The 114,887-nt window shown below is 39.7% G+C and overlaps 2 protein-coding genes and 1 non-coding gene across 9 annotated transcripts; all 3 read right to left on the bottom strand.

The window, feature by feature from the left end:
* Positions 1 to 10,829: 10,829 nt before the first annotated feature.
* LOC122913034 (solute carrier family 22 member 9-like) lies at positions 10,830 to 45,004 on the bottom strand. The gene is made up of 10 exons (XM_044259515.1): positions 44,603 to 45,004; positions 43,801 to 43,904; positions 33,075 to 33,229; positions 32,808 to 32,976; positions 31,737 to 31,860; positions 17,716 to 17,831; positions 16,335 to 16,549; positions 14,839 to 14,947; positions 13,933 to 14,136; positions 10,830 to 11,006 (listed from the first exon to the last, which is right to left on the bottom strand). The coding sequence occupies exons 1-10, from the start codon at positions 45,002 to 45,004 to the stop codon at positions 10,946 to 10,948; spliced, it is 1,659 nt and encodes a 552-aa protein (XP_044115450.1). The 3' UTR covers positions 10,830 to 10,945.
* Positions 45,005 to 46,023: 1,019 nt separating this feature from the next.
* Positions 46,024 to 92,544, bottom strand: LOC122913033 (solute carrier family 22 member 10-like). 7 transcript variants are annotated; one of them, XM_044259510.1, is made up of 11 exons: positions 91,998 to 92,544; positions 90,464 to 90,567; positions 75,708 to 75,862; positions 75,437 to 75,605; positions 74,122 to 74,245; positions 72,268 to 72,383; positions 70,591 to 70,805; positions 69,057 to 69,165; positions 67,866 to 68,069; positions 66,516 to 66,534; positions 46,024 to 46,076 (listed from the first exon to the last, which is right to left on the bottom strand). In XM_044259510.1, the coding sequence occupies exons 1-11, from the start codon at positions 92,397 to 92,399 to the stop codon at positions 46,053 to 46,055; spliced, it is 1,641 nt and encodes a 546-aa protein (XP_044115445.1). In that variant the 5' UTR covers positions 92,400 to 92,544; the 3' UTR covers positions 46,024 to 46,052. The 7 variants fall into 7 exon arrangements, 6 of the variants coding, with proteins under 6 accessions (XP_044115445.1, XP_044115443.1, XP_044115444.1 ...); XM_044259508.1 differs by lacking the exon at positions 46,024 to 46,076 and adding an exon at positions 59,410 to 60,732; XM_044259509.1 differs by lacking the exon at positions 46,024 to 46,076 and adding an exon at positions 59,410 to 60,732 and having other exon boundaries at positions 75,717 to 75,862.
* On the bottom strand, positions 90,966 to 91,072 carry LOC122914774. Its single transcript, XR_006385854.1, has one exon. It is a non-coding gene; the product is annotated as a U6 spliceosomal RNA (small nuclear RNA).
* Positions 92,545 to 114,887: the final 22,343 nt, after the last annotated feature.

Genomic DNA, 114,887 nt, shown 5'->3' with positions numbered 1-114,887 from the left:
CCTGACCTTACTGGGGGACCTACCTTCTCCTGTTCCCACCAAAACTGCAAAAAAAGGTGCTAGGCTATGCTTTCTTTCTCTGCCTCCGGACTGACCCTGGTGCTCTCCACATAGCCCTCTCCGGCGTGCCATGCCTTCTCTTTCTAGGGATCTGTGAGTATAAACTTCCTTCACGATAATTATTTCCAAGTGTGCATGTCTTGCCACACCTGATTAAAACTAATCTCTGGGTATGTTTTGAACACAGTTTCTTTGCAAGGTAATGATTTAAAAGTTATCCTAAAATAATAATATGATCATGGAGGTTATAATCATTGTTAAGTTTATTGGGGGGTGGAAGATACATAATGGGACCTTCTAGAGTTTGAGAGTTTTTCCCTATATCTTTATCTGGGTGGTGGTTATATATTCACACATAGAAATATTGATTGAGCCGCACTTTACTGTTTATACTTTTACCTCAGTTGAAATGAAAACAAACAAGTAAAGGAACTTAAAGCGAGGCCTGTCCATGATTGAGGATCTCAGCATCATCTCCAGTGATGAGCCTTGTGGGGCCATGTGATAAAACTCCTCATGACACAATTTGTTTTGCTTTGGTTTTTTCATCTCTTCCAAACAGCAATTATCTTTGTGGCTTCCTAGATTTTATTTCAAATCTGTCGCTAGAGCATGTTGTATCCTCTGAAATAAAAAACAGAAAAATATCCCTAGTATTTTAACATTTTTCATGAACTGTGTGCAAAGTCTACCTCACAAAGGACAGAGCACAGATTCCTTTATGCAGGTGGGGCATGCAGACTGAGTCACACACAGAAGGGTTTTTTTCTGTGCTGCTTCCAGCTCCTCCTGCATCTCACAACCTTCAACAACAACAGCAAGAAATTGCTGAGTTTCCCCAAAATGTAGGCATCGTGTGGTCCATAATGGAGGATGAGATATATGGCTTATTTTTCTGCATACTGGAAAATACAGCCATTAAAGATGCATTGGCAAGTGTAGAAGTACCATGTGAATTGGGGGGCTAGAGGGGACTGAGGGAAATTATGTAGTGACAATAACATTTTAACGTGAGACTCAGTTGAGTTGCAGGGCCTCAGAAGGGGTGCGTAGTCTAGAGATTTAGATTTGGATGGGGACTAAATGAAGAATAACTAGAGTTATGTTCCAATGCTTAATTTTTATCTGATGAGCATGACAGTTTTGGCAATTGAGCTTGGTTCCTAGTTGGCCCCTCTTAGTTAAAAAAAAAAAATGTTTACTTTGGGAAAGAGGATAATTTCCTGAGAGCCTATATTATGGTTCTTGGGTTTACCTCTTTCAGAAAAATCTTGGCATGCTGGGCTGCATGAATGAGATGGTTAGAATGAAATCTGAGAAAGAGATCAGGGGAGAGCTTGGTGTAGTATGATTTACACCCAGATTTTATAACCTGGCCTTATATGATGGCTCGGCAACATGCTAGGTTATACCTTGAGGAAAGTAGCAGGACATCTCTAAGCCTCAATCTCTTTGTCACTAAAAAGATGAATAAGAAGAGATGCAAGAATGGTTTCATATCCCCCAAATCAATCAGCATGACACATCACTTTAACAAAGTGAAGGATACAAACCATGTGATCATCTCAGTAGATGCAGAAAAAACATTTGACAAAATTCAACATTCATTCATGACAAAAAGTCATAGCAAAAAAATTCACAGCTAACATCTGTTGTATTTCTGTACCCTAATAATGAAGTAGCAGAAAGAGATATTTAGAAAACAATCCATTTACAATTGCACCAAAAGGAACAAAATACCTTGGAATAAATTTGATAAAGGAAGTAAAAAACCTATATTCTGAAATCTATAGGATATTGATGAAAGAAATCGAAGATGACACAAATGGCAGGATGTATCATGTTCACAGATTGGAAGAATTAATGTTATTAAAATGTCCATACTACCCAAAGCAATCTACAGATTCAATGCAGTCCCTATCAAAATACCAGCCATTTTTCACAGAATTAGGACAAATAATTCTAAAATTCATATAGAACCACAAAAGATCCTAAATAGCCAAAGCAATCTTGAGAAAGAAGAACAAAGCTGGAGTTATCACAATCTCAGATTTTTCAAGATATATTACAAAGCTATATTAACCTGGCTGCTTCTGGCTTTTTTCTCATAGTAGGCCCTCAATAAATGTTTGTTAAGTGAAAAAAACAAAAAACGGTATAGCACAAAAATAGATACATAGATCAGTAGAACAAAATAGAGAGCAAGAAATAAACCTATGCTTGTCTGGTGAATTAATCTATGACAGATGAGGCGAGAATATACAGTGGGGAAAAGAGAGTCTTTTCAATAAATGGTGTTGGGAAAATATATATATAGGATTCCTACAACTCAACATCAAAAAAGCCCCACAAATAATCCAATTAAAAATGGGTAGAAGACATGAACAGATATGTCTCCAAAGAAGACATCCAAACGGCCAAAAGACACAGGACAAGATGTTCAACATCACTCATCACCAGGGAAATGCAAATCAAAATCACAGTGAGATACCAGCTCACACCAGTCAGAATCGCTGGTATCAAAAAGATAAGAAATAACAAGTGTTGGCTAGGATGTAGAGAAAACAGAACCCCCTGCAGTCTTGGTGGGAATGTAAATTGGTGCAACTACTGTGGGAGACAGTGTGGAGTTTCCTCAAAAAATGAAAAATAGAAATACCGTATGATCCAGTAATTCCACTACTGGGTATTTACCCAAAGAAAGCAAAAACACTAATCTGAAAAAAATATATGTGCTCCTATGCTCATTGAAGCATTATTTATAACAGGCTAGATATGGAAGCAGCCCAAGTGTCCATTGATAGATGAATGGATAAAGAAGATGTGGTATATATGAATAATGGAATATTACATATTTCCAGAGATAGAACAAAACCTGCCACAGGTAGACACTCACTACATCCCCCATAAATGAAAGCGTGTGGATGAATGAATGAATAGGAAACTCTTCTTATGCTGTCTTCTACAAGGTCACTAATTTTTCTACTTGCTTTACTCTTCTGAAAAATGGCTGCCATAAGATTCGCTGGACAGGCATAGATTAGTTTTTATTACTTTTCCTTAGACAGAGTGAGACCAGTATACACTTCTTAGAATTGTTAATACTCAGTGCTTCCTGCCTCCATTGAGCAAAATATGAATTTAATACTTTTAACAACAACATATTCCCTTCTAACTTGGCCCAAACGATCTTGAAACCCATTAAGAACCAGGAAAGTGAGCTCGGAAGACCTGTAATCTTACCTTCCATTCCTGTTATGGATACTAACTAATAAAGACACCAGATTATGTCTTCCCCATGTCCCTAGCCAGCTCCTTCCCTCCTCACTCTCATGGCTAGGGCATCGCCAACATTCTTTCTGTTCCTGTGTGCAGCCTTTCTAAGCTTAAGTCCTCCTCAGGTTCATTGGTGATAATCAGCCACAGAGTAGACTCTGTCATCCACCTGATCAAAGAAGACAGAGGTGCAGCCAAGTCTCATGTGCCCATATTTCACGCATTCTTTGTCTTGAGATGTGGAGATGCTCAGAATGTACCTCCCCAAATATGCTGTTCTGCCCTACTGATTATTTTGAGCTGAAGGCACATGAGAAACAGCAGATGCAGGAAGAGTTCCAACCTGTCTTTCTACCTGAAAGTAGGTCATGAAATTTCCTATGACAAAGATGTCTTTTCTGTGCTAGGAAGAGAACATTCTTTTTTTTTTATCTTTATTTTTTTATTTTTTTATAAACATATAAGGTATTTTTATCCCCGGGGGTACAGGTCTGTGAATTGCCAGGAAGAGAACATTCCTATCAGTAGAGACTGGGAGTTGATGCCAAAAAGGACCTATACAAACTTAAAAAAACAAAAAACAAAAAACCCTCATAATAAAATAACTTTTACCCTTAATTTCCCCACGTATTTTCTACTCACTGTCTCACAAATTGCCAGCCCCAGCCTCTTTGTTTCGTCTCATTGCTATGATTTACTGCTTGTGTGTGGGCATGTGTAGTCAAAAGGTATATATGCCTTTAGGGCTATTGGATTTTTGAAGCTTCATTTTCCTTCCCCTTTGCTTTTTTTCCCTTTTCCCCTCTTTTCTCTTAATTTTCTTTCCTGTTTTTCCCATTCTTCTTCTGAAGACTCCCATGTACCTATAAAAATATAGATAAATTTGTGTGTATTTCTCCTACTACTCTGTCTTATGTCAGTTTAATTCTCAGGCCACCCACAGAATCTAAAAGGGTACAAGGAAGTTTTCTTCCCCAGCAGCTAGATGTTTTTCCTCTCCATCGAATACCCACCCCTGTTCAGTTATGCTGGAAAATATTTGATTTACTTCTTCCTGTACCATAACTAGAAAAATATGACAATGACCCCTCCATGCGGTGCAACTTCACTGCTTAGGATAAAGACTTGGAGTTGTACTGGCTCCCCTTTTATTCAGGGGAGGTGTCAATTTTAGTGAAAATTAGTGCAGTGTGCCTAGTTAAATTTGTATTCAAATGAACAGTGAATAACTTTAGTAAAACTATTTTCTATGTACTACTTTGGACATACTTATACTAAAATATTATTTGTTGTGTACCAGAAATTTGAATTGAATGGGACATCTTGTATTTTATCCAGGTAGAACATAAGAATACAGAACCTCAAACAAGTAGAAATGTCACACAAGCAAAGAATAATTTTCAGAGTATCTATGTGCCATGAAACATTTGAGGTATTATTATTTTAAAAAATTGTTGTTTGTCTGAAATTCAAATTTAATTTAGTGTCCAAAGATATTACCTGACAACCTTGTCTGTTCAGTTTTTCAAATCACAGATTAGTAAAGAACATGCTCAAGTATTTATCAAACAGAATTCACATACGCTGATTCCATGCATCTTTCATTCCAAGATCCTCTAAGACTAAGAGAAAGCTTATTCCTTAAAGACAGAAAGATGACAAATAATGGCACAGAAACCACCAGCTGGAAAGTACACCAACCTTGAATGGCAAAAGCCAGACCTCGTAAGATTTTACATCCAAAACTACTGATACAGACTACCAGAGTCACTTCCGTGCTTGGAATAGGGGCACTGTCCATTCTTTAACCAAAATAAAACACAGACAGGGTTTGAAGTTCAAGCAAAGGCGGGATGTCAAAGTCAGAGTCAAGGCTTGGAAAGTGCCCAAGGCCAAAAGTGTTGACTTACTGAGCATAACACTGTTTGCAAAGATGGTCATGATAGAAAGTCCAGCCAAGAACCACAGTGAGCAGGAAACGAGGCAGCCGAGCTGGCAGAAACACTTGTTTTGTGTCCTAATGTATAGTCTATGCTGGAGAGCATTCCATATGTGCTTGAGAAGAATATATTTTCTGCTGCTGTTCATGGGATGTCCTCCACATGTCTGTAGAACACTTAGGTCCATTTAGCATAAAGTATACTCTGAGTTCATTATTTCTGTATTGATTTTCTGTCTGGATGATCAATCCATTGTTGAAAACGGGGTATTTAAATCCCCTACTATTATTGTTTTGCTGTCTACTTCTCCCTTTATCTGTTATATTTGCTTACTTTATTTAGGTACTATGATGATGGATGCATATTTTTTCATAACTTTATTGAGATATAATTGGCACACAGCACTCTGTAAGTTTAAGACATATAGCATAGAGACTTGAATTACATGTATTGTGAAATTACCACAATAAATTTAGTTAACGGCAGTCGCTTCATAGAGACACAAAAAGAAAAAAAATTTCTTGTGATGAAGACTTTGAAGATCTATTTTCTTAGCAATTTTCAAATATATCATACAGCAGAATTAACTATAGCCATCCTGTTGTATTTATTTATCCCCAGTATTTATTTATCTTACAACTGGAAATTATTGCATTTGACCACCTCCATCCAATCCCTCCCACTGCCCCACATCTGGTAACCACAAATCTGATTTCTTTTTCTATGTATGTTTTTTGTTTTGTTTTGAGTCTACATTAAGTGAGATCATACAGTATTTGTCTTTCCCTGTCTGACTTATTTCACTCAGCACAATGCTCTCAACATCTATTTATGTTGTTGCCAATGGTGGGGTTTCCTTCCTTTTTTCTGGCTGAATGGTATTTCATGCTACTTCTTTATCAATTCATCCGACAATAGACACTTAGGTTGTTTCCATGTTTTGGCTGTTGTAAATAATGCTGCAGTAAATGTGCAGGTACAGATGCCTCTTCAACAGTGTTCCTTGTTTCCTTCAGGTATATATCCAGGAGTAGAATTTTTGCATTGTATAGTAGTTTTATTTTTAATTTTTTGAAGAATCTCTTTTGCCTCTCCATATAAACTTCAGAATTAATTGTTGATATTAAAAAATAATCTGCATAGATTTTGATTTTGATGCATTGGATCTATAGATCAAGTTGGGAAGAACTGACATCTTGAGAGTACTTTTAATATTGTGTAGGAATAAGGAAGGTATCATGCAGAGTCTCCAGGAAGCAGTTTCTAATCTGTGACAGTAAGCACAGCTCATTATTTTCTTCTTTTTACCCAATCATTTATTGCTTCTATGATCCCAAAGGAGGCTTGGGCGATAATAATCTGGATGACATTGTATATGACTCAAGATCAGTGTCTCAGATCAGAGTTCATGATAAAATTTTTAATCATCATCAAAAGGCTTGAATGCATTACCAATGATTTCCTTTCTCCAAAATCTTAGATGTAGCCTCTTTCCAGTCAGGAATATGTAGAGTGACCCTAAAGTTTTCATACTCAGTGGGATACTTTTGACATCAAAAGTGGATGTTATTATTAGGCAAATAGTTAGGCAAACAGGATTACTGGTTACTCAAGGAATAAAGGAATTTCAATTCCTAAATGCATTAGATATGCAAAGCGAAAGGATACAAGAAACCAATGCTGAGTAGGTTTGTCTAGGCTTGGACTGGTGTTTAATTGGCAAAACTGATCACTGTGGTAGTTGTCTGAGTCCCAGAAGCCCATGTCCACACCCTGAGTCCCCCTCCGGGTGTTTTAAAACTTATTTCTACAAGGGCACCAGCATGGGTGTTGTACCAGCAGTGGACTGAAGCTGGGGTCTAGTTTGTTCAAGAGATTTAAAGCATGAAATTTTTAATCGCCTTGTTTATATCTATACATTTATATATTCAACATTTTAAAGAAATGAGAAAAATATGAGACTACACATCTTTGAATATTGGATGAAAGGGATGTATTCTGCTGCTGTTGGGTGGAAAGCTCTGGTCTACTAAGTCCATTTGTTGTAGAGTGCATTTCAATTTTAGTATTTTCTTATTGATTGACTGGCTGGCTGTTCTATCCATCGCTGATAGTAAGTTATTAAAATCTCTTATTGTTATTGTATTGTCTGTTTCTCCCTTAAGTTCTTTATTTTTTTAAGGTTTTTCTTTTTTTTTAATTTGTCAGAGAGAGAGAGAAAGAGAGAGAGAGTGAATGAGCGCACAGGCAGAGAGAGTGGCAGAGGGAGAAGCAGACTCCCCGCTGAGCAAGAGCCCGATGTGGGACTCCATCCCAGGGTGCTGGGATCATGACCTGAGCCAAAGGCAGCTACTTAACCAACTGAGACTCCCAGGTGTCCCCCTTTAAGTTCTGTTATTAATTGCTTAATATATTTCAATGCTTAGGTATTGGAAGCATATATATTTGTGATAACTATATCTTCTTGATGTATTGATCTCTTTGATATCATATAATAACCTTTCTTTGGTCTTCTTTTACCCTTTTTGGCTTGAGGTCTATCTTATCTGATGTAAGTGAGGTTATGCCTGCCTTGTCGTTTCCACTTGCTTGGAATTTATTCTTCCATGCTTTCACTGTCTTGCGAGCAGTATATATGCAGGTAATTTTTAAGTCCATTCAGCCACTCCGTGCCTTTTGATTTGTGAGTTCAAGCCATTTCATCTAGGGTAATTATTAATACGTAAGAATTTACTACTGCTATTCCATCTTTTGCTTTCTGTTAACTTTGTTTCTCCCATGTTTCTCTTTCTTGTTTTTTGTCTAGTTTAGTAAATTGGTGGTTTTCCATGGTGATTTGCTCAGTCTCCCCCTTTATTATGTTTTGTGTCTCTGCTCTAGATTTTTGCCTGGTGGTGACAATGAGGTCACAGAAAACATCTCATGAAATAATCCTTTTTCCGCTGATAGTAATTTATCTTCATTCACTTATCAAGTATTCTTCCTTTTACCCTTCCTCTTTTATATCTTTGATGTCATGATCATTTTTTTTTTTGAGAAGGGGAGGGGAAGAGGGAGAGAATCTTAAGCAGGCTCCATGTCCATCATGGAGTCTGATGCTGGGTTCGATCTCATGACCCGAAGATCACCACTCGAGCTGAAAAAGAGTCTGACGCTTAACTGACTGAGCTACCCAGGCACCCCTCATTTCCTCTTTGTATCCAAGGTTCCCAGCATACTGCTTGATAACTATTATATGCCAAACAAATGATTGCTGGATTAATTAAAGATTTTTAGAGTTCTATATAATGACAACATCCAGTGTTTTAAGCAGTTCTATAGTAAGTGTTATTTTATAATCCTGTCATCAATTAACAAATTTCTATTTACAAATCTTTGGTCTTTTGGAAAATAAAAATTGGTTTTTTTAATTTAATTTCATTTTTTCAGTGTTCCAAGATTCACTGTTTATGCACCACACCCAGTGCTTCATTCCTTAATACCCACCACCAGGCTCAGCCATACCCCCACTCCCCTCCCCTCCAAAACCCTCAGTTTGTTTCTCAGAGTCCACAGTCTCTCATGGTTCTTCAGTGTTTTATTTTCGCTTGAATGTCTTTAAAGTCCAGTGGTTTATACAGGTTTGCATTATTATGAGATCTTTTTCTTTTTTTTTTAAATTATGTTCAGCTAGCCACTGTATAGCACATCATTAGTTTTTGATGTAGTGTTCAATGATCCACTAGTGGCAAGACTTTTTTCTTTGAAAATTATATGCTTTGGGTTTTTTTTTAAAAAAAATTTATTTACTTATTTGACAGAGAGAGAGCGATCACAAGTAGGTAGAGAGGCAGGCAGAGAAAGAGGGGGAAGCAGGCTCCCCACTGAGCAGAGAGCCCAATGTGGGGCTCGATCCCAGGACCCTGAGATCATGATCTGAGCTTAAGGCAGAGACTTAACCCACTGAACCACCCAGGCACCCCTGCTTTTGCTTTTTGACTCTTTAATCTTGAATTATGTACTTTTTCATGAATATTTATTAGATATACATATTAATATAGAACCATTTTGAAAATTTTTAATTTGTCTTTTGCAATTTTTTAGTGGAGGGAGCAGAAGGAGAAAGAGAATCTTAAGAAGACTCCACACCTAGCTTGGAGCTTGACCCAGGGCTGAATCTCACAACCTTGAGATCATGACCTGAGCTGAAATCAAAAGTCGGACACTTAAGTGACTGAGCCACACAGATGCCCCTGAAATTTATTTTTGATAATTCCTTATAATATTTTTAAATGGTGCATTATCCTTTTTAAACTTAGAATACAGAGACTTACAAAAAAATAAAATAAAAATCTCATAAAGGTACACCACTAGAGGTTTACAGCTTTTTATAATTTTTATGAGTATTATTCTAGATTTCTCTTATATCTCTAGGGCTGGACCAACAGAGGTTTTAAACGAGTATTTAGGCATTTAGATTTCTGGCATTTGCTTTATTATGCAGAACACTTTTGTAACCCCAAGATTTTGTAGCCAGGTTTTGTATTGAATAACATGGTTTAATTGTTCTATATATCTTTTTAATCACATGGAGTATTCTTTTGGTTTAGGGAATGAAGTTTAAAAATTAGGCATTTATTTATTTATTTTTAATTTATTTTTAAAATTTTATTTATTTATTTGACAGAGAGAGTGACACAGCAAGAGAGGGAACATAAGCAGACGGAAAGGGAGAGGGAGAAGCAGGTTCCTCGCTGAGTAAGGAGCCTAATGCAGGGCTCGATCCCAGGACCCTGGGATCATGACCTGAGCCGAAGGCAGATGCTTAACAACTGAGCCACCCAGGTGCCCCAGGCATTTATTTATAAAATCATATAATGGTAATTATTATGTAATTACTTATTTCTGTCAGTGATTTATGATACCCTTAATCATCATAAATCATTGATAATGATTTGTTGATAATGATAATGATCAATGAATCGTTGATAATGAAATCATTGATAATGATCAAACTTCAAGTGTCAAATATGCTACCTTATCATTCTGGACTTCTTTGGATTTGTAAAGGCATCTGCTATTGTGTTTTTGACCTACTGTGTCTCATTCCAGCATATGTTGCCCCCAAAACCTACCTCATCCTCCCTCCATGAGCCTCATTTTTCTGAATCATTTTGCCTATTATTAATTTGTAGATACATATGGAACTCTTTTTGGAGTTGTCCCCAAAGATGGAGTTTTCCATTGTAATTACTCCAACAATTACTCTACCAATTAACTGGGGCAAAATCAAAGTTTTTAAATTCTATTCCAGCTTTCTGTCCAGAAAGATGCTAGACATCTATAATTTTGCACATATTTTACTATGATTCCTTTAAAAATATTGACTTTGAATGTATAGAATTGTCAAATCACTATGTGGTGCACCTGAAACTAATAGAACATTGTATATCTACAAGACTTCAAGAATAAAAAAACCTTTTCAAGTATTAGGGCTTTCCTCAATCTTCTCATTATGATTAACTGTAGCTATTGCGTAGTTACTTAGTCCTGCAATTATGAAAGGGATCCATGTTTCCTTTATAGCTTTTTGTTTTGTTTATTTTACAGATCTTTCCAGTATCTGGGGATGATCTTGACTTTCCTTCCTCTGTCTTGCTCCTTGATTAGCAGTTCGTTACTGGAACTCCTTAAAACTGTGTCACTTTCATGAAGGTATCTTCCTTCTTTGTTTTTCTTAGGCCTTCTCTCCTGGTAAAAATACAATGAAACCAACAAAAAAGCACAAAAATGAGAAGACAAGTCAACATACAGGTCCTGCATTCTTAAAGCAAACTGATTCTTGACCCATCAATTTTGATTAAAATCAGGACCCCCGCCCGAAGGACCTGAGTAAATTCTGGGAAGGCAGCTTCCATAGTTTCAACTCCCACTCTCATCTTTGGAGGTCAAGGGATCTGGAAGCCAAAGGGATTTGGAAGAGGTAAAGGCAATATACAAAAGTTTAAAAATCCTTTCCCATTTTTTTTTTAAGATTTGATTTATTTATTTGACAGACAGAGATGACAAGCAGGCAGAGAGGCAGGCAGATAGAGAGGAGGAAGCAGGCTCCCTGCTAAGCAGAGACCCCCCGATGTGGGGCACGATCCCAGGACCCTGGGACCATGATCTGAGCTGAAGGCAGAGGCTTTAATCCACTGAGCCACCCAGGCACCCTTTTTCTGATTCTTGATCATTTAAAAATTTAAAAAAAATTTTAAACACGGTCACCAAACTGTGTAAAGAACCAAGATGCCCTTCAATGGATGAATGGATAAGGAAGATGTGGTCCATATACACTATGGAGTATTATGCCTCCATCAGAAAGGATGAATACCCAACTTTTGTAGCAACATGGGCAGGACTGGAAGAGATTATGCTGAGTGAAATAAGTCAAGCAGAGAAAGTCAATTATCATATGGTTTCACTTATTTGTGGAGCATAACAAATAGCATGGAAGACAAGGGAAGTGGAGAGGAGAAGGGAGTTGAGGGAAATTGGAAGGGGAGGTGAACCATGAGAGACTATGGACTCTGAAAAACAATCTGAGGGTTTTGAAGGGGCGGGGCGTGGGAGATTGGGGGATCCAGGTGGTGGGTATTGGAGAGGGCATGGATTGCATGAAGCATTGGGTGTGGTGCAAAAATAATGAATACTGTTATGCTGAAAAAATAAAAAATTCAATAAATTTTTTAAACTTTTAAAAAATTTTAAAAATTCTTCAAAATTTTAAAAATTTAAAAATTCTTGATCAATTAAAATGCCTATATTTTATTTATTTATTTTATTTTATTTTTGAGTAGGCTCCATGCCCAGCATGGAGCCCATTTAAGCCCATGGGCTAAACTCATGACCCTGAGATCAAGACCTGACCTGAGATTGAGAGTCAGATATGTAACTTATTAAGCCACTCAGGCGCCCCTTTCTTCCTTCTTTCCTTCCTTCCTTCCTTCCTTTTTGAGTAGGCCCCATGACCCAAAAAAATGCCTATATTTTAAATTGGGTATTCTTCAGTATCCCAAAAGGATAAGGACCCAAAAAGAAATATATATCACGTGTGCTATATCTCCAAATATGTTTTTGAGAACATCTGAAATTTTGTTTGTGCATGTATCTTAGTCATTTGTGAAGCTACTATGATCCATAAAGCAAGAAAATTCATGGACTTAACATTTTTAAAAACTCAAAAATTAAGATGTCCATAAGAAAATTTCAAAGTTAGACATTACCATGTATATGAAAGAACAAAGAAAACAAAGTCTAACACTAACAATTTTTTTTCACTCTGTTTTCCATTTAACCTTACAGGTGAAAGACTTTGGTTGAACTTCGTAACAACTGTTAAAGTAAAAATGTCAAGTAAAGGGACGCCTGGGTGGCGCAGTTGGTTGGACGACTGCCTTCGGCTCAGGGCGTGATCCTGGAGTCCCAGGATCGAGTCCCACATCGGGCTCCCAGCTCCATGGGGAGTCTGCTTCGCTCTCTGACCTTCTCCTCGCTCATGCTCTCTCTCACTGTCTCTCTCTCTCAAATAAATAAATAAAAATCTTTAAAAAAAAATGTCAAGTAAAAGGGAAGCCCTCCATCTGAAAGAAGACTGAACAATTACGCCTTCAACCTTTAAAGGGTTGAAACCTTCCCAGAAATCTGCCATGGTATATGAGGTTTCCCTCCGATTAATTAAGCTTGTTATTTGTTTGAATGCACCAGCATTCAAGATAATAAAATTTCTTGTTCTGTGTAAAACCAAACAACCAACCAACCAACCAACCAACCAATATTTACTCCTCCTTTCCCACTTTTCTCAACAGTTGCATTCCCAGCAGAAACCAGCAGCTGGTCTGGATCTCACAGGCAGCCCAACGAGACTCTTCCCCTGAGGTACATGGTCATCTGTGGGAGGGGCTCCTGTCATCTCCCTGATCCCATTCAGATTCTTCAGTGACCAGGGCAGTCCTCAGACACTCTGGGGAGCTCACTGCACTCCCCCAGCTGGGGGCTGCTGGGGTCTGAGGGATGAGATCCTGGTGTCTGGATCGGTGTGTGTCTATGAAATACCTTCAGGGTGTGTTTGTCACCCTAAGGCACCTAATTTTGGCCGCTGGGCAAAGCCAGTCTGTATGACCTGGGGAGCCATGGGGTATCTGAAGTCAGTGTGAAGAGGAACGGAGCTGTAGCTAAACCAAAGGCACTGACCACATGACATATGTCCAGGTCTATCTTTCCCTGGGAAGGGCAACTGGCTGGCTCAGTCGCTGGGCAGGTGACTTGGTCGAGGGGTCATGAGTTCACGCCCCATTTGGGCATATAGCTCACTAAAAAAAAAAGAAAATTCATAGGGGCACCTAGGTGGCTCAGATGGTTGGGTGTCTGCCTTCAGCTCAGGTCATGATCTTGGAGTCTTGGGATCAAGCCCTACGATGGGCTCCCAGCTGGGCAGGGAGTCTGCTTCTCCTTCTCCCTCTGCCTCTCCCACTGCTTGTGCTCCCTCTCTCTCTTAAATGAATAAATCAAAAATATTTTTTTAAATTCATAAATCTTTCCCAGGGGACAGTGATCCTGAATGGTGTCTTGCCTTCCTCATCACAGACCTAGAGCACACAGTTCCCCTAAGTGGCAGCCAGGGGGGTCTACTCACTCCTTTTCCACATCCTGGATGAAGTCAGGCAGAGGCCGATTCCTGGTTTCAGGAAGGAGGAGAACAGCAAGACCAGAGAGGATGGGGAAGACTCCATACATGATCCAGGGCAGGTGGGGAGAATACACAGTTAAGATCATCAAGAGGGGAGCCAGGGCTGCTCCAAAGTTAGCAGCAATTCCCAGGATTCCTGTCGCTGTTGCTCTTGGAATGCAAACAATACAAACACAAGTATAAATCCACGCAGGTAATTTGTGATTTATTATTTTGTCTAAATCATGGGAGATATCACAATAGTGTTTAGATACACGAAGGTTGACGATATACTCTTACATTTCAAATATGCTGTCATGTTTGCTAGCAATTTTTTTCAAGTGCACAAGTGCATTAGCGCATACTTTCATCATTTAAAAAAATACTCTTATCCATACCATCTACCATTGAGTGGTTCTGTAGATTATGTGAGATGGTATGTTAAAAAAGAACACAGTGCCTTGCCAAAGTCAAATTTTAATAAATTTTAGTTTAAATTTAGTATAAATTTTGGTTGTAATTTTTGTTACTATTAATACTATTATGGGCGCTTGGGTAGTTCAGTCGTTAAGTGTCTGCCTTGAGCTCAGGTCATGATCCGAGGGTCCTGGAATCGAATTCCACATCAGGCTCCCAACTCAGCAGGAAACCTGCTTCTCCCTCTCCCATTACCCCCGCTTGTATTTCTCCTCTCTCTCTCTCTCTCTCTCTCTCTCTGTGTGTCAAATAAATAAATAAATAAATAAAATCTTTTTAAAAAAAGCTATTATAATTGATGCTTCTGATAACTCTCCAGTGTTCTTTCCACTATAAATGTTAATTAGCTGGGGAAGGTCTGTTTTGACCATGCTAGAGCTTCCATGAGATTTGTACCTGATTATGGTAGGGATTAGTTCATTTCCATGGGCAGAAGTACTCATGAGAGCTGCAGAAGAAACTCCTACTCCCAAAGTTGACAAAGTAACACGCAGAGTCTGCATTTCTGGAGAGGAAGACCAGCGAGACTCAGGAAATCAGAGCTAAAAGAGTCACCATCCACCAAATAACAAATGAAAAAGACAATTGGACATGTTTGCATGTGTTAAATACATTGTAGAAAAAGTGCACAGAGGCAGAGAACGTGGAGTGACCAGTAGCTGAGAAATGTGACTTATCTGTAGGTTACAACTTAAACAGAGAATAAAAAACCCTAGTTATTTTATTACCTCTCCCTTACACATCAGAGATTTGCCAAAGACGGAGAGGGGAACGTGAGTTTGCTTTCATTTATTTTGTCCAGTGTCTCCTCTGCCCTTCATGTATAAAGTGGGACTCCATATGAATAATTACTGAGGAATGTAAAACTCATCGATGTCCTTGAGGAGTTTAAAACCTGGGTGCACACATGATATTAACGTGGGGCTAGTACTGTGGCAGAGAGTAATAAGACCTTTGTATCATGTTCTGGATAAGCTGGAGACTAGCTTGATCTAGAGCAATATTTGAAGATTTAAGAATAAAGACCTGTGTTAGGGGAACAATTGTTGGACTTTGGAAACCTCTGAAAGGAAATCTCAGAGTCCGCCTTCTACTCAATAATTTAAAAATATATATATATCATGAGAGTGTTACAACATTGGAGTACACTTGTGGTAAAGCAGCAAACGTGCAAAGTGTACACATCCAAGATGAGGGCAGAGCTACCAATCTGGGATCCTGTAACATACACAGTTATGCTGGGAGTTAGGCAAAGCACAGGACCACCACCGTTCCCCTATTCATTACATAAGATCATTTAATTTAGTAAAATAGATTCTGAGAGAGGCTTTAACTGCTTCACTCCTTGTTCCTATTGCCTGCTTCTCTGCTTGAAAACAAGATACTTTTATTTTCTTGAAATCAAAAGTCTTCCCTAAACCATGATTGCAGTGATGTTGACCTAATAAAAGACACACAAGTGAATATAGGTAGACATCAGGGAGTAAATTGTCACCGAAGCTGTAGTAATAAGAAAATAACCAGACAGCATAAATGAGGGTATTGTGTGCTCATATGAGATAAAATGAATATATATTGGACATGATACTGTCATTTACAATTACAAGTGTGATTGGTCAAAGCCAAAAGGGCAAGTGATTAATTGGTCTCCTAGAGAAACTTTAAGGAAGATACAGCACCAGATACTTCTCAAATGTGATTAGGATAGCCATACGTCTGCACCAGCTCTTACTGAGCTATGACTCTTTCCCAGCTGCATAATGGTAGAATCTGTCTAAATCTTCAGATCAGTTTTGGGGAATCATTAGAACCATATTCTCCCTTTCCTTGTGTGAGTCTAGTCTCCAAGTCCCTGAGATATTTCTTTTCTTCAACCTGTGCTCTTTTCTCACCTTCAGGCAGAAACGTGGTGGTTAGAATGAAGATTCCAAGTAAGGACCCGAAAATCATCTGGCTTACTCGACGGCCCATATGATTCAGGGCCAAAAGGGCAATGTAATTGGCGGGGAGGTTGACCATGCCAAAGAGAACCTGGAACAGGAAAACATTGTTCCCAATGTGCTGGAGGTGGAGAATCAGGCCATAAAAGGGCATGTAGGTTGCAAATCTGCAGGGAACAAAAGAAGAAAGATAGATGTCATTACGTTTAGACCCCAGGTTCTACAGACCACAATCATAAATATCATCAGACAGGCAGCCAGTGGTTAGTGTTCAAGCACAAAGGTACAGTCTGTTTTGTAGAAAATTCTACGTGGTGATGATTTTAAAACTATCACAAAATATTGCATAAATTGGAGGTCATAATGGTTACTTTTTGGTAACCATTGGTGGGTGAGGGTATTCTTAAGAATATACAATGAGGGAAGCCCCTGGATAGCTCAGTCAGTTAAGCATCTGCCTTTGGCTCAGGTCATGATCTTGGAGTCCTGCTCAGCAGGGAGTCTGCTTCTTCTTCTGCCCCTCACCCTGTTTGTATTCTCTCTCTCTCTCAAATAAATAAATAAACTCTTTTTTTTTTTAAAGAAAGAATACTGGGGTGCCTGGGTGGTTCAGTGGGTTAAAGCCTCTGCCTTCGGCTCAGGTCATGATCCCAGAGTCCTGGGATAAAGCTCCACATAGGGCTCTCTGCTCAGCAGGAAGCCTGCTTCCTCCTCTCTCTCTCTACCTGCCTCTCTGCCTACTTGTGATTTCTGTCTGTCAAATAAATAAATAAAATCTTAAAAAAAAAGAAAGAATACATAATGAGGTACTCAAGGGTTTTAGAGTTTTTTTCTATATCCTAATTTGAGTGATGGTTGCACATTTACATATGCAAATATCCATCAAGCTATATACATTGGTGCACTTAAGAATTTTTTTAAAGTTAAAAAAAAAAGTTTATATAAGTGATCTCTACACCCAGTGTGGGGCTCAAACTCACAACCCTGAGATCAAGAGTCACATGCTCTTTTGACTGAGCCAGCCAGACATCCCAACTCTTTGTGATTTTATCTCCATTGACATGGAAACTAATAAGTGAAGAAACTTAAAGCTAAAATCTCTACTGTGATTGAAGTTCACAGCTTTCATTTCCACTTGTAAGTTGACCTAATAAACAAAACTCATTGCACAATTAGTTCTGGGTCAGTCTTTCTGTAACTAAAAAACACAATTATCTTTGGCTTCCTCATGTTTTATCTCCAAATCTGTCCCTACAGCCTGTTGTATCCTTTGATAGGAATAGATTAATGTCTCCACTATTTTAATATTCTTCATGCACAGTGTGAAACTTACCTCACGAAGGACAATAAACAGATCCTTCTGCGCAGGATGGGTGTACGGAACAAGTCAGGCACGGAAGGTTTTTCCTGTGCTATCTCCAGCTCCTCCTTCATGGTGGATCTCAAAACCTTCAACAACAACCGCCACAAGAAACTGTTCAGTTGTCACACAATGTGAGCATTAGGAGGCCCCCCCCACAGAGGATAAGCTAGACCACTTGCTGTTATATTTAGGAGGAAATCAAGACCTCAAAAAGACACTGACATGTGAAAGGTGAGTTGAAGGAGCCTCAGGAAAACAAAAGACTTTTTAAACACAAGATCTGAGTGGGCTGTCGGGCATCAGAAAGGGTGTGTATGTTAGATATTCAGATCAGGAAGGGAATCAAATGTGAGTTACTTGGATTAAGGTCCAAAGCTCCATTTATGCCAGATGGGCATGAAAGACCTGGATGTTAAGCTTGGTTCTCAGCCAGCCATCCTTTGCAAAGAAGCTGTTTACCTCAGGAAAAATGACATTTCCTGAGAGCCTTTATTTTGGTTCTTCATTCAGTATCTTTGAGGGAATTCCTGGCATATTGTGCTTCCATGAAGGTGATGCCTAGAATTAAATCTGAGAATGAAACCAGGGTGGCATCTTGATGTAGAATAACTCATACCCAAGTTGGTTATAATCTGGAGTTGCTTAATGGCCCTGCAGCATGCTAGGTGTATACCTTGCAGAAGGTTATTAAGTATTTCTAAACCATATCTCTCTGTCATGAAGAAGGAGGAGGAGGAGGAGAAGGAGGGGGGAAAGAAGGAGAAGAGGGAGTAGGAGGGGAGGAGAGGAGGAGGAGGAGATGGAGGGGGAGAAGAAATAGGTAGAGAAAAATAATAGCACCTTTTCATGAAGACTTTCTACCCATACATTAGGTTATAAATACGTAGATGGAATTGTATCCAGCAAACCTCAAATACTTACTTACTAATTATTCCAATAATATTGACTTAATTCTCATCCTGCCTTTACAAGTGAAACAATACCATGAAGTCCATTGGAAAAATTCCACGAGGAAGGGAATTTAGAGAAATGTAAGGTCAATTGAGTGAGGACCTACCAGATTAAGAATGTCTTTTTCAATCGCAGAGCTAGTTCAAGCAGCAAAATGCTGGCCTTATGCTTTTGGAAGAGTCAAGATCGCATCTCCTTCCTGCAACTAACACCAGAAACTCATGAACACAGGTCATTGTCATAGGCAGTATTCTAAGGATGGGCTCCAAGCATACTTTAAACTTGGGCCAGATGAGGGCTGCCATGTCTGTGAGACTGGCCTCAAATCATATCCAGTATGAGAGTAAACGTCTGGGAGATGCTGATGGGTTATTTCCCACTGGCCATTCACTTTTGGTGAGCAGAGATGTGAGTTGTATTTCTGGAAGAATTTAGGGAGGTGATGCCAGGTCATTTATGGGAAGTCAATGAGCTCCTCGTACCTGGTAAAATTCTTAATTAAGAAAGAGGAGGCCTATATTCAAATGGGAGCCTGATGGATCTTTGTGGTTTTTTTTTTTGTTTTTTTTAATTCATCTTTTCTTTTTCTCTAATTGTCCTTTGCTAGTTAAAAAAAAAAAAACTATTTATGCCCATAATAACACCATGTTGGGGTGAAAAGCATGAAACTGCCCATTGTTGTCCTGGAATTAGCAGGTTCAAATACACAAAAGCCCTTCGTTAAATTTTTAGATAGTTTGTAAAACAATCACCGTGATGCTGGTGGCTTTTGTTGACAATGGTGGTAATATTCATACTATAGAAATTGATGATCACCACAAATTTGAGATCTATGGCTTTTTTCTCCCCTCCTATAATGTTAGGTGTTAAACATTTACTAGCACACCACTGGGTTGGCCCCTCTGCCGCCATTTGGACTGCTCCCAATGGGAAATTTAGTCATATCCCTGCTTGATTTAAACCTGGCTAGTTCTACCTCAATCTGTAAGACCCATTTCAAGTGTAACTACGTTCAAGTAGCTTTCAGCTCCTGCACATCTGCAATCCAGGCTATGTCCTTCTCTCGCTATTCACATTCCACCCTTGCTTTACTTCAAAGAGGCTTTAGCAAGCCCACAACCTGGCCCACCTGTTCATGAAGCTGGCAGTGGATCCACCTGCAGACCCTGGAAAAAGGTCCACACATCCATGGGCCCAAGGAGCAGACCCCCTGAAAAACCCTGCTAACTGGCTTACCCAGAATCTCCAGCCATGGTGAGTGGTGAAGGGCTTTTCCTGCTAAGCAGACTGTAGAGACTGGAAGATGCTACAGCTTTTTCAAATGCACAAATACCCTGGGATGATGGGTATTAAGGAGGCCACATGTTGAGAGGAGCATGGGTGTTACATGCAACTGATGAATCATTGAACATCATATCAAAAACTAATGAAAATTTTCAATTTTCCAAACCCCAATGAGATATCAACTCACACCTGTCAGAATGACTAAAATTAATAACACAAGAACCAGGTGTTGGCAAGGATGTAGAAAAAAGGGGAATTCTCTTACATTGTTAGTGGGAATGCAAACTATTGCAGCCACTCTGGAGAATAGTAATGTGGTTCCTCAAAAAGCTAAGAATAGAATTACCTTATGATCCAGCAATTGCACTACTAGGTATTTGCCCAAAGGGTACAAAAATACACATTCAAAGGAGTACATGCCCCCTGATGTTTATAGCAGCATTACCAACAACAACCGAACTAGGGAAAGAGCCCAAATGCCCATCAACTGAAGAATGGATAAGGAAAATGTGGTATATATGTATGCATGTGTGTGTGTATATATATGTGTAGAAATACTACTTGGCCATCAACAGAATGAATTCTTGCCATTTGCAATGATATGGATGGAGTTAAAGTGTGCTATGCTAAGGAAAATAAGTCAATAAGAGAAAGACAAATGCTATATGATTTCACTCTTTTGTGGAATTTAAGAAGCAAAATGGATGAACATTTGGGAGGAGGAAAGGAGAGAGAGAGGGAAACAAATCATGAGACTCTTAAGTATAGAGAACAGGGTTGATGGAGGGAGGTGGTTGGAAGATGGGAGGGATGGGTAATGGGTATTAAGGAAGACATGTGTTATTATGAGCACTGGATATTATATATAAATGATGAGCCAATGAACTCTTCTCCTGAAACCAATATTGAACTGTATGTCAACTAACTAGAATTTTTTTTAATGTAGTCCAGAAATAAAAGCCTGACACCAGATGGCTTCACAGGTAAATTCTACCAAACATGTAAGTTATGAACACTGATCCTCTTCATTCTTTTCCAAAAAATAGAGGAAACACTAACAGATTTGTTTTATGAGTGCAGTATAACTCTGAAACCAAAGTCAGACAAAGACACCATAAGGAAAGAAAACTACAGGGCAATATCCCCAATGAACAAAAGTGAAAAAATTATCAGCAACGTATTAACAAACCAACTTCAACAGCACACACACGCTGCACACATGACTCAGTGGGATTTATTCCTGGGATGCAAGGAAAATTCAACTTATGCAAATTTTAAAAAATGTGATACACCACATTAACAGAATGAAGGTTAGAAAACATTGAAGGTTAGAAAACATATGATCATCCCAATAGATGTAAGAAAGCATCTGACACAATTCAACCCACATCCACGATTTTAAAAACTTTCAAGAAATAAGGAACTTACCTTAAAGGTCTTATATGAAAAGCCCACATCTAACATTATACTTAATGGTGGAAAACTTAGAGTTTTTCCTCTAAGATCTGGAACCAGACAAGAATGATGCTTTAATTCAACATAGGATTGGGAAGTCCTAGCCAGAGCAATTAGATAAGAAAAAGAAACAGAAGGCATTCAAATCAGAAAGGAAGAAAAAAAGATTATCTCTGTTGGCAGATGACATGATCTTTTATGACAAAAACCCTAAAGACACCTCCAAATTTTGTTAGAAACAATACATGAATTCAGTTTCAGGACACAAGAGCAAAATACAAAAATCAGTTGCATTTCTATACACCAGCAACAGACCATCTGAAAATGAAATTAAGAAAACAATCCTTTTCAGGGCACCTGGGTGATTCAGTCAGTTAAGCATCCAACTCCTGATCTCAGTTTAAGTTTTGATCTCAGGATCGTGAGTTCAGGCCCTACACTGGGCTCCACCCTGGGTGTGGTATTTTTTAAAAATCCTGTTTACAATAAAATCAAAAGTAATAGAGTCTTTAGAAATGAACTTAACCAGGGATGAAAAACTTGTATATTAAAAATTATAAACACTGAAGAAACAAATTAAAGCAGACAAATAAAAAATGGAAAGATATCCCATATTCATGGATTGAAAGAATTAATACTGTTAAAATACCCATAGTACCCAAAGTGATCTATAGATTTAATAAAATCCCTATCAAAATCCAAATGGCATTCTTTACAGAAATAGAGAAAACAATCCTGAATTGATAGAAAAGATTTCAAATAGGCGGGATTCAGGAATCTCCAAAGTATTTGGAGCAGGAAGTCCAGGAAGAAGAGTCTTATAGTAGGTATGGCCAGGTCTGGGTACTTGCCTCTTGGATCAATCAACTTTAACCAACTTTTACCTCTGTCCATCAACTCATTCTCAGGGCATCTATTGGCCTTGCTCTTAAAACATGTTTGCAAAAAAAAAAAAAGAAAGAAAGAAAGAAAAAGAAAAGGAAAAAAAGCTTGCCCCATGCCTAGGAAAAGACAGAGCACCAGACTGAGGGTTCCACCAGACTGTTTTATCCAAAGGTAAAGAGGTGATTCCCTAAAAGAAAACTAGGTTGCAATTAGGAAGTACAAATAGTTAATGGGCAGCTCAAAATCAACAATGGCTGCTAGAAGTTGTCAGCACCAAACCACGAAAGGCTTAGTGGGTCATATGTAGGGACATTGATTTTTATCCTAAATTCAAGAGAGAACCTATAGATGTTGTTAGGCAGGAGAAGGTGGTTTAGAGGATCAGGCTTATGTTTCTAAAGTATCCTCTGGCTGTTTTCCTTTTTTTTTTCCCCCTAAAAATTTAATTTATTTGAGAGAGAGCTTGCACAAGTGGGGGGAGGGGCAGAGGGAGAGAATCTCCAGCAGACTCCCCACTGAGCACAGAGCCTGATGGGGATTGAGTAGGACTCGATCTCAGGACCTTGAGATCATGACCTGAGCCAAAACCAAGAGTTGAATGCTTAAAGGAATGAGCCATTCAGGTGCCCCACTCTAGCTACTTTCTGAGCAAGGGATGAGAAGGGAGCAACAGTGGGGGTGGGAGAGAAACTAGGTCAGAGGGAAGAAGGATGTGGACTATAGAGGTAGCAGTGGAGCTGAAAAATGGCTGGATGGATTCAAAATACATGTGGAGAATATATATATATATCTCCTAAATTATATATATATATATATATATATATATATCCTATATATAAATATCCTAAAAAGATATATATATATTTTTTTGTCTATGTGTTAGTGTTATTCTTTTTTTTAAGATTTTATTTCGTTATTTGACAGAAAGATCACAAGTACACAGAGAGGCAGGCAGAGCTGGGGGGAAGCAGGCTCCCTGCTGAGCAGAGAGCCGGATGGGGGGCTCGATCCCAGGACCCTGAGATCATGACCTGAGCCGAAGGCAGAGGCTTAACCCACTGAGCCACCCAGGCCCCCCTAGTGTTATTCTTTATACAGTCTTAATGTTTTTAAAATTTTGATTTCTGTTTTCCTCACAAGTGATTCACATATGTGAATGTTGTAAAATGCATCAAATCCTTTAGAATGAAGTATCAAATAAATGTTTTTAAAAGAACAAAAAAGAAAGAAAGAAAGAACCAATCCTGAGTGTCCAGGATGGCAACATAGGAAGACCCTGAACTTAACTACCCCATAGAACACACCGATCTATATCTCTTTATAGAGCAATTAATCCTGGAGAAGATCTGAGGGGTGACTGAACAGCTTCTGCACAAGAAAAGAGAGACCACGCAGAGAAATGGAGACACGATAACAAAGGGAGTTCCCACCTCAGACACTGCAAACTGCAGTGGGACTATGAGCAGACTTGTCTGCCCTGGGGCACAGAAAAAAAAGCCAGTTGAAAAGAGCATATGAAATATAAAAGGTTAAGCCCTACAACTCTGCCAAATGGCAGGGGAGCTGCTGGAACTCTTTCCAGGCCAGAGGAGTTGGAAAGCACCAGGGTTTATATTTCCTTACAACCTTCATAGTGCAGATGGGAGCAGGGTCCAGGCAGCTTCACCAGTCTACTGTTTCAGTAAGCCCTAGACCCCTAGACAACACCAGCCTGTTATCCCACCAAGGTGGCCCAGTGGGGTACACACCAAGACACCTCTGGCCAACACTCATTATTGCTCCAGCTGTCTCACCTATATGACACAGGTGCAAAGCACTTTGGAACCCTCCAGGCCAGCACCACTCTGTTTCCAGATGACTTACCAGGGAATCCCCAGTGTACAGCACCCCAGGACCTCCCACTCTAAACCCACCTTTGTCCCAGATGATTTTCCAGGGCATCTCCTGAGTGAACTGCCCTGGACCACCTCTTCATCTGCACTGAACCCACCTCAGTTCCCACCAGCCTGCCACAGTGTCCCCTTCACAGAGTGTCCTGGGACTCCCTAGCCTGCACCCACTTCAGCTTCAGAGCTCACACAGAGAACCAAGTTTCTCTCTGTGCAGAGAGACCAGAGAATACCCCAGCTTATCACCACTTAAGATTCAGCTATCCTGCTAGGGTGTCTTCTGCATGGAGAGCCCCAGGAACCCCAGGCTTGCATTCACTTCAGCTCAGCTGTCCTTACAGGGAGCCCTCTGCATGGAGAGCCCTGGGACACCCTGGCCCATGCCCACTTCAGCACCAGGCAACCAACCAGGGACAGTCCCAACACAGAGTGCCCTAGGGTCCCTAGCCCACACCAGCCACAGCTCTAGCCATCCAGCACAAGTCACCAGGCACAGAGAATCTACATAGGCAATAACCATACACAGGATCATTCCTTCAAGTTTAGGAGAAGTAGGTGTTCCACCTAATTCATAAAAACAAGCACAAAAATCCAAGCAAAATGAGGAGACAGAGGAACATGCTCCAAGTGAAAGAATAAGACAAAACCTTGGAAGAGGAACTAAATGAAATGGAGATAACCAATCTACCTGATAAGTTCAGAGTAATGGTCATAAAGAGGCTCATCAGACTGGAGAGAAGTGTGGATGAATTCAGTGAGAACTTTGACAAAGAGATAGAATTTTTATATATATTTTATATATTTTTATTTTTTATAATTTTCAATATTTATATATTATATATTTATAAATATAAAATTATATTTATATATAAATTTAAATATATATCATATCTATATTATATATTATATTTATATATAATTTATATATAAATTTATAAATATAAGTTTTTATATATATAAATTTTTATATTTTATATATATACATAAACTAATCAGAGCTAAAGAATATAAGAACTGAAATGAAAAAGACACTAGAGGGAATAAACAGTAGAGTAGAGGTAGCAGAAGAACATGTCAGTGATCTAAAAGACAGGATAATGGAAAACACAATGAAAGCAACAATAAAAAAGAGTTTTTCAATGAAAGCAACAATAAAAAAGAGTTTTTAAAAAATGAGGATAGGTGGGACGCCTGGGTAGCTCAGTTGGTTAAGCGGCTGCCTTCAGCTCAGGTCATGATCCCAGCGTCCTGGGATCGAATCCCACATCCGGCTCCTTGCTCAGCAGGAAGCCTGCTTCTCCCTCTGCCTCTGCCTGCCACTCTGTCTGCCTGTGCTCACTCTCTCTGACAAAAAAAAAAAAAAAAAAAAAAAAAATGAGGATAGGTTATGGGATCTCTTGAATAACACCAAGTGAACAAACATTCACATTATAGGGGCCCCAGAAGAAGAAAAGAGAGGAAGGGGGAAAAAAAACAAACCCAACCAACCAAACAAACAAACATATTTGAAGAAATAACTGCTGAGAAACTCCCTAACCTGGGAAAAGAAACACATATCCAAGTTAAGGAAGCCAGAGAGCCCCAATTAAGATGAACCCAAGGAGTTCCACACAATGACACAATAATTAAAATGCCAGAGATTAAAGATAAAGAGAGAATTTTTAAAGTAGCAAGAGAGAAGCTACTAATTACATACCAGGGGAAACCCCATAAGACTATCAGCTGATTTTTCAGTAGAAACTTTGCAGGCCAGAGGGAAGTGGCATGATAGAGTCAAAGTTTTGAAAAGGAAAAAAAAAACCTACAACCAAGAATACTCTACCCAGCAAGATTACCATTCAGAAGGGAAGGAGGGATAAGGAGTTTCCCAGACAAACAAAACTTTTATAAGCTTATCAGCACCAGGGGCACCTAGTTTAAGTATCTGACTCTTGGTTTCACCTTAGATGGTGATCTCAGAGTCACAAGATTGAGCCCTGTGTGAGGCTCTGTGCTTAGCAGAGTCTGCTTAAGATTTCTCTCCTCACTGGCGCCTGGGTGGTTCAGTGGGTTAAGCCACTGCCTTCAGCTCAGGTAATGATCTCCGGGTTCTGGGATAGAGCCCCATATCGGGCTCTCTGCTCAGCGGGCAGCCTGCTTCCCTCTCTCTCTCTGCCTGCCTCTCTGCCTACCTGTGATCTCTGTCTGTCAAATAAATAAGTAAAATCTTAAAAGAAAAAAAAAAAGATTTCTCTCCCTTTCCTTCTACATCAGCCACCACACATGTGCATGCGCTCTCTCTATAAAGTAAATAAATAATTTTTTTTAAAAAGTTCATCACCAATAAACTGGCCTTGTGAGAAGTGTTAAAGGGACTTCTTTACATGGAAAAGAAAAGACCATAATTAGAAGTGAAAAGATTCTGGAAGGAAAACATTTCATGAGTAAAAGCAAATGTACAGTAAAGGTAGAGGGCAATTACTTACAAAGCTAGTATGAAGGTTAAAAGATAAAAGTAGTAAAATCAATTACATGTAAAGAATTGGCACTGGGTGTCCATGCCAAGTGTCATATGCAGACAGCGAATCATGAAACACTACATCAAAAACTAATGGCATACTGTATGGTTACTAACATAACATAATTTTTAAAAAGAATTAGTTATGGGGGCTCACACAGTAATTAGATGTAAAACATGGTGATATATACATAAAATATGGAGAAGGAAATAAAAAGGAAGTTCTTTAAGAATGTGTCCAAACTTAAGTGGTCATCAACATAATATAGACTACTAAATATTTAGGATGCTATATACGAACCTCATGAAAACCATAAACCAAAAGCCTGTAATAGATACACAAAAAATAAAGAGAAAGAAAGCCAAGCACAACATTAAAGAAAGTCATCTATTACAGAAAAAGAGAACAAAAGAAGAAGAAAGGGTTCCCCTTCCTCCACATCCTCTCCAACACATGTTGTTTCCTGTTTTGTTAATTTTGGCCATTCTAACTGGTGTAAGGTGATATCTCAATGTGGTTTTAATTTGAATCTCCCTGAGGGCTAATGATGATGAACATTTTTTCATATGTCTGATAGCCATTTGTATGTCTTGATTGGAGAAGTGTCTGTTCATATCTTCTGCCCATTTTTATACTGTTGGTGGGAATGCAAGTTGGTGCAGCCTCTTTGGAGAACAGTGTGTAGATTCCTCAAGAAATTAAAAATAGAGCTTCCCTATGACCCTGCAATTGCACTCCTGGGTATTTACCCCAAAGATACAGATGTCGTGAAAAGAAGGGCCATCTGTACCCCAATGTTTATAGCAGCAATGGCCACAGTCGCCAAACTATGGAAAGAACCAAGATGCCCTTCAACGGATGAATGGATAAGGAAGATGTGGTCCATATACACTATGGAGTATTATGCCTCCATCAGAGAGGATGAATACCCAACTTTTGTAGCAACATGGGCAGGACTGGAAGAGATTATGCTGAGTGAAATAAGTCAAGCAGAGAGAGTCAATTATCATATGGTTTCACTTATTTGTGGAGCATAACAAATAGCATGGAGGACAAGGGGCGTTAGAGAGGAGTAGGGAATTTGGGTAAATGGGAAGGGGAGGTGAACCATGAGAGACTATGGACTCTGAAAAACAATCTGAGGGGTTTGAAGTGGCAGGGGGGTGGGAGGTTGGGGTACCAGGTGGTGGGTATTATAGAGGGCACGGCTTGCATGGAGCACTGGGTGTGGTGAAAAAATAATGAATAATGTTTTTCTGAAAATAAATAAATTGGAAAAAAAACACACAAAAAAAATTTAAAAATTAAAAAAATAAAATAAAAAAAAGAAGAAGAAAGGAACAGAGAAAGACAATAAAACAACCAGAAAACAATAAACAAAATGGCAATAAGTACATCTAGATCAACAATTACTTTAAGTGTAAATCATCTTAATGCTCCAATCAAAAGACATATGGTGGAAGAATGGATTAAAAAAGACAAGACCAAAAATAAATAAATAAATAAAAGACAAGACCCACCCTCCCATATGCTGCTTCCAAGAGACTCACCTCAGACCTAAAGAAACATACAGACTGAAAGTGAAAGAATGGAAAAAGATATTCCATGCAAATGGAGGCAAAAGAAAAAAGGGGGGCCAGATAGCAATACTTATGTCAGACAAAATAGACTTTAAAAAAAGATTGTAACAAGAGACGGAGAGGGTATTACCTAATGATAAAGGGAACAGTTCAATAAGATGATATAACACTGTTGATGGGAATGTAAATTGGTGCAGAAACAGCATGGAGGGTTCCTCACAAATTAAAAATAGAGAGGCATCATGGGGGCTCAGTCAGTTGAGAATCTGCCTCTTGATTTCAGTTCAGGTTATGATCTCAGGGTCCCTGGATTAAGCCCCACATTTGGCTCCATGTTCAGCAGGAAGTCTGCTTGAGGATTTCCCTCCCTCTTCCTCTGCCCCCACCTGTCCCTGGCTCACATGCATGTTCACGCGTTCTCTAAAATAAATAAATAAATCTTTAAAAATTTTTTAAATAGAAATATCATGTGATTCAGTAATTTCACTACTAAACATTTACCCAAAGAAAACCGCTGTGTTTATTGCAGTATTATTGCAATAGCCACGATATGGAAGCAATGTAATGTCCACTGATAGATGAATGGATAAAGAAGGTGTGGTATGTGCATAATACATATGTATGTATATGACATATTAATGGAATATTCCTCAGCCATAAAAATAGAATGAGATTTTGCCATTTGTGGCAATCTGGATGGACCTGGAGGATATTATGGTAAGTGAAATAAGTCAGACAAAGACAAATACCATACATTTTCACTTATGTTTGGAATCTAAAAAACAAAACAAAAAGGAGAAACAGATCAATAAATATAGAAAACAAACCAGTGGTTGTCAGAGGGGTGGAGGTGAAGAGATGGGCAAAATGAATGAAGTGGAGTGGGGGGTATAGGCTTCCAGTTATGGGATGAATAAGTCATGAAGTAGAGAAGTACAGCATGGAGAATATAGCCAATGGTGGGGTGCTAGCACTGTATGAGGACAACAGCTACACTTGTGTGCATAGTATTATGTAGAGTTGTTGACTCACTATGATGTATACCTGAAACCAATGCAATGTTGTGTGTCAGCTATTCCTCACTAGAAGAAAGAAAACACAAGCACTAATAAATTATTGACTACTACATCTGAAACTAACTACTACATCTGAAACTACTGTATGTGGGCTAATTGAATCTAAATTTAAAAAAGAAAAAAAAGCAATCCTAAAATTCATATGGAAACACAGAAGACCCTTAACAATCAAAGAACTTATGAACTTCCAACACTTATGAGCAATCAAAGGACTTATGAACAATGAACTTATGAACAGAAACAAAACTGGAGGCATCACATGTTTTGAGGTCAAAATATATCACAAGGCTACAGTATGGTACTAGTATAAAAACAAACATATAGCCCAATGGAACAGAATAGCATTAGACTAAGCATACTGGGGACAGAATAGTGTTTTCCATGAATGGTGTTGTGGAAAACAGATACGGACATACCGGAAACATCTTACATTGTACACAAAAATCAACTCACAAAGGGTTAGAGACTAAGATGTAAGATCTGAAACAAAGAAGCAGAGAACAGAATAGTATTTTCCAGATGCTGGGGGGCGTGGAAAACCGGGACATACTTGTCAAAGGGTACAAAGTTTCACTTATGTGAGATCAGTTCTAAGGATCCACTGTATAGCATAGTGTCTCCAGTTACAGTGCTATATTATATATTGAAAATTTGCTATTAGGAGGTCTTGCATTGAGTGTTTCCACAAAAATAATGAATAAAAAGGGCAGGAGAAAGTTTCAGGTGGTGATGGATATGTTTATTGCATGGGTTGTGGTGCGGGCGTTTGGATGTGTACTTATCAGATTCATCAACTTGTATATATTAAATACATACAGCTCTTTGTATGTTAGTCATACCTCCATAAAGTTGGTTTTTTTTTAAAGATTTTATTTAAATTCAAGTTAGTTAACATATCATATTATTAGTTTCAGGGGTAGAATCTCGCTATTCATCACTCGCATAAAGTGGTTTTAAGAAAAATCCTTCAGATGTGCCATTGTACATGTCTTCAAACATGTTTTATTGCTCCTCTTTGACTGCCAAGACCCTAATCCTTTCCTTTTCCAATTAAACAGGGGAAGATGATGGTTCCTTGTCTCTATGAGAATCCTTTCCATCCCCCTACCATTGCAAACAGAAAGGTTAGAGTTAAGCCCCAAAGAATTATAAACAGGATCTTGAGATATTTGCACACATATGTTCACTGCAACACTATTCACAATAGCCAAACCAAGGAAACCAACTGAATGTCCACCAGTGGATAAATGGGTAAAGAAAATGTGACGCATACATAAAAACAGAGTATGATTCATTCATAAACATAGGAAGTCCTGCTAGATGCTACAATAGGTGAATGTCAAGGAAGTTTTGTTAAATGAAATAAGGCAGTCCCAGAAGGAAAAATACTGTGCAATTCCACTTATATGAAGTATATAAAATATTAAAATAAATAAAACAATAAATAGAATGGTGGTTATCAGGGAGCAAGGAGAAGGAACATGGGAGATTGCTATTCAATGGGTATAGAGTTTTAGTCATGCAAGACGAAAAAGTTTGAGAGATCATTGTATTTACAATTAACAACACTGTTATCATACAGTTAAAAGTTTAAGAAGCCAGATCTCATAATATGTGTTAATTTTAAGATGTCCTGATTTTTCTCTTATTGATACTCAATTAATAAATACTAATACTAATAAAAATGGAATTCCGTCCCATACCACAATTTAGGATCAAGCACCATGACTAGCACATTATAATATTTTGATAAATACTGTACATGTTCATGATATGATGAATGGTTTACTTAATGATCCACAACAATAACTGTCATCCAGGCCCAGGTTCGGGGGGGAGACTTCTCTGGAACTTGTCATGCTCTTGGAACTTGTAATAAATAGAATGTAAACTCCACAAAGCAGAGGCGTGGACTATTGTGACCAATGCCATGTTTCCTGGAGAGACCAGAGGGGCCCAGGGAGGCATGGGGTAACTACTGTGAGTGAAAGAGTGTGTGACCAAGCTGCCATGCTCTATTTTGCATGGTCACTAAGCCTCCCTTCTACTGGTCTTACTTTCCTCAAGAAAGGCCATTAGAATATGAATGGAAAGAAATGGTTTCCTTTGTGTTACTTTCTTTAACAAATACACAATCTTTGTGATTATAAACACTAAGAGCAATCTGCTCTTGTTGAGTAAAAATATCTGTGTTCAGTTCCCAGCAACAGGATATTCTCTTTATATCAACTCAGACAACGTGGGTGGCCACTGAGAACGAGGACAATGAGGTAAGAGGACCCGAAGCCAGAACTGTGTCCCCACCTTTTATTCACCTTATAGACACCAAGGTCACAAGTTTCCTATACCCCATAACCCACTCTTCCTATTCACCTCCACGGTGAGGGCTTCTCCAGCATTCTTCCTTCCGTTCCTCTGTGCAGCTTTTCTCAGTGCCTTTAAGCCCTCCTCGAATTTGTTGGTGATAACCAGCCACCGAGCAGACTCTACCAGCCACCTGATCAAAGAAGACAGAGGTGCAGCCATATTTGTCCATATGCTTTGTCCTTAAATGCCTCTCCCTTCCCATCTAATATCTACCTCTTGTTCTGTTATACCAGGAAACACAAACTTACGTTCCTCTTTACCATAACTAGAAAACTGGAAGGATGACCTCTCCATGCAGTACCTTTTCACTACCGGCAATATAAAGCAGGAGTCATATTGCCCCCTCACTCTTATTCTGGGGAATATTTCCAGGTTTGGCAAATAAAAATAGTGTGTCTAGTTAAATCTGAATTGAGACAAATAGTGACTATGAGTAATTCTTGAGTATAACCATCTCCTGTGCGGTATTTTGGACCTACTCATCCTGAAAAGTATTTGTTGTTTATTTGAAATTTTACTTGAATAAGACACCCTATATTCTATCAGGGTGAGAAATAAAAATACAGAACTCTCAGATAAAGAGAAATTTCACGGGGCTCCATGGGTTAAAGCCTCTGCCTTCGGCTCAGGTCATGATCGCAGGATTCTGGGATTGAGCCCCATATCGGGCTCTCTGCTCAGCAGGGAGCCTGCTTCCTTCCTCTCTCTCTGCCTGCCTCTCTGCCTACTTGTGATCTCTCTCTGTCAAATAAATAAATAAAATCTTTAAAAAAAGAGAAAGAGAGAGAAATTTCACATAAACTGTGAATAATTTTTAGTGTAGCTATGCTCCATGCAATATTTGGAATATTATACAAAATGATTTTGTTGTTTACCTGAAATTCAAACTTAACTGAATGTCCTTGAAATTATCTGGCAACTCTACCCATTCAGTTTCTTGAAGTGTGCATAGGAACCTTACTAAGAGAGCATGTGCTTGAGTTCTTAACTAAGAACCAAACAGAATTCATAGGACCTGATTCCATGTATCTCGCATCCCAGGATCCTCTAAGACAAAGGGAAAAATAAAGCCTTTACCTTGAGAAAAGAAAAGAGACAAATAACGGTACAGAGACCACCAGCTGAAGGGTGTACCAGTCTCGAATGGCAAAAGCCAGTCCTCCCAGGATCATCTGTCCTACACAAGGCGTGCAGACTGCCACCGTTATTCCCAAGGCTTGGAATCGGGGCACTGTCCATTCTACAACTGACAGAAAACACAAACAGGATTTTGAATTCCAAGATGGAATCTCAAAGTCGAAGTCCAGGCTTGGAAAATGTCAAAGACGCCACGTGTTTACTTACGCAGCATAATATTATTTGTCATGATGCTCATGGTAGAGCAGCCAGCCAGGAAGCGTAGCACACAGTAAATGACAAAGGTGGGCGCAAAGGCTGCGCAGGTGTCAGCAACGGCCAGCTGGAGGAAACACCACTTGAGAATTAACTTCCTCCCAAACCTGAGGAACGGGAACAGGTTAGATGGGGGAATAAGAGCAACCTGTGGGGAAAATTAACAAAAAGAAGGCACATGTTGAAATTTAGTGCATGTTTTGATAAGCGAAACTTTGCCCTTGGAACTTGAAAAGATCAAGAGCTAGTCATCAGGAGATCATCCCAGAAGTAACCCTCCTGTTTGTAAATAGATACTGAGTGTAACAAAGCTTCTTCCCCAGTCTGTTACCAGACCTTTGAGACCCACTGAAGCAATATGAGACCGATTGCAATCCTGGAAATTTTAACACGTCACAAAGGTCCCTTGTACTAACAGAGACAGATGACACACTAGACTCTGTGCAGTGTCTAGAACATGAGGAGCTGCATGGACTGAGTTGCATCCCCTGCCTCCACCCCAGTTCATATATTGAAGACCTAATACCCAGTGAAATGGTACTTGGGGATGTGCTTTGTGGTAGCTAATTAGGTTTCTATGAGGTCATGGGGGGGTGTTCTTATGATGGAGTTAGTGCCCTTATAAGAAGAGAGATTGCTGTTCTCTTTCTGCCATGTGAGGCTATAGCAAGAAGGCAGGTGTCTTGAAGTCAGGAAGACAATTCTCACCAGGAACCAAATCTCTCTGCACCTAGATCTTGGACTTCACAGCTTCTGGAATTTGAGAAAATAAATTTATGTTGTCTAAGCCGCCTGGTCTCTGGTGTTTTATTGTGGTAGCTTGAGCTCACTAAGACAAGATCTAAAGCTATACTTGGGACTCCGGGACCATGCAGGTCATAAACACACTATATGAAAGGATCATCCAGGGAACAATACAGCAAACTTGCTGACGGGTTGCGTTAGAGCCCGTCTCTGCTCAGTCTGGCTTTATAGACCTAGAACATGTTTCTCTAAAGAAGGGAGCCACAACTCAGAGAACTTAGTTTAGAGTGAATTCTCAGAGGAAAAGATTAGGTAAGATGAGGGTAAAGAAACAGAGAAGAAGAAAGTATTTTTATTTTATTTATTTTTAAAAAGATTTTATTTATTTATTTGAGAGAGAGAGAGAGAGCACAAGCAGGGGGAGTGGCAGGCAGAGAGAGAGGAAGAAGCAGACTCCCTGCTAAGCAGGGAGCCCAATGTGGGGCTCGATCCCAAGACTCCGGGATCATGATCTGAGCCAAAGGCAGACATTTAACCAATGAGCCACCCCAAGAAGGTATTTTTAAAAAGGAAGGCAAATTCAGTGTTTCAGTTTTCTGGGAGAGAGGACCTTTCTCTGGACAATGTGGACGAGACGCCTGTACTGGTTCTGTATGACCAGGAATGGACAAACAGTGGGATTGCACAAAAAACCCTGAAATCCGTGCTGTGCTTGCAGAATATTTCCATTATAACATAGTGTTAAATATTTTATATTCTGAGTATTTATATTATATACACTCACATTTCCATTTGAAATGGAATAAAATCTAGGTAAAGAAATGCTATGGTTAATGAAACTATGTAATGACAACTATTGGAAAGTCTGGTCAGTCAAAATGAAAAGCAGCTGTATTAAAGATATATCATGTAGTGGTATCTAGGGGCGCCTGGGTGGCTCAGTTGGTTAAGTGTCTGCCTTCTGCTCAGGTCACGATCCCAGGATCCTGGGATCAAGCCCCATGTCCAGCTCCTTGCTCAGGAGGGAGTCTGCTTCTCTCTCTTCCCCTGCTCATGCGCACTCCCTCTCTCAAATAAATAAACAAAACAAAAAACCTTTAAAATACAGTGAAATTTAGGGCAGCAGGCATTTGGTAACAGTGTGGTTGTCCATCACCAAAAAATGGATGAGGAACGTCATCATGGATTTTCACTGTAGAGCACAGTGCGCCAATTACAGGAATGAACTAGAAATATACACAGGAATGTGCATGTACCTCAAAAAACATAGCAATGGGTACAAAAGAGAAAGTATAAGATAATAACACATTTACAGGGGTGCCTGGGTGGCTCAGTGGGTTAAGCCTCTGCCTCCGGCTCAGGTCATGATCTCAGGGTCCTTGGATCGAGTCCCACATCAGGCGCTCTACTTAGCCGGGCCTACCCCTCTGCCTCTCTGCCTACTTGTGATCTCTCTGTCTGTCAAGTCAATACATAAAATCTTTTAAAAAACACATTTACATACCTCTGTGAATTAAAATATATGTAAACCAATGTCATTTATTTTGGAAAAAAGCACATATGAGTTTAAAGAAATACAGTTAATGCATTATAATGACCCCTGTTGGGAAAAAGGAAATGGGATTGGGACATAAGGGAAAAAATGAAACACATATATACAAACATGAAAGGAATTCATGGCCAAACTAATGACGACACTGTCTCATGAAATGAGTATAATTCAACCATCTGTAATTGATAGTCAAAGGAAGAACAATTTGTGCCATGCAAAATAGAAAGATGATTGTTTCATTAATTATTCATTGTGCAATTTGGTTGTATGTTCACCATTTTTTTTCCCCAGATGCTGAGGAAGATGACTCTTCCTGGCCTTCTATTTAAGTTAGAGTCACAGGTCTGCATTCTGACCATGGATTGTGGAGAGAAGTGACCAAGGCCACTTCTAGGCCTGTTCATACAAGGTCCACTTGGGTCCTGCTCATTCTCTTGGACAGCATGGCTGGAAACAAAAAAGGTGCAGATGAAAAAGTCACACAATGGAAAATGCTGGTTCCCTGAGCCACTGCTCAGAGGATGGGGGAGCCACATGACCCATACCACGCTGTGAGGACAGTGAGAATCATGATTTTATTAAAATCCCAATTTTGATTCTAGGGTTCTTACTGTAACTAGCTACGTTGGCTAACACAGTAATGTTAGAATAATTGTGTTTGATGACGTAACTAGAGAAGTTTTGTATGTGTGTATCGTTTTTGGTATAGTTTTCTCTACTTTATTTGAAAAAATATTTTATTTGAGGAGTGCCAGAGTGACTCAGTCAGTTAAATGTCCCACTCTTGGCTCTGGCTCAGGTCATGATCTCAGAGTCAAGAGATTGAGCCCCAAGTCAGGCTCTACACTGGGTGTGGAGTTTATTTAAGATTCTTTTTATCCCTCTTTCTCTGCCCCTCCCCCCAAGACTCTGTCTAAAATTTTTTTTAATTGGAAAAGAAAACACAATGTAGAACTGTAAACATATGCATTGAAAGAGGTTACAAAATTATGTATACATTTTTACCAATTTTATTTAAAACATATATTTCTGATGTATGTGGCTCCCAGTTGAGTGGACTTGTTCATAGCTCTTTATTTTGAAAATTGTCAGATATGAAAGTTTAAATGAATACTACAATGAACACTGCTGTAAATCTCAAGCGGATTCACCACTAGAGAGCTTTTTGCTATATTTGCTGTATTTCTTTGCCTTTGTGAATACACACACACACACACACACACTCACTTTCTTTTCTGTTGAGCCATCTGAATGGCAGTTACAAACCACGTGACACATCACTCCTAGTTTTTTTTAGCATGCATGTATTAAAAAACACAAGTAGTTTCTAAGGATGCCTGGCTGGCTCAGTTGGTTAAGTGTCTGACTTGATTTTGGCTCAGTTCATGATCTCAGGTTCTTAAGATTAAGCCTCTTGGCAGGCTCCCTACTCAGCAGGAAATCGGCCTGAGATTTACTCTCTCTCTCTCTCTCTCTCTCCCTCTGCCCCTCCCCTGCCACTTACCTCTCGCAAATAAATAAAACTTTAGAATCTCCTTGGTTGGCCATATATTCCCCTTTAATGCGACAGTCATGGGAAGATGGCAGCTTGGGTATTTATTAGATGAATGTAATCTTGGCCAGGGCTTATATTTGGGACAGACTGTTTTCAAGCAAGTCCATACTCAGCACTGTTTTCCTCTACTTGAAATCTCCTGCTGCATGACTAATAGGCACTTCCAATTTATTATACCCCAAACAGAAGTCTTAACTTTCTACTCTTATATGATTCATTTCCTATTTTCCTTCATCTCAATAAATGATATCAGCCTGTATCCATTTGCTCTGGCTGAAGATACAGATACAATCCTTGATCTTCTCTTTGCCACACCAAAGCCTCCTTAAAAACCAGAAACCATCAGGAAACTGTTGCATCTACCTACCAAGTATGTTCCAAAGAGAGCTACTTGTTACCATTTCCAAGACACCTTCCTAACTGAAACTCCCGTCATCTTTCCTAAGGATTATTTTGATAGCCTCTTAAATGTTTTCTCTACCCCCACTCTCGCTCTCCCACTTAATTATCAATGGAGCATCAAGAATGATATTTTTTAAATATTCTATCATAATAATCCTCTTAAAAGGCTCTGATGGGTACCTTTCAGGTTACAGGAATAAGGTCTTAAACCCTACTGCTTGTCTTTCACTCCTTCAGAAAAGACACATGTACAGAGCACAAAAAGCAACTACCTGAGCTTAGTTGAGAGTGAACAGAAGGAGGTAGATTGTGGTGGGGAGTGTTTGCTCTTGTCAAAGAGGGCAGATGGAGACCAATACAAGGAAGATCCTATTTCCAGAGCTATTAGCCTGGAATAAGGGGCCATCCACACAGTGAGAGAAGTGAATGGCATGCATTTTGTGATCTGGGGAACCAGGTCACAGAAGGTGGGAAACTGGGAACATCAAATGGAGTGAGGGTCCCAGCAAGGGAAAGTGGCAAAGAGAGGATCCTTCAATTGTGTCTACCACACATCCCCTAAATAGCCCCTAGAGTAAGTACATGCAGAATAAGCTCAAAGTAGGTCAACTACAGACAAAGATCTGAACTGAGGTTGGAACTTCTGCATAAGAAATAGATTTTAGTGGTGGCTGGGTGGCTCAGTTGGTTAAGCCTCTGCCTTTGGCTCAGGTCATGATCTCAGTGTCCTGGGATCATGCCCCATGTTGGGATCTCTGCTCAGCAGGAGTCTGCTTCTCTTCCCCCACCCTTTTTCTCTCAAATAAATAAATAAAATCTTTTTTTTTAAAAAAAAGGAAAAAACTTAAAAAAAAAAAAAAAGGAGTGCCTGGGTGGCTCAGTGGGCTAAGCTTCTGCCTTCGGCTCAGGTCATGATCTTGGGGTCCTGGGATCAAGCTCCTCATCGGGCTCTCTGCTCAGCGGGGAGTCTGCTTCCCTCCCCCCACCCGCCACTTGCCTCTCTGTCTACTTGTGATCTCTGTCTGTGTCAAATAAATAAATAAAATCTTCAAAAAGAAAGGAAATAGTTTTAGTTTAGTCCGAGGCTTGAAAATTATCTGCTAAAATAAAGGAATCAGTATTACTGGTGAGTAATAATGGAAAATAGAATCTTCACAACTTAATATTTATAATATTCAAGATATAATTCATAATATCCTGCTATGTGAAGAACGAAGAAAATGGAACTCCTTTCCCTAGAATGGAAATCTTTTGGATTTCTGCTGAAAGTAGAGAAAATTTGGGACTAACCAACAAGGATTTTAGAGTGGTCATATAACTATTCTCAAAGAGAAATAAACTATGATTTTAACCTATGAAATGCAAAGCTTAGAAAGAGACATTCTCAGGATATATAGGTAAGCCAAATATAGGTAAGCCAAAGTTACTGAAATTCAAGAGCTGAAAAAGCAGTTTCTAATACAAAAAATTCCCTGGATGGATTTAGCAATCATGTGGACACAGAAGAGAGACTATGTGAAAATGGATCAATAGGGATTATAGAAGGGAAAGAGCAGAGAGAAATAATGATTTGAGAGAATGAACAAAGAGCCTCAGAGTGCTATTACTCCAGGAAGCAGTAAACAATTCCTGTAAAAAGCCAGACAATTATCATTTTAGGCTTTGTGATCCACATTTTCTTATTTTCTCTTTTCTTTATTAAGATACTTTTTGTATTTCTTTTTTAAAGATGGACTATTTTTTTGGTATAAGCTATAATTCTTTTTTTCTTCCATCTTATTTTATTTTTTTAGTGTTCCAAGATTCATTATTTATGCACCTCGCCCAGGGCTCCATGCAATACATACCCTCCTTGATACCCAACCACAAGGCTCACCTAAGCCCCCACCTCCTCCCCTCCGAAAACCTCAGTTTGTTTCTCAGAGTCCACAGTCTCTCATGGTTCATCTCCCCTCCGATTTCTCCCAATTAACTTTCCATTCCTTCTCCTAATGTCCTCCATGTTATTCCTTATGATAGACTATTTTTAGAGCAGTTTTAAGTTGGCTGCAATACTGAGCAGAAAGTACAGAGATCTCCCATATATCCTGTCCCATTGCACACACAGCTTCCCTACCCATCAATATCCTGCACCAAGTGAGACATTTGATATAATTGAGCCTACATTGATGCATCATTATCCCCAAAGTCCATAGTTTACATTGGGGTACAGTCTTGGTGTTGTACATTCTATGGTTTTCAACAAATGTATACTAACAGGTACCCACCATTACAGTCTCCTGTAGAGTAGTTTCACTGCTCTAAACCTCTGTAATGTGCCTATTTATTTCTTTGTCCCCTGCCCACCACTCATCTTTTTATTGTCTCTACAGTTTTTCCTTTTCCAGAATGTCACAGAGTTGGAATCATGCAGTGTGTAGCCTTTTCAGATCGGCTTTCACTTCGTTTTATGCATCCAAGACTCCTCCATGTCTTCTCATAGCTAGACTGTTCATTTGCTTTTAGGACTGAATAATATTGCATTGTTAGATGTATTATGGTTTATTTATGCATTCACCTACTGAAGGGAATGGTGGTTGCTTCCAAGGTTTGACAATTATGAAGAAAGCTAAGCCTCTGCGCAGCAAAGGAAACAGTCAACAAAACAAAGAGGAAACCCACGGAATGGGAGAAGATACTTGCAAATGACACTACAGATAAAGGGCTGATATCCAAGATCTATAAAGAACTTCTCAAACTCAACACCCAAAAAACAAATAATCAAGTCAAAAAATGCGCAGAAGGTTTGATCAGACACTTCTCCAAAGAAGACCTACAAATGGCTAACAGACATATGAAAAAGTGTTCACATCATAAACCATCAGGGAAATTTAAACTGAAGCGACATTGAGATACCACCATATACCAGTTAGAATGGCAAAAATCAACAAGGCAAGAAACAACAAAGCTCCAACAAATGTTAGAGGAGCTGTGGAGAAAGGGGAATCCACTTACACTGTTGGTGAGAATGCAAATTGGTGGAGCCATTTTGGAAAACAGTGTGAAGATTCCTTAGAAAACTAAAAATAGAGCTACCCTAGGACCCAGAAATTGCACTACTGGGTATTTACCCCAAAGATACAGATGTGAAAAAAAGGGGCACCTGCACCAGTGTTCATAGCAGCAATGTCCACAATAGACAAACTTTGGAGAGTTGAGATGACCTTCAACAGACAAATAGATAAAGATGTGGTATATATGTACAATAGAATATTATATTATGCCTCCCTCAGAAGGATGAATACCCAGCATTTGCACCAACATGGATGGGATTGGAGGAGATTATGCTGAGTGAAATAAGTCAAACAAGGTTAATTATCATATGGTTTCACTTCCTTGTGGAAAATAAGAAATAGCATGGAGGACATTAGGAGAAGGAAGAGAAAAATGAAGGGGGAGAAATTGGAGTGGGAGCTGAACCATCAGAAACTATGGGGGCGCCTGGGTGGCTCAGTGGGTTAAGCCGCTGCCTTCGGCTCAGGTCATGATCTCAAGGTCCTGGGATCAAGTCCCGCATCGGGCTCTCTGCTCAGCAGGGAGCCTGCTTCCTCCTCTCTCTCTGCCTACTTGTGATCTCTCTCTGTCAAATAAATAAATAAAATCTTTAAAAAGAAAGAAAGAAAGAAAGAAACTATGGACTCCAGGAGACGAACTGAGGGTTTTACAAGGGAGGAGGTGGGGGGATAGGTGAGCCGGGTAATGGGTATTAAGGAGGCATGGATTGCATTGAGCACTGGGTGTTATACACAAATAATGAATCATGAAACACTACATCAAAAACTAATGATGTACTGTAGTGACTAACATAACACAATAAAAAAAGATTTTATTTTGGATTAAAACCCCTTTTTCAGATAAATCTCTTGCAAGTATTTTTTTCCTGACCTGTGACTTGTCATCTTATTCTCTTGATTTTGTTCCTTTTTCATTGCAATATAATATGTAAAAAAATATAATTTGCCATTTTCACCACTTTAAAGTTATAAATTACTGGGATTCGTTAGATTCGCAATGTTGTGTAACCACTATCCACTGCCAGAACTTTTCAAAATCTTCAACAGAAACTCTGTGTCCATTAGGCAATAACGTTCCAGCCCTCTTCCCCTGACCCTATGGTATCTCTAACCTACCTTTTCTCTATGTATCTGCCTATTCTAGTTATTTCATAGAAGTGAATACAGTATCTGTCCTCTTGTGCCTGTCTTATTTTGCTTTGCATAATGTTTTCATGGTTCATCTGTATTACAGTATGGACCAAAAATTTATTTCTTTTTATGGCTGAAAAGCATTCCATTGGATGTACACATCCCCTTTTATCCCTTCAGCCATTGATGGATTCTTGGGTTGTTTCTGCTTTCTGGCTGTTGTGAATAATGCTGCAATGACATTGTTGTGTAAATACTTGTTTGAGTCGCTTTTTCAATTCTTTTGGTTTTATACCTAAGCAATGGAATTGCTAGGTCATATGGTTTCTCTGCATTTAACCTTTTAAAGAATTTCCAAAGCATTTTTCACAGTGGCTGTACTATCTTACCTTCCTGTCAGCAGACCTCCAATTTCTCTACATCCTTGTGAATGCATGATGTTTTCCATCTTGGTTTTGTTGTTGTTGTTTTAAGGATTTTATTTATTTATGACAGAGAGAGATAGCAAGAGAGGGAACACAGGTACAGTGGAGCTGGTGAGGGAGAAGCAGGCTCCCTGCTGAGGAGAGAGCCCAATACAGGACTCAATCCCAGGACTCAGGATCGTGATCTGAGCGGAAGGTAGAGGCTTAACCAACTGAGCCACTCAGAAGCCCCCCCATCTTGTTTTATTATAGGATAGCCATTCTAGTAGGTATGAAGTGTATTTCACTATGGCTTTGACTTACATTGTTTTCAATATCATGATGTTGAACACTTTTTTCATGTGCTTATGCACCATTTGTACATCTTTTTTAAAGAAATGTATAATCAAGTCCTTTGTTCATTTAAAATTTGGGTTTTTTGTCTTTTTGTTTTTTAGCGTAGGAGTTCTTCATATATGCCGAATACTAAACCCATTCCATTGGTCCGTTTTCCTATTTTTATGGCATATATATGATTTACAAAAATATTTTCTCCCATTACATAGGTTATTATTTCACTTTCTTGATAATGTGCTTTGAGGTGCAAAAAGTTTTAATTTTTGATGACGGCCAGTCTATCAATATTTTTCATCACTCATGCTTTTGGTGCCGTAACAAAGAATCCACTGCCAAACCCAAAGTCTTATAGATTCACCGCCTCCATTTTCTTTTAAGAGTTTTATGGTTTTAGCTCTTGTATTTAAGTCATTAACCCATTTTTTGTTAATATTTATTATGGCTTTAGGTAAGGACCTAGCTTTATTATTTTGCATGTGGATATCTATTTGTCACGGAGTCATTTGTTGAAAGGGCTATATTTTACCAACTGAATGATCTTGGAATTCTTTTCAAAAAATGAATCAGCCACAGAGATATGGTTTTATTTTTATTTCTGTAACTGGGTGGTTCTGAGTTATGGAACCATTAGAAATGGACACTCTGACTTGGAACACTATTAAAAGCTACATTTACTGTCATACCTTCAGAGTTCACAGTTTCCAGCTGACGTAACAGATGACATCGTGTTGATAAGTGGTAAGGGGAATCTTAATTCTCCATAACCCCCAGAGGAGACATGCCTGGTGCTGGCAATTGGCTGTCTAACTCAGAAGCGGTACTGTCAGTCACAGGATTCTCCAATTTCTAACACCACAAATGGTGACAGCAGTTGTCATTAGATTAAATACATGGTTGAAAACTTACCTTTAAAACGCGGTTTTTGCAAAAACAAAAATCAAGGTCATTGGAAACATGTTTTCTGTGCACCACCAAGACATATTTCTATGGGCACAACAAGTTTAGTAGGAATGCCTACCCATCACACGTGGGAAACAGGGACATGGTGACCATGTTCTGGAAATCCATAAGCATTCGGCTCACAGCGTCCAGGAGGCACTGAACACGCCTTCCTGGCCAAAGTCTGGGACATCGTTTTATGTTTCTGTGTCTTCAAATAACCCAAATCTTATGTCATGATACATCCTCTCTGTTCCCATAGGTAACTTTTCCCCATCCTCCTAAAACACATGCTGTGTCACCTCCTCTCTAAACCCTGTCCGAAAATGTCCCCATCTCTGATGGAGATGCTGTTTCTGTGTCCTGTATGTGGGAATCACAGCTGACAGCACCTGCTACACTGACTGTGAACCCCCATGGGTTTCTATATCCCTGGGGACCACAGAAACCCCCAGACCAGTGTGATTGACAATAAGTGTGTCTTCACGGAAGAAGGATGTGTTGGTTCAACAAAAGACTCCCTTGATCCAGAGACACTCACCTGTCTGATAAATGACCAAATATGATGCCTCCCACCAGCATTCCAGCCATGAATAAGAATTTGGCCATTGATTTCAGTGACTGCGATTCACATATCAGGTCCCACTAGAAGAGAAGGAGACCGGCAAAAGAGCACTGCATAGCACCTCACAACCCCTCAGTGGAAACCTGATTGAAGCTACTCGAATGACTTTTATGTTTCTTTATATCAGGCAGCCTTCTTCCTTTCCAGCTTCCTTTTTTTTCTCTTTCTTTCGTTCTTTCTTTTTTTTTTTTGCATCAGCTGATCTTTATCATTCAAGTGTCAGCCTAAATACAACTTCCTGTAGAAGGATTCATCTAAATTTGTTGGCTACATTAATGCCTTGTTTCATTTCATACGCAGTGATTCAAACTCGGCCGCAGAACGCAATCACTGGAGAAGCTTTAAACTTTCACCGATGGCAGAGTTTTACTGCAGATCTCACATGGCTGCTCCCAGGCACAGTCTGTGCTCCGAGGTTTTGATCAATATCCTGATGTTTCTAATTCACGAGCGTAACAAGTTTAACCCATTACATATATTCCTTGCTTAAACTTTGGTCTTCCTAAGAATAAAAGCCATATAATTGCAAGGTCACATCTACTTTTTAGTCCTGAGACTCATTAAATACGTAATTAGTGGCATTTAATAAAGAATACTTCCTGAAATAATGAAGTATGAACACCTATATGGCGATTAAAGGCTTGAAGCATGTTCATTATTTGTGCTGCTTCGAAACACCCAGACTGTGTACTCACAAAAGGTAAACGGGATGTCTTACCTTAGTCACAATGGTGGAGGGGAAGGAGCTTTGGTCGTACACCCAACCGTCCACACAGGGCTCTGTGTCCGACTCACTCGTGTTGGGGAAGGTCCTGTTCAGGTGAAGGAGATGCCACTGGGGGTGGATGAAGCGACGACATTTCTCTGGCCTCAGGTTTGAGTCCAGCGGGATGGAGATTCTCAGGAGGGACTCTTGGCTCAGGATCCCTGTGCCGTTAGCAGAGACAGTGTCATTGTCGATGATGTGGACCCAACAGCGGTGACCAGGGACGGCTGCCGTGAAGTTCTCCAACGAAACATGAGGGTATACTATGAGGCTGGAGAGACTAAGGAAAACCATTTGAAGGATCTGGAATCTTCCCAGGCCTCCAACTTGATCCAAGAGGTCCTGAAAGGCCATCGAGGCTGAACAAGTGATCCCCCGTGGAAGGCAAAAGGACTTTATTTAGAAAAATTCAAAGGGAGAAGGGTCTCCATTCACTACGTCACACCAAGCGTGTGTTGATCCTGACCCCACTTTTTCCTCAATGGGCCCCGCTTTACCTCCACCAGGGCCACGGAAGCTGATTCTCCAAATTGTTTGGGGATCGGGTGGGTAGCCGTTTTCTTTAAAGTCCCAGAGAAGTATTTTTGCTGAGATGCTTCCAACAGCTGACCATCAGCACTGTTTAAAGGTGCACTTTGTGAAAAGTCTTTTCGTCAGCAGTGTCCTGAAATGGCACTGGACTTTGATCCCCCACATCTGTAAATAACACAGAATAAACCTACTACAAGGATCCCAGTTCTTTGCAGAATGTGTCCCTTGAGAGCCCCAAAAGGGAACCTTTTTTGATTTTCCTGTGAAAAGTCCTAAAGGTTTAGTGTAGTACTGATTTTGATTAAAAGAGTTAATGAAAATAACCCCGAGTAAACAAAAGCACGTGAAGTATGGTGCAATCCTTCCCTGGTAGAAAGTGACCCTCTGCTTCACTTCAAATCGGACCACGAATTCACACTAAAAATAAGTTCACTCAAAAGGTGGGCAGAGTGGAGAGTGACAGAGGGCAGAGGCTAAGGCAGTGGTAAGTTCCTAAAGAGGTTGACTTCCACAGGCTTGTTGATTCCTTCAGATAACTTTTGTGAGGACCTTTTCTGTGCTGGGAACACAGCAGTGGATAAAACACGGTCTCTAAGGGTCTCTTCCTGTAGTCAGTGACAGAAGAACAGAAAAAATGACCCTCTGATATTACAAAACATTCATGTGGCTAACACGCAATGGGCTGTGGAGGAACTGAACAGAAAATACGGGAACAGTCATGCTTCTTGGTATTTACCCAAATAAAATGGAAACTTACGTCCACTCAAAATCCTGCACAGGGATGTGTGCAGCAGCTATCTCCATCACTGCCAAAATCTGGCCGCAACTGTGATGTCCGTTCGGGGGGTGAAGGGGGTAAATAAACTGTGATCTACCCAGACAAGGGGTTATCACCCTAAAAAAAAAGAAAAGAAAAAAAATGAGCTATCAAGTCAGGAAAAGACATGGATGAGCCACCAATGTAAATTATTAAATCAAAGAATCCAATCTGAAAAGGCTACATTCTGTTCTTCAAAGGCCATTACACCATCTTGGAGAATTCGCCAGTGTGTTTTCTTTCTGCTCTTCGTGTGACATAACGCTAGCCTCTTGCCCCAGCCTCACGTTTGATGATTCTGTTTTGCTACCATTTTGATCAACCGTTGAGGCAATTGGTGGGTTTAACACTTCAGCAACTGTACCTTCCAAGTCATGCGTTCTCTTTACTGACATATCCTCTGAGGTCATTGTTCCCATGTCTGTCTTTCGTTCTCAAACGAATTTTGTGAACATATTTAATAGCTGCTTTGGAGTATTTTTTTCTGTTAAGTCTAAAATCTGGGAAAACTTAGAAACCATAACGATTACTTCATTTTAGAACATTTTCATCACCTCCCGAAAGAAACCGTTCTATTGACTTAACATGCAATCCTGGTTACCTGCCCCCGAACTCTGGCAACAATGATACAATTTCTACCTGGATGCATGTGTCTCTTTTTGAAAGAAATCAATCTCCTTTGGGCCACTGATTTCAATGTGGTGTTTGTCCTTAATTTGGAAAGATGCTCAGCCATGGTTACTTTCAAGTTTCCGCTGGTCCTTTCCCTCCTTCTTCTCTCCTGATATTCCCATTACAATATTAATACAGTTTGCTACTGTCTCACAATTATCAATTCTGTTAAATTTTAAAATTCTATTTTCACTCCACATTTAAGTTCAGAAGTTTTCCAAAAACCAGCTTTCAGGCTTATGGATACTTTTTTAAATCCAATTAATTAACATATCACGTATTATTACTTTTGGGGATAGAGGTCAGTGACTCATCAGTTGCATATAACACCCAATGCTCCTTCCATCACGTGCCCTCCTTAATGCCCATCCCCCAGTTACCCCCTCCCCGCATCTACTTCCCCTCCAGCAACCCCTAGTTTGTTTCCTGGAGTTAAGAGTCTCTTATGGTTTACCTTCCTCTCTGATTTCATCTTATTTTATTCTTCTCTTTGCCATGAGGCTGCTATTGAGCCCATCAAAGGCATCCATCTTTTCCATTACAGAGTTTCTGATTTCCAGCATTTCCATTCCACTGCTTCTTAGAGTTTCTAGTTCTCTGCTGGTATTATCTAACTGTTCTAACATATTGCCCACTTTTTCCATTAGAGCCCTTAGCATGTTAATCTCAGTTATTTTATTTATTTTATTTTTTCAGAGTTCCAGAATTCATTGTTTATGCACCACACCCAGTGCTCCATGCAATACGTGCCCTCCTTAATACACACCACCAGGCTCACGCATACCCCTACCCCTCTCCCCTCCAAAACCCTCAGTTTGTTTCTCAGAATCCACAGTCTCTCATGCTTTGTCTCAGTCATTTTAAGTTCCTGGTCTGATAATTCCAAAAATCTATGCCTTATCTGAGACCATCTGATGTTCGCTTTGTGTCTGATGCATCGGGTGGTCAGATGGAGACAAACAGGCTTTTAGTGTGAGGTTTAAAGTCAATCTGGCTAGATGACAGGCTGTATTTAATTTAATTTAATGTCTTCTGTATCTGTATATGCCAGAGGCTTCAATCTCCTCTAGCGTACTTGGTTTTATTTAGCTTTGTTCTTCTCTCTTATTGCCTTTGGTCTTCTTACATGGAATCTCCTAGAAATCCCTTATATAGAATCTGGGTCGTGCAGCTCTTTCCCTGGTAATCCACTGTTTTTTGTCCCAGAGCCCTGTCGATGTGATGGTTGAATACTGGGGAGGGAGAACATTATATAATATGAATATATTTCTTTTTCTTTGGGAGATGCGGGTAAGAGTCCGTGTGCTGTGATCTTCAGATGAGTTTCATTATTGGGGTCTTTTTTCTTTTCTCTCCTTTTATATGAGATAGAAAAGCTAGATGGGCTGCAGCCGGTTGATTGCCTTTCTCCACATCAGATAAAGTTTTGGTAACCTAGTTTCTCTTCAGGACCCTCCTTCTTTACAGAGAGCAGAGCCAAGGGCAGTTACTCTGGCTGTGGGTATATTTCAAAATGTTTCCTTTGTTTTTTTTTTTTCTCTTGGAAAGAAAAGGCATTTTATTTTGATCTGCACACAGAGAACTTGGTGGGGCTCCGTGAATGTGTGGGAGCCTCATAGTCCCAGAGCTTTTAAATCCCAAACTGGTTTTACACTGGTAATTTTTCAGTTAGGTTGAAAATGTTCCTGCCAGCTCCAGCAGGGGGCTTCTGTTCCTGGTAGGCTATGATTCTATGTAGCTTTCTGTCTCTCCAGCTTGGGAGAATGGTGGGTGAACTTGGACTTCAACACCCTCATGGTTCAAAGAATAGTTGCTTTTAGTTAATGTAGTTTTTTCCCCTTTTGTGAGGATACCAATGGCATCTTTCATACCCTTTATAAATCAGAGCAGAAACCTGAAGTCTTTTCCTCTAATTTTGTTAGACTGAGTTCCAAAAGCATAGTAAAACAAAAACAAAACAGCCCTGTGAAATTCAGAGTTGACAACTGTAGTGTATTTTGTTCAATAATAAAAATAGTAGATTTGGTAATTTTGCAATTTATTTAAAGTAAATGCAATTGTTTGCTCGGTGGCATTAAAATAAATCTGACTCCAATGGCCCTATGTAGACCAAATGTTTCTACTAGCTTTTTAGAGATGATTAACATCAATGCTCTATGTATTTGAAAAGTCAAATAGTTCATAAGTTCATATTATTAGATGACTCATTATTACCTCTAAGAATACCTCCTACAACATAAATTCCCAAGTGCTTGTAATAGCATCATGTGAAAATAGTCTTCTATACAGAAATGATCCAGTTTTTCTGCCATGTAAGTATGTAATTAAAGTCATCTTAATAGATAACTGAGAAAAATCATAGTGCATTAGAAATTGATATATAACTTCAGTTTGTAAGATTTAAAATGCTTGCTTTTAGAAAATTGGCCAGAATACATAACATTCTGTGCAAAGAATACTGGAAAAATTCTGGATGGTCATAATAGATCACACCACATAACTTCGAATGAAATTGTGTTTTTTATTCAAAGTCACTTTCTACTTCATTCATTCCTTTGACAACATTAATTTGTGAACCAAAGATTAGATTCTGTTCAGCTGCCCCTTATATTTACAAAATGTTTATTTTATAACTGGAAGTTCATTTTATTTATTTTTTGCTTATTTATTTTATAGCTAGAAGTTTTTGATTTTTTAAAAAAATATTTATCTATTATTAGAGAGAGAGAGAGAGAGAGAGAGAATGAGAGGAGAGAAGTTCAGCAGGAGAAGCAGATACCATGTCAAACAGGAAGCCCGATGTGGGACTCGATCCTGGGATTCCAAGATCATGACCTGAACCGAAGGCAGTCGCTTAACCAACTTTTTGTTCTTTTTAAAGCAAGTTTGACTCTTCACAAACATCTGTAACTGAGGCACAGAATAAGCCATTGCAACCCCACACTGACCGATTATTGGATACAGGCAGTGCCCCTGGGATGTAACATTGAACCATCTACCTTCCTTTGGCCGAGAGCAATTCCAAGGGCTAAATCCTGCCATGAGCCACCATCTGTCAAAACTCCCAGTGGTTAGGTGTATCTAGGGGTGTACAGGAACTACCCACACAATCCACCTCTTGTGCTGGGTCAATGCATATGATTTATATAATAAATTCAATCACCATGGAATAACTTCTTTCAGGGAAAACTTACAAGAGGAAATTAGTCTGTGAACTACAGATCCCATCATTGCAGCTAATCTAAGGTCTACAAGTATTATTTATTCTCTCTCTCCCTCTCTCTGCTATAACATATTCTAGGTACCCCTCACAGTCCTGGTCTACGAGTCATACCAGGAGCAGTGGCCTACTCTTTGGGAGGTCAGACTTTCTACACACCATGCTCTTTCCAGGGGCTGGCAAGTTCCCATGTCTCTTTACCATCGGAGTTGGACAGGGAGGTACCACAAGATGGTCCCCCCTCACCCCACCAATGGAACAACTCTGGAGGAAAAGAATATGTAGATATACTAGAAAGATCATCTGTACCTCCTGCTGACATTGAGGTGGCATTAAAAAAAATCCAGTCCAATTGGTGACTCCTTTCCTTGAATTCTGGCCTCTTAGCCCAGGAAAAGGACATGACAGTGGGGTAGGCATAATTTAATATATGATGCTCTTCCTGTGTTTCCTGGTAGAGAGGTTCCCATTCTGGATACCAGGACTTCTACGCTCATATACATAGCCTGATTTGCAGGGACAAAGGGAACAAAATCCCCAAGTGGAGTACTAGGAGTTTGGTAAATGGGGCTATTTCAACTTGTACCATTTTGTTCTCAGAACTATTTATTCTACCAATGGGGAATGAAGAACTATAGAGTGGCCATTGATTAAGAGTATGTCATTTAATTTGGAAATAATTTCCAGTTTTTGCATACTATCGTCTCCTAGCTGGCTCCCCAGTGCCCTTTAAATTTAACAAAGCCATCCCATCACTCTATGATCCTGGCAGCTTCCATGTGGTAGAGTGTGACTTTCAACCAGGCGATCAGGGATGTGGTGGTCATGAACCCATTGCCAGGCCTTTTTTTCACACCCCATGTCTTCTTCGGCTCGATGAAGTGTAATGAATACGTTTATGTTGGTGAATCAGTGCTCCTCTGTGCCTTTGAACAGTTATTCTAGCTGAGTTGTAAAGGCAAGAAAGAGAAATACTTAGAGTCTGGGTTAATTCCAGTTAAGACGAATCACTCCCCTTTGGTCTTGAGAGAGATCTAATATGACCAGTTCGGTGTCCATGTTCTAGTTGGTCTCCTGGAGAAATGACATGGTGTTGTTGATCCAACATTGACATATTAATCGACCCAACATTTTGACACTGAGCTGTGGCAGTAGCTAATTCAGACATGTGAGTGGGAGCCTGTCTTGTTGGCTTAATGTATAGCTTCTATCCCTACTGTTCTTTGTCCTGGGTATTGCTACAGATTTTGGTACTATCATATGGAGTTCTACCTCTTGGTAACAAATACCTAAAAGCATAGAAGTAAGTGGCCTTAAAATTTGGTAATGCGGAGAAGCTAGAAATGTTTTAAAGTGCATGATAGAAAATGCCTAGATTGCCCTGAAGAAACTGTTGGTAGAAATATGCATGTTAAAGGTAATTCTTTTGAGAGATCAGGAAGAAAAAAAGAGAGAGCTTTAGAGAAAGTTTTTTATTTTTTATTTTTTTATCTTAGAGAGGGCGTACACCATCTTGAATAGAATATCGGTAGACACGTGACTATTAAAGATGGCTATAGTGAGGTTTCAGATGGACAGAACATGTTACTGGAAATTGGAGAAAAAAAAACCTTGTTTTTTCAAATGAATTTGGTTGCGTTGTGTTCTAGTGTTTTATGAAAAGTAGAATTTGTAAGTGATGAACTTGAATATTTAACTGAAGAGGTTTCTTTTTTTTAAAAGACTCTATTTATTTATTTGACAGAGAGAGATCACAAGTAAGCAGAGAGGCAGGCGGAGAGAGAGGGGGAAGCAGGCTCCCCTCTGAGCAGAGAGCCCAATGAGGGGCTCGATCCCAGAGCCCTGGAATCATGACCTGAGCTGAAGGGAGAGGCCCAACCCACTGAGCCACCCAGGCACCCCAAACTGAGGAGGTTTCTAAGCAAAGCGTTGAAAGCATGACCTGGCTTCTCCTTGCTTCTCATAGTAAGATGGAAGAGGAGAGACATACATAGAAGAAATAATAAGCAAACAGTAACCAGAACTTAAGTATTTTGAAAATTCTTAGCGTAAACATATTGCAAAAAATGAGAAAGAATGTTCTGGAGAAAACATCCGAAATGGGGCTGGGCCATCACTTGCTAAAGTGATTTCAGGTGTGACCTGGAAAATCAATCACCATCACTCCAGAAGTCAGGGGGGAGATGTGGTTAACAAGGAAAGACCTGGGTGGGACGGGTGGTCTCATGACTCAGACTCCTGTGGATTTCCTGGGAGGCCCACATTTCTAGAGAGTTTTACGCCAGCAGAAACACTGCCAGCCTGGACTGAAGACAAGTGAAAGAGGGAGAGAAAAAAAGGAAAGTGGTTACACTTTTGGGATTCTACAGGGTAGGTCAATGAAACTACCTGGTTGTGAACATGCATTATCCTTAAAGGAGAGGGAAGAATTCCCTGAACTCAGTTCAGAACTCGGTGGTGGGTGTGTCTTCTGCTTGCTAATGCCCACAGAGGGTGAATTACCCCCACAGGGAATAGACTTGGAGTGTATTTCACAAATCTAAGTAGAGCCAACTGTTAGGTAAATTAGCTATGATTTTTCTCAAGGCCTTGTTGCATTAGTTCATGGCTGGGACATGGGAGTAGCGACCGGCATCCAAGTGTGGAGCCTGCTGTATAAAGGTACCAGGCAGGGCCCTTAGCGTTGGGGAAGGCATGGCTCCTCACAAAGGCAAGTGAAGACTGGGTCTGCGGTCCCTCTATTGCTGTATACCTGGCTGCCGTCATACTCACTCCCCACCCCAGCCCTATGGGGTATCATGGGTCCCTCTTCTGAGGCATGGTGGTACAAGATCTAATGTCCCGAGCTGTGCATGGCTTGAACACCCAGTGCTGGCACCTAAAACACCTAAGGAAGTTATCATGCTCCCCACTGAATGTAAACCTCACATCCCTTTGTCTTGGTTGTCACTGCAAAGGCTCCACTTCAACAGAAGACACTAGATGAGGCCCAACTCCTTCTCCCTAAGATTGGTATGGTCCAATGGGTTTCTCATCTTTTTGAACATAACAACCCAGATGATCTGGATTATATACCTCATTCTAAAGAGGCCCCAAACCGACCCCAAATCTAGAGAATTCTTCTTATAGGGACCCCTGTAAGCCCCTTCTTACAGGGACTCCCCCCAATTATAAGTCTGGACTCCTTTACTTCATGAGGCCTTCTATGCTATTCAGGAGTCCTGGAGGGAACATACATGGTGGTCTGCCAGGAAGGAGACACACAGACTCCCAGAGTTTACAGGGCACACACAGACAGCCCACAACCCCAATGCCAACCCTTGGGTTCCAGGCCTTGCAACGCTCCTTGCAGAATACCCTTTCCACTTCCTGGTCCCAGAGCCCCATGCTAACCCTACTGCGAAGCAACACTTAAGATGATTCTAAACAGGAGAGTGCCTTATATGAACAACTCTGCCAGTTAGGGTTTCTAAAGACCTTATATCTGAATGGCCCTGGTGCAAACTCCTCTCTCTAAAACAAGCAGTTACCTCACTACAGAGCCCAGATTTGGTGGCCCAAGGTCTCAAGGTCCCCTCTGTCCCCCAAAACTTCCCTTCCCCAACTGCAGCTTAGCAGTGTCCTCTAGAGCATTACCCTGAGGGACTCAGTGGCTCCCTGGAGCTTGTCCCACCTTCTAGGGACAAACATCCATTTACAGTCCTGGTGGTCCTGTTAGACATAGAAGCTCAGTCATGATAATTCCAAATAACCCTTCTCAATTCCTCAAGGAAACTTCCCACCGTCTACAAGACATGGCAGGTAAAACTGTAAAGGGAGTGAATATTAATCTTGACGTGTCTACCGGCACTGTATTTCTAGAACAGTTGCCGGTGGTGGTGGCCGCCTAGCTCTCTTTCTTCCTAGGAGAGGTATGAAGACCCTCACTCAGTGACATGTCTGGGAATAAATCCAAATTCCTGGCCTTTCTCTTGGAAGCTGCCCATGAGAACCCATCCAGTTGCCTCCTCTAGTGAAAATATTAAATACACCAAAATGTTGGCCGAGACAAAGTACAGAAGGCCTTTGGCCCTTCATTAGAGACCTGGGATCATCAGGCCTACCATCTCACCCTTTAAGAGTTCCAGATACTGTTAAAACCGACCACCAATGAATGGAGACTAACAATCAACTATACGAACTTAAATGCACAGGCTCCTGCCCTTGAGGCCCCATTCCCAGTATTGTAGAGATAACAGATGGTGTGCAAAGGCTCAGGGCCTCTCTCTGCTTTCTGGCTGTTGCCAACATTTCTTATTGGGTTCCATTGACCAAAGACTCTTGGCCTCAGTTTGTATTCACTTTTGAGGCCGCCCAGTATACCTTTCCTCGGCTGCCCACGGGGATCTGAGTAGCCCCCCATTGCACATAGCTTCTGCAGACAAGACCCAAATCCACTCAAACTAATCCACTGCCCCCTTCACTATCATATAGATGACATTCAATCATGGGAGGCTCTGAGGATGCCACACAGGGATACTTACTTCTGGTGACACAACATTTATAGTAGAGAGAATGCATCATTGCCCATTGTAAGAGTCAAGGCCTGGCCACTCCTGTCAGGTTTCTGGGCAGAGGGTGGCCCGCTGAGAGCCACGGAGTCCCTCTTTCTGGAACACACCGACCCCGAACCATCAAGCCTCCTGCTTCAGCAGGCACAACACGTGTGAGGTCTCCTCACCCTTGGGGGCAACACATCTCATGCATATCCATTCTACTGAGGCCCACTGATGCTGTTGCAAGCAAATCAGCCTCTTTCCATTGGGAAGAACCTTCCTCAGGTGACTTAGAGCAGGCCCTGCCTTTAGTCCGTCTGAGCTCAGATTTTGTGTTGAATTACTGTCAACACCTGATTATACCCGGTGGCATTCCTGGTCTAAACATGGCTCCATCTGGTTGCCCATGGGTTCTGGACCAACCGTCTGCCCTAGACAGCAGCCTGGTACACACAATGTGAGCACCAAATCTTGGCAGGCTACGGGGCCCTTTAAAAAGGCAATAATGAGCTTATAGTGTCTACTGCTTCCCACAAAAGTGCTATCCTGCTTTGGGTCAGAGAGTCAACCCAGCAGAGGCTTGACATCGCCGCGGAGGCCCCTCTGGGCCCTTCAGGAAGGGCTAAACCTCATGTTAAGGGCCTTTCCAAATTATAAGAGGATGTGGCTTCCCCCATGCTGAGCCCCTTGCCCACTGGTACTGAGGTGCAGCTAGCAGCACCCCCAATGCCAGCCTCTCTGGTGGTCCAGGGAGCCCACTGGAGCCAACTGTCTAAAGTGGAAAGGAGGGGTGTCTGGATGGCTCAATCGGTTAAGCATCTGCCTTCCACTCAGGTCATGATCTCAGGGTCTTGGGATCGAGCTCTCTATTCATCGGGGAGTCTGCTTCTCCCTGTCACTCTCCCTGAGTGCTTTCCCTCTATCTCTCAAGTAAATAAATGAAATCTTTAAAAAAATAAATAAATAAGTGGAAAGGGAATTGTGTTTCTCACTGAAAACAACAGCATCCTTGTAAGCGAGGCAGCCCGCTGGGACACTGCAGCTTATCATCCTGCTCCTGGCCAATCCCTGGTCAGGAGGGCTCTCCTGGCTCCGTCCCACAAGCAGAATCAGTAACGATGTGCCTGGCCACACAAATGAGACTTCCAAGGACACTTATTTTTACCAAGTTCTGGGAGGTACCCGAGGGGCTCATCATCTGGCCTAGACAATGGCAAAAGGGTACTTTCATGATTCAGAGAAAGCCGACCTGGGGTGCCTCCACTTGGAGAGAAACAGCCAACTTACACATGCTGGTTATGGTCATTCGTGCCTGCACGCACACGCACACACACATTGGCAGACACCAGAAACATTATAACTACACTGCAGATCCTTATCCAAAAGACATGTATGTCTCAAGACCCCACACGAATGACTTCCCAGAGTACCAGACGTTGCCCCAGACACGACTATTCCTTCCAAGATGCTGTACCCACTAGTGCTAAGTGGGCCCATATTACATCAGGCCACTGGGGAGTGACAGCCCTCACTGACTGGGTGTGCAGACACGGCTGTGGGGAGCCCTCATCCAGGCTCTAGCCAAATTGGTGGTAGATAACTACCTCCTTTGTTCCCAAACAAAACCCTGAAAGTCTCCCAGGGGGAGACTTTGGCCCCAGGGTGACAGACCCCTCTAGGGCTGACAAATGTGTTTCATCGGGCCACTGCTGCCCCCTGCTGGAACTATTAAGTATGCATCCACCATCCCCGGTAGCTTACCTGGACTCTGGCCGGTAAGCTCTCTCCTGCCGGCTACCTCCCATCACAGGATCTCCCTCTCAACCAGATGTGTGTTCATCCCCTTCGACCCACCAGACATCATGGATTCAGATCGAGGTGCCCATTTCACCTCCCAAGTGTTCAATCATGAGTTGCAGAACATGGGATCTCATGGAATTTCTACCTAGATTATGGGCCCCCCCATGGCCAGACCAAGAGAGACATAATGGCCTACTCAGAGACATGCTCCTCAAGCTTTTATTGTATTTTACTTTTTAAAAGATTTTGTTTATTTATTTGAGATAAAGAGAGAGAGCATGAGCACGGGGAGGGCAGAGGGAGAGGGAGAAGCAGACTCCCCGCTGATCAGGGAGCCTGATGCAGGGCTCAATCCCAGGACCCTGAGATCAGGACCTGAGCCAATCAGACACTTAACTGACTCAAGCATCGGTTAAGTCAGACACTTAACCTCAAGCTTTTAAACAATAAGTGGTTTCTCCAAATAGGCAGAACTTTTACCCCACTCTCTAATGCTAATTCCTGGCCCTAGAGTCTCCAAACAAATTAGGCCCTAGAGTCACCCCACAGTAACTACCAAGTCTCCTCGAAATAAGACCCACCCATGGGCTTTATTACCAAAACCCTACTGTTTTGGTCTGCATTGACCAATGTAGCCCTAGCTCAGAGAAACTCAAAGCACGCCACCCACACCCCCTAATAAGGGCATGGACCCCAAGTCTTGTTGCTCTTTCTGTCTGCACCTGCCTTGATCTCCCCACGTTGCCCTTCAAGGTATGACCTCAAGTCGTAAACTTCTCTATGTCAGTTTCTCCTGTGATCTTTCACTGAACCACAGGGTACCACCCGGTGTCCTGTGCTCCACTCATCAAATGCTAATTTAACAAAATTGTAAGAGGGCTACAGGAAAATGCAGAGCATGTTAATGGGAATTGGGTGAAGAGGAGCCTTGTTACGTAGCATTAGACAAGACTTACAGAACTACAGAGGTGTAGTTAAGGAGCTATGCCTGATGGCCCCATCTGTGTCTGTGCCTCATGTACATGATAAGATTGGCTACTTTGAACGGTTGCTACCATAAAAATGAGAACTTTGGGAATACTGAAAGGAATAAAAATGTGGCTCAGAAAGAGAGGGCTGACAGAACCTTCTTTAAGGGGCTGTCTGTGGCCGTATCCAGGAAGAAGCTCTAAAACTACAATTAAGACAGAGAATTTACCATAATTTCTAGCATCTCTTCATTGTTTTCTGGTGTCACCATCCATTCCCCAACTTGTTTTTCTTTTTATAAGAATCCTTTCAAGAATTACACCTGGGTGTCTCAGTTGGTGAAGTTGGTGTCTCAGTTGGTGAAGCATCTGCTTTTGACTAAGGTCATGATCCCAGAGTCCTGGGATTGAGTCCCGAGTTGGGCTCCCTACTCAGTGGGGAGACTGCATTTCCCTCTGCCTCTGCTGTTCCCCCTGCTTATGCTCTCTCTCTCTCAAATAAATAAATAAAATCTTTTAAAAAAAAAGAATGACTACAAAACACAAAGTAAATGAAATGTGTTCACTGGTAACCCTATTGCAAAAGGAGCATCATGGGAAAACATGGCGGGGAGACTTCAGGATAATTCTACTGCTCCACATCAAACTGGAAAGAAACTGACCCAATTCTCTCTCCACAGCATTACTTTGTGTTATTTCAATCCTTGACTGTGTCTAAGGGCTTCTTTAATAGGCCAATCTGTAATCCATTCTGGAGAATGCTTTGTGTGAGAAGCATTTTGACGAGAAGAATATTGTGATGTGTCGTAAGGGAAAGTGTTCTGTATTTGTTAGGTCTGGTGGGTTTATGGTATTAAGTCTTCTGTGTCCCTGCTGATAGTCAGCCTTAGTGTTCTCTCTGTTTCATAAAGTGGGTTATGGAAAGTTCAATTATTATTGTTGCATTTTCCACATCTGCCTTCGCTTCTGTCGATTTTTGCTTCATGTGTTTTAGGGTTCATGCTGATTAATATTCATGCTTATTATATCTTCCTAATGAATTGACCTGTTTATCATCCTGAAATGTCCCTCTTTTTCCTTTGTTGTTGTCTTTTTCTTTTTTTAAGATTTTATTTATTTGACACGGGGAGACACAGCGAGAGAGGGAACACAAAAAGGAGGAGCAGGAGAGGGAGGAGTAGACTCCCTGCTGCGCAAAGAGCCTGATGCGGTGCTCGATCCTAGAACCCTAGGATCATGACCTGAGCCAAAGGCAGACACTTAACGACTGAGCCACAGAGGTGTCCTGCCTTAGTTGTTATCTTAAAGTCTATTTTTGTGATATTTGTACAAGCACACTATCTGTCTTGTGGCTGCTGTTCGAATGGTATGTCTTTTTTATATCCTGTTACTTCCCATTAATCTGTACCATTGAATCAAAAGTATATTTTCTGAAGACAGCATGCAGCTGGGTATTGCTTTTATCCACTTTGATTGGATTATAGATGTTATTGATATGGTTGGCATCACATCGATTGTTTTGCTTTTTTTTCCCTTTATGCGTCCTATTTTGTTCCTCTGGTCCTCTTTCAAAATCACCTTTTGGGGCGCCTGGGTGGCTCAGTGGGTTAAGCCGCTGCCTTCGGCTCAGGTCATGATCCCGGGGTCCTGGGATCGAGTCCCACATCGGGCTCTCTGCTCAGCAGGGAGCCTGCTTCCCTCTCTCTCTCTCTGCCTGCCTCTCTGTCTGCTTGTAATCTCTGTCTGTCAAATAAATAAATAAAATCTTTAAAAAAAAAACAAAACCAAAATCACCTTTTGTTTCAAGTGACTATTTCTAGGGTATCATTAAGTTCATTTAAGGATTTTTAACTGTTTTGGTTTTTTTTTCCTCGGCGGTCGCTCTAGAGCTGACAGCGCATGTCATAACTAATCAGAAACCATTTTATGTTTAGATTCCAGTATGACGTAGAAACTTCACTCTGTTGTAGCTCTATTTCTTCCCTTAACCATTTTTGTGCTATTATTAGTAGGCACACTAATGTGGCTTTTTTTAAGATTTTATTTATTTATTTGACACAGAGAGAGATCACAAGTAGGCAGAGGTGGGTGGGGAAGCAGGCTCCCTGCTGAGCAGAGAGCCCGATGCGGGGCTTGATCCCAGGACCCCGGGATCACGACCTGAGCCGAAGGCAAAGGCTTAACCCACTGAGTCACCCAGGCGCCCCACACTAATGTGTTTTTGAAAGATTTTATTTATGTGTTTATGGGGGGAGGGGTAGTGGAGGGAGTAAGAGGATCTCAAGCACACCCAGCACAGAGCCCAGAGCAGGGCTCGATCTCACAACCATGAGATTATGACCTGCACCAAAATCAAGAGTTGGACACCTGAGTGAGCCACCCATACTAATATGTTAATAGAATATACTTTTCACAGTCTAAAATAGTCACCCCTTGCCTTCTTTCTTGTTTTTAAGATGCATTCCGTTAAAGAGACCGGATGCAGTGCATCTTCCCCAGGATCAGAACCCTCCTCCTTTCTTAAGGAAAGCTCTGTACCAACACCGCCCAGCAAACAGGCAATATCAGTTTCATTTTGGTGGTGTACATATGAATGCCTCTTTAAAACTGTCTTCTGTCCATAAATAAGTTCCATAGTTAAGAATTTTTAAATACAAAGAATGGGACAGGAGGGAGAACAGGAAGCAGAATGACTCATGAGAGTTTTGTAGCAAAAGAAAGATGATGGCAGTCAAGTCGTTGAGCAGAGATGAGGAAGCGAGACCCCTTGTGAAAATGAAGGGGTTGGCTTTGGGCAGGAGAAGGCCATGCTGAGCAACAGGAGAAAGGCAGAGTTTGGGTGTAAAGGTCAGAGTAAGAAGTGAGGTTCTCCTCTGCCACTTTCCCCTCACTGACGTAAGTAGCTGGGTTCTCAGCGGCGAGTACACACACATGAGAGGCAGTGTTCTAAGTTGGAGGAGAAACGACTGGATATGGAACCTGGACCTCCTCTAAAGCCAGACTGTACACTTACCTAGAAAGATAGCAAGATGGCCAGTGAGTCTCAAGGATTCACTTGGCATTTCCACTTTCACATTTCCTGAGAAAGTGAGCAACCACATTCATTGACTTGAGTCCCAAGCACAACATGGAGAAAAGGTACTTCACACAACATGGCCAAGTCCACAGGGTTCTACTAGGGGGCACGTGGCAGTTTCAAAAGGCACAGACAGAATGGGATCGGCATCCTACTTGGTATCCTACCGTTCCTACCCCTGACTCTGTGGAGTTTCCAGTCTCACAGAGCAGAGCCTCGTGTGGGTGAGGCCAGGGTAGTCAGAGTTTTTTTCACGGTGGGAGGTGAAATTCGGGAAGCCTTTGGGTGATCCCTGTCCTTAGCTCTGGTGTCCCCAAAAGGATACATCAGCAGGCACAACAGCTTGCTTGAAGGAAGGGTCTAAGGAGAGGAGAGCCGGAGGCACGAGGGGTCAGAGTTGGGGATGCTGTCGGGCTTCCACAAGTTGAAGTGAGGAGACCTTGAGGAGTGAAGTGAGCAGTGCCTGCAAAGAAATAAGAAACTAGGATCCGGGGTGCCTGGGTGGCGTCTGCCTTCGACTCAGGTCATGATCCCAGGGTAGGCAGAGAGTATCACAAGTAGGCAGAGAGGCAGGCAGAGAGAGAGGAGGAAGCAGGCTCCCTGCCGAGCAGAGAGCCCGATGGGGCACTCCATCCCAGGACCCTGAGATCATGACCTGAGCCGAAGGCAGAAGCTTTAACCCACTGAGCCACCCAGGCGCCCCTGAAGAGTATGGACATTTTAATATGTATTTTTCCAATCCATGAACATGAAATGTCTTTCCATTTCTTTGTGTCATCTTGAATTTCTTTCATCAGTGTTTTATAGTTTTCAGAGTATAGATCTGTCGCCTCTTTAGTTAAGTTTATTCCTCAATATTTTATTCTTGGTGCATTTGTAAATGTGATGGATTTCTTAATTTTACTCTCTGTTTCATTATTAGTGTATAGGAATTTAACAGATTTTTGTACATTGATTTCATAATCCTGTGACTTTATTGAATTCATTTATCAGTTCTAGTAGTCTTTTTGGCAGTCTTTGGGGTTTTCTATATACCGTATCATACCATCCACAAATAGTGACATTTTGATTTCTTCCTGGCCAATTCGAATGCCTTTTATTTCTTTTTGTTGTCTAATTGATGTGGCTAGAACTTCTAGGATGATGTTGAATAAAAGTTGTGAGAGTGGACATCCTTGTCTTGTTCCTGACCTTAGGAGAAAAGTTCTCATTTTTTACCATTGAGTGTGATGTTGGCTGTATGTTTTTCATATAAGGCTTTTATTAGGTTGAGGTATGTTCCCTCTAGACCTGCTTTGCAGAGGGTTTTTATATGAATGGATGTTGTACTTTGTCAAACACTTTTTCTGCATCTATTGAAATGTTCATATGGTTTCTATTCTTTCTCTTATTGATTTGCAAATATTGAACCACCCTTGAATCCTGGGAATAAACCCCACTTGATCGTGATGTATGATTTTTTTAATGCATTGTTGGATTTGATTTGCTACTATTTCATCTCTATATTCATCAGATTAAATCCCTGGCAGTCGTTTCTTCTTCTTCTTTCTTTTGGGGGTGAGTTCCTCCATCTTGTCATTCTGTCTAGGTCTCTGTGTATGTTAGGAAAGCCTATTATATTCCCGCTCCTGAGAGTGATGGTTGCATTAAGAAGAGGTCCGATACATTCTTGGGTCTCGTGCTTCAGGAAGTGTTTCAGAGTATGCAATCTGTGGTTGCGTTTTGCCTGCTTCTTCCCTGGAGTCAGTCCCCTGCAGAGTTTCTCTTTGCCTGTAGGGGGAGTGTTTAAAACTTGTCCTCTGCATGGCAAATTCTAACTAGGTGTGTTTTGGTCGGCTTGTTAAAGGAAGCTAGATCCTATCTCCCCTAAAGCTGAAGCTTGGCAGCAGCACTCTATGATCAGTAGACTTGGTGTGTGCATGCGCTGGTCTTCTAGGGGAGAGGGCTCCTGCGATGGTTCTCAGCCTGACTTGCCCTAGTAAAGATGGACCGGCGGGGCTCAGGGTTTGGTGTAAGAAGCTACGGTCTCCACTAGGGGCGCTGTGCTGCTCGCTGAAGTCTGTCTGTGTTGGTGGTGGGGTGGGGGGAGATTGGCCTCACCCTATTCTCATCCCAGGAGCAGGGAATTCCCATTTGCTGCTGTTCAGGAAGTCCTCACAGAAGAACCAACAGTCTCCCCTCTTGTGTTCTCAGCTTCCATCAGATCCCTGCCTCCATCGCGTCTGTCGGCCCACCAGGTGGCACAGTTCTCCTGTGTTTTATGTCAGGTGTCACGCTGGGTTTCAAAACTCCAGAGTCTGGGGCCCCGGTGTGGTGCAGACTGGCACTGATCCTCTGGGAGAGGGTCTCCCCACACTGTCGCCGGTGCCAGCTTGTCCCAGAAAAGTGGTCACACAACAATGTGGGGCTAGGGGGTTATGGTAAAGGGCAGCCAAAAGCTGGTTTCTAGGTTAGCTGCCTTCAGCAGCTGCCTCTGCTGCTATTCTAATTACGGGGCCCCTCCAGGGCTCCTGTCTCCCCCCCCCCCTGAGAGGCAGTGCTACCTCTCCCAAATGCACTCCAAGGAGGGAAACTGTTCCTACCCTGGGGACGCGGGGGATCTTCAGAGAACGCTGTCCACTCCCTGGTCTCTACCATCCTTCCTCCCTGGAGCACAGCTGCGCGGCCAGGCAGGACCCAAGCAACTTCTTGAACTTTGGATTTTGAGTTCCTCTGCTTCTAAAGATTTGGGGTAGTCAGCCCCTCTCCTTTTCCCAGTCAGTGGTTTTGGGGAAGAGTTTTTCTTGTGCAGTCCCCTGCGTGCTCGCTCGCTCTCTCTCTCTTTCTCTCTCTCTCTCTCTCCTCTCAAACTCCTCTCCATGATGAGGGCTCCCTCCCCTATACAGAAAAGCACACTTCTTTTTTCCCCCAAATCAACTCTCAGCAGTTCCTACCGTCTAATGTGGCTGTTTTTCCCCCCTCTAGCTGGGCAGTTTGTTCTTTCAGTATTCACATCAGTTTCTCGGGGTGTTCAGAATGTGTTTGAGGGATGAGGCAAGCAGAGGATCTCCATACTACTCTGCCTTCTGAACTTGAAACCCAAACCTATATTCATCAGAGATATTGGCTTGTTTGTATTTCTCTCTCTCTCTTTTGTGGTGTCTTATCTGATTTTGGTACCAAGGTGATACTGGGTTCATAGAATGAATTTGCAAGTTTTCTTCCCTCTTCTATTTTTTTGAAACAGTTTGAGAAATGGTATTAAATCTTCTTTAAATGTTTGGTACAATTTACCTGTGAAGCAATCTGGTCCTGGACTCGTGTTTTTTGAGGAGTTTTATGGTTACTGATTCAATTTCATTGCTGGTAATCCATCTGTTCAAATTTTTTATTTCTTCCTGCTTCAGTTTTGGTACATAATATGCTTCTAGGAATTTATCCATTTCTTCTAGGTTGTTGAATTTGTTGGCATGTAGGTTTTCATAATATTCTGTTCCAATTATTTGTATTTCTGTGGTGTTGATTATCTATTCTCTTTCATTAGTGGTTTTGTTTATTTGGGCCCTCTCTCTCTCTTTTTTCTCTGGCTAGAGGTTTATCAATTTTGTTGATCTTTTCAAACAACCAGCTCCTGGTTCCCTTGATCTGTTCTACTGGGTTGTTTTTTGGTTTTGTTTTGTTTTGTTTGTTTGTTTAGTTTCTATGTCATCGATCTCTGCTCTGATCTTTATTTTTTTTTTGCTGGGTTTGGCTTTTGTTTGTTCTTTTTCTTGTTCTTTTAGGTGCAAGGTTAGGTTTTCTATTTGAGATTTTTCTTGCTTCTTGAAGTAGGCTTGTGTTGCTATAAACCTCTTTCTTGGACACACTTTTGTTGCCTCTCAAAGATTTTGGACCACTGTGTTTTCATTTTCTTTTTCATGTAATTTTTTATTTCTTCTTCAACTTCTTGGTCAACCCACTCATTTTTTAGTAGATGTTATTTAACCTCCATGTACTTGTGCTTTTTCCAGGTTTTTTCTTGTGGTTGATTTCTAGTTTAAGAACACGGAGATCAGAAAAGATGCATGGTATGACTTCAATTTTTTTTAATTTGTTGAAACTTGTCCCATGTGCACTTGCAAAAGAATGTGTATTCTGCTGTTTTAGGATGGAATGTTCTGAATATGTCTGTTAAAGTCCCCTGGTCCAGTGTATCATTCAAAACCACTGCTTCCTTGATTTTCCACTTAGATGATCTATCCATCAACATAAGTGGGGTATTAAAGTCCCCTACTGTTATTGTACCATTATCAATTATTTCCTTTATGTTTGTCATTAGCTGTTTTATGTATTTGGATGCTCCCATATTGGGTGCATATTTACAATTTTTATATCCTCTTGTGGCTTGTCCCCATTATTATTATATAATACCCCTCTTTGTCTCTTGTTAGAGTCTTTGTTTTGAAGTCTATTTTTGTCCAATATAAGTATCGCTACCCTGGTTTTCTTTGGATGTCCACTGGCATCACTTTCAATCTGCAGGTGTCTTTCCGTCTGAAATGAGTCTCTTGAGGACAGCATATAGATGGGTCACTTTTTTTTATCCACTCTGTAACCCTATGTCTTTTGACAGGAGTTATTTACTCCATTTATATTCAGAGTAATTATTGATAGGTGTGTATTTATTGCCATTTTGTTACTTGTTTTGTGTTTGTTTCTATAGATTTTCTCTGATGGTTTCTTCTCTTGCTTCTCTTGGCTTTCTATAGTGATATACTTGAATTCCTTTCTCTTTATTCTTTGCATATCTATTACTGGTTTTCAAATAGTGGGTCTCATTAGGTTTGTATATAACATCTTCTGCATTTAGCAATCTATATTAAGTTGCTGGTTTGAATGCATTCTTTACTCAAATTTGAACCCATTCTTTACTCCCCTCCCCCAACCCATGTTTTAATATGTCATGTCCAGGGCACCTGGGTGGCTCAGTGGGGTAAAGCCTCTGCTTTTGGCTCAAAAGCAGGGTCTTGGAATCGAGCCCCGCATCCGGTTTTCTGCTCAGCAGGGAGCCTGCTTCCTCCTCTCTCTCTCTGCCTGCTTCTCTGCCTACTTGTGATCTCTGTCTGTCAAATGAATAAATAAAATCTTTTAAAAATAAATAAATAAATATGTCATGTCCTATTTTACAACCTTTTATTTTATAAATCTCTTGACTGATTTTTGCAGTCAAGAAAAGTAAAAGAAGTAAAGTCAAGAAGTAAAAGCATTTTTGAAAACTTTTTTACTGCTTTTGTGTTTTTTGCTTTTCATAATCTTGCTTATGGTCTTTCCTTTCCACTCAAAGAATCCCCTTTAATATTTCTTGCCAGGCTGGTTTAGTGGTCATGAGCTCCTTTAGTTTTTGTTTGCCTGGGACACTTTTTATCACTCTCTCTATTCTGATTGATAGCCTTGCTGGATACAGTAGTCTTGGCTGCATATTTTTCCCTTTCAGTGCTTTGAATATATCATGCCACTCTCTTCTGATCTGCAAAGGTTCTGATGAAAAATCTGCTGATAGTCTGATGGAGTTTCCCTTGTAGATAACTATCTTTTTGTTTAGCTGCTTTAATTTTTTTTTTCTTTATCACTACTTTTTGCCATTTCAATTACTATGTGTGTTGGTGTGGACCTCCTGGGTTGAATTTGGGGTTGGGGGGGGTAGGACTTTCTGTGCTTCCTGGATCTGGATATCTGTTTCTTTCAGATTTGAGAATTTTTTAGCGATTATTTTTTCCAATAAGTTTTCTGTCCCCTTTTCTTTTTTCCCCCCATGTTTTTATTTAAATTCCAGTTAGTTAACATACAGTGTGATATTAATTTCTGATTTTGGGTGTACAATATAATGATTCAGCACTTACATACAACACACAGGGCTCATCACAGCAAGTGCTCTCCTTAATCCCCATCACCCATGTAATCCCTTTTCTCTCAGCCAGCTACATCTTAATTCCATGGTTTTCCTTTGTTTCTGAATGTGTATTAATAATTTACCAATAAATTTGAAACTTTCAACCACTTTCCAAAAATATTAGATTATTCATAGAATTACGTGTTCCCAAAATTATTTAACTGCAAATTAATGTAAGTGAGATTTGTTTTCCAGTATATTTTTCTTGGTACTTTGTAGATATAAAAGAACATTCTTGTGTTTTATTTTTATTTCATACTATTTCTTTTCCTCACCAGTCAGCTCATGGAAACACCTTAAAATTTTGTCACTTTTATGAAGGAATTTATTTCATTTACCTTTCTTGAGAATTCTTTGCTAGAAAAACAAAACAGAAACAATCAGTCAACCAATCAACCATTCAACAAGCAAAAACAAATATTAAAAAAAAACAAAGATTAAAATAAGTTTGTGTGTTTTCCATGCACAAGTACAAACTAATCCTCCAACTATCAGCTTTTTATAACCCAACAAAATTCATGGCTTATTGTATTAATGTTGGAAAAGTCTCTGCTGCCTGTGCAGATCCAAGACATTTCTGCAGTAAGACCCAAGAAGACAGTTTTAAAAGTTGCTACCCTCACTTAGTCTTTTCAGATTTCCCACCAGTCACACCTTTGGAAAGTCAAGAAGTAGACTGACAATCTTAAGAGGATTCCCTCATTTGTCTGGATTGAATTGTGTTCCCCCATCCCCAAATTCATACACTGAAGTTTTAACTCTCAGTATCTCAGAATGTGAAATTATCACATTCAGATATAGTTGTTGAAGATATAATTAGTTAAGAGGAGGTCATACTGGAGTAGGTTGGGCCCCTGATCACTATGACTGGTATCACAAAAGGGAAAATTTCAACACAGAGACCTGCCTGGAAGAATGCCATGTGAATATTGGAGTTATGTTGCCACAAGCCAAAGATACCAGAGGCTGGAAGAGAGGCTTGGAACAGACACTTCCCTAAGGACTTCAGAGGGAATGTGGCCCTGCTGACACTTGAGCTCAGACTCCCATCCTCCAGAACTTTGAGGAAATAAATTTCTGCTGTTAAGTCACTCAGTTTGTGGAACTTGAGTATGGAGACCCCAGGAAACTAATATACCCTTTTTCTCATTTAAAATATTTTGCTGGTTTTTATTTTCTCTATCCTCAATCTTTCCATTACTCATGGCAGCAAAATTATCTGAATACCAAGATGCCTAAACAAGATTTCTTTCCTCTATTATCTTTCAAAAAAACATTTTAACTCTATGTGATCTTCCTAACATTATTCCTTTATTGGCCATGATATTTCTTTCCCCTTCATATCCAAGTGTCCTGTGGATCTCAGAATCATGAAATACCATCATGAATGTGTGTCTCTTATGAAGGTAGGTAATATGTGCCATCACAACAGAGCTAATTTTCATCTCTTCACCACTGAAACTATTGATGAGATCTGGGCAGAGAGGATTTCTGCAATCTAGATTGGAACTCACAGGGATTAGAAGTGACCCTGCCACTCATGAAAGGCAGCGGCCTGAGACAAAAGTATCCCAGGCAAAGCTGAACCTTCTCAGTGATCTGAAGGACTCATGTGGTGTTTTGCCTTCCTCACCCAAAGACCTAAGGGGTACAGTTCCTCCCAGGAGGTGGCTAGAAGATTTACTCACTTATTTTTCACATCGTGGAGGGTGTCAAGCAGAGGCAGATTTTTTGTTTCAGGTAGGAAGAAGACAGCAAGACCAGCAATAATGGGCGAGACTCCGTAGATGATCCAGGGCAAAATGGAAAAATACTCCATTAGCATCATCAAGAGGGGAGCCAGCGTTGCCCCACACCTACTAGCCACTGTTTCTAATCCTAAAGCTCGTGCCCTGCGGGTTAAACAACAATACATAATAATCTGATAAAAATCTGCACAAGCAACCTAAGATACATTATTCTGACTTCATAAAAGATGGAAGATGCTAGAACACAATTGTTAAGTATATGGGGTTTGGTGATAAACACTGTTTTTTAGATTTGCTCTATGATTTCCCAGCTGTCTTTGTTAAGCTCAAATTCATAACTTGATTTCATAATTTTACACAAATATTATATATTGCACCTACCCTAATGAGTTGTCTGGAAGATTAATGAGATGATGCATTAAAGTACTGCTCATCACCAGCACTGGGTATTACACACAAACAATGAATCAAGAAACACGACATCAAAAACTACTGTATGAGGGCGCCTGGGTGGTTCAGTGGGTTAGGCTGCTGCCTTCGGCTCGGGTCATGATCCCAAGTCCTGGGATCGAGCCCCGCATTGGGCTCTCTGCTCAGCGGGGAACCTGCTTCCTCCTCTCTCTCTTTCTGCCTGCCTCTCTGCCTACTTGTGATCTCTCTCTGCCAAATAAATAAATAAAATCTTTAAAAAAAAAAAAACAAAATACTACTGTATGGTGACTAACATAATATAAATAAATAAATAAATAATAAGGCACTACTCAGCACAATGCATGACACAAAGTCAGTTCTCAGTAAACTTTGGCTAAAATGTTGTTATCATATTACTGTTAAAATTACAAATGATTGCTTTTATAATAAACAGGTCTTTTTTGAGAGAGAGAGAGTGGAGGGAGGGAGGGAGAGAATCTCAAGCAGTCTCCACGCTTAGCACGGAGCCCTGTGCAGGGCTCTATCTCAAGACATTGAGATCATGACCCAAGCCAAAATTAAGAGTTGGACACTTAACCAACTCAGCCACCCAGGTACCCCTATAATAAATAGGCCTTATTGTGTTTATTCTTGCAATAAATGCCTACTAACTGAGAATGTCCTCTTTCTTGCCCTGGCAGAATGTCCATAAACTCATACCTGAGGACTGTGGGGATGAGCTCAAAAATGTGGACACCAAAACTAGTGACAGAAGCAGCAGCACAGCTGATTCCCACGCTTGCCAAAGCCACACGCAGGGTCTGCATTTCTGGAGACAGAAAGGCCAGTGAGACTAAGAAATCTGGGCTAAAGGAATCAGCATCCACCAAATTTAGCCAGGGGGGAAAAAATAAAAAAAACCTTGTATGGTGTGTGTTTGTTTAAGCTATACTATAGAAAAATTTATAGTGCCAGAAGAGCGGGGTGGTTGATAAACTGAGAAATGTAGAGTTGTCAATGTAGGTGCTAAAAAGCACATGAAATTACCTGGGTTAATTGCAGCAAATCTCTCTTCACACCTGAAAATCTTTAGATTTTCTAAAGAAGGAGATAAAGAGTTTAATCTGGCAGAAATTTGCTTTTACTAATTCTGCCCAGTATTACAGCCCTATTGCAGAAAGTGGGACAGTCCTGTGGACAATTACTGGGTCTAAGATTTAGCTCTAAACTTGATAATTTTACTGTTGTCTAAACTTTAAAATAAAAGTGCAGAATTTAATGTGACAAGTCATCCTGGTTTTCTTGGGAATTAGGGGGTTTTACAATAGGGATTTTCATTGATAAAACCAGGAAGATCCCAGGTTCTTATGAAACCAAGAATGGAAATTTCTATTTGGGAAAAAAATGTCAGAATTTGGGAACCAATAAAGAGAAATTTCAAATAATATGAAAAGAAATCTAATTATAGCTTTACACTATTAGAAAAGACTCTATTGTAAGGGAGTAAGCCTGTATCACTAACGATATTCTGAGGAGTAGAGTCCACAATCTGTAATGCTGTAGGGTACATTCCTGCACTGGGATATAGCTGAACCATAATGCCCAGTAACAATCTCCTGGTCATTACATCCCATCATTCTATTAGCATACAAAGTCATCTAACTGGAATGGACTAGACTTCTAATCTGCTTAATTCCCTGTTCCTATTGTACATTCCTTCACTATTTTTCATTTCCTGGAAGTCAAGAAGAATCCTATAAGCAAGGGCTATTGTCGTAGTGACCTAAGACCATACACACACATGTGGATACAGAGCAATCAGGAAATTGACTAGTCTTCAAAGCTGGTGACAAGAGCCCAACCAGAACAAGTGACCACATTGTGTCCTCACCTGAGATATAATTGCAAAACCTAGGCCCTTCATGCTTTGTTACTAAAAATGTGAAAGGCCAAAAGGCAAGTGATCAACTGCTATCCTGAAGAAACTGTCAGGAATAAAAACACTAGTTTCTAGATACTTCCAGGATGTGACAAAAAGAAATATATGTCTGAACTGCCCATTATGGGCCTTTGACTCTTTTCCCAACAAATTCTTAGCAGGATTTGCCTTAAACCCTCAGATCAGTTTGGGGGAATACTTAGCTCTTAATTGGCACTTCTCTTTACTCCTTGCTTCAGACAAGTGTGACCAGTACAATCCCTAGAGGATGGGGGAAAAGACATCTCTTTCCCCTACAGTCCAGCCTTCTCTCACCTTGGGGCACAAACGTGTTGACCAAAACAGAAAGTCCCACCAGGAACATGAAAAGTGCCTCGGTTGTTCGACGGCCCATATGATTCTGTACTAAAAGAGGAAGACATCGGATAACGGCAGTGAGGACCCCAAAGATCGCCTGGAACAGGAAAATATTGCTCCCAATGTGCTGTAGATTGATCATGATGCCATAAAAGGGTATTGTGATTGCAAATCTGTAATGAACAAAGGAGGAAAGACACATGCCATAAGATTTAAAGCCTACATGTTGCAGTTGATGTCTACCTTAACCCAGACAGCTAGTGATTGGTGTTAAAGAGTAAAGACCTAGTCTGATTTGTATAAAACATTATTTTAAGGATAATTTTAAAGTTACCATAAATAATTGTCTGGCAATATATATAGACAATACTCCTTCTGTTGTTATTTTGTCTTCGTAAGCGAAGAGTTGGCAATGACTGGGAAACTTAACCTGTCCCAATCACCAAACTGGATGATACAAAGATTAAAATCTAGGGAGAAGAATTTCTTTTTTGAGTGTGGTCAGGATGCTGTGAGTCTTCCTTCTCCTTCAACCCCAATACTGTGAAGAACTCAACTAGTTCTTGCTCAAATTGGTCAACTAGTGACGGAAGCTGCAAAGAGATTACCTGTGTCCCCCTTTATCTGAGGGGCACCTTGTCCTGAGGTCTGTCACAGTTTTAGGGAATTTAAGGCTCATATATGATTTTCTAGGGCTAAGAGAAAATGTCAGAATTCAAGAAAACATGCACCAGCTGTACCATAGGAAATATAATCACAGGTTCCCACCAGGGATCTACAAATTATCATGTGAAAGTCAAGACTAGACAACACACCTCTGTGGTAATGGGGAGCAGGGCTGTTGGTAAATTTTATGTGGCATGCAAGCAGACAGTGAGGAGGGAATGAGAGCTGACCCAGTGTCATGGTGGTTCTCACTGCAGGAGATCTATGAGGGGACTGTCTGGGGAATTAGAATTTCTATCTTTTTTTTTTAATTTTTAAATTTTTTATTTTTTATAAACATATAATATATTTTTATGCCCAGAGGTACAGGTCTGTGAATCACCCGGTTTACACACTTCATAGCACTCACCAAAGCACATACCCTCCCCAATGTCCATAACCCCACCACCCTTCTCCCAACCCCCCCTCCCCCAGCAACCCTCAGTTTGTTTTGTGAGATTAAGAGTCACTTATGGTTTGTCTAGAATTTCTATCTTGATCTAGGTGCTGCTTATATTTTTCCCCATTGATATATTTATCAAGCTGTATATATTCACAATCTCTTCATATTACTGCTGGTAAGATTTTATTACACTGTATGTCAACTAACTAGAATTTAAATAAAAATTTGGGAAAATTGTAAGAAAAAGTGAAGGAAACTAAATGTCAAAATCTGTATTGTGGTGGAAGCCCCAGCATCAGTCTCCAGGGATGAGAATGGAGCAATATGATGCAATTAATTCCTCATCATATGGTGAGTCTCTTTATAAACTTTTGCCCGTTTCCCAGCGCAGCAGTATCCAGTCTGTTTTCCTAACCTTTTATCTTCAAATCAGCACACCCTGCACCCACAACACTGCTAGAACCTTTGAAATAAACAGATTCGTGTCTCCCCCTTTTTAAGATTGTCATGCACTCTGTAAAACCCACCTCACAAATAATAGGATACAGGTTCTCTTACGCAGGATGGGGGTGTGGAACAAATCCCAAATGGTAACTTTGGTCTGTGCTGCCTCCAGCTCGTCCTGCATGCTGGATCTCAAACCCTTTAATAGCAACAAACATGTTTCATTTGCCAACATGGTGTCAGGCATTGTGGTGAGCACCGGTACCCAACAGGACAGGAGAGATACACTCCCTTTCTTTCCAGCATAACTTATTGTACATGCAATCACAGGTGTGAACGGGGCTATGAAAGAAGATGTAGAGAGTTAAAGAACACTCAAGGATATTAAGCACCAAAATGATATTTTTTATTAATTTCATAGGTAGAATTTAGTGATTCATCAGTTGCATAGAACACCCAATGCTCATTACATCAATTGCCCTCCTTAATGCCTTTCATCCAGTTACCCCTACCCCCCACTCACCTCCCTCCAGCAGCCCTCAGTTTGTTTCCTAGGGTTCAGAGTCTCTTACAGTTTGCCCCCCTCTCAATCCTCATCTCATTTTAGTTTCCCTTCCCTTCCCCTATGTTCATCTGTTTTGTTTCTTAAATTCCACATATGAGTGAAATCATATGGTCTTTGTCTTTCTCTGAAGGACTTATTTCATTTAGCATAATACCTTCTAGGTCCATCCACATCCTTGTAAATAGCAAATTTCAATAAAAACAAATACATAGATCAATGAAACAGAAGAGAGAGCCCAGAAATGGAACCTCAACTCTGAGGTCAAACAACCTTTAACAAAACAGGAAAGAATATCCAATGGAAAAAAGACAGTCTCTTCAATAAATTGTGCTGGGAACATTAAACTGCCACATGCAGAAGAATGAAACTGGACCATTCTCTTACATCCTACACAAAAATAAACTTAAAATGGATGAAAGACCTAAATGTGAGACAGGAATCCATCAAAATCCTAGAGGAGAACACAGGCAGCAATCTCTTTGACCTTGGCAGCAAAAATGATATTAAAGGAGGGCATTTGTTGTGTTGAGCACGGGTGTCACATGAATCAGTAAATTGCACTCTGAAACCAAAATTACACTATATTTTAACCAACCAGAATTTAAATAAAAATTTGAAAAAAAGAAAGAGAAAAAAAAAGAAAGTAAATGAGGCCACGGAGAGGTGCAGGTCATCCACAGGAGTTATAAGTTATAGATTTAGATCAAGAAGTGAACTAAAGGGGCGTGCCTGGGTGGCTCAGTGGGTTAAACCTCTGCCTTCGGCTCAGGTCCAGATCCCACGGTCCTGGGATGGAGCCCCGCATCGGGCTCTCTGCTCAGCAGGAAGCCTGCTTCCCTTCCTCTCTCTCTGCCTGTCTCTCTACCTACTTGTGATCTCTGCCTGTCAAATAAATAAATAAAATCTTGAAGAAGAAGAAGAAGAAGAAGAAGAAGAAGAAGAAGAAGAAGAAGAGGTGAAATAAAGGAAGAGATGGGTTGCACAGTGCTCAAAGCAGCTTCTGTGTAAGGTGGCCATGAAAGACTAGGGAACTGAGCTCGCCTTCTTGGCTGCCCCTTTTAGGAAAACAGTTTGTCTATCTCAATAAGAAGAAGGTGGAGGGGCACCTGGGTGGCTCAGTGGGTTAAGCCTCTGCCTTCAGCTCAGGTCATGATCTCAGGGTCCTGGGATTGAGCCCCGCATCAGGCTCTCTGCTCAGCGGGGAGTCTGCTTCCCTTCCTCTCTCTCTGCCTGCCTCTCTGCCTACTTGTATCTCTGTCAAATAAATAAATAAAATATTTAAAAAGAAGAAGAAGAAGAAGAAGAGAAGGAGGAGGAGGAGTCTACTTAGTCTTCCTCCTAACCTGGTAACCACCTTCCGTTTCCTACTCACCTCCATTGTCAGGGCATCTCCAGCATTCTGCATTCCATTTGTGTATGCAACTTTTCTTAGTGCCTCTAAGCCCTCCTCTGGTTTATTGTTGATAATCAGCCACCGAGCAGATTCCACCAGCCACCTGAAGGAAGAAGAGCACACAAGTGCAATCAAGTCTCTCTTGCTTACTTGTCATATGATTATTGACTATGGATGCTTTTTGCCTTCCATCTAATATCCACCACTTCTTGGGTTAGGAATAGAAACTCAAGTTTTAATTCACAAATACTAGGAAAATGTAAGAAAGACCAGTCCATTGCAGTACATCTTTATGGCCAGAAACATAGGCTCTGGAGGCAACTCGCCTGTCTACTTACTCAGCAGATTTTCAAAGAAGCATAGGAAGCTTAAGTTTGAGAGTTCCTCATGCATAATTTGGTTCTACCAAATTTGTGCTCATAATATACAGTCTTTAAAAAAAATAAGTCCCTAAATAATGTAAATGTAAAACCCAACAAAGAAGTACTCCTCCCACTACCAGCTATGTTGGTAACTTATTATGTAAGTCAGTCACTTATTTACATCTGCCTCAGTTCTCTCATCAACAAAATAGGGGCAGTAGTACCATCTTCCTTACAGGATTATTATGAGGATATAAGGGTATAACGGATAAGTCCGTTAATGGATTACACTCTAATCTGTCTCTGAACTCCTCTCATTGTATGAAATCTATAGTGTGTCTCCATGATGAACTAAACCTGACTCTCGGTTTTAAGTACAGGAATGAAGTTACCCATAAATAAGTGTTTGTTAAAATTATTTAAGGGAGAAGGGAGTGAACATTTGATGTCAATCATTCAATCTGCATGCCAAACTTTAGTATTGAAGAAACCATGCTGCTCTTTTTTGAATAAATTTGCTGCCTCTTCCTTTTATTCAATTTCACCTACAAAAATGAAAATCTGAAAACTACCATAACTTGATTCACTCCAAAGCCAAAAAAAAAAAAAAGAATTAAAAGAATTTATTTCTGAAATATTTGAGTTTATAGTTTATATTAAGGAAAATAATACTGGAATAACTCTATGACCACTATATTGGGTAGGACTGAAAGCAAAACAAAAACAAAAATACCTAGGACTCCCAGACAGAAAGGTCCTTATTACTTCCTGTTCTGCTTATGAAACTGCACAGACTGAACAGATGAAAGGCATGGGTTTTAGATTCAGACAATAAGAAAGGGTCCGGGAAATAAGAAAATCAATATATTGCAATTCAGTCCTCATTTTTGTCCCAGGTTCCCATAAGGCAAAACGAGAAAGAAGGATCATACCTGGAAGAGAAAAAGAAGACAAGGAAAGGTACAGACACCACCAGCTGCAGAGTGCGCCACTCTCGAAAGACAAATGCCAGTCCTCCCAAGAGTATGTGTCCCACACTGAAGGCACAGGATATCACTGTTATTGCCATTACTCTAGATGGAGGCCTTATCCACTCTGTGACTGAAAGAAAATCCAATTGGGATATTAATGTCAGAGAAAGGTGAAAGTTCAAGGTCAAATTCAAGGCTTGGATAATGGAGAAGAACAAAATTGTTGACTTACTGAGCATACCATCATTTGCCAGGATGATGATGGAAGAACAGCCAGACAAGAAGCGGAGTAAGCAGTAAATGTGAAAGTTGGAAACAAAAGCTGCACTGGTCCCAACGATGGTAAGCTGTAGGAGACACCACCTGAGAATCAACTTTCTCCCAAACCTAAGAAACAGAGTCAGATTAGATTATGGGAACAATGAGAATTTGTGCAGAAAAAAAAAATTAAGAAAACCAAAAGCATACTCTGAAATTTAGAGAATATTTTAATGAGTGATTATCTGTACCTGAGAGTTTGACAAATGAAGAGCTAAAACAACAGAAATCTCAAAAATAATAACTGTGTCCATAATGTAGACAAACAGTAACAAAATTTTATTATCCAATCACCAGGAGGCCTTTCATACCAAGTGATAACATATAAAAAAGAAAAAATACTGGAAATTGTAGTATACTATGAGCATCCATTGTACTATCATATGTATTTAGCACAGTAGAAAGTCTGTAAATCGTCTAGAATGCAGGAGAGCTAAGTGTGTACTTGGGTCTCTAGGACCATACAGGTTAAGGTTAAACTGATACGGAACTGATTGTTACATCAGTGGAACAATCAAAGTTGCTTAACGGTTTTGTAAGAGTGACTCTGTTAAATCTGGATATATAGGCCTCAAGCAACATGCCTTATCTAGAACAGAATGTAAGAGTGCCACAGCTCAAAGAAAGAAAATTAGAGAAATTTCTCAGAGGAAAGAATTACATGAGATGTAGACTGAAGGGAGAAACATGAAGGACAAAGAAAAGGAAACTCTGTGGATCACTAGGCATCAGGAAAATGGAGTCATAGTGGGAACAAGTGGGACTAAATAAAATATGCTCGTCTACATGCTCAGTAAGAAAAATACATGGACAAAGTTTAGGATTGAGAATTCCTCTGCAATATTTGAAAAAGAATTCCAAAAATACTCAAATAATTCCTCCCAAAAGGCAAAAGGTGTGAAACATAGGAATGAAAACAACAAATGATCCCACATCACAATCATTATTGTCACCCAAGAAATAAGACAGAAAACAAAAAATAAATAAATAAAATGGTAGACTGAAACAAAACCATAACAACAATCACAACCAAATGTATTGCTAATAGCCCAGTCTATCAAATAATAGACATTACCAGAATAGGTTAAATATATATATATACACTGTCAATAATCGTACTTAAAATACTGTAGGGTGAAAGTACATGATAGAAAAAGATATACAATTAATATAGCAAAAGGAAGAACACCGCAGTCTTTATATTAATATAATAAAATGAATTTCAAAACAGAATACATTTGCAGAAATAATGCTATAAATATCAAGTGTATATACACTCAAAAAATTACAAAGCACAAGAATCAAAATTGACAAAATCTGAAATATAATTCACAATGATAGTTGGAGACAGTTTTCAATATATGTATTGTGGTGAAATATATATAATACAAAAGTTGCCATTTTAATCTTTTGCAGAAGTACAATTCAGTGGTTAATTACATTCATCATATTTCACGATCATGACTATTCCCATTTTCATCACCCTAGACAAAAAACTTTATAAACACTAAGCAACAACTCCTCATTCTTCCCTTCCCTCTCTTCCTTCTAGTAATCTCTAATCTACCTTCTGTCTCCACTAATTTGCCTAGTCTAGATATTTCATAAAAGGCAATGCTTACATTTGTCCTTCTGTGCCTGTCTTAGTTCAGTTAGCATGACTGTTTTGAGGTTTGTTTGTGTTGTACCATATGCCATTCTTTTTTCTGGATGAATAATATTGCATTTATATATATATATATATATATATATATATATATATACACACACATATATATACACGTATATATGTGTATGTATATATATGCATATATATATAATATTTGTTTATCCATTAATCTGTTGATGGATACTTGAATTGTTTCACCTTTGGCTATATAAGTAATGCTGTCATGAACATCAGTTGTACAACTACCTGTTGAAGTCCCTGTTTTCAATTTTTTATAGTATACACCTAGGAAAGGAATTGCTGGTTCATATGGCAATTCTGCTTAGATTTTTGAACTGTCTTCCACAGTGGCTTCACTACTTTCTGTTCTCAACATCAATGCACAAGAGTTTCAATTTCTCCACATAGCTATTCAAGATCTTTGCTGATTTTTATGATTTATCATCTTGTTGTTGAGTTGTAGGTGTTCTTTATGTATTCTGGATATTAAGCCCCTTTCAGATATATGATTTGCAAATATTTTCACTGATTTGTAGGTTGTCTTCTAACTCTCTTGATAATGACAATGTTAATTTTTATGAAATCCAATCTACTTATTTTTCTTTTGTTGTTTGTGTTCTTGGGGGTCTAAGAGTCATTGCCAAATATAAGGTTGTAAACATTTATTTCTATGCTTTAAGAATTTTATAGATCATTGATTCATTTAGAGCTAATTTTTGCATAGAACATCAGGTAGGGATAAACCTCGTTCTATTTTTTTACTAACATATAATGTATTATTTGTTTTGGAGGTAGCGGTCTGTGATTTATCAATCTTACACAACTCACAGTACTCACCATAGCACATACCCTCTCCAGTGTCCATCACCCAGCTCCCCATCCCTCCCTTCTCCACTCCAGCAACCCTCAGTTTGTTTCCTGAGATTAAGAGTCTCTTATGTTTTGTCTCCCTCTCTGGTTTCATCTTGTTTCATTTTTCCTTCCCTTCCCCTAATAGCCTCTGTCTTGTTTCTCAAATTCCTCAAATCAGTGAGACCATATGATTTGTCTTTCTCTGATTGACTTATTTTGCTTAGCATAATACCCTCTAGTTCCATCCACGGCATTGCAAATGGCAAGATTTCATGGGTTTTGATTCCATTGTATATATATACCACATCTTCTTCATCCATTCATCTGTTGATGGACATCTGAGCCCTTTCCATAGTTTGGCTATCGGGAACATTCCTGCTATAAACATTGAGGTGCATATGTCCCTGCCAAAGTCAAGTCAGATGCTTAACTGACTGAGCCACCCAGGTGACCTGACCTATCCTCATTTTTAAAAAATTATTTTCCCCTTTTGCTGTTCAGCTTGGGGGCTTCCCATTACCCTGTCTTCCAGATCACTGATATGTTCTTCTGCATCCACTAATCTACTGTTGATTTCCTCTCCTGTGTTTTTTATTTCAATTGTATTCTTCAACTCCAATTCTTTTTTAAATTTAAATTCAGTTAACCAGCTTATAGTACACCATTAGTTTTAGATGTAGTGTGCAATAATTTATCAGTTTTGTGTAACACCTAGTGCTCATCACATCAGATGCCCTCCTTAATGCCCATCACCCAATTACCCCATCCCTCCACCCACCTCCACTCCAGCAACCCCCAGTTTGTTTCCAAGAGTTAAGAGTCTCCCATGGTTTTTCTTCCTCCCTGATGACTTCCCATTCTGTTTTCCCTCCCTTCCCCTATTGTCCTCTATCCTGGTTCTTATATTCCACATATACATGAAACTGTATTAATTGTCTTTCTCTGGTTGACTTATTTTGCTCAGCATAATACCCTCCACACTGGTCCTTTTTTGTATTTTCTATCTCTTTATTGAAAGTATCAATGAGTTCTTCCACTCTTCTCTCCAGTCTGTATCTTTACTATCATTACTTTAAATTCTTTATCAAGCATATTGCTTATCTCCATTTAATTTTGTTCTTTTTCTGAGTTTTTTTTTTCTTTTAGAGCATATTTTTCTGTTTCCCTATTTTGCTTGACTTTCTGTGTTTGTTTTTATAAATCTGGCAGAAGAGTGACTTCTCCTAAACTTGAAGGAACAACCTTGTGTATGATTGCCCCCAGTGTAGATTGTGTGTGCCGGCTGACTTTTGCTGGCTTCCTGGACCTGTGGCTGGTATGCACTGGGGGTCCTGGGGCTTTCCATGTAGCTGTCAAAACAGCTAAAGCTAAAGCAGATGCAAGCCAACTAAAACAAATCAGTGTGGTTCTGGAGTGTTCTGGGGCACTTTGCCCCCTTGTCCCATCAGCATAAAGACTAGGGCTGTGGTGAACATTAACCAGGAGTGTCTCAGTGTACACTGCCCTGTGACTGCCTTGGTAGGATGCCTGGGGCTGGTGTGGGCTAGGGACCCAGGTTTCACTGAGGTGGCATGCCAGTTAGGGCACCCAGGCTGTGCTCTGATCTGGGCTTTCATGTTAGATGGGAAGTGTGGACAGAGTCCATTAGCTCCACACACCTGGAGAGCATTCTAACAGCTCCCCTCCACCCTGTTTGGCAAAATTCTAGGCTAGCTCTTTGATATGCTAGTTGCTTTTTTTAATTAGAAAAATACGTGATTTTATTAAAATTTTTTATTAAATTTTTAAATTTAATTTTATTTTTTCAGTGTTCAAAGATTCATTTTTTATGCACCACACCCAGTGCCCCATGTAAATGTGCCCTCCTTAATACCCACAACCAGGCTCCCCCATCCCCATCCCTCTTCCCTCCAAAACCCTCTGTTTCTCAGAGTCCACAATCTCTCATGCTTTGTCTCCCCCTCCAATTTCCCCCAATTCACTTTTCCTCTCCATCTCCTAATGTTCTCCGTGTTATTCCTTATGCTCCACAAGTAAGTAAGAAACCATATGATAATTGACTTTCTCTGTTTGACTTATTTCACTCAGCATATTTGAACCATGGCTTTAAGGAAGAAGGAGAAGGAGGGGTGGAATAAAAGAAAAAAAAAGAAGGGAAAAAACCAAAAACCAAAAATCTACAGCTTTTTAGAAAAAAAAAGTCAGGGCTCATTATGACAAGTGTACTCCTTGATCCCCATAACCGATTTCTCCCAAGACCCTGCCCACCTCCATTCTGGTAACCATCAGTTTGTTCTCTGTAGATAAGGGTCTGTTTCTTTGGTATATCTCTTTTTTCCCTTTGTTTCTTTGTTTTGTGTCCTAAATTCCACATGTGAATGAAATCATATGGTACAAAGAGACAGTTTTGCCAGATAAAGTGTCCTTGGTTGGCAGGGTTTTTTTTAAAAGATTTTATTTATTTATTTGACAGACAGAGATCACAAGTAGGCAGAGGGGCAGGAAGAGAGAGAAGGAAGCAGGCTCCATACTGAGCAGAAAGCCAGACGTAGGGCTCCATCCCAGGACCCCGGGATCATGACCCAAGCCAAAGACAGAGGCTTTAACCCACTGAGCCACTCAGGTGCCCTGGTTGGCAGGTTTTTCTTTCAGTATTTTGAATATATCATTCCACTCTCTGTTGGACTGCAGGGTTTCTGAGAAATCTACTGATTGTCCTCTGGCAATTCCCGTGTCTTTGACAAATCACTTTCTTCTTGCTGCTTTACAAATTCTCTCTTTAGTCTACGGCCATACCACCCTGAACGCGCCCAATCTCGTCTGATCTCGGAAGCTAAGCAGGGTCGGGCCTGGTTAGTACTTGGATGGGAGACAAATTCTCTCTTTAACTTGTGATTATTTGATTATTTAGTTCTACTGGACTTGGCATTGACCCTTTTTGGGTTCTACCTATTTGGGAACTTTGGGGCTTCATAAATCAAGATGTCCATTTCTTCCTCTAGATTTGAGGAGTTCTTAGCCATTATTTCTTTAAATAAGCGTTCTTCTGTCCTTTTCTCTCTCTCTCTCTTCTCCTTCTAGGACAACCATAAGGCATACACTGTCTCACTGGATTTTGTCCGGTCTCATATGCTTCTGAACTTTTTTTCAACTTTGTTTTCTTTCTGTTCCTCTAACTGGATAATTTCAGAAGACCTCTCCTGAAGTTCACTTATTTTTTCTTCTGCATGATCGAGTCTGATGTTGAAGCTCTCTGTTGAATTTTTCACTTCAGTCACTGGATTCTTCAGTTCCAGGATTTCTATTTGGTTCTTTTTTAATGTTTTTTCTTTTGTTTCTTTATTACATTTCTCATTTTGTCCATGTACTGTTTTCCTAATTTCATTTAGTTGTCCATCAGTGCTCTCTTGTATTTCTCTGAGCTTCTTTAACATAATTATTTTGGGGGTGCCTTGGTGGTTCGGTGGGTTAAAGCCTCTGCCTTCAGCTCAGGTCATGATCTCAGGGTCCTGGGATCGAGCCCCGCATCGGGCTCTCTGCTCAGCAGGGAGCCTGCCTCCCCCTCTCTCTCTGCCTGCCTCTCTGCCTACTTGTGATTTCTGTCTGTCAAATAAATAAATAACCTTTTAAAATAAATAAATAAAAAAAGTTTTTAAAAAACATAATTATTTTGGGGCGCCTGGGTGGCTCAGTGGGTTAAGCTGCTGCCTTCGGCTCAGTCATGATCTCAGGGTCCTGGGATCGAGTCCCGCGTCGGGCTCTCTGCTCAGCAGGGAGCCTGCTTCCCTCTCTCTCTCTCTCTGCCTGCCTCTCCGTCTACTTGTGATTTCTCTCTGTCAAATAAATAAATATTAAAAAAAAAACATAATTATTTTGAATTCTTTCTCAAGAAGTTGAAGGATTTCCATTTCTTTAGGGACAGTTATTGGGGCTTTATTAGTTTCTTTTGGTGGTATCATGTATCCCTGATCCTTCATGATTGTATAGCCTTGCATTGGTGTCTCTTCATTGAAGGAGCAGACACTTCTTGACTTTATAGATTGGTTTTGAGTCCCCAGACTGTTGGGACTGCCTCTGAGATCATGATTCATGATTGGGTGAGGCTGGAGCTGGGTGGTGTGGCTGCTGTTGGGTCCATGATGATACCCATTTAGTGGGCCTTTTACTGGTGGTATAGGTTGGTGTGGCTCCTGCCAGGCCCCTGGACTGGGAAAACTGCCCTGATCCTTGGTGTACAGTGTCACAGGGCCACTTCAAGATCTGCAGTAAGGTCTGAGTCCAGTAGGTCTGTAATCAAGGTCATCAATGAGCATGTCCAGGTCATCCTGGATCACTTAGTGGATGTGGCTTGTGGCAAAGTCACAGAAAAATTGGGTTGGAACTGGATCTGCAGGGGCCAGGTTCCTTTCTGCCACAGCTAAGACCACAATCAGTGGGCCTGTTACTAGAATGCTTCTCAAGTCTGCCCTTCTCAATCTTAACCTCTACTGAGTTTTGAAAATCTGACCTGAATCCCAAGGTTCCAACAAAGGTGTTTTTGTCTTTGGATGATGGCTAAATCATTGTTGCAATATGGGGATAAAGCTGGGAACCTCCTATTCTGTCCTCTTGCTGACATCATTACACTTCTTTTCCCTCTTTTAATATAGGTATTTATAGCTATGAATGTCCCACTGAGCACTGTCTTCACAACATCCCATAAATTTTGGTATGTTGAAATTTTTATTATAGATTTGAGTATTTTCTAAACCCCTTTGTGATTTCTTCTTTGACACATTAGTTGTCTTTAAGTGTGCTGTTTAATTTCTACGAATTTGAATTTTCCAGTTTTGCTTCTGCTATTGACTTCTGGTTTCACTCTCTTATAATCAGAGAAGATATTTTATATAATTTTGATCTTTTGAAGTCTATTGATTCCTGGTTTTGCACCTTATAATGCAGTCTAGTCCAAATAATGTTCCATGTACCCTTGAGAAGTGTGTATATTCTGCTATTGTCAGGTAGAGAGTTCTGCATGTTGGTCAGCCATGCTAGTTTCGGCTCAAGTCCTCTAACTCCTTACTGTTCTTCTGTCTAGATGTTACTCCATTATTAAAACTGAGGCACTGACTATGGAAAACCATATGGAGGTTTCTCAAAACATTGAAAATAGAGCTACCTGATGACCTAGCAATTGCACTACTGGGCATTTATTCCAAAGATACAAATGTAGTTATCCGAAGGGGTAACTGCACCCCAATGTTTATAGCAGCAATGTCCACAATAGCCAAACTATGGGAAGAGCCCAGATGCCCCTCGGCAGATGTATGGATAAAGATGTGGTATATATGTACAATGGAATATTACACATCCATCAAAAAATGAAATCTTGCCATTTACAACAACATGGGTGGAACTGGAAGGTTTATGCTAAGTGAAATAACTAATCACAGAAAGACAATTATCATATGATCTCACTGATATGTGGAATTTGAGAAACAAGGCAGAGGATCATAGGGGAAGAGAGGAGGAAATGAAACAAGATGAAGCCAGAGAGGGAGACAAATGGTAAAAGACTCTTAATCATAGGAAACAAATTGAGTGTTGTTGGTGGGGAGTGGGGAAAGGGTATGTGGTAGTTAGGTGATGGACAATGGGGAAAGCATGTCTTGTGGTGAGCTCTGTGTGTTGTGTAAGATTGATGAATCACAGACCTGTAGCCCTAAAAAAATAATACATTATATGTTAATAATTTTTTAATTTGAAAAAAAACAGGAAGAATGATAAAGAATAGAAGAGAAAAAATAAAGACTTCCAAGATTAGAAATGAAAGTGGAAATATTACTAAAAATCTTTAAAGAAAAAGAAAATTATATTTAACATCAATAAACCAAATAAATACAATTAATCTGAACAAATAATTTGCAAACTAATCCACATTTTATTTGCCCAAACTTTCTTAATTTTTGACAAAGGTATCAAGATGAGTACCTGGAAAGGAAAAAAAAGTTTCAACACAAGATGCTGGAAAAACTGAGTGAAAGAAAAACAAACAAACAACAACAACAAAAAAACCTTTGACCTTTTACCTGATATCATACACAAGTAAAAGTTAAAGTATAAGAAATAAATATAGGAAAATATTATGTAGCCCTGTGATAAACAAATTTTTTAAATAAGACAAAAAATGACTAAGAATAAAAGAAAAAATAATAGACTAGACTATATTATAACTAAATACAACTGCTCTTCCAAACAAGTAATTTTTTTAAAAAAGAAAAATCTATAAGCCAGATTGAGAAAAAATGTTTCCCTAAATACATCTGATAGACTTTATCAGAATATATTGATAGCTTCTACAGATCAATAAAAAGATAACAAACCAAAAGAGCAAAACACGACTTCACAAAGTAAGACAAAATAATAACCAACAAGCACATTTAAAAGCGATTGCCATTGCTAGATATTGGAAAGTAGCAAATTCAAACAATGAAATACCACTTTACAGCCACTAGTATTGATAAATACTGAAATCTCATTATCAAATATTCTTAAAGAAACAGAATAACTAAAACCTCATAATTTTTCAGTGTAAGTTACAAATGAAGCAACCACTTTGGAAATCAGGTATTTTTATAAAGTTAAAAATAGACTGTAAAGCAACAATTCTGCTCTTAGACATTTATCCAAGAAAAATGAAGACTTGTGTCCTGAAAGAGAATGCTTTTAGCTGAAGTTCAGAAGTTAAAAAGAAAAGAAAAGAAAGAACTGAAATTAAATCCAACCAAATGTAGGAATCTCAATTTTTTAGTTCAGCTAAGGAAGCCAAACACACAAAAAATACTGTTATATGAGGTCTTAGAACAGATAAAATTCTATGCTGATATAAATTAGCATAGTGTTTAGGGATGCGAATTGCCTGAAAAATGTTCAACTGTTCCATCTGGGTTGATAGAAATTTCCATATTTCCATCATGGTTGGTTGAACTGGTGGTTACACTTGTTTATGCATTTGTCAAAACTCATCAAGCAGCATTCATAAAAACTGCATTCATTTTAAATTCTGCATAATTTGTAATAAATAAATAGTGGACAAACAAATAAAAAATAAAGTAAAAAAAAAACAACAACCATTGTGAGGCATTGAAGATTTCAACTACTACTAGACAATTAGTTTGCTCTTCAATTATGCCAGTGATTGAAACATATGTTAGGGAACTTTTTTCTTTCATGCATATGTGGTTATAATTGTTACAGCTTCTTGAGGAACTGACTCCTGTATCAATATATAACATCCTTGTCTCTTGTAACAATTTTTTATTTAGTCTATTTTGTCTTTTATTATAGCCAACCCAGCTCTCTTTTTATTACTGTTTTTTCCCTTTGTTCCAGAATTCACTGTTTATGCACCACACCCAGTGCTCCATGAAATACATGCCCTCCAAGGAATATCTCTTTTGCATTCTTACACTTCGAATCTATTTGTGTCTACAGATCTAAAACGAGTCTCTCGTACACGGCATATGGTTACACCATGTTTTATTATGGCTGGATCATGTTTTGTTTATGCATTGTACTAATCTCTGCCTTTTATTAGAAGGATTGTATCTATTCATATTTAAATTAGTTTTTGACAAGGAACTACTTCTGCCATTTTGCTGTTTTCTGTATGTCTTATACCTTTTTCATTATTCATTTCTTCCATTACTGCCTTCATTTATGTTTACTTGATTTTTTCTATGTACCATTTCAATCTCTTTCTTTTTTAAAGATTTTATTTATTTATTTATTTGTCAGAGAGAGAGAGAGAGCAAATGGAGGCAGAGGCAGAGAGAGAAGTAGGTTCCCCGCTGAGCAAGAACCCCGATGCAGGACTCCATCCCAAGACCCCAGGACCATGACCCAAGCCGAAGGCAGTGGCTTAACCAACTGAGCCACCCAGGTGTCCCCTCAAGTCTCTTTTGTTTCCTTTTGTGTCTATTATGAGATATGTTCTTTATGGTTACCATGGTGATGACACTTAACATCCCAAATTTTAAAAATATAGTTTGAATTGATGCCAACTTCAATAGTATGCAAAATTCTAAATGATATTTGACATGCCTAAAATATATAAAACTAAAGAACCTACACATAAGCCCTATAATCTGATTGATCAAGTTGTTTCCCAAGAAAGATACAGGTTAACAATTCTGATGCTGATGCTCAAGTGGAATTGAACAAATGACTATGTGGATGGTAGTTGGTAGAACACAGATTTTTCACTTTGGGAGAGGGAATTTACAGATAAGCAAGGGCAGGAGACTAGAATGCTCATTATAGTGATAGATTAGAGTTAGAAACATTAATATGAACTCATGTGTATCTTAATATACATACAGATGATTATACATAGAAATATTTATGCACATTTATATATATATGGGTTAGAATACCCACTTGCAGGTCCTTGTTCTTTCACCTAAGAGGACTTAGAAACAATGGCACTCCAGATCAAAAACCAGACCTAGCACCCATATATTATTTAATTTTTTTGCTTTTCTGTTTTAACATACGAAACCTGTACATAATTAATGTTTACAACTTGAGTTTGGAATTAAGTATAGACTGTGAAATCATCATTACAACCTATGCCATACATATTAACTGCAAAAGGTTTCTTTCATTATTTTATATTTTATTTTTTATAAGAACACTTAACATAACAAAAACATAAATAAGAGGAAGTAAAAGGGTAAGAGATTTTATATGTGAATGAACTTAAGGTTTGTTTTTATTTCATTCATTTATTTTATACTTATAAAATAAACTGTTATATCTATATTTTTTGTAAGCCTCATAGTAGCCACAAACGAAAAACTGCATTAGATTCACAAAGGATAAAGGGAAGAGAACCAAAGTATGCCACTAAGGAAAATGATCTTTCACAAAGGAAGACAGCAAAAGAGGAAGAAAAGAATAAGGGACATACAAAACAGCCAGGAAATAATGAATAAGATATAATTAATGAGACTTATCTATCAATAATTACTCTAAATACAAATGGACTGAATTCCCCAATTTAAAAAAGAGAGACAAAGAGGATTATTATATAAAGGGGTCAATTCATGAACAAGATATATCAATCATAAGTAAATATGCACCTAACATAAGAGCACTCAAATATATTAAGCAAATTCTAACAGGTCTGAAGGTAGAAGCAGAAAAAAACACAAAAATTGTAGCTCCATTTTCAGCAATAAATAAATCATCAAGATTGCAAATCAATAAGGGAACATCGGACTTCAACTGTATTTTAGAAAAAATGATCATTATAAATACACATAGAACATTCACCCAACAACAGCAAAATACACATTTTCGTCAAGTGCACATGAAACATTCTCCAAGACAGATTATATGTTAGGTCAAGAAAATTTAAGAAAATTAAAATTATATCAAGCGTCTTTTGCAACCACAATGGGATAAAACTAGAAATACAGGGGAAAAGTTGGAAAATTTGCAAATATATGGAAATTAAACAACTGGAAAACCAATGAGTCAAAGAAGAAATCAAAAGAGAAATAAATAAAATCTTGAAACAAATAAAAATGGTAACACAACATACCAAAATCTGTGAAATAAATAAAAGCTATATATGACAGCCTGTAGCTAATGTTCTGCTCGATAAAGGGCTGAAAGATTCTCATCTAAGTACAGGAAAAGATAAGGTGCCCACTTATAGCACTTCTATTCAGCATAGCACCGGAAGTCCTAGCAAGAGCAATTAGGCAAGAAAAAATAAATAAAAGACATAAGATTGGAAACAAAGAATTAAATTGTCTCTGTTGCAGGTGATATGATCTTATATAGTGAAAATCCTAAATACTCAACCAAAAATTGTTAAAGCTGATCTAAAAATTCAGTACTATGGTCAACTAATATTTGATAAAGGATCCAATAATACAAAATGGGAACAAGATGTTCTCTTCAATAATGGTACTGGCTAAAATGGAAAATTACACGCAGAAATGTAATTTGACCCCCATCTATTGCACTTACAAAAATTACCTCAAAATGGATTAAAGACTTAAAAATTAGACCTGAGCTTAACCAACTGAGACACCCAGGTGCCCCAAGAAGAAAATTTTTAACCATCGAGTTAAACATCATGGAAATCCAACAGAGTTTTTAAAAGCATGGTCCTCTTGAAAGAGAAACAGTAATGACAGTAATATGAATGGTGACAGCAACACTATGACAGATTATTGAATGAAATGAATTAACTTGAATAAATGCTGTGAATTGTCTTCTCTATCCAAAAAAAAAAAAAAAGAATTAGACCTGAAACCATTAAACTCCTAGTTAAAAGGGGGAAAAAAAGAGAGAGAGAGAGAGAAATCTCCTTGACATTGGTCTTCACACAAGTTTTTGGATATAATAACCATTCAAACTGTTGTAAGGTTATATTTCTTTGTAGTTTTGATTTCCATTTCCTTGATGGTCAGAAATATTAAACACCATTTCATAAGCCTGTTGCCTATTTCTATGTCTTCTTTGGAGAAATATCTGTTTAGTTCCTTTGCCTATTTTCTTACATTTTTATTTATTTTTTAATTTCTTCTCAGTGTTCCAGAATTCATTGTTTAGGCCACCACCCCCAGTGCTCCATGCAATACGTGCCCTCCACAATACCTACCACCAGGCTCACCCAAGCTCCCCTCCAAAACCCTGTTTGTTCCTCAGAGCCCACAGTCTCTCATGGCTTATCTCCCCCTCCAATTTCCCCTAACTCTCTTCTCCTCTCCATATTTTTTAATCTAGTTACTCATTTTGTTTTTGTTTTTGCTCTTGATTATAGTGGTTTCCTTTATATTCTGAATATTAATCCTTTATCAAATATATGGATTGCAAATATTTTTCCCATTCTGTAGATTTTCTTTTCATGTTGTTGATTGTTTCCATTGTCGTTCAGAAGCTTCTTAGTCTGATGTAATCTCACTTGTCTATTTTTGCTTTCATTACCTACACTTTTGGTGCCAAGACCATTGTTCAGAAGCTTTTTATTTATGTTTAATTCAAAATCTGTAGCTTAGCTATAAGGCTCAGTCTTCTTCACCAAATTTTCTACTCTCCTGTCATATCCACCTCCTCCTCCCCCGTCCCTATAGACACATACACATATACTACCCTATATGAATTAATATAAACTACCCTATATAAGCTCATATAAACTCATCAATCAGCATTTTATGATGAATCATCAAAAAAGACTCCGTCAAAAGATTAGTCAATATCAACACTTTGACCCTGATATCTTTTATGAATTACATTTAGGGTGATATACTCAGAGTTCTCAATTTTCACTTGAAAGATTAAATGAAGTTTTTCTAATAGACAATAAGGGATACTCTAAATCTCCATTTCCTCCAAGGAAGACCTGAGTCTATGCATTCAATGTTTGGCTGCCACTTCACGATGGGCACTGCCAGGTGCAGGACACCCCAAACTTCTCACAACACAAATCATGACATGCAAAGTCTTTAGACTAATTACTTCATATGGTTGCAAAAATTTATCTCTAAAAAGCCTGAATACCCCCCCTTTATTTTTCAACAAAATCAAGCAGCCAGATTTAGCCACAATTATTTCTTAATGTAACTTCAATGCCACCTCATTATGTTTTATATCAATGCCTATTAATTCAGTTGGACAACTATGCCATGATGATCAGTCTGAAAACTTATAAACACTTAACTCACTGGGTCCAGTAGGGAATTAACAGAGAAGCCCTGCTGAAGATTCCAATGCTGTTCTCCATATTATTGTCTTTAGACAAGCTGAACCCCCTGTCTTAGAGTACCTTTCTCTCCCTGCCCATAGGTAACTCCTTCTCATCTTTGTAAAAGAAGTATTACGGTATCTTCTGATAAATACTGTTCTAAAATGCCCATAGGTTTTATGGAGATGTCATTGTTGTGTCCTGTACAAAGATATGTGTGACAACAAAATGGCATTTATCATACAGACTCTAATTCTCCACTTCCATCTCTAGCTCCCAAGGAACCAAGGCAACCCATAACGGCATAAATTGCATTTTGGAACCCAATAAAGACTTCTTTATGAAAGAGTTAATCATCAGCTGGTGAAAACACCATAGAATAAGAGCAGTGTGATCTGGAGACACTCACCTGTCTGAGAGATGACCACCTATGAGGCCTCCCACCAGCATTCCAGCCATGAATAGGGATTGAACAACTGATTTCTGTGACTGATAATTACATACTAGATCCCACTGGAAGAGAAGGAAGTCAGCACAGAGTAGTTTCACAGCAGCTTACAATCCCCCAGTGTTCACTTGCTGCAATGGCCATCAGTGGACATGCTCTCCAGCCTTCCTTTCCTACATTTACTTATATGTATCACCCAAGTCTCAATTTAAGCATGACTTTCTCCAGAAATCCTCAACTAAATCTTCTGGGTTATATTGGGACCCATCTTTATGTGTGCTTAGCATTCCATACCTCAGTGGTTCTCAATCTTTGCTACACACTGAAAACACTGAGGAGATTTTCTAAAATACCATTGCCTGCATTTCCTACCTTAAGTGAAACACTCTGATTTTTTTCTCTGAGAAGGAGCCAGGGCATGGAGATTTTTTTTTTAATTTTTTTTTTAATTTCCGTTACAGTCAACATATAATGTTACATTAGTTTTAGGTGTGTCATCCTTGCGCAGGGGCCATGCTAATCTTCTCTGTATCGTTCCAATTTTAGTATATGTGCTGCCAAAGCGAGCACACATTAGTTTTAGGTGTACCATATAGTGATTCAGCAATTCTGTACACTACTCAGTGTTCATCATGGTAAGATATTTTTTTTAAATTAATACAGTTACTTCCAATTTGCAGCTAGGCTGAGAACAAGTAACCAAATAATAACTTTTCACACACTATATCAAGTACTTACTTGTCTAATCATTAGTATTCAGACTTTATTTAGTGGAATCCATGTCTAGTTGGTTGATTTCACTGACCTCAAATTCAACGTAAGTGTTTGGCAGTTAAGAAAGCAAATATCATATGATCTCAGTAATATGTGGAATTTAAGAAACACAACAGGTGACCATATGGGAAAGGAGAAAAGAAAAAATGAGAGAGGGAAACAAGGCATAAATGTTACTTAACTATAAAGAACAAAGTGAGGGTTGACAGAGGGAGGTGGGAGGGAGGTGGGCTTGATGGATGATGGGTATTAGGGAGGGCACTTGTGATGAACACTGTGTTGTATGTAAGTGAGGAATCAATGAATTCTACCCCAAAAACCAATATTGCACTCTATGTCAAGTAAAATTTGCTAGAAGAATGAAAGAGAGCTGGCTACAGTACCCATACAGTAACCCAAGACTTGAACCATGTTCATCCTGTTATTCTAAACACCCAGGGCACCTGGGTGGCTCAGGTGGTTAATTAAGCATCTGCCCTTGGCTCAGGTCATGATTCCGAAATCCTGGCATCGAGACCTGCTTCAAGCTCCATGCTCAGCAGGGAGCCTGCTTCACCCTCTCTCTCTGCTGCTCCCCCCACTTATTCTCTCTCTCTCTCTCTCTGTCAAATAAATAAATACAATCTTTAAAAAGAAAAGACATTCAATGAATTAATAAATAAACAAACAAATAATAAAAACCCAGACTGTATACTTAAAAGAGGTAAACGGGGCCTCTTACCTCAGTCACGATGGTGGAAGGGAAGGAGCTTTGGTCATATACCCAGCCATCTAGACAGGTCTCTTTGTCTGGCTCAGTCATGTTGGTGACACTTCCATTCAGATGAAGAAGCTGCCACTGGGGATGGATAAAGCGGTGACATTTCTCTGGCCTCAAGTCTGAGTCCAGTGGGATGGAGATTCTCAGGAGGGTATCAGGGCTAAGGATCCCACTATCATTATCAGAAACTGTGTCGTTGTCAAGGGTGTGCACCCAACAGCGATGACCAGGAATGGCTGTAGTGAAGTTCTCCAAAAACATTTGACATGCTGTCATCACCAAAAAGGGAACAATTAGAACCATCTGAAGGATCTGGAATTTCCCCAGGCCACCAACTTGATCCAAGAGCTCCTGAAAAGCCATTGAGTGTGAACAGGCGATCCTTAAGAGAAGACTTTAAAGAGATAAATTCAAAGGGAGAAAACTGTTTCCTTTTATTAATTCACACTAAGCCAGTGCCAGTTTCTTATCAATCATTCCTACAACAGAGCTGTGGAAAGAGTATCCCTAGTCCTTCTGGAATCAGGAGATGTTAATTTTTTAGTAAAGTCACAGAGAAAATTATTTACCAGAGGCATTTCTGTTGGCAAAGATACCTGTTTAAAATTTTAATCTCTAAATGTGCTTGTCCTCAATGATCTTCTGAGTGAGAGTTGGACTTTGGCTTGGACACAACTCTCTAAATAAGCTAAAATAAGCTTGTCAATGCATCCTCAGCCATTTCCAAAATACAGAGTTTGAGAGACAAAAAGTGAATGGCTGTGTGATTTTTCTGTGGAAAGAACAAAAAGCAAGTGTTTTTCTTGCTTGGTACTGAATTTAGGTTAAAATAGTTAAGATATACAATCCTTTGTTTTTTTGAGGGGTTTCTTGTTTTTTTAAGATTTTCTTTATTTATTTGACACAGAGAGAGAGAGACAGTGAGAGAGGAAACAGAAGCAGAGGGAATGGAAGTGGGAGAAGCAGGCCTCCCACCAAGCAGGAAGCCCAATCTGGGGCTCGATCCTAGGACCCTGGGATCATGACCCAAGCCGAAGGCAGATGCTTAATGACTGAGAGACCCAGGTGCCCTACAATCCTTTGTTTTTATAGATTTTATTTATTTATTTATTTATTTGACAGACAGAGATCACAGGTAGGCAGAGAGGCAGACAGAGAGAGAGAGGAGAAAGCAGGGTCCCCGCTGAGCAGAGAGTCCAATGCAGGACTCAATCCCAGGGTCCTGGGATCATGACCTGAGCTGAAGGCAGAGACTTAACCCACTGAGCCACCCAGGTGCCCCAATCCTTTGTTTTTAATTAGAACAAAGTGGCATGTGGTGCAATTATCTTTACATGACTGATATTGAACTTCTGTTTAAATTACACCAGGAACTCATGTTACTAGATTCCTTACCATGTAAATACAGGAGGAAGGACATGGTAAGTCCGTGCAAGGGTTTATTTATTTGCTTATGTAATATATTTGAGGATCTGTTCTTGTGTTTAGAATCCTTAATTGGTGATTTCATCCTTTTTTCTTTTTTAAAAGATTTTCTTTATTTATTTGACAGAGAGAGACATAGAGAGAGAGAGGGAACACAAGCAGGAGGAGGGGGAGAGGGAGAAGCAGGCTTCCTGCTGAGCAGGGAGCCCAATGCAGGGGTCAATCCCGGGACCCTGGGATCATGACCTGAGCCAAAGGCAGACGCTTAACGGACTGAGCCACCCAGGCGCCCCATGATGATTTTGTCCTTATGAATGAGGCCTCTTTATCTCTGATAGTGTTCCTGGTCTGCAAGCACGTGTTTTCTCATACTTATACAGCCATTCCAAGTTTTTTTGTACCTATAGTTTGTATGTATAGTTCGTATCTTAGCTACTGTAAATGCTGCAGTAAGTATAGGAATGCATACAACTTTTTGAATTGGTGTTTTTCTTTTCTTTTTTTTTATTATTTAAATTCAATCAGCCAGCATATAGTCCATCATTATTTTCAGATGTAGAGTTCAATAATTCATCAGTTGCATATAACACCCAGTGCTCATCACATGCCTTCCATTAATGCCCACCACCCAATTACCCTAGCCCTCCATCCATCTCCCCTCCAGCAACCCTCAGTTTGTTTCCTATAAGTAAGGGTCTCTCATGATTTGTCTCCCTCTCTGATTTCTTTCCATTCTGTTTTCTCTCCCTTCCTCTATGATCCTCTGTGCTATTTCTTACATCCCACATGTGAGTGAAACCATATAATTGTCTTTCTTTGACTGACTTATTTTACTCAGCATAATACCCTCCAGTTCCATCCATGTCATTATAAATATTAAGTATTCATCCTTTCTGGTGGCTGAGTAATTTGATCAACTACACATGGTAGTTCTATTTTAATTTTTTTTAAGATCCTCCATTGTGTTTTCCAGACTGTCTGCACCAGTTTGCCTTCCTACCAACAGTTCATGAGGGCTCCCTTTTTTCCACATCCTCATCAACACTTGTTATTTCTTGTGGGGTTTTTTTTAACCATTCTAACAGTGTGAAATGATATCTCATTGTGGTTTTGATTTGTATTTCCCTGACAATTAGTGATGCTGAGCAACTTTTCATATAACTGTTATCCATTTCTAAGTCATCTTTGGAGAAATGTTTATTCAGGTCTTTTGCTTATTTTTAAATTGCGTTATTTGAGGGGTTTACTATTGAGTTGTATGAGTTCCTTATGTATTTTGGATATTAACCCCTTATCAGATATATGTTTTGCAAATATTTTTCCATCCATACTATATAAAACTATTCAGCAATAAAAAGAAATAAAATACTGATACAAATAAAAATATGCATGAATCTCATATATACTACACCGAGCAAAAACAAAACAAAAAGCAAAATTAGTTCCTAATAAAATTTGTACTGGAGTGGTGAGGGTTAAGGGATACTTTGACTGAAGAGTGAGCACAAAAAATTCTGGGATGATACAACTTAACTGTCTGTTGATAGGACTGTGGATTTACACTACTATGTGAATTTATACAAATACATTGAATTTTGAATTTGATCTCAGGGTCAAGAGTTCAAGCTCCACACCCAGTATGGAGCCTTCTGAAATAAATAAATAAATAAATAAATAAATAAAACTATCTTCTCCCATTATTGCCCTGTATATTCTTTAGCTTCTAGCTTTTGAATGTCTTATAAGTGCATAAATATTACTTAACTTTTACTATAATTGTGTGCATATTATTCTCTTGGTTAGAAATTTTTCCCCCGAACATTCAACCACTGCTTTATTGTCTCTTCCTTCAAGAGTAGTTAAAAGTTCGCTTCTATAAAGATCATTACCCTGGTCCATGGTCCAGCCCCTCCCCTGGACTTATTAAACATTGCCTTTTAAATTTTTCCAGACCACATTGTCAATCTTCCTTACAATTAATTATCTTATGACATTGCAGTGTAATTATTTATGTACCTGTCTCTTATTAACTAGATTATGAGACCTTGAAACACTGACGTCATGTTTCACTTATAAACATAAATAAATATATAACATACAAATACATATAAACACACAACATTGTTTTATTTATAGCAATAGTAGGGAAAGTGAGTCCCAAATGGTATTTGGATGACTCAATAAATCTGGTAAAATAAACTATTACAGAATAATATTTCCTTCCTCCATTTTGAAATTTCCTCATTTTGAAAATCTTAAAATCACATCTGAGGGTTTTGAAGGGGCAGAGAGTGAGAGGTTGGGGGTACCAGGTGGTGGGTATTAGAGAGGGCATGGATTGCATGGAGCACTGGGTGTGGTGCAAAAACAATGAATACTGTTATGCTGAAAAAAAATTAAAAAATAAAATAAAATTCTCTTATAATTCTTGTAAAAAAAAAATCGCAAAGATCATGGTATGATCTAAACTGAAGCAGAACATCAGTTACAAACGTATTCCAGTTTGCTTTAACTAAGGATGGCTTTCATCAACCTTTAACCAAAATTCAGTCTTAATGAAGAAAAATCCTTTCTATGTGTTCTTTGCACAGAAACATCACAAAGCAGTTTACCTTTGAATATTCACACATCCCCTTTCTGAAAATAATAGCAGATCCTTGAACAGGTGTATTTCCACCTAAAGTCTACTTTAGGAGGAGCGTGTAAGGTCAGTATCTCAGTATCTCAGGAGCCTGTAAGGTCAGTATCATTCACTGAGTAGTCTTTTAAGCAAGTTCAGTTGTCAGCTACTAAGTATTTTGCTAGATAATTATATCTGTGACTTTACTGAAAATATCCACTTGCCTCCAAAGATTTGAGGGCAGAGAGAAAGTCCAAGATGGCAGAAGAATAGGAGACCTTAATTTCATCTGGTCCTAGTAATTCAGCTAGCTAGCTATCTAATCATTCTGAACATCTACGAACTCAATCAGAGGTCTAAGAAAAGAATAGCTGCAACTCTACAAATAGAAAAGAGACCACTTTCTGCTAGATAAGAGGTACAGAGAAGTGAATCCAAGGAAATATATGGGAAGATAGACTGTGGGGGGCAGAGGGAGCCTCTATCAGCCAGCTACCACCAAGTGATGTAGCAGCAGAGCACAAAAATGGAAATTTTAGAAGTCTTTTCTAGTGAGTGACAGCACTCAGGCTGCTAGGTAGGGATGGAATCCTAGCTGGGGCAGTGTGATCTCAGGACCCTTGGGGTCACAGGAAGACAGGGGTGCCTGAGTGCAACAGAGCTCCCAGGTATTGGAGCAGGGAAGCCGGCTGCAAAGAGTGAGCCCAGGAGTTGGGTTGGGGTTGTCATAAATGATGAACTGAAGCACAGTCAGGGACTGCTCTCTGAGCAGGGGCCCATCAGCAGCAGAATCGGGAAGATCTCCCTTCTTCCTCTGGGAGGAGTGGCTGGGAAGCATGCCCCAGGAGTCTCCAAACAGGGAGTTTGGAGACTCCAAATGGGGTCATGTGTCTGAGGTAGAAACACTCAGTCACAGGCCAAGTCAGCTTTTCTCTGAGGGGTCATTGAAGAATGGGGCCCTGAGCTTTTGGCTCCTCTAGGACCAGAGATTGGGAGGCAGCCATTTTCATTCTCATCCTATAATGCCACACAGAAAGCCTTCAGGGAACAAAAGCCACAGAGAGCAAACTCAAACAGATTACTTAGCCCTGGCCCCTGGCAAGAGCAGTGTAATTCCACCTGGGGCAAACACACTTGAGAATCAACACAACAGGCCACTCCCCCAAAAGATCAGCAAGAACATCCAGCCAAGACCAAGTTTACTGATCAATGAGAACTGCAGAACTCCAGCACTAGGGGAATACAGCACATAGAACTCACAGCTTTTTTCCCCATGATTCCTTAGTCTTTCAACTTTAATTTTTTTAATTTTCTTTCTTTTTCTTTTTTATTATTTTCCTTCTTTTTCAACCAACTTCTCATTTTATCAGCTCCTTTTAAAAAATCTTTTTTAATTTTTCATTTTTACATTACATTCTATCTGTTCATTGTATTTAATCTTATTTTTATATATGGTTTTCTTTCTTTAATGTTTTGGGATGCAGTTTCTTCTAACAGACCAAAATACATCCAAAATCTAGTGTATGGTTCTGTTCTATTCACCCACCTGATCATACTCTCCCTTTTTCTTCTTTTTTTTTTGTTTTTTGTTTTTTGTTTTATTTTGTTAAGTCCTTTTTTTAAAAAACTTTTCATCTTTACAGTTAACATTCTATCCTTCCAGTGTACTTAATTTTATTTTTGTATATATTTTTTTCTTTACAATTTTGAGATGTAGCTTCCTCTAACAAACTGACCAAAATACACTCAGGAGGTAGTATATTCCTCCTGCTCTATTCACCTGTCTGTTTATATCCCTTCCTTTTTGCTTCTATTGTTTCTTTCTCTTTCTCTTTTGTTCTTTTTTTTTGTCTTTTAATTTTCATTTTTATAGTTATATTCTATCCTTTTACTGTATTTAATTTTATTTTTGTACATATATAAGTTTTTCTTTCTTTAAAATTTTGGGATCTAGTTTTCTTAAAAAACAGACCAAAATACACACAGAACCCAGTGTATTGCTCTATTCTGCTTACTTATCTGATTATATTCTCTTTCTTTTCTATTTCTTTTTTCTCTTTCTTATTTTTTTCCTTTTTTTTTTTTCCCCTCTCCACCCCCCACCCCCAAGTTTTGGATCTCTTCTAGTTTGTTTGGTGTATATTTTTCTGGACTTGATGTTGCCATTTTAGTATTTTGTTCTCTCATTTATCTATTCTTATCTGGACAGAATGACAAAACAGAAAAACTCACCTCAAAAAAGAGAACAAGAGGCAGTACTGACTTCCAGGTACCTAATCAGTATGGACATAAGTAAAATGTTGGAACTAGAGTTCAGAATAATGACTATAAAGATGCTAGTTGGGCTTTAAAAAGAAAAAGCATAGAAGACACTTGAGAATCCCTTTTTGGAGAAATAAAAGAACTAAAATCTAACCAAGTCAAAATAAAAAATACTAGTAATGAGATGTAATTAAAAAAAAAAACGGAGGCTCTAACTGCTGAAATAAATGAGGCAAAAGAGAGAATTAATGATCTAGAAGACCAAATGATGAATAATAAAGAAGCTGAGAAAAAGAGAGATAAACAACTATTGGATCACAAGGGAAGAATTAAAGAGATGTGATAACATAAAGCAGAACAATATTAGAATAACTGGGATCTCAGTAGAAGAGGAAAGAGAGAAGGGGGAAAAAGGTATATTGCAGCAAATTATACTGGGAACTTCCTTAATCTGGGGAAGGCATCAAAATCTAGAAGGTATAGAAAACTCCCTTCAAAATCAGTAAAAATGGGTCAATACGCCAACATATAATAGTGAAACTTACAAATCTCAGAGACAAAAAGAAAATCCTGAAAGCAACTAGGAATAAGAGTTCTGTAACCTACAAGGGTAGAAATATTTGATGGTAGCAGACCTATCCACAGAGACCTGGCAGGCGGGAAAGGACTGGCTAAGGGAGAAAAATATGCAGCCAAGAGTACTATATCCAGCTAGGATGTCATTCAAAATAAAAGGAGAGATTAAAAGTTTCCAGGACAAACAGAAACTCAAAGAATTTGTTCTCATCAAACCAGCCCTACAAGAAATATTAAAAGGGATACTTGAAGTGAAGAGAGAGCCCAAAAGTAATATAGACCAAAAAGGAACAGAGACAGTATAAAATAACAGTCACTTTACTTTACTTTTTTAATTTTTTTAACTTTTGCCTCTTCAACAGAACAGCAAAGATAGCCTAAACCCAGCAGAAGAGAAATTATAAAGATCAGAGCAGAGATCAATAAAATAGAAACCAAAAGAAGAGTAGAACAAGTCAACGAAACTAGGAACTGGTTCTTTGAAATAATCAATAAGATTGATAAATCCCTGGCCAGGCTTTCAAAAAAAAAAAGAGAAAGGACCCAAATAAATAAAATAATGAGTGAAAAAGGAGAGATCACAACTAACACCAGGGAAATACAGACAATTATAAGAACATATTGTGAGCAACTATATGCCAGCAAACTTGACAATCTGGAAGAAATGGATGCATTCCTAGAGACATATAAACTACCAAAACTGAACAAGGAAGAAATAGAAAATCTGAACAGACCAACAACCAGTAAGGAGATTGAAGCAGTCATCAAAAATCTCCCAATAGGGGCGCCTGGGTAGCTCAGTGGGTTAAAGCCTCTGCCTTCAGCTCAGGTCAAAATCCGAGGGTCCTGGGATGGAGCCCCACATCAGGCTCTCTGCTCAGAAGGGAACCTGCTTCCCCTCTCTCTCTCTCCCTGCCTCTCTGCCTACTTGTGATCTCTGTCTGTCAAGTAAATAAATAAGATCTTTTTTTAAAATCTCCCAAAATACAAGAGCCCAGGGCCAGGTGGCTTCCCAGGGGAATTCTACCAAACATTTATAGAAGAATTAATACCTATTCTCCTGAAACTGTTCCAAAAAATAGAAATGGAAGGAAAACTTCCAAACTCATTTCATGAGGTCAGCATTACCTTGATCCCAAAACCAGACAAAGATCCCTTCAAAAAGGAGAATTACAGACCAATATCCTTGATGAACATGAATGCGAAAATTCTCACCAAAACACTAGCCAGTAGGATCCAACAATACATTAAAAGGATTATTCACCACAACCAGGTGAGATTTTTCCTGGGCTGTAAGGTTGGTTCAGCATCCACAAATCAATCACTGTGATACAATACATTAATAAAAGAAAAAACAAGAACCATATGATACTCTCAGAAGATGCTGAAAAAGCATTTGACAAAGTACAGCATCCTTTATTGATCAAAACTCTTAAAAGTGTAGGGATAGAGGTTATGTACCTCAATATCATCAAAGCCAACTATGAAAAACCCACAGTGAATATTATTCTCAGTGGGCAAAACTGAGCTTTTCCCCTAAGGTCAGGAACACGGCAGGGATATCCACTATCACCACTGCTTTTCAATATAGCACTAGAAGTCCTAGCCTCAGCAATCAGAAAACCAAATTGAAATAAAAGGCATCTGAATCAGCAAAGGAAAAGTCAAACTCTCACTCTTTGCAGATGATATGATACTTTATGTGGAAAACCCAAATGACTCCACTCCACAACTGCTATAACTCACACAGGAATTCAGTAAAGTGTCGGGATATAAAATCAATGCACAGAAATCAGTTGCATTTCTATACACCAACAGCAGAAAGAGAGATTAAGAAGTTGATCCCACTTACAATTGCACCCAAAACCCTAAGATACCCAGGAATAAACCTAACAAAGAGGCAAAGAATCTGTACTCAGAAAACTATAAAGTACTCATGAAATAAATTGAGGAAGACACAAAGAAATGGAAAAACATTCCATGTATGGATTGGAAGAATAAATATTGTGAAAATGTTTATACTACCTAAAGCAATCTACACATTTAATGCAATCCTTATCAAAATACCATCCTTTTTTTTTTTCAAAGAAATGGGACAAATAATCCTAAAATTTATATGAAACCAGAAAGGACCCCAAAGCCAGAGAAATGTTGAAAAAGAAAGCCAAAGTTGGTGGCATCACAATTCCAGACTTCGAGCTCTATTACAAAGCTGTAATCATCAAGACAGTATAGTACTGGCACAAAAACAGACACGTAGATTGAAGGAAAAGAATAAAGAGCCCAGAAGTAGAACTTCAACTCTATGGTCAACTAATCTTTGACAAAGCAGGAAAGAATGTTCAATGGAAAAAAAGACATTCTCTTCAACAAATGATGTTGGGAAAATTGGACAGCCACACACAGAAGAATGAAACTTGACCATTTCCTTACACTACACACAAAAATAGACTCAAAATGGATGAAAGAACTCAATGTGAGACAGGAATCAATCAAAATCCTTGAGGAGAACACAGGCAGCAACCTCTTTGACCTCAGACACTCAACTTCTTCCTAGGAACATCACCCAAAGCAGGGGGAAACAAGGGGAAAAAATAAACCATTGAGACTTCATCGAGATAAAAAGCTTTTGCACAACTAAGGAAATAGTCAACAAAACTAAAAGACAACTGACATAATGGGAGAAGATATTTGCAAATGACATATCAGGTAAAGTTCTAGTATCCAAAATCTATAAAGAACTTATGAAACTCAACACTCAAAGAACAAATAATCCAATCGAGAATGGGCACAGGACATGAACAGACATTTCAGCAAAGAAGACATCCAGATGGCCAACAGACACATGAAAACGTGCTCAACATCTCTTGGCATCAGGGAAATACAAATCAAAACCACAATGAGATACCACCTCACACCAGTCAGAATGGCTAAAATTAACAAGTCAGGAAATGAGAGATGTTGGCAAGGATGCAGAGAAAGGGGAACCCTCCTACACTGTTGGTGGGAATGCAAGCTGTGCAGCCACTCTGGAAAACAGCATGAAGGTTCCTCAAAAAGTTGAAAATAGAGCTACTCTATGACACAGCAATCACACTGCTGGGTATTTATCCTAAAGATACAAATGTAGTGATCTGAAATGGCATGTGCACCTGAATGTTTATAGCAGCAATGTCCACAATAGTCAAACTATGGAAAGAACCTAGATGTCCATCAACAGATGAATGGATAAAGAAGATGTGGTATATATATACAATGGAATACTATGCAGCCATCAAAAAAATGAAATCTTGCCCTTTGCAGTGACATGGATGGAACTAGAGGGTATTATGCTGAGCAAAATAAGTCAATCAGATAAAAATGATTATCATATGATCTCTCTGATATGAGGAATTTGAGAGGCAGGGTGGGGGATTGTGGGGGTAGGGAAGGAAAAAATGAAACAAGATGGGATGGGGAGGGAGACAAACCATAAGAGACCCTTAATCTCAGGAAACAAACTGAGGGTTGCTGGGGGTAGAAGATAGGGATAGGGTGGTTGGGTTACGGACACTGGGGAAGGTATGTGCTATGGTGAGTGCTGTGAAATGTGTAAACCTGATGATTCACAGACCTGTACCCCTGGGGCATATAATACATTATATGTTAATAAAAATAATTAAATTTAAAAAATAGAACACTTGATAGAATTCTGCAAATGTCTTTCAAGCAATTTACGTTCAATGAAAATCATATGCTCGTGGATTAATGTCAGTATTTAGCAGTGTATTTCAAGATGAAATATGCAAAATCTCCTTACATTTCATGATTAATAAATAATATTCACAATTGATTTTGATAATAGCTAACTTTGAACTCTAATTAAATCATATGTTATCTCAAAAAAAGAGAGACTCTTATTCTTCTCATTGGTAGACTTGTTTGCAAGATCAATCAAAATAATTGGAAATTTGTTTTATCTCTTGGTATATAAGTACCTATATAATATCTTCAAGTGACACTTCAACTTTGGGCTTTGAAACTCCTACTTCAGAATAATTTACTGAACAGAATCTTTATTACACTTTGTCCCACAAGTGACTTATGAAATGAAGGAATGACAGCCTCTGACCACCATGATAAAGTTCAGTTCTTTTACTGATTTTTGCAAACCCCTGTCTTTTTAAAAAGATTTTATTTATTTACTTGACAGAGAGAGACAAAGAGAGCACAAGCAGTAGGAGCAGCAGGCAGAAGGAGAAGGAGAAACTACCCATTGAGCAAGGAACCTAATGTAGGGCTCAATCCCAGGACCCTGGGATCATGACCTGAGCCAGAGGCAGATGTTTTACCAACTGAGCCACCCAGGTGCCCCTCTTCTACCCATTTCTTAGTTGGATTATTTGTTTTGGGGGGTGTTGAGTTTGATAAGTTATTTATATATCTTGGATCCAACCCTTTACCCGATATGTCATTTGCAAATATTTTCTCCTCTTTGGTAAGCCACCTTTCAGTTTTGTTGACTGTTTCCTTTGCTGTGTAGAAGGGTTTTGTTGTTTTTTTTTTAATCTTGACAAAGTTCCAATAGTTCATGTTTGCTTTTGTTTCCCTTGCCTCAGAAGAGTGTCACCATTTCCTCCACTTCCAGTGGTAGCTCCCTCAACTGAATGGGATCTTCACAAACATCAACAATTGAGATCAGTTAAATAAGAAACTGGGCATGGCCGCGAGGATTTGAACTTCCAAAATCTACCTAGGACATTGAAATATGCCAAAGTTAAGAATCACTGTGCTACATGACAAACAGAATGTAAAATGATAGTGTAGCAGGTTTCCTAATAAAATCTCCAGAGACTGGGATGGCTTCCTGCAAAGACATGTGCTTAAGCTGACCCTTGAAAGATATTTGTCAGTAGTGAGAGTTGGTAGGGTAATAATTAATGGAAATGTTACTCAGCTAAGAGAAGCAGGTTGTTTGAAAGTTCATAGGTGGAAGACAGTCTGAATATTTGAAAAGCTGGCAGAGGTCAGTATGCTTAGAGTGCGGGATGCCAAGAGAATGACTGCCTACAACTGCCATAATAAAGTACTACAAACTTGGTGCCTTAAAAACCACAGACATTTATTCTCTTATAATTTTAGAGACCGGAAGTCCAAGTCAAGGTATTAGCAGAGCCGTACTCCCTCTGAAGGCTCTAAGGGAGAATTGTCCATTGCCTCTGATTGTTGCTGGCAATTCTTGGATTTCTTTGGCTTGTAGACCCATCAATTTCTACCAACATCATCACGTGGCATTTTCCTATGTGCTTCTGTGTTCCAGATTTCTCTCTTCTCTTAAGGACACCAGTCACTGGATTAGGGTCTACCCTGTTCCAGTATGACCTATCTCTATTTGATTACACTAGCAGAAGATAACAGGAGAAAAGCTCCGTGGCAATGGCCTTTGGATATGATACCAAAAGCACAAGCAAGAAAAGAAAAAAATCAACAAGTGGGATTCTACCAAACTATAAAGCTTCTGAACCACAAAAGAAACAATTAACAAAATGAAAAGGCAACCTATAGGCTGGAAGAAGATATTTGAAAACCGTACATCCAAGGGGTGAGTATCCAAAATACATAAGGAACTCATACAATTCATGCAGCAAACAACCACAACAGTTAAACAATTAAAAAACGGGCAGAGGACCAGAATAGACCTTTTTTTAAAGAAAACATAAATGTGGCCAACAAGTATTGAAAAAAATGCTCAACATCACCCATCCTCAGGAAAACCCAAATCAAAGCCACAATGAGATATCACTCACACCTGCTGGGATGGCTATTTTCCAGAAAACAGGACATAATAAATGCTGGTCAGGATGTGGAGAAAAGGAAACATTTAGGCACTATTGGTGGGAAGGTAAATTGGTGCAGCCACTATAGAAAACAATATGAACATTCCTCAAGAAATGTAAAACAGAAGTACTATATGATCCAGCATCCCACTTCTGGGCATATAACCAAAGGAGATCGAATTACTATCTTTAAGAGATATATGTAATCTCATGGGGTTTTTAAAAGATTTTATTTATTTATTTGACAAAGAGAGAGAGGTCACAAGTAGGAGAGGCAGGCAGAGGGAGAAGCAGGTTTCCCAATGAGCAGAAAGCCCAACACAGAGCTCGACCCCAGGACCCTGGGATCATGACCTGAGCCAAAGGCAGATGCTTAACATCTGAGCCACCCAGGTGCCCCAGTATTCTCATGGTCACTGCAGCCTTACTCACAAGTGCCAACACATGGAACAACCTAAGTGTCCACTGATGGGCGAATGGATAAAAAATATATATAGTATTTATGTACTGTTATTATGATATATTATATATTATTTAGCCAATCAAAAATAGAGAAATTCTGTCATTTATGACAACTGGATGGACCTTGAGAGCATTATGCCTAGTGAAATAAGTCACAGAGAAAGATAAATACTGTATAACTTGTGTGTGGAATCCGAAAACACTGAACTCCTAGAAATAGAGAGCAGAGGTGATTGCCAGTAGCAGGGTCGGGGGTGGTGGATGCAATGAGGAGACGTTGGTCAAAGGGTACAAGCTTCCAGTTACAAAATAAATTCCAGGGATCTAAGGTACACCATGGTGACTATAGTTAACAGGTCTGTGTTATACACTTGGAAATTGCTGTGAGAGAACAGCTTTAATATTCCATCAGAATAATAGTAATTGCACAACAGTAATTATGAGAAGAATATGTTAATTAACCTTATTGTGGAAAACATTCAACAACATGTACATATAGCTAGTCATCACATTGTACACCTTAAACTTACACAATGTCATATGTCAATTATATCTGAATAAAGCTGCTGGGGAGGATAAGATAGCAGAGAGAGGGAAATGATCCACCCTAAGTTATATGGGGTGAGGAATAATATATCTGAAATGTCTTCTTGCAGAGAGCCTATTTATGCACCTGCCTGCTAGTGTATACACCCACACTCTGTGATCCAACCTCCCCTGCCTCCTCGCGGTTTTCTCCCAGGTTTTACTGGAGTTTATCCATGAACTTCTCTCTCTTACTTCTCTGGCACCTCTAGGGCTGGGCTTGAGGAACGATACCAACAGGTCATGCCAGTTTCAAATCTTATCTAAAACTGGAAGCCCGTCTTAATTTTTCCTCTGTCTCCATTAACACACTAGCTTTAACATATTAGTCTTTTTTTAATGGAACCAAAAGAATTCTGTGTGACAAAGTGGAACAGTTGGTCAAGAGCAGATGAACGTGCTCACGACTTAGAGAATTTCCCACTCAGCTGAACTGCCATTCCTGGTGATGGTTTGGACTGTTTGGAATTTTAATTTGTTTGTTGTCTCATTTATACACACAATTGACTGAGGGTCAAGTACAGAAAGCGTTGGAGAAACTGATGTTGAAACACAAGTTAATAAGTAGCATGATAATGGTAGTAATTCTGCAAATTCATTTCAAGATTTTAACTAGATCTTCATGGAAATTCTATAAACAAAATTCTTACATAGCACATAGCCAGATGTCCCAAGTATTTTGAAAAACCAATGCTAAGAAAGAAAAATCTAAAATGATTACATCCAATTTGTCTTTTCATTGGCTGAGAATTAATTCTACCCACACCTGCAATGAAGAGAAAATGGCATCTTGAAACTTTGCCTATTTTCATCATCTAGAGATGATATTTTTTCCAATGAATATCAGCCCAGTGGTTTTTCTAGTGTTCTGAAGCAAAATGCCTTTCATCTTTGAAAGCTTTATGTATAGTTTGGATGCCCCAAAACCTATTTACATAAATGTAGTAAATGAAATTAATTATAAATTACATTAATAATATCTATTACAACCCAGACTGTTTTTTAGTTTTTACTTATTGAAAAACTGCATTTGTGCACATGCACGCGTACACACACATACACACACACACACACACACACACACACACACACCCCAGTCTGGAAGAAAGAAAAAGACTCAAAGATGTCAAAGTCATTCATAGAAAGACATCCAGATCTTTACTTGAGGAGAACAGCCAAGGAAATCTGCCTAACTTACAGTACTTACTTTTTGAGTGAGCAAGAAATTTTTTTATAATATTCAATCTCTTGAACTTGAAAATTTTTTTTTTCCTAGAACTGCTGCAGTCAACTTGATGAAGTTCTAGAACCTAGGTGAGGTTCGGTGGGCTGAGGTCCAGAGCCGATGACCAAGAAAGAATTCTTGAGACGTCTCTGGTGCAAAATGGTGGCTTATTAAAGCACGGGGACAGGACCCGTGGGCAGGCAGAGCTGCTGCGTCGTTATCCTGAGGAGTGGCTGATTATATACACAGGAGTTGGGTAGGTGAGAACAAAGGGGGTGATATTAGTCTCTAAGGAATTTTGGAAGCAAGGTCTCAGGACCTTGAGGGGCTAGCTATTGTTGGGAAAAAGGTTATTTATTACTAGTAGTAAAAATCTTCTTGTGAGACCCTTTAGATGTATATCAGTGGGCCACATGCTTGGGAATGATTCTCGACACTATCTTGGAGATCTAGAGATAAAGCTTCACATTTCTCCTATCAAGTGTCCTTGTTAGTGAGATTTGGGTTTAGAAGAAATTTAACTTTATTTAAGGCTTGAGGAACTGAGTTATTTGCCTCTGGAAATTGTGCTATTGTTAGCTAGCTTCTTTGTTGTCAATCTCTAGGACATTTGTAAACCAAGGGAGACTCCTGTCTTGCAGGATTGTGATCTCTGCAAATTAACTATTTGTTTCGCTTATGGCAGCCAGGGGTGCCTGAGGAATGTCACACACATTACCGAGGGGAGTGGGTGGAGAGGGGGTGCAAGGTGCCAGCATTTGCTTTGTCTTCAGCCAGCCTCCTGCTCCCTCATCAAACTAAACTAATACAGTTTTCTTCTTATATCCTTCAGTTGGCTCATTTTTTTGTAGGATCTCAGGGAAAACTGAATCCAATCTGCTGTCAAATACATCATTTGTATTTTTCACTTCTTAAAGCCCTACTATTTTCACAATCATGTTATTTTATAAATTTTCTTATCCCAGCAAATATTTTCAATCTTGTTTTTACTTTGTTAGCTACAGTAAGGATAATTGTTCTCATGTGTCTGATAAACTCCAACATTTCAATATTCTTGGAGATCTCATTTTGTTGAAGGAAGATAAATTTCTTAAACTAAACTCACTGTTACGAGGCTCCTATAATGCGATTTATTAATACATGTCTGCGTGTGTAGTAATTATTTTTAATTGTAGTGAAATACGTATAACATAAAATTAACCATGTTAATCATTTGCTTTTGGGTAAATTGGAAGGGGAGGTGAACCATGAGAGACTATGGACTCTGAAAAACAATCTGAGGGGTTTGAAGTGGCGGGGGCGGGGGGGAGGTTGGGGTACCAGGTGGTGGGTATTATAGAGGGCACGGCTTGCATGGAGCACTGGGTGTGGTGAAAACATAATGAATACTGTTTTTCTGAAAATAAATAAATTGGGGAAAAAAAAGTGTTCCTTCGGTGGCATGAAGTACATTAACAAGTTGTGTGACCATCATCACTATGTAGTGAGACTATATCAACTTAAAACGCTTCTGTGAAGCAAAAGAAACAGTTAACAAGATGAAAAGGCAACCTACAGGGGTGCCTGGGTGGCTCAGTGGGTTAAAGCCTCTGCCTTCAGCTCAGGTCATGATCCCAGGGTCCTGGGATCGAGCCCCACATCGGGTTCTCTGCTCAGCGGGAACCTGCTTCCTCCTCTCTCTCTGCCAGCCTCTCTGCCTACTTGTGATCTCTGTCAAATAAATGAATAAAATCTTAAAAAAAAAAAAAAAAGAAAAGGCAACCTACAGACTGAGAGAAAATATTTGCAAGTTGTATATCTGATATGGGGTTGATTTCCAAAATTTACAAGGAACTCATGCAACTCGATAGCAAAAAGAAGAAAAAATCCAATTAAAAAATAGGCAGAAGAATAAATAGACATTTTGCCAAAGAAGACATCCAGATGGCTAAGGGTGACATGAAAAGGAGCTCAACATCATTCATCAGCATGGAAATGCAATTCAAAACCACAATGAGATAACACTTCACCCATGTTAGAAGGGCTCTAATCAGAAAGCAAGAAGTAATTGTTGGCAAGGATGTGGAGCAAAGGTAACCCTTGTGTGCTCTTGGTAAGAATGTAACTTGGCACAGCCACTATAGAAGACAGAGTAAAGGTTTTTTAAAAAATTTAAAACGAAACTGCCATATAATCCAGGAATCACAAAGGAAACGAAATCACTCTCAAATGTTGAAGAGATTTACAGATGCTCACGTTCATTATAGTGTTATTTAGAATAGCAAGACATGGAAGCAACCCTAAGAGTCCAATCGAAATTTTTGAAAAACTGACCTCTTTTATGGGCATATCACAAAACGTAAACACTGCATGAGTTCCTAAACTTAAAAAAGGAGTATCTTGGGGCGCCTGGGTGGCTCAGTGAGTTAAAGCCTCTGCCTTCGGCTCAGGTCACGATCCCAGGGTCCTGGGATCAAGCCCCGCATCGGGCTCTCTGCTCAGCGGGGAGCCTGCTTCCCCCTCTCTCTCTGCCTGCCTCTCTGCCTACTTGTGATCTGTCTGTCAAATAAATAAATAAATCTTAAAAAAAAAAAAAGGAGTATCTTTTCCAGCTTTATCACTAAAATTAGCCCCACAGTAATGGTGCTTTTACCTACTACCAACACTCATGCAAAACCCCAGATTTTATTTTTTTTTAAAGTTTTTTTTTAATTTATTTATTTGACAGATGAAGGTCACAGGCAGGCAGAGAGGCAGGCAGAGAGAGAGGAAGGGAAACAGGCTCCCAGCTGAGCAGAGAGCCCAATGTGGGCCTCTATCCCAAGACCCTGGAATCATGACCTGAGCCGAAGGCAGAGGCTTTAACCCACTGAGCCACCCAGTTGCCCCCAAAACCCAGATTTTAATCACGAATGCTGTCCTCCACTGAAAGGAACCAGGGCTTATTGAAAAAAGCTCACAGTAAGTTTGGAAACGGGAAAAATAAAGGATGAACACGCCAGTTTCCAGAAAGCAATGATGCTGTGAAAATACTAGGGCAACGTTTTATTTTTTCTTTTCTTTTCTTATCTTTTTTCTTTTGTTTAGAGAAGGGGGGTGGTGAGGGGGCAGAGGGAGTGGGAGAGAGAATCCCAACCAGGCTCCACACGCAGCACAGAGCCTGACACCGGCTAGATCTCACAACCAGGAGATCATGACCTGAGACAAAATCAAGATCCAGACGCTTAACTGACTGAGCTCTCAGGCATTCCTAGGGCAATGTTTAAAGAATCAAGAAACCAGTTTATAGGGGCTCCCTTTTGCAATGTTGAAATAATTTTGGCTCGAGAAGTACAAGGAGAAAGAGAAGAAGGAGGGATGGGATGAAAAGAATAAAGGGGAAGGAGGGTTAATTGAAAAAAGTTCAACTTTTGAATGTATGTGTGTAAAATTCCAAGAATTAAAATAACGTTCAAATAAATAAATAAATAACATTCAAAAAGGAAAGGTTAATACGAAGAGGGGGAGAGGTGCATGGAATAAAATAACAGAAAAAAAGGACTTGATTGCTGTTAACAAGGAGAATTTACATATTTGAGCCTTTTGTTTCTTCCAGTGTAGGTGTATTCCTTTCCATAATTAGTATGCATTTTTTTCACTTGTATAAGTAGAGAAGGAAATAAATCAAATAATCTGGAAAGAGTATGGAGTGTATGAAGAACAGGACTGCATCAGTGATAAATCAAGTAGATTGGAGCTCCAACAGATAGCAGTCCCTTAAAACAGCCAGCTGCAAGGGGCAGGGGTCAAGGGTGTGTTCCAAAGTGATGAATCAGCCAATTGTAAAAAGGAGAGAGCTGACCCGTCAGGCTTCATCCCTCTCGCCCTAGGAGATAAGAATTCCACCTGACTCCATTAATATACAGTAAGATGCTCAGAGGGCAAACAGAAGATTTAAATAATGCTAACTGACCAGTTCTGCATAATCCTAAAGATTCTAAAAGAACATCAAGGGGGGTAGGGAGAGGATCCAGTTTGTGAAATCCAAAAATCTACCTGATGTAACAAACAAAGAAGAAAGCTAAGCCTAAAAACTAGTGGCTTGGATTTTTTTTTTTTAAGATTTTTATTTTATTTATTCATCAGAGAGTGAGAGTGAGCAAAAGCAGGGGGAGCAAGAGAGGCAGAAGCTGGCTCCCCGGTGAGCAAGGAGCCCCAATCGGGGACTCAATTCCAGGATCCTGGGATCACGACTTGAGCTAAAGGTGGTCGCTTAACCCACTGAGCCACCCAGGCGCCCCTAGTGGCTTGGATCTGAATCACCTCAGGAATCCCCTCTAACTACAAATCAGTTTATTTGCAACCCAGATTGCTTCTTTAACCTCAGCTGGTTTGAGGATCTGTGGTCAAAACTGCCAGGAAGCCTCCAATACCTATTTTCCCTTCCTTCCATACTACAGAATTTTGACCACTCAGGAAAAAAAGGCTACATCTCACAGCCTGTCTTGCAGAAAAGGGTAACCACATGTATCCTTAGCAGCGGTGTTTGCTGGACAATGGGATGTGAGCATAAATAATGTGCATAACCTCTAGACTGTCTTCAAAGAGAAGGTTTCACTTTGGAACCTAGGCAACCCACTTCCAAAACAAAACAAAACAGGAAAACCACTAATTCTGAACCATCACGTTGTGTGTGTTGTATTGTTATATTGTCACTGGCTCCATCTTGCACTTCTGCCATCGCTAGGCTGTTGCCTTCCTTCTCCATCATCTTCCCAAAGGATTCATCCCACTGTCTGCATTCCAGAACCACACCCGGAAGGGAAGAAATGCAAACAAGAACCGCCTTCAGATCCCCAACTCTTAACACTGTGCTCACATGCCCTCTAGTGGAAAGATCTGGTACTTGATGTAAGTGTTGAGGTCAGGCTCTGTACAGCAGGAAGGCAACATGGGAAAAGGTCCTAGGGCACCCGAGGTCAGTGGGAAACAGGAGCATTGTCTGGATGCCTAAAAGAGTATCAGCAGAACCTAGAAGAATCCTGATCATGCCTTCTACCACCTGGCTCAGGATTCTCACCACTTTGTCGGTGGAAAGAACCAAAAGTCGATGTCAGAACTAAGTACAGAATTACCATGGTTCCTTGCCTAAATTCATTTATGTCAACCTGCATGGTAAACAGGTTGGCTGAGCACTCACAAGGCACTGGGCAAGGTTCCGTGTCTCAGGATCAGCACACAGATAAGATGCTCACTTTTGAAGATTTACATTCTAATGGGAGGAGGAGGGGACAGGGACAGAGGAAGGAACAGATCCTATCAAGTGACAAAGGTAACTTTCAACTTCTAATATTTGCGGGCCCTGCTCCTGGGCTCCCAGTGAAACTATATTTTTACCCAGGTCAGAATGACTTCACCAAACTTCAAAGCATGGGCTCTCTTTCTGCCCTGAGCGCACACTGTACATCTGTTTCATTAGCAAATGACCTAACAGAAACATTTCAAACTAAAGATAAGGGCGCCTGGGTGGCTCAGTGGGTTAAGCCGCTGCCTTCGGCTCGGGTCATGATCTCAGGGTCCTGGGATCGAGTCCCGCATCGGGCTCTCTGCTCGGCAGGGAGCCTGCTTCCTCCTCTCTCTCTCTGCCTGCCTCTCTGCCTACTTGTAATCTCTCTCTGTCAAATAAATAAATAAAATCTTTAAAAAAAAAAAAAAGATAAGGGTAAAAAGCTCCGCAAGTCCCATTCCACATCTCTGAGGTCTGCAACTGCGCATATGCTAAAAGCATAAGATAAAGTTCGTCACTGTGTGAAATGCCCTTCATCATGATGATTTGTAACTCTTGCGGGAACAACAACAAAACTATGTGGCACTGTATCCCACATTCCTTCTCCAGAGCAGTCTCTTCTTTGTGAAGATTGTGTAACCCCGGGACACTGTCTTCACTGGGGCTCAAAGAAAACTCACTTCCTTTCTAAAAGAAATTCTAAAAGTTTGGGTCGTTGTGCATCGACACGAGGAAGAAATAAATTCATACAAGTGGTTTCAGATGAAGGTAAACAGAGACCAGACTGTGTGGGACTTTGGAAGTCAAGGGGTATGAGGAGAGGTTTTAATGCAGTGCCCACATGCTTGGACTCAGGTTTCTACAACACCACTCTGGAGGCTAGGTGGAAAACGGACTGTAGGGAACAAGGATGGAAGGAGGAGAACCAGTCGGAAGACTCCTGCAGCGCTCCCAAGGAGGGAGGAAGGTGGCTTGACTTAAGAAAGAAGCAGTAAAGGACAAGAGTGTAAGGGCCTGCTTAGCCAGAGCGAGCCATTTTGTTGTTTATGCAATAAACTTAGATTGACCCTGCTCCCCCAGCCCCCAGAGGAACTTACTTAGAAACAAGTCTGGGAAACCAGTCAAATATGACTGACCAGCCCCTGATAACAGAGCCCATATACCAGGACGTGTCAGGTGGGGGGAGGTGACAGAGCCCAGAAGACAAGGATGAGTCAAGCCAGGTGGAGACATCCAATCAGGAAAGCACCTCCCTAACCACCCAAGAATGTGGGCCCTGCCTTTTGGGCGCCAATTCTGACCAGAGTGATAGGCTCGTTCAAATAACTACTATAGGGTAAATTGTAATTCAATTGGCCCCCTGTGTGTGGCCAGGCTCGACCACATGGCCTTTGCTCTATAAAAGTTAGTCTGTGAGGCTGGGAGGGGTCACCTCTTTGCAAGAGACGGCCCTGGTCGGTCAGTTTGATTCTCGACGCTTGGCGCGAAATAAACCTTTGCTTGACCCTCGCTTTGTATCAGTCTCGCTCCTTTGACCATGGACCCCACAAAGAGAAGAGGAAGGACTGGGCTTCACTGGGGAGTAAAGCCAACAGCATTTGCTGGGTTAGATGGGAGGGGGAGGAGTTGAGGGAAAGGGAGGGAAATCCAGGATTTTTACCTACTTCTCATTTCAGACCAGAGTCTCCATCACTCTCAAGATAGCCTCTTGTTTTCTTAATAAACTCCAGATTTAAAGAACTCACCACGGGACTAGATGAAAGGATCCACCTAACATTGAGATGATCGTTGATCCACGAGTGCGTATAGCCAGGTAAGAAGCCTTCTTCCAGAACACTCTCATCTCTGCTGTAGAAGCTCCTGGCCTGGAGCAGAGTGAGATGAGCCAGCTTCTACAGCATTCCGGCACCCTCTACTCCTATGGGGACTGCCTGTCCCTCATCTGAAAAGGCACTGCCCAAGAGGCTTTAGAGATGGCTGGGAGGGACCCTCCTACACTGTTGGTGGGAATGCAAGTGGGTGCAGCCACTCTGGAAAACAATATGGAGATTCCTCAAAAAGTTGAAAATAGAGCTACCCTACGACCCAGCAATTGCTCTACTGGGTATTTACCCCAAAGATACAAATGTAGTGATCTCAACAGGCACCTGCACATTACAGGCACCTGGACATTATGGCAGCAATGTCCACAATAGCCAAACTATGGGAAGAGCCCAGATGTCTATTGACAGATGAATGGATAAAGATGTGGTATGACTGTCTGTCTGTATGTATGTATGGGAATATTATGCAGCCATAAAAAATGAAATCTTGCCATTTGCAATGACATGGATGGAAGTAGAGGATATTATGCTAAGTGAAATAAGTCAGTCAGAGAAAGACAATTATCATATGATCTCATGGATGCGTGGAATTTGAGAAACAAGGCAGAAGATGATCATAGGGGGAGAGAGGAAAAAATGAAACAAGATGAAACGGGAGAGGGAGACAAACCATACGAGACTCCGAATTTCAGGAAATAAAGGGTTGCTGGAATGGAGGGAAGTGGAAGGGATAGGGTGGCTGGGGATGGACATTGGGAGGGTGTGTGCTATGGTGAGTGGCTGTGAATTGTGTAAGACTGATGAATCACAGA

This window comes from Neovison vison, chromosome 7 (assembly GCF_020171115.1).
Source record: "Neovison vison isolate M4711 chromosome 7, ASM_NN_V1, whole genome shotgun sequence".
Taxonomy (NCBI): domain Eukaryota; kingdom Metazoa; phylum Chordata; class Mammalia; order Carnivora; family Mustelidae; genus Neogale; species Neogale vison.
This window is presented reverse-complemented; position numbering and strand designations above follow the sequence as displayed.

Bases quoted from the DNA above. Each gene is read 5' to 3' on its own strand.
- LOC122913034 (XM_044259515.1), bottom strand. From the start codon at position 45,004: ATGGCCTTTCAGGACCTCTTGGATCAAGTTGGAGGCCTGGGAAGATTC. The intron at 33,230-43,800 runs GTGAGTGTCTCT...CCCGTTCCTCAG, and splicing joins TTTGGTCATTTATCAGACAG to GTTTGGGAGGAAGTTAATTC. The intron at 31,861-32,807 runs GTAAAGGCTTTA...TTCTTTGATCAG, and splicing joins GTCTCTTTTCTTTTCTCAAG to GTGGCTGGTAGAGTCTGCTC.
- LOC122913033 (XM_044259508.1), bottom strand. From the start codon at position 92,399: ATGGCTTTTCAGGAGCTCTTGGATCAAGTTGGTGGCCTGGGGAAATTC. The intron at 74,246-75,436 runs GTATGATCCTTC...TTCTTCCTTCAG, and splicing joins GTCTTCTTTTTCTCTTCCAG to GTGGCTGGTGGAATCTGCTC. The intron at 69,166-70,590 runs GTGAGAGAAGGC...TTCTGTCTCCAG, and splicing joins CAACACGTTTGTGCCCCAAG to AAATGCAGACCCTGCGTGTG.